The 144,179-nt window shown below is 41.7% G+C and overlaps 8 protein-coding genes and 1 long non-coding RNA gene across 9 annotated transcripts; 5 read left to right on the top strand and 4 right to left on the bottom strand.

Annotated features, from left to right (window-relative positions):
- Positions 1–733: 733 nt before the first annotated feature.
- Positions 734–5,923, top strand: cfap91 (cilia and flagella associated protein 91; the record flags this gene model as incomplete). The annotated part of the gene is given in 19 exon segments (XM_079170245.1): positions 734–815; positions 901–971; positions 1,549–1,706; positions 1,808–1,888; positions 2,041–2,097; positions 2,182–2,366; positions 2,577–2,754; positions 3,124–3,281; positions 3,400–3,576; positions 3,682–3,815; positions 3,893–3,997; positions 4,090–4,161; positions 4,344–4,490; positions 4,571–4,792; positions 4,907–5,055; positions 5,144–5,235; positions 5,474–5,604; positions 5,607–5,660; positions 5,834–5,923. Coding segments are annotated over 19 exon segments (2,343 nt in total).
- A 455-nt stretch (positions 5,924–6,378) lies between these two features.
- Positions 6,379–14,508, top strand: nr1i2 (nuclear receptor subfamily 1, group I, member 2; the record flags this gene model as incomplete). The annotated part of the gene is given in 10 exon segments (XM_079170246.1): positions 6,379–6,404; positions 6,807–6,937; positions 7,117–7,286; positions 7,451–7,620; positions 12,572–12,717; positions 13,915–14,031; positions 14,169–14,190; positions 14,192–14,272; positions 14,351–14,483; positions 14,485–14,508. Coding segments are annotated over 10 exon segments (1,020 nt in total).
- Positions 14,509–15,575: 1,067 nt separating this feature from the next.
- gsk3ba (glycogen synthase kinase 3 beta-a) lies at positions 15,576–40,933 on the bottom strand. Its single transcript, XM_079170136.1, has 11 exons — positions 40,111–40,933; positions 33,606–33,799; positions 27,606–27,689; positions 23,332–23,442; positions 21,793–21,923; positions 21,081–21,187; positions 20,753–20,850; positions 20,521–20,616; positions 19,470–19,656; positions 19,211–19,309; positions 15,576–18,684 (listed from the first exon to the last, which is right to left on the bottom strand). Exons 1-11 carry the CDS (start codon positions 40,196–40,198, stop codon positions 18,614–18,616), a joined length of 1,266 nt encoding a protein of 421 aa, XP_079026262.1. The 5' UTR covers positions 40,199–40,933; the 3' UTR covers positions 15,576–18,613.
- Positions 40,934–43,792: 2,859 nt separating this feature from the next.
- On the bottom strand, positions 43,793–50,458 carry gpr156 (G protein-coupled receptor 156; the record flags this gene model as incomplete). The annotated part of the gene is made up of 9 exons (XM_079170541.1): positions 43,793–45,340; positions 45,814–45,972; positions 46,471–46,707; positions 46,852–46,947; positions 47,234–47,359; positions 47,938–48,048; positions 48,133–48,268; positions 48,377–48,504; positions 49,394–50,458. The coding sequence occupies 9 exons, from the start codon at positions 50,456–50,458 to the stop codon at positions 43,946–43,948; spliced, it is 3,453 nt and encodes a 1,150-aa protein (XP_079026667.1). The 3' UTR covers positions 43,793–43,945.
- An 8,528-nt stretch (positions 50,459–58,986) lies between these two features.
- lrrc58b (leucine rich repeat containing 58b) lies at positions 58,987–66,207 on the bottom strand. The gene is made up of 4 exons (XM_079170501.1): positions 65,513–66,207; positions 61,487–61,615; positions 61,085–61,362; positions 58,987–60,878 (listed from the first exon to the last, which is right to left on the bottom strand). The coding sequence occupies exons 1-4, from the start codon at positions 65,968–65,970 to the stop codon at positions 60,685–60,687; spliced, it is 1,059 nt and encodes a 352-aa protein (XP_079026627.1). The 5' UTR covers positions 65,971–66,207; the 3' UTR covers positions 58,987–60,684.
- Positions 66,208–67,392: 1,185 nt separating this feature from the next.
- LOC306704232 (follistatin-related protein 1-like) lies at positions 67,393–88,383 on the bottom strand. The gene is made up of 11 exons (XM_079170493.1): positions 88,233–88,383; positions 88,070–88,126; positions 75,574–75,675; positions 75,299–75,428; positions 74,100–74,132; positions 73,758–73,888; positions 72,270–72,388; positions 71,771–71,883; positions 70,837–70,947; positions 70,622–70,716; positions 67,393–68,881 (listed from the first exon to the last, which is right to left on the bottom strand). The coding sequence occupies exons 1-11, from the start codon at positions 88,233–88,235 to the stop codon at positions 68,840–68,842; spliced, it is 936 nt and encodes a 311-aa protein (XP_079026619.1). The 5' UTR covers positions 88,236–88,383; the 3' UTR covers positions 67,393–68,839.
- A 6,786-nt stretch (positions 88,384–95,169) lies between these two features.
- Positions 95,170–98,748, top strand: LOC306704358. The gene is made up of 5 exons (XR_013767310.1): positions 95,170–95,254; positions 95,349–95,666; positions 95,768–95,855; positions 98,383–98,446; positions 98,529–98,748. It is a non-coding gene; the product is annotated as an uncharacterized lncRNA (long non-coding RNA).
- Positions 98,749–107,061: 8,313 nt separating this feature from the next.
- LOC306704036 (poliovirus receptor-like) lies at positions 107,062–118,273 on the top strand. The gene is made up of 9 exons (XM_079170247.1): positions 107,062–107,168; positions 108,827–109,156; positions 109,264–109,566; positions 111,364–111,497; positions 114,104–114,129; positions 114,538–114,692; positions 117,068–117,170; positions 117,289–117,385; positions 117,677–118,273. Exons 1-8 carry the CDS (start codon positions 107,126–107,128, stop codon positions 117,377–117,379), a joined length of 1,185 nt encoding a protein of 394 aa, XP_079026373.1. The 5' UTR covers positions 107,062–107,125; the 3' UTR covers positions 117,380–117,385; positions 117,677–118,273.
- A 12,935-nt stretch (positions 118,274–131,208) lies between these two features.
- Positions 131,209–137,080, top strand: LOC306704037 (nectin-4-like; the record flags this gene model as incomplete). The annotated part of the gene is made up of 6 exons (XM_079170248.1): positions 131,209–131,251; positions 133,143–133,469; positions 133,577–133,879; positions 135,747–135,840; positions 136,737–136,891; positions 136,995–137,080. 6 exons carry the CDS (start codon positions 131,209–131,211, stop codon positions 137,078–137,080), a joined length of 1,008 nt encoding a protein of 335 aa, XP_079026374.1.
- Between the last annotated feature and the right edge of the window lie 7,099 nt (positions 137,081–144,179).

A 144,179-nucleotide genomic window follows, 5' to 3' on the forward strand; every position in this document is an offset into this window, starting at 1 on the left:
ACATACTATTCTACCCCCTGGTCTAGCTGCAATAACATTAAGCAACATATTTTTTAATTTGTAGGACTAGTTGATCAATTTTGGGGCACTATATTAAACTGCTGTGACTATAACTAGATGCTTACATATAACATGAAACAAATGAAATGTCCTTTCTTTTCCATCACTTGGTTTATCATTTCATTGTTTTAATGTAAAGTTGATGTTGTAAGGCGAGACGCAAAGGGGGCGAAACCATCCATGAGAGGAGTCGCTTTTCCCGGGAGTACTACGTCCTCGTTTGAAAGTTTCTCTTCCGCAACATTTAAACACAGGAGTCTCGTCGACTGTGTTACGATGTTATATGTTCATGTTGTGACAATTATAGTTTGAAATAATCTCCTCTTTCTTCTAGAGAAATCACGTTTCATGTGTTGTCAGTTTTGGTACGGGCGAAGAACGCTCCGAAATGCTCCGTGGGAGTTGTAGTTCGTTAACGTCTCTTGTTTTGTTCGGTACATTGGCTTTTTGACTTTTTAATCAAAAAACACATGTAATGCACGACCACGTCATTTGTAGAGTCTCATTTTCGTGAAGCCTGCTCTTTCACCGACACGATGTTGTGTGCAGGTAATAAAATGACCCCAACGTGCAAACCTTTGAGTTTACCTTCACCATGGTTACATCGTTAAACACCACAGAGCTGTGTGAGAGAGACGCGTAAAGAAAACCACGATTTTTAGAAATAGAGAAAATGAGCATCACTCGCACGAATCTGAAGACAAATGAAGCCTCTAAAGTTGTGATGCCACAACGGCGTTATGACCACTTATATGGTAAGTATATTTATAATATAGCGTTAAATGCACGCTGACGCGAGCTATATACCACTTACACATGTACTGAACTGTCTCGCCACAGATCCTGTGTACACGGTGTCATCGGAGGTGGACCATGGCAGGTCCAGAGTCAGTGCGTCTGAGGGCCGAATCGTAAGTTGCGTTGACATGTGTCCTACAGCAAAAATATTGGTTGTGTTGAGCCTGAGGAATGTGTTGTAACTCTTATTGTTTTGCCCAAATACTAAGTTAAAGGCAACACTCATTTTGGCTTAGCAACTCTTAAACAGACATATGTTGCGTCAAACTGTATTGTTAGTTCATTACCAAAAGTGTTATGTTGGTTAAGTTCTGTTGCTCACATTTGTCTAAAAATGACAGTATTGTCCTCAGTTGTTTACACATGTACGGTAAACCCATCTAGAACTTCACAGATTTATTGTCAGAATAGTGTTTGTTTTAAGCTGCATTTATTAGATAAGAGCATACAAAGGAAGCTTGTACTGTAATATTGTACTGTGTATAACTAAGTTAAATTCATATATTTTATTTGACACCATTAACACAGAGCTTAGGAAAAAATGTCACAATTGACCCACTTTCTGTTTACCTTTGCTCATCAACTAGGACCCAATATGTTTTCTGTTGCTACTGTTTACACATGAGAATAAAGAAACAGACTTGAACGTGAAATGCACTCGCTGACTGTATTTCTCTCTGCCTTTATCAGAGGAGAGTGCCTGTGTTTGAGTCGATGTTCAGTGACCTGTCCCACTACCCACGGTATGCTGTTCAGCTGGACCCAGCAGACCCAGTACCAGCCTTTATGGATCGTCGCTGGCGAGGCCACACGGAACAGCGTGTGCAGGCACTGCAGCAGTTGGCTGGGTAACACTTACAGACACCATTTTCATGAGTATTAATTCAAGGTTAACCACGTTACTCTTGACAAATATACACTGGGTCTCTTGGCATTGTCTTCTTGACAGGGTTATTCCAAATGCTCAGTCATGGCTGAAAAGGGAGGAGTGCCATGTGACCGGAGCTGATCGCTGGAAATACTTTCAACGGTTTGATTGGCCTGTCTACACTCACTAATTCACAGCTAGCATTGTGCAGCAGTTTCCTCAACCTGATATTATGACTGTTTGCAAAGTGGCACAGTTTCCACTTTAGATATTGACCGTGTCTCTGACGAGGTGTTGCCTTCCGTTTCCCTTAGCCCTCTGATTCCCTTTGCAGAGCAGATTCCCCTGCATGCATTTTTTATGTCACCTAAGTAAGTACCGCATTGATTCACCACGTTTCGCTATTTTCCAGCCAAATCTGTTAGAGGGTGCATCCTCTCATTTTGTCTCATCAGAGAAGACTTTGAATCGTCTGGTGGAAAGAATGCTGAGCATTCTGAACAGCCCACCCACTTCACTGTCGCGGTCCAGACAGACTACAGGGAAAGTGAAACACAGACAGACCCGTACAGCCCTGAGTATGTGGTGCAACCGGGGACAACTCCCTCAGAACTCCTGCAAATGGCAGCTTTGACTTGGGGTACATGATCAACTGTTCAGATCTTTACTATAATAGAATATAATGTATAATTACCTTGTTAAAACCAGACATATTCAGCTGTTCCACTGGTGGTCAGCTGAATAGTTTGCCGGCACCTACCAGGTAATTAGTCTACTTGTACCTTTAGTGTCTTTTATTAAGCTTACCTATACATCTCATTAAACCCTCCCTGATGACAATTTCCCTTAGGTCGTGGTCTGCCTGCAGGCCTGGCAGAAGTGGAAATGATAGAGCGGGCACGTGCCAAACGAGCTTGGGCGGCCACCCTTCCTCCATTGGATGACCTTAGTCAGCTGGAGAAAAGGAGACGCATGATGGAGGAGATGGAGGTCAAAGAGTGGGCTTTCAGAGAAGGAGAAATCCAGAAGTGAGTGGTGCTGCACCTTAACCGCTGTTGTTTCACTTTTTATTTCCAACAAGAAAAGACATAAATAGATAAGTAAACCACTACTCATCCAACATGTTAGTGCAGTTTGGCACAGATTTGAGCCACCTGTTATCATGTAGCCTGTTGGTCAAGTAGCATTATATCTTAAGCCTTCTGTCATCACAAGTGTACTTGAGGTGGCATTGTAAAGGTAGGTTCTCTCATCAAAATGCTACAAACACATAGTACTAATATATGTCTAACCAAGAATAATATGTTGGCTTATTAAGTCATCTCTGTGACCCCCCTCCTTCCCCTTGATGTTCCTGCTGTCTGCCATGCTCTTTGTTTTTCTGTGGTGGCGACAAGGTTGCAAGATGCTCGTCTTACTGTGCTGAAGGACCTCTTGAGGCAAAGAGATGAGGCCCAGAAAGAAGCCACAAGCGAGAGACTCAACCACATATTTTCTAAGCTCCAAAAAGACAAAAAGACCAAGCTACACAAGATTCACAACGACTACACCAGGTGTAAGACAACCGCTGGCTCTGCTTTAACATCATATCTCGATCATGAATGTATTATTCAAGTTTTTTTTTAACTCCCTCTCATCTATCTCTTCTTTTTTCGTGGTTATTTTGTGTGTAGCACTGAGAAAACTGGAAGCCAAGAGCAGAAACGTGGAGGGGAATCTAGGGCGACTTGGCATTGTCAAAAACTATACGGATATTCAGACATATGCCCCTCGGAGCCGCAGGGATGCACTCTCCAACAGGAACACCTGCAACAATGAGCTAAAAAGCTACTACTTGAACGCATATGAAGGTCTGAATCTTTAAGTAGAAGTGTGGATCATCTCTATACTAGCATCTCAGAGATAACATTATCCGTTTATTTTCAAGGAAACGTTAGACTTTTTGTCAATCATAGGTTTGCTGGAGATAGAGGCAGGACTCTCTGCCTCAGACCTCAAGCCATGGGTGAAAAGACCTCAGCCCAAAGTCATCAAGAATGTGATCAGTCCACCTGAGTGCCCAGAAATAGAAATGATGAAAAAATACAAGGTAAAGCAGAAAGAAATATGTTCAAGTATATCACTTACATTCTACATACACATGTATTACCGATTGTTGTTCCACAGGAACTGAGAGAGGAGGAAAATAAGAGAAAAGCTTTGCGTTTTCTTGTCAAGAGGAAGGAGTCTGTTTGTCGTCCTGTCACTCCCACAGTGGAGGAGCCACCAGAGGTCAGCAAATGTCTCTGACTCTAATTGACATTAACCTTGCTCATCCTACATGTTTCATTTTATTGTTAACTCATTCATGTGTCCCTCTATAGGGGGACGAGGAGATAGAGCTCGCAGTCATCCACTTACAGAAATTACTGAGAGGAAGAAGTATCCAATACAAGGTCTGAACATGTCTGCATGCACATGCATGTGTGCGTGTGTGTGTGTGTGTGTGTGTGTGTGTGCATGTTTACCTGCATGTCCATTTTTGAATGACTGAAGTGCCTACAGAAATGTGTAAATGTTCTAAAGTTGTAAGGACTCTATTTACTCTCTATTCACTTCTATCTGTGTTGTTTTACAGATGTTTAAGGGCAAGGAGAACCATTTGGAGCTCTTTCGGGAACTGAGGACTGTCCACGCCCTGCAGGAGGAGGAGCAAGAGCTACAGAAAGCTGACAAAGGGCTCGTGATGACCCTTAAAAAACAGAGAGACAAACAGAGACATGAGGTGAAAAACATAGTCACATCCACATACAAAATGTTACCAACTCCAAACAATCTCATTGCGCCTTCTCTCCCCCCTCCCAGACCTCTCAAGAGGAGGCTTCTCAGGCAAGAGTGGTAGGCGCCGAGCTTGAAGACCTATTCGACACCTTGTCCAAGGGGCTGATTCACCTCCAGGAAGAGCGTAGGATCCATGCCTTTATACTACTGGCTGATAGAGACCGTCGCCTGCGAGAGGCTGAGGAGAGTGGGCGCAGACAGGTGGAGGACCGCAGACGCAGAGAAGAAGATGAGATCTTCAGACAAGTGTGTACATGTGTCATTTGTTAGCTACGAGTGTGCAAAGGATAACATGTTTGTATGTGTGTGCGGTGCACAGGTGTTCTAAACGCTGTGTGTGTCCTAAACACTGTGTAACAGGTGGTTCAGGTGCACCAGGAAACTGTGGATTTGTATTTGGAGGACATCATCCTAGCAGCCTTGGAGGAGACAGCTGACACGCAGGCCAGAGAGGAGATCCACAGAAGGGCAAAGGAGGTCAACGACATCGCCTATGCCATGGAGGAAAGGTAATGGATACCTCAGCATGTCAGCTAATGTTTTCTATTCAGAAATGTCAAAGCAGCGACAATGACCAAAAATAATTTGTGTGTTTAGCCGAAACAATCTTCAGTCGGAGGAGATTGTGTCTGAGTTGATGTACAGTTTCCTCATCCCAGAGGTCGAGAAGATCACCGTCAGGCAAAGAGGTTTGGGAGATTTTTCTATTTTCCCTGTATTCACACATTGTTATCATAGAAAACAATGTCAAAATGATTGAAAATTATGAGTAGATGGTATTTATACCAACAATTACAAACAGATAAAAAGGCACCACGTTTTAAGACCCTTTCCCTTCATAGAAACAAACAATAAAGTATAATTCAATGATAAAGTTAAATGATGTGCTTTTACCAGTGGTCTAACTCTGTGATTTCTCTCCCCCAGTGCACAAGAGGCAGCATAGACACTTGCAAGCAGCTCGGAGCATCATTCAGGGAACTGCTGAGCATTCTGGGATCCTTCCTAGTACTCCCTTGTCGTCGCAGTTGACCTCTTCCTCTGAAACAGCCTCCAACCGGGTCCTCGAGGAGACGATCAGCCAAGTGGAGCAGGAGAAGGGGAAGGAAACAGAGTAAAGAGAGGACTCAAAATATAGCGTGTTGAAATGCAGTCTGATGTCTAAATTTGTTGTTCATCAATACTATTAAAGGTTCATATTCATCATTGTGGGTTTATGGGTTGATTGTAGCCTTTTGATTATTACTTTGACTAGAATGTTCAGTATATTCCCACATTTTCTGACAGGGTCCAAGTACAAGCTCCATTTGTATTTGGGGACTCTGCCTGTTGGGCTACTGTGATGGTATGGAGTCCCTGATAGGGGCCCTGCACTAAGGCTTGTATTATGCTATAGATATTTGTTAAGTCTAATGCTGGTGCCAGTTGGTATTGGTGCACCTGCTCTCCACCTTAATCAGTTGATTCCTTTCCTCCACCACACTGAAGCACTTTTCATTTTATTTTGACAGAAATCTGAGGTTGTTTCAGGGACACGTTTTACAGAGAGACTGATTGATTCATGCAGTGACTTATTTACAGAAAGGAATGTGCTTCAAAGTGAGACAGGAAGTTATACAAAGACGTTTGATGTAAATGGTAGTGAAGTTCTATCCTATTGCGGCATAAACTGCCTGTAATGACTGACAGCAAATTAGCTCTCACGTCTAATGCAATTTCTTTTAAAGTCTTACCGTTTGCAGTTGTCATAAATCCAGAACGGGACGGAAACAAAACTGGATTTTCAATGCTTAAGAATTGTCAACACAGAATGCATGACAAATTAACCCCTTATGGCCTCAGCACTGCTGACATCAATGTTTGGAGTAACTGAGGTCACAATGGTGCTGGGTAACCCTGAATCATTTTACTGTAGAGTTTAGGAGAACACTGAGGAGAAAGTAGAAAAAATACATTGTAACAAATGTTCTATTTTCTCATATTTGAACTGTAATAAAAAATGTTTAGAGCCTATCAAAATCCGAAAGGCGTCCGTCCTTTAGCAGATGAAGCAATGGTTTATCAAGTTTACTTGTACATTGTTTTGGGGACTTTGAGGGGTGCGTTATGTCGGGGGCATTGCCCCCCCCCCCCCCTGTGCGGACGGCTAACGTTACATATCTGAAACAGAACCAGTGTGACGTCATCATTCAGCATTGTCGTTACACACATGTGATTTTGTTAACATCAAATTGTTACTAAGTGGATTTCTTTAATTCAGACGTGCCATAAAGAGGCCAACGCAGCTCCGCTGTAGGTTCCTGAATGAATGCAATATAAACAAAAACAACCGACGTTCGTGCCAAGCCTGCCGCTTCCGTAAATGCCAGGCCATAGGCATGCGCCAAGAAAGTAAGTAGATACAACGTATATTACCCCGTATTAAAACTTTACAGTATATATTTACATTAAGACAGTAAGAAGTATCTGATTTGAGGAGTTCATATTTCAACTGCTGGAGTGCTAGTTTTGTGGAACTGTTTTTTTAATCAGATTTCTATAGCTACATGCGGGTATGTTTTGTGTCCTCGTGGTCATGTCTGAGAAGGAGGTGTTGGAGCGGAGGATCCGAATCCAGTCGAAGAAGACGCTTGACGCACCAATACAGCTTTCATCCCAACAACAGGAAACCATTCAGGAGCTACTCTGTGGCCACCACAACTCATTTGACTCAAAGTTTTACCGCTTCAGTGGCTTCAGGGTGCGTGAATGACTGCCAGCGTGGTTGAGGTGTTATCTTTGTCGTTGTTTTCACGTGTTTGGATAATGCTTTCATTTTTTCAGCCCATCGACAGAAACGTCCTTCCTGCGAGTGAGTTCAACCAGTCTGAAAGCTCCCTCTGCTTCCTCTCCCCCTCCCTGTCGCCCTCCTCCTCCTCCTCCAGTCTCTCTGGTTCCTTTGAAAAACAAGAGAACCACGAGGACGAAGACGTCAGAAAAGCCAGTGTTTTCTCGGCTCTTCCACACATGACTGACCTCACCACTTACATGATTCAGGACATAATTAGTTTCTCCAAAAGTCTTAGGGACTTCCGGTAAATGTGTGCCTCAATCAAGGGCGTAGGTTTGGTCTCAGCAGCATTGGTAGGGACACTGCCCCCCCCCCCCCCCCCCCCCCCGCCATATTAAAAAAACTTAGTTGATATTATTAACAGAACTTTATTAATAAAATATATTAACATTTGTGTAACTTGGAACTGATTTAAACATAATAACAGTAATAAAACCTTAGTTTAAATACAAAACAGTATTCTGCAGCAAATAAATAATAATAATAATAAATAATTAAATAAATGAATAAAAAACGTTCTGCTAAAATGCCAATATACAGTAACTATATCACTATATCCAAAATATATATAAAAAACTTTTCAGTTGTGCAGGCAAAAAAGACAAAAAAAATAAATCTATTCTGCAGCGCTTAATAGGTTATAAATGAAGTGCTTTCCTCCTTTATGCAATTATTAGTAGTGCTGGGCAACGATTAACATTTTTAATCTCGATTAATCGCATGGATTTTTTGCGATTATTCGCATTGTTATGGCAAAGTTCAATAATGAATTCAAAAGTAGTGTATTACGCACTTTTATTTTAAAGTACTGCTATATGAACACAAGTGCAATAACATTTGGTTTGCAAACACTTTAAACAAATAAGGTGCTTTTTAACAGCACTATTCTCTTTACACAGCAGTTATATTTCTTGCACTATCTGTGCTCAGTGTGCTGACTTTATGTGAAACGTTCCACTGCTGTGCAACATGAATAAAATGTTTCAGCATGTTTCATCAAAATGTCTGTCTTCTGTCTTCATGACAGTCAGAACATGTGAATGCAGCTCTACTGTTCAATAATATAATGCTGTAACTCAGAGGTGATGATGGTTACCCAGCGATCAAAGAATAAAGACACTTTACGCACAGGTGTATTTTCCCTTTAACTCACGAGATGCAGGTAGCATGTTTTATACTTAATGTGAATATAATTCATACTTTGTTGGCATCTTATTCTGAAAACCGGATGTTCGTCTGAAGAAACCGGATGTTGTCTCACGTGACGTCACAAAGGCTAGAAACAGAACGATCCGTTGTGGGCGTTCTGTTTCGAGCCTTTGTGACGTCACGTGATTCGAAGGACATTGACTCGTTATTGTAGGATACCCTTCAGCCAGAGTGTAGTGTTGTACTCACAGAGCTATACGTGACATCTTTACTTTACCGAGGAGTTTTAAAAGCAGACTGCATTGAAGATTAGAATAAAACAGCAACAATTGGACATGGATAGACTAGAAACATTACAGCTTGAAATGCTGAGTGAGTACTTTGAATCTCTCGAGCGTAAAGTGTCAAAGTTTGAGTATGATTTGAAACGTTTCGAGACCTATAGAGACTTTGAAGAAAGGACTACATTCGACAAAACAACAAAGACTAAGTTCATCAGATCTCCACATCGCAGTTACCCACTGTACCGCATACAGGAGAAAATAAAGCAGTCGCCTAATCTCCCAGAAATTCAAATGTATTCTGCTTTAAAACGCAAATGTCATATTTTCCGGGACATGATGATGCACTGGCTGCAAATGAATCGGCTGCCAGATGGATTCAACGGCACGAGAGATATAGACGCTGGACATCTTTTCCAATCAAATTTGGCCTCACCACCCATGGTGTGGGAGGTTGAAAAAATTGACATTATCCTTGAGGAAATCAAGGATTTAATGATCAAGATCGTTGAGGAATTGACAGGCGTTGATCGTGATCTGGCAAAAAAGGAAATCTCTGAGGAGGTTGAAGCTTTTGCAAAAATCTTTCTTTGGCTGATTCTTAAAGACCAGAAGAGATATAAGAAGATTTATCCAAAAGAAATGAAATTCGAAGATCGCGAATTTGTTGACATGTTGTCATACATAGATCAAAACATAGGTGATTATTGCCCAAAGATTTTCCAATGTCTAATCACAGAGGAAGTTGAGGATTACCTCTCCAGTCAATTAACAAATGGGATGATGCCCGAGACAACCCCAGAGACAATCAGAAACAGAACATCTTGCAGTCAGCCACGCGCTAACACGTACGCTGTGCTACTAAACCAAATGTGGTCTTTCATGAAAGAGATGGACGTTAAGATCGGCTCACACAAAATATACCCTAAGTATCATCCGTACTTCTGGTTCAATAACGAACGTTCAACAACTGGCTCAGTATACAAGGACTCACATGATGAACCTGCGCCAGGTGCAACAGCACAGGAAGAACTAAAGAAAAGGGCAGTTCAGGTATTCGTGGAGGCGCTGGTTTCGCAGATATTCGAGAAACCAGATCTGACATGGAGCACTGCAGACCCCGAGGCCATCACTATGCGTCTGTTTGAAAGAACGTGGATCGAAGTCCAGGATGTCAATTTTAAACCTAAAACATTAAAAAAACTTGACAAGGCTATTTTCAAGTTCCTGTGTGAGAACTGGGGTGGTTCAGAAAAGGTGCAGTCGTCCATGAGATTAGAGGAACGAGAACTTGGGAACTGCATTGCCTCCCAAGTCGAATATCACCTGACACGACCCAAAAAGCGCAGCAAAATCTGCACGTTCTTCTCGTCTGTGGGCAAAGGCATCTCCAACATCTTCATATGTGGATCGGATGTTCAGGAAACAACCTCCATGGATAGACCAGAAACATCACGGACAGAGGAGATGCTGATGGACAGATGTGCTGTCAGCCCTCTCAGCGGAGGAAATGAGAACCAGGTGAAGTCCAGTCCGGACGACACACAGAGCTTTTCAGAGGTTCAGGAAGACTTGATCCATAAAGAGGTTACAGCCTCATGTGTCAACTCTGTCCTCTCCTTTATCGCTCCAAGTGAAGAGCCTGTAATTAATCCGAGCATCACTCCCCCTCACAGAAGTCCAACTCGGGAAACAATCTCCATGGATAGACCAGAAACATCGCAGACAGAGGAGATGCTGATGGACAGATGTGCTGTCAGCCCTCTCAGCGGAAGAAATGAGAACCAGGTGAAGTCCAGTCTGGACGACACACAGAGCTTTTCAGAGGTTGAAGAAGACTTGATCCATGAAGAGGTTACAGCAGGGGTGTCAAACATACGACGACGCCGACGCCGACAACAAGGCCAACGCCAACGACAACGCCGCCGTCGCCGCCGCCAGAGCTTTTCAGACGTTCAGGAAGACTTCATCCATAGAGAGGTTTCAGCCTCATGTGTCAACTCTGTACTCTCCTTTATCGCTCCAAGTGAAGAGCCTGTAATTAATCTGAGCATCACTCCCCCTCACAGAAGTCCAACTCAGGAAACAATCTCCATGGATAGACCAGAAGCATCGCAGACAGAGGAGATGCTGATGGACAGATGTGCTGTCAGCCCTCTCAGCGGAAGAAATGAGAACCAGGTGAAGTCCAGTCTGGACGACACACAGAGCTTTTCAGAGGTTGAGGAAGACTTGATCCATAAAGAGGTTACAGCAGGGGTGTCAAACATACGACGACGCCGACACCGAGGCCAACAACAACGAGAACGCCGCCGCCGCCGCCGCCAACGCCGACGATGACGACGATGATATCTGATAACTTCTACTGTGATAGTAGATGATATCTGATAACTTCTACTGTGATAGTAGATGATATCTGATAACTTCTACTGTGATAGCAGATGATATCTGATAACTTCTACTGTGATAGCAGATAACATCTAATAACTTCTACTGTGATAGTAGATAACATCTAATAACTTCTACTGTGATAGTAGATAACATCTAATAACTTCTGCAATACTAGACAACATATATAACTTCTACTGTGATAGTAGATAACATCTAATAACTTCTACTGCGATAGTAGATAACATCTAATAACTTCTGCGATAGTAGACAACATATATAACTTCTACTGTGATAGTAGACAACATCTATAACTTCTACTAAGAGTGAAAATTGTGGAGTCAAAGGCAAAAGACAAATATTTTTTTCACAAGATTCTGAAGCTGCTCTTCACTCTAGCGGTGACATCACGCACTCTAAGCTGCGCAATACACACCCATTATAAAGGCAGAAAAGGACTGAAAAAATCATAAAAGTTCAAATGGGACAGTTCAAAAAGTATAAAAGATATCAAAAAGCTGAAGTATGCGGCAAAAGAACAGGATTTTTCCAACATTTTAAAGTTGAAATGGTGTCTGTAGCTGAAAGTATGAGGAAGTTGAAGGATTTGAAAGTTGAAGAACTTCAATAGGATTTGAAAATATTCTCCATAGAAACCTTTTCAAAAAAAAATGTGCAAAAAGCTTAATAATTCAAAAAGTCATAGCACCCCTCTGCTGAAAGAGCTGAACATTTTGATATTCGAACGGTTTCTGTAGCTTAAAAAATGTGGAAGGAGAAGAGTTGCAAAAAACGTACGGAAGAAATAGTGGAATAAAGAAAACAGGATAACTATAGTTGGAATGCTTCAACAATAAAGAAAACAGGATAACAATAGCTGTCCTGTTGTAAGCAGTGCAGTTTCCGCCCCACACAGGGATGCAGTTTGTCAGGATGCTCTCGATGGTGCCTCGGTAAAAAGTGCACATGATGGGTGGGGGGGTTCTTGCTTTCTTCAGTTTGCGGAGGAAGTAGAGGCGCCTCTGGGCTTTCTTTGCCAGTGATGTTGTGTTGGCTGTCCACGAGAGGTCCTCACTGATGTCCACCCCCAGGAATCTGGTGCTGCTACTGTGATAGTAGAAGTTATCAGATGTTCTAATAATCTAATAACTTCTACCGTGACGGTAGGCAACATCTAATAACTGATTCAATAATAAATAAATAAACACATAAATAAATAATAATTGTGCTTATCTCACTTGTCATTTGCCATAAGAGCAGTAATGCATATCAAATATGTTTTATTTTAGAACTGATGTCTACTTGGAACAACTTACTCACTGTTACGTGTGTGTGTGTTTGTGTGTGTGTGTGTGTGTGTGCGTGTGTGTCTTACAGATCTCTCAACATGGGGGACCAAATTGCTCTGTTGAAGGGAGCCACTTTTGAGATTATGCAGATCCGCTTCAACATGGTGTTCAATGCAAACACAGGCATCTGGGAATGCGGCCATATCATATACTGCATCGATGACGCTGCACGAGGTGAGCCAATGCATTCTTTTGCAAATGTTCAAAGGAGGAGGCTTGGCTGCATATGAATATGTACATCGACATTACAAATAGCACTGTAATAATAACACCAGTTTTTGTTACGTGTGGGCAGCAAAACAAGTTTTAAACAATAGTATATTAACTTCACCTCGTAAAGTTAATACGATAGGTTAGACGTGACATTGTTTCAAAGTAATCAACACAAAAAGCAGCCTCAAAATGTTTTTTTTTTATTTGATGAAGGGGTCAATGAGGTGGGAGTTTCTCATTAAACTTGTTTTGGTGTCGATTAGCCTTGCATCTTTGTATGTGAAGTTGCAAAGTGGTAGTTTATAAGTACTTTTGGATCTGTGAAAGTGTGTGCACTTCTCTCACCCGGCATGTTCACAGAGGTGTGACGTGACGCGTGGAGGAAAGCTCACCAGAATGTTGTCGAGCTGGTGTGGTCTGCTCCTTTTATAAAGATCAACTGAACAGCTGTAGGCATTCATTCGTTGTCTTCCAGCTTTGTACTGGCAGACCCTCTTTAAGACTGATCCCGTGCGCAATGTCTCAAAATGTTTATGGGATATTTACAATAAGATTAGGAAATAATTCAGGCCACACCGAATATTATTCTATTTGGATGTTTTAATGCATCTCTAAAAAAAAGTCTTTGATGACAGTGTGCCAAAATTCAACCTTTTTTCACATGATTTCCTCTTCCTATGCACCTGTATTCATTGCATTAGATGAAAACTTCTTAGGTCGTGATCTTTAATACTTTTGTAAATATTGATCCTAAGAAAACAGAAAAATATCTTGTTGAAGTAATCCTGATAATAACTTTGTCTATATTGCCCATACTTTACCTACAGTAAATACTTTTAAAACTGAAATAATAAATTTTAAAAAAAATAAATAAAAAAATAAAAAAATAAAAGCCTATATTCACATAAAAGCTGAGGCTGCAGATTTTTTGAACATATATCAGTTGGTGCTGACAAAAAAATTGAGGTTAGCAGCTCAAGGCTTCATTCATACTGACCTGAATCTGCAACCAAAGTGGGTGAGTTTCATTTAGGGTCATGTAGGCACCATGTTTTCTCTGTAAAAAGTTGTGATCCTTTTTAAATGAGTATATTTCCATGTGTTCACTTGTCTCATGGTCTATTATTGGCTTGACATCTCCGTCATGTCGTTTTGTAGCGGGTTTCCAGCCGCTCCTGCTGGAGCCTCTGCTCAGATTTCACCACACGCTGCGCAAACTGGGCCTGCAGGACGAAGAGTACGTTCTCATGGAGGCCATGTCCCTGTTTTCTCCAGGTAGCGGCACTTCATCACAGTCCTTGCTGATATTGCTGAATATGGAAACCCTAGAAACAGTGTGCATTAGTACCCAGCCAAACATAAAAATGAATTTCTCATTAGTAGAGATTTTTGTTTTGTTTTTGATCTATCAGACCGTCCTGGTGTGCAGCAACAGTGTGATTGACAAGCTTCATGAAAACACGGCACTGACACTAAAAACCTGGATTGACTTCAAGAGGACAGGACAAGAAAAACAGTGAGTGTGAAATATTCTCAGCTCACTCACTGAAACCTTTGACAGACTGAACCACCTTTGTTTCCTCTGTGCCCTCAGCTTGCTGTACCCTAAAGTGATGGCCTGTCTCACGGAGATGAGAACAATGACTGAGGAGTACAGCAAACAGGTTCTGCAGATCCAGGACATCCAGCCAGACATTATCTCGCCCCTCATAATGGAGGTGGTCAGTAAAAAACTCCTGTCATGACTTTTAATACTGCCATCTACTGTACGTGGACAGGACCAGCTGACTGTGCTCATTGATTCAAGGCAAAGTATTCTGTTTTTGTTGTTGTGCACGTGCTAAAAAGTGATGGTCTAAAACATGCACCTGAAAAGATAAAGATGATTGTTAGTCCTGCTGTGAACCAGCGTCTGTCTCCCACACGTCAAAGAAGCCACGAGTGAGGCAGGATTAAGTTTTACAAAGTTTGTTTTAAGTTACAGTACCGATGGATTATGCTGGATTTGACATGTGTGTGTTATTTGTTTTGCTTACACTGAGTACACATTGTGTCTATCAATGAATGTTCACGTTATGTTTTGAGGTTTAATGGTTTTCAAAATGTTCGCACAGAGACCATGAAGTGTGTATTTTCTCATAGAAGGAAAAGAGCTGTAGTTGCAAAGGCAATCTTTGTGCTTTAGGCCTCGGGTTGTTGTTTAGTGTTTTGATGCCATCATGTGAGACACAGATGCTCTCCACTTACTGTGAATAAAACTGCTCTCCAGATTGTAGTGCGTGATGGTGCCTCTGCTCCATTAACAGCACAATAAGACAAACACTGCCCCACTGTGGTCAATTGAAAGGCTAACATTGTCAAGTAGATCACAGGGCACAACCGAAACAATTCCATAAAAAGTATCCTGGCAAGTTTTTAGAATCATTTTTATTTAGTCGTTTCTGTGTTTTGTTATTCCTCGTCTTTCAAACCCAGAGGATGGAGCTTATAGATTTTGGTGTTTCTCTGTCTTTTCTACATCTTGGATTATGCTGGAGCATCTTGTGTACTTGTTGGCAAAGTATAGTGAGAGTAAATTCTTATCAACTTAATCACAATGTTCTAAAGTATGTCAAATGTGTAGCTGCTGGTTCTGCCATTTGGCATCTGAGACCAAGTCATAACTCTTTGGAACATTCACACGTCACATGTTTCTGAAAATATTGATGTATTTAAGACTAAATCACTCTTTCAGGCTTAATACATACCATCTCTGACGTCCATTTTGCCCTCGCACTAAAAGAAGATGGAACAGACAAAGAGCTTGATCATTTCCAGGCTATCCTACTCTTTATTTAATGCAAATTACAGTACCAGGGAACTATTCCTCAGAGCACGCAGAGGGAATATTTACAGAGGTGCACATTTAGCTTACCTTCACAGAACAAAAGAAAGAAAAAAAAAAGAAAAGAAAAGAAAAATTTCAGTCACAAACAGAGGCATTCAAGTAGTAGTACTGTTATACAGGATGTTTTTGTAGTATTTTCTATGATTTTTCTTTTCTTTAACCCCAGTTAGCATAGTATACATGCTAGTATAATATTATACTAGCATGTATACTTGCTTGTTCTCTGTTTTGGTAACCTTTGTGGTGTTTTTATTGAACTGGAGTTAGGGGTAAGGGTGAGGTGGTCAAACTTTTGTGTGGTGGTTAGCAACACGTCCATGAATGCGAAATTACAGCAAGCAGGAGACAGGAGAGAGGCTACATGACTCGACCTTAGGTGCTACTGAATCCCTCCCACCGTCCAAGTATGCTGACAGGAAGGAGAACAAGCAAGAGGACAGATTAACAACAAAATATCCAGAGAGAGAAGAAGAGAGACAGAATACATTACTGCCTCTGAGGATGGCTCATCACAACTACATCTTAGTTTGGCTTTGGTAACAGAACCAACACTGTGATTAACACAGAAACTGTACTGTATTGTTTGTGTATATACATATATATACACATACAGTATACGAGGACCCCCCTCCCCTCACTTCATGCCCCGGAGTCCGTGCCAGAACTATGGTCTACATGTTTGTGCGTGCATGTGTGTCCAAGACAAACAACTATTAAAATAAACACTTGTCTAATCGTTTCTTCATTTAAGGAAAAAAAAAAAATCCCTTTCCATTAACAATGTCTGTATATTACAATAAGTGTGCAATGAAAAAGGGGAAGAGGGGAGAGTAGAGGGGACTGAAAATCAAGTGGGACAGTGTGAGTGTGTGTGTGTGTGTGTGTGTGTGTGTGTTGCGGGATAGCAGGACGTTCAACAGCACCAAAGGGAGAGTCACAATCGGGGGGTGATGGCGGGGGCTGGGTGAGGAGGGGAACAAGGCGAAGGTGTATGAAAGCAAAGGCACTCCAAACTATAGTTACACTATACATGACTAGTTCTTGTTACAATAATACAGCTGTCATCTACTGTACTGTACAGGTAAGATTGAACATATGGCTGGATAAAGCTGATCATCATCATCATCATCATCTACAATATCCACAAACATCAGTTCTGCCCTGATTGTTTTGTTTTTTTAATCTTTTTTCATGTCTTTCCATACCCTTTGTCATCTTTGTTTTTGCTCATAAACAGTACATGGGTCTGCATATATACATACCTTGAACACAACATGGAAAAAATAATCAACATTAAAAAAAAAAAAAAAAAAAAAAAAAAAAACATACAAGTCATACATGTCAGAATTTTGGTGAGGAGCATTTATACTGTATATACAAATTCTGCTTTTTTTCTTTTCTTCTTCTTTCTTTTTTTTAATGTAGTGAGTATTCTCTGTAAATAAGACGCTTGGACAGACTGTACCGAGTGGCTCTATGTGCGGCGGGGTGGAGGCGAAAGAAGGCTAGGCTAACACTTCAGTCAGTGGTCGCAACACGTGAGACAGCCAGAGATGAGCCGAGGGACCACCGCCGAGACTTCTCAAGGCGTCGAGGAAAGAGAAGCGTTAAGAAACGTCTTGAATTCTTCACAGAGACGGAGAGAAAGAGGAGGGAGCGAGACGGGGAAAGGTGTTTGTCTAGACACTGCACTGTCACAGAAACACTGTCACAGACAGAGTCGGTACAAAGACGGGGAATAGAGCAATGCCCTAAATCCATCTACAGCCTTAATAGAGACAACACAAGGAGAACAAGGAAGAGACTGCTGGAATCTAACCACACTCCAGCAAAGAAAACAAAAACACCACCATATCTAAATCTATTGTCCTTAGGCAGCGGCAAATATTGCCACTGCTCAGCCAGATATGAGCTCACCATAAATGATTTCTGAACCATTGTAGTTAATATACATATATCTATATATACTTTTTATACATAAGGAAAAGTAATATATAAACTGTGTATGTATGCATGTTTGTTTTTGTATTGTATGTATATATTATACAAGCACACAGGACCAGATACATGTCACATCCATTGCACGTGGCAATCCGAAAACATCTGCCCAGGAGTACAAAACTAAAATTAAAAACAAGGTCGAGTAAAACAGCTTTTCTGACCATTTAAAAACAACCCCAGGCAAAGAAAAAAAAAAAAAAAAAAACGTCCAAACTTTACCCCCGCAAGTGGACTGCTTCTTTCCACATACATCAGGATCATCATGCACCCATGTGTGTGTGTGTGTTTATGAGTGTGTATGTGTGTATACCCGTGCGTGAGCCTCATGCCTGGTCTGTGGAAGTGGAGGTGTGAAGTGAAAGGGCGGATGACCCCCCGGGTGATCCTAACCATACTCAGGCCATGCACTACAGGAGGAACCATAGGTGGGATCGGCCAGGGGACACATGAGGTCAGAGGTCAAAGGGTGCAGAAAAATGGGACAATGTGGAGGAGGACAAAAGAGGGGGGGGGGGGGGAGGCCAGATAGGGAGAGGGCCAAGGGGAACAGCTTAGGACTTTTTCTACAGATTGTCCTCTTACAAACATTAGCAGGCTAGCATTGTGTATACATGTACAGTGTACTTTTATCAATAGTACAGTCGACAACAGCTCTGGCCCTGCGCTTTCCTTCCCTGTTGAAAGGGCACGGAGAGACGTCTTTGACGGAGGATGGAGTAGAGTTCAAACAGCTGGATGAGGGGCCAGTCAGGGATAAAAGAGGGCGGGTAAGGGATGCTTTGTTTGTGGTCGTGGCATGGGGCTGTTGGCTAGCTGTTGAACCCGGACAGCGTCGGCATCACTCCGCGCTGCTGTCAGGGAGGAGAGCAGGTCAGAGCAGAGCTGAGCGAAGCTCACCCCCCCTGGCCGGGGCAATGGAGAGGCCGTGGGCTGGGGCTGAGACCGGGGCGGGGCGGGTCATCTGTGGGCTCAGGAGGTGGAGTTGGAGGCCGAGGCAGAGGCGGTGGTGGTGCTGGGACCTCGCTCTGTGCTGCTGCCATCTGTGGACAGGAAGAGGAGATGATCATTCAAGCGAAACAATTACTTAAACAAATATTGTGAGGAGATTGGCGAGTGAGGGAGAGCAAAAGTGACAGGGGACACAAATAGAGTGATGAGTCGCCCTTTACAGCAGCCACATAGTTGACTGGGAAAATATAGACAGGGAAAGTGAAGAGGTAATGCTCATCACCTTCCTCAGTTACTACTAAGAAAGATCTTTTACACCCCACTGGAGCTGCTCAGTGACCAACAGTTACTGGCTGTTTTGGACAGTCTCAGGTATAAATGTGTGAAAGGATGCATTTTGCAATGCTGTAGAAAAGGTAAGCAGTCAACTCTCTGGTCAAAGCAACTTGCAACGACCCGCAGTGCTTTTTACACAAGTTCAAATTAAATATACTGTCCACTGGCGCTTAACACTCTTTTTCAAGTTAGCAGCAATAGAAGTCACAACTAGTAATTCTAACAGATAAATAGAGCCTTCAAGCAGCATAAAGGGCCAGTTGAAGGAAGCGTGGGTCAAACCTGTGGTGGCAGAGGTGTTGGTTGGGGTAGAGGCGGCGGCCTGGCTGCGGGCGTGGGCAGGGAGGAGTATGGAGGCCAAAGAGGGATTACTGGATAACTCTGAAAGACAAACAGCAAACGTGTACATTTTGACATAATTGACTTTTCTTTCAAAATATTCATGCAACAGCTTCCGTTTCAGTTGAAAATGTTAATATTTGCTGGTCTACTTCAGTCCTCTACACTAACAAACTGAATATATATATACACGTGTGCTCACCCTGGGTGGTGAAATTGAAGAGGGAGGGCTTCTCTCTCCCGTTGGGCAGTTTGACGTTGGGGTCGCGCAGCTCGTCAAAGAAGGAGTGTGCGCAGGCCTCTAGAGGGGTGAGGCGGGCCGTGGGCGTGTACTCCAGCAGGCGAGAGCACAGGGCGATGGCCTCCGGAGGTGTACGCGGCCGGAACACCTGAACGACAGTTAGACACAAATACGGATGTCAGCAGGGACCACATGAAGTCTGTTCTCAAGTGTTGGCAAATAAAAGAAGATATTCCAATGCTGCTAACACACACGCACACACACACGCAAAATGAACTTGAAAATGAAAAACGAATATCCCCAGTGTGTTTTATGAGTCAGTCAAATGTAATTATTTGCTTTTAGGGGTAAATAAAAATCAATGAAGGGTTGGCTTTGATTGCTGCAGCAGTGAACAGCTGTACTGACTGAACGCAGTTGCAGAGAGCGACCACTGCAGGGCCCCTGAGAGGCCAACGGGATGAAATACTGCCTGCTTATTGCATGACCCTGCTATCCAATGGAAGATCTGTGGGTGGGACTGCTGAGGGAAAGCCAGGAAGAGAGAATGTCTCTTTACCGTTTCCCACCCGTTTTATTTTCCCCATGACTTGTAATGCACCAAGATGAGAGCATGAAGTGGAGAACGAATGCATCTGATGTCGACAGGCCAACCTGTCTTTAATAAACTGACAGATAACGCAGAGCAAAGTACGGACCGACTGAGCAGGATGGACAAATTGTCAACTAAGGAAGAAACATATTTCTTAGCTTGATTTCAAAGAACTGTGGCGTTTGAGCTGTGAAATCCTAATACTAAATAGAGTTTTATGACAACTGACTGAGTCTTGTGTGTTTTATCAGTCATCCTTCAGCTCAGGGCTGTTTAGGTCTTATGTTGGGTGGATGTGATGGAGTTGGATGCCTGCGGAGCGACATGCGGGTAATGTTGGAAACACAAGCATGGAGACACGAGATGAAGCAGCGGTGGATCTTAAGAGAAGTAAAAGGGCTCCTGTACCTGTTGACTCACCTTAGTCCAAGGATGTGCCTTAATCTGGGGGAATTTGAACTCGGTGTAGTTGGGGTTCATCTCACGAATTTGTTCTCGTGTTGGGGTCCCGAGAACCTGGAGACAAAAAAAAAGACAGCAAAGAACAAGAGCATTATGTCTATAACTTGAATTCCTCGTCATCACATCAAAAGAAACTTTTAGCATCACATATGAAGACTTCTACAACCTGTGGGTCACCACCAGTCATTACCTTGATGATTTCAACCAATTGATCCACTCCACTGTCACCGGGGAAGATTGGTTGTCCTAGCAACAGCTCTGCCAGAACACAGCCGGCTGACCACACATCTAAAAAAAAAAAAAAGAGGAAAAGACAGGTCACCGAAAGGAAAGAAAGATGCCCGATACGAGCAACAGAAGGGCAGAGATGACCTCGAGTCTGCGTGAGCAGCAAATAATACAGAACATCTGATAATCTCAGTCAGTATGTGTTTATCTGTACAATCAAATATCATTTATGTGCTTATTAAGTGGCTGAAGGGTTAAAGTGTTGACTGTGACAGCTGGCGTCAGCCTACCTATGCTGGACGTGTAGTCAGTGGCACCAAAGATGAGCTCAGGGGCTCGATAGTAGCGAGAGCAGATGTAGGACACATTGGGCTCTCCACGGACCAGCTGCTTCGCACTGCACAAAGAATCAAAAGCACATAATCATCATCATCATTGAACCTAAAGAGAAGCCTTGTGATTAGGATCTACAGAGAAAAGTAAGTGAGTTTCTGATTAAAGTAAAAATAATAAAAAATGCTGCCTACTTGCTTATTATGAACTTCGCTGGGTGACGGAGCATCAAGCTCTTCAGTGAACCCTTAACAGCAAACATTTAGCTCAGCAGAAGACCAAATTCTTTCAAATGAGGAGTTTGACATTTTCTCTTTCTTACTGAGAGTTAGAGGAGACTGATACCGCTTTCATGTCTGTATGCTAAATATGACGCAACTGCCATCAGATGGTTAGCTTAGCATCAAGACTGGAAACAGCTAGCTTGGCTCTATCCATAGGTAAAGAAAATCACCCATCAGAGCCTATAAAGATTTGATTTGATTTTGTTTCCTTCAGACAGAGCCATTTCCAGTCGTTAAGCTAAGCTAACCGGCTGCAGCTTTATATTCTCTACAAGAAAGCAAATAAAGGGCATTTCTCAGAATGTCAAACTATTTCTTTGAACTACAGGAAAAAGAAATCTGACCACTGTTCACTCGTAACATTTACTGAGTTACCGAGTCTCACCTGCCGAAGTCGCAGAGCTTAAGCACAGCGGTCTCTGGATCCAGCAGCAGATTCTGGGGCTTGATGTCCCGATGACAGATCCCAAAAGAATGGATGTAGGCCAGGCTCCTGAACAGCTGGTACATGTACAACTACGCACAGAAACACACACACACACACAGCAAGCTCAGTTTTCATAACAGGGCTAAAGTCTGGAAACAATCACTCAAGAAATCAATTTCAGCCCGGTCAAGTACGTAACATTTGATCATGTTTAAACGACAGCGTCTCGCATTGCTTCTGTAAACTCCTGACCCTTGTTAACAAGGCCTTGTAGAGATAAAACAAAACACGTGTCTGCAACTGCAAGGCCTTCTTTCGCCCCTCAGACTCAATCCCAAACTTGTGATCTTGGCGATATACGTATACAAAACAGATTCTTATGTCCTCTATGCGAAACAATTACCACTTTTAAACCAACACAAAATCTAGAACAAAAGCAGGCGACGTCTTTATATGATTCACCTATTCTGAATGTCAAACACATTACATTATTTTCTTGTGAGGTGATAAACAATGCTTCTTTGCGGTAACACGGTGAACCAATACTGTATGCGCTCAAGCTCTTCTCATCCCACATTTCCTGTACTGATTAATATTCATATTGGTGCGTGTAGTTAAAAAGGTAACTGAGTGCTTCCTCCGCTTCGTGGAACTAATCAACTGGAGGTGTTTTTGTTTTTTTTATTTCACTGAAAATGATTCAGACTGAAGAGACAGGCAATGTGCAGTGACTTTTTTGCCGTCGCAAATTATTCACACATTTGCCTCACATATCTGTCACAATCCAGAAATACTCAATAAGTGACAAACAAGCTTCCCGGTGTGGAACAGACGCATCACATCGGAGGCAGAGATTGGTAATCTACAGTGCTGTGAAAAGGTCTGGTCACCCGTTTACTTTCTGCATATTTTGTTGTAGAAATGATGATATAGTGACATTTCATTTTCACATGTCTTTAAGGAAACTCGAATGAAAAATAGTGTAAACAGAACATCAAATCTTTGTGTCACAGAGGTAAAGAGTGTCAGTGAGAAACGTTTAATCACAGATCACTTAGAAGTCATTTAGCCTCTTAGGTGCAGGTGCTGAACTAAAATTCTCCCTCATAATAGTAAACTTAGCTTGTTTAGCAAATAAAAGCTGACAGCACGCCTCAGTGGAACTTCAGTAGATTTGAGGGTGTAGGGCAGATTTTAATTTAGAAAACAAACCTATTAGGAATGTGTAGTGGGTTTATGGATGCCTACGGTTCAGGTCTTAATAAAGTAAATGAAAGTTTCATCACATATCGTTCACTAACACCATGGAGCAGAGACGACACCCTTTGGTTTATTACATTCTTTGGATATAATATACGGTACTCTACTGAGACAGTAATGATGCTAGAAGATATTGAACACGGAGTTTGATTTAATATGGCCTTTCCCAGGTTTTGTTAATAAAGCGGACCACACCACTTACTGTCGTGGTGGTTAAGAAAACACACACACACACACCTTGACATAAACCATGGGCAGAGTCTGCTTGGCTCGGCTGTAGTGTCTGGCCACTCTGTAGACCGTCTCAGGAACGTAATCCAGAACCAAATTCAGATACACTTCATCTTTCTGTTGGAGAGGAGCAAAAACATGCAAAAATATATATTTAAAAAAAATAATCTATCATAGTTTGCAATGTCAAGCAAAACAGTTACTTTTACATTGAGTATGACAACAAACAATGCAAAAAAAAAAAGCTGCCACATGTTAATTTATTTTGGAGAATAGTTTCTTCCCATCCTCTCTCTGTCGGCCGTTACGTTACGTTCTTTCCCTGCTGAAAAAAGCTCTTTGTGAGCTGATGTAGCCGATTACTTTTCACAGTCTAACTGGGGATCCATTGTGTAGGACTCGTCCCCCGAGGGCAGGAAACACACAACCGATGCGTCATAACGGCCTGTGCTCCGACAGTGGCCGCAGACAATGACATCATTTCCTGGTTGGAGGAGGCCTGTGTTGGAGGGCGGGGTTGTGCGCGTTAAACTCTGGAGCACGCTGACCCTGAAAGGATGCTGCATCAGAAGCCACTCTCCACCCTACACTTCCCTTCTCCTTCGAGAACGGGTCGTCTGGTGTTTCTCGGGAGTCCATTGTTTGAGGCCTAAAAGTCAAGTCACACTCGTAGCTCGTACGGAAATGAATTCATGCATTCACAGCTAGCCTCTCTGTCGCTGGTGGTTTGTTAGGGAGGAACAGTCGAGCCTTAAAATGGCGGAGTCGATGGGTAAGTAGACTATTTGGGCTGATTTCACCACCAGAATAAGTGCCTTTATAAGTTTCCTTCACAGATAAGTCTGGCATTATGATCCCATTTAAAACACCAAAACACAACAATGGTTCTCTCAATTCTTTCTGACCTCGCTGCCCTGCCTGTGACGCCCAGAGTCTCTTGGTTTCTACTGATAACATAGTTACATTTTCTTTAAAGCATGCTCAGTAACTTCCGAAAACAGCTGAGCAATGCTGTTTTCGAACATTAACGGTTCCTTTGTTAGGGACTATTTTCAGCGGTGGATTAAAAAAAAACATTTGTTCACACCCTTTTGAATCACCACACTGTAGAGGAGTGTTCTTATGTTTTATATCACCAGCAGAGGAGTGACCTGCCCTGTTGGCCAGTGTTAAACACACTGCCTTGAGGTAATATGACAAGGCTTCCAACTTGAATTAATTAAATCATCATTTGGTCTGGAGCAGGGTCTACAACCCCATCTTTTAGCAGTGTTGGTGGACCGAGCTGGCTGCAAAGCACGATGAACGAGCTTGGTCCCGTGAAGAGCTCCCAGACAGACTGTGTGGTACACTTCTGTCAGCTCAATGCCCTGCTGTGTACCGACTGCTCTCTCCCGCTCCCACTCAGACAATTAGACGCACATATATGGTGACTGAATGACATACCAAGTCAGGAGGACGAGGAGACAGACTAAAGTAGATATCAGTGATGATGAGCAGCATTTCTCAAACAGCTCTGACATGGTTAGCTTTGCTTCCACACTCTGTCACTGGCATCACCAACCCCCCCCCCCCCCCCCAACACTCTCTGCGTGTGTCTCTCTGTCTCGATGCCGTGTGTGTGTGTGTGTGTGTGCAGTGCACCCACTAGAAAACTCCCATTGATAACATTTGTGACGACTAGAAGGCCCGCTCCGCCTCCTGCTAAGCGCCATCAAAGCTATATTTAGCCTAGCAACAGCGATGACTCACTTCCTGCCTCACTACAAAGCCACTTCCTTGGCTTGTTCCCAAATGGTTAACCGGGGGTGTGGGGGGGGATTTGATTGGCTCCTTGTTCACTCCCGGCTAAATAATTCAGCTTCTAATTTGCTGAGAAAAGCTGCCAGCACCTGAACAACTGTCTCAGCTCTACATAACATACATAATCAGCATGATGCTGTGTTGTGTAAGAGAAGGGGATAGATGGAACCTGTGTGGTAATATACAGTTTAATGTTTCAGTTTCCACAAGTGTAGCTTATATTAGCATGTGGGCTTCCTATTCATGTGCTCAGCATGTGATGGAAAACACATAAATCAACTGACTACACACCAGACCTGGCTGATTACCCAGAAGCAACTAGAGAGCAACATTGAGATGATGAGGGTCACATTGACCTGCTACGGGGACCCAGGTCAAAAACTAAGCCGTGGGCCCAGCCAAGCATTTCTCCCCCTCCACACTATAAACTGAAAGGATTTGAAACTAGGTTTCAACACACATTTTGAGGCAGGGCCCTAAATTACCACAAAGTGATCGCCACACAGTGAATCCGGTGAACCCTGCGGTTTACGGGGCAGTGCCTGGTTGTCTATCCAGCCTAAAGATGAGAGCTCCGTGGATCAAACATGGAAATACAAAGATGTGACAGTTCTGCTCAAAGCTGACAAACGCAGAAAAGCACAGACAACAGCTCAGGCAGTTCCTCCCTCAGCTCGGGGTTGGATTACCAACCACACAAAGTGTACAACTGCTTCAGAGCCCAGATCTACAGGGGCCTTCTGAGCTTCCAGCTGTAGTCTGCTGTGTTCACTGGGCTTAATGGGAACTGGACAACAGGTGGGGGGTCAACGGGGTCTGAACAACATGTTTTTTTAACCCGAGGCCTAGTTGGTTAATCCTGCCAATAAACTCCAATGGTTTATGAATTTTTTAATTCACATTAGCAATTTATGTCAATGCAGTAAACGCAACAAAACTAGAGGACGAACTGAATCTTTATTTTTATGCTGTTAACAACTGAAGCCTGTGGCGTCATTACGTGCAGGCAAGAATGCTGATATGTATGTTTGTATGTCAGAGAATCAAGCAAAGTTATTCAAAGCAATTGTGCCTTTTCACGCGCGCGTGAAGTAACCACAGCGGAAGGCAACAATGTCAGCTCAACGTTTTACACGCACTACCTTTGCAACGGCACATTTTTAAGTCAATCCGCTATTTGCCTACCTGCCTACGCTGTTTGGACCTGTGGCCTTCTGTTTGAACAGTATTATACAAGTGGTTAAAGGGTCAAAGCAAAAGCACACCGTGTGTCTCAAGCACGCCACATGCCAGCAGTTACGCAAGACTACCTGTGCACATGCTGGCCGCTACGGTAGCAGCAGTCATAGACTGGCTCACAGCTGCACCCAGCATGAACCCTCCCATCAGGACACCAACAGCATCCACACACACACCTGACCACATCTTATCTCTGCCTCACCCTCTGCCAACATCTGTCATTCATCTGTAACTCTCCATCCATCCGCTAAGCTCCCCTATCCAGGTGATCTACCTTTCGCCTACTTCTGCCCCCCCACCCACCCTACCCTCTCTTTTCTAAGTCAAGGCTCTATGGGTGGTAAATCCCCATACCAACAACACAGTGCCAGTCTCCATAATTAGCCTGGAGCGATGTGGTGAGGGGGAACAGGAGGAGGGAGAAGAAATGGATACATGAAAGGAGGACACACGGGAGGAGGGGGGGGGGATTTAAAAGGTGTAAAGGTGAAAGTAATAAAGGAGATGCAAAAGCCATGTTGGGAAATCTGCAGGGTCATTTCTTAGACAAGTCACAGCTGTCAGTATACCAAGAAATTAGCTGAGATTCCCAGAGGTCAGTGACCACATGGCACGAGGCAAGGGGACTGGGTGGAGCTTAAGAGCATGGATGGGAGGAGGGGGGGGTGAGTCTATAATAAACTGACACCCTCTGGCAAATAGATGTTCCCTTACCATCACTCAGTCATCTCTCCTCCCACCCACCCACCCACCCACATCATCACCTCCCTTCTATAATCCCCCACAGCTTTCCTTGGCCTCGGTAGGTGTGCAACATGGAAGAATTCCTAACTGCAGAGTCATGGGTATAGTCCCAACAGCTCGTCTGCCAGGTTCGTGTCTATATATGACACTTGGACCTCTGCCTGTTTTTCAGCTGGTCGATATGACATAGTCCAGCCTTGTAGTCTCCAGGAGACCTCCAATGGCCGACAGAGAGAGGCAGAGAGAGGGACTTCCCTATCGAGGCCAAGAGGACGACATAAAAGGGTGCAGCTGACAGGACGAGAGTTCAAAAGCCAACACAGCAACATTAAAAATACATTAAAAAAAGTTTAAAAGAGGCAGAAAATGATCAGGAAAAAAAAGACTATGTCGAAATATTCTATATGTATTGACGCTTACATTGCAGAGCGGTATCAAACATAATTAATAATGCAGTCCAGAGACAAACCTCAGACACACTCAGCCCGACTGACCTTGTCTCCACTGGAGTAGAAGAAGTAGCGCAAGCGGACTATGTTGCAGTGGTCCAACTTCCTCATGATCTGCAGCTCACGGTTCTGCACAAAATAAAAACAGGAATGGACACGTTACAGTTTTCATATTACACGCAAGACTCAGGCTCATGGTTCAAGAAGAGAGTCTTGAACACTTTCTAGTGGACCAACAGTCCAGTAGGAAGTTAGACATTACATGCCAGTGACATGTTAGTTACAGGTCACTCTGATGGTACACATATACCAGCATTTTTTAAACAGTCACGTCGTTGTCAGCCACGTCACTGTCACAAGCTCAATGTGCCACCTTATCAGGAACCAGGATTTAAGAAAATTGGATGTGGTAGCAGCAAAAGAAAGCCGATAAATGGAGAAAGAAATTGACATTCATCCCTTCGCGGTCGAATAAATCCCATGGGGCTGAAACGTGATGACACAATTATGTATTGTGTGGCAGGTTTCCTGTTCTCATCAAAGGAAGCAACAATTAAGAGAGAGAAAAAAAAGCCCCTCGAAAAGCAGGACACGTCTGAGGAGAAGATGTGAGAAATAAATATGTTAAAGTCACAGTTGCCTTGGGGCCTGTAGTGTGACGACGAGTTACAGGCCCTCACGGGGCCACTGGAACAAGATGTGTAAGCACTGGACCCATCTGTGTTCATATACAGTGTGTCCATGCAGAAAGCGGTTGTGCATATGGACTTCAACATTATCATGGGAGGGCAGGAATTCAAGCATTACATAAAGCTATAACGGCTTCATTATAGTTCCGATTTTGAGCGGCTTGAATAGTAGAATGGGGGGGTTTTGTACTATTAATTACTATAACTGCATGAAGCCCCCACGCTAACCGCAATTACTTGCATACTAGCATTCTGAATACGAGACTATTACAGCAAGGATGCCAGGATGTGGGATTTACATAAAATAAATAATTGTCCGTCACTCTTATTTGCATAAACGCTAAATCTGCATAATATGGAACTATAATTTCCAGGTTTTTCATATTTGGTATTTTGGATTAACCATTTCTGTAAACATCAAGGCGCGTACATGCCGAATACAAATAATGTATACAACCAAAGAGTAACCAGCTTACAGCCGACATCTATTGAGAAGCTTCCGTTGCAGAATTAAAACAGACAGAGTGACGGACCAGTAGTGGAGAAGGGTCAGCGGTGCTCTTACGGGATGAGCGATTAACTAGCGGAGCACAGAGCAGTGACCCGATACGCTGTTTGTGTAAACACTGGCTTCAGGTTTGGTGTAAAAAATAAAAATAAAAAATAGCACACAGGTCGGACCTGTACTAGGAAACATGTGCTCAACGTGGGACTTTGGTGTAAAAGGAGAGCAGCTCATGCGCTGCCTTGACTGACTGAAAACCCAACATTTCTAAGCGTGAAATGTTCAAATGTATTTGGAGGACGTGGAAGTTTAGTCAAAGTTAACTCCGATGTGTTCGCCCTTTAGAGCTGAAATGATTGTCTCTTTTGATAATCACTTCATTGTTTCAGGCCTGGTTCCAGTCTCTAGTGAGGAATTATTTTGTCTTATTTGATACTTAACTGTTGGGCTGTTTTGACATTTGAAGATGCCACCTTGGGCTTTAGCACATTTCGCACCACTATCTGGCATTTTGTAGATGGAACAATTAAAGATAATGAACTTGATCGATAGTTGGGACCTTAAAATAATGACAGGTGAAAACACAAAGACAATGTCATCACAAGTTAAAGGTGATGTCTTGAAATTGCTTTTTCTATCTTACAAACAAAGATAGTCACAACCAAAGAAAAGAAAAACAGCAAATATCCACATTTGGGAAGTACATTTTGCTTTAAAATGACACTGGCAACTATAAATAATACCATAACTATAATCAATGAATTGGCTAAATGTTTACGCTCTACAGCTTTGAGACATACAGCAGGTTGAGAATTTGCCTGATGAGCCGGAAGTGTCTGAATAAAGATGACAAAACATAGTGAAAAGCTGTGCTAGCTGACTGACAGGGTGACTAATGAGATCCACCGTTATGTGGATCAGGGCCATGCTGACTGGTGCAGGGTGATAAGCTGCTGTCCTTCCACACTTCTATGCCACTTTATGAGGATTTAATCCCCTCTCATTCATTTTTTAACGGAGCAGAGTGAGTCGTCTGTCCATTAAAGCAAGACCTCGCCATCTCAGCAGCAGCATCTTCCAGCTCAATGGCCTGGTAGAGACAATCACCCCAGTCTAATTCACTTAGAGGCAGAAACAAATGGTTCCCACAGTCCCCTGCCCATGCTTTTTCACCCGTCACACAACTACCACATACACACACACACACACGTCTTAAAGTGACATCATAGCGCGTGGGTCACGGACCAGCCATCGAAGGCAACGTGCACTGCAGGCAACGCCCTCGTCTTCTTGCAGTGGCTCAGTGGGAGTGTTTGAGGCTGTGCCTGTGTTGTATGTGAGAAAGACGGTACCACATGGAGGAGGAGCAGACAGGCTGATGAGCAGCCCTGCCCAGCTCCACTTATACTGCAGTCATTCCTGCTGACCGGCCATCCTCCAGTGTGTCAGCAGCACCGGCCAGCAGACAGAAAGAGAGAGAGGACGCCTCAATTTCAGGTTGCTAGAGGTGCTAAACCTTGGAGGTGCTGATGTTTACTGTCTCTCTCTCACACACACACACACACACTTTGGTAACAGCTTATGGACTCTTTAATAAAAGGGATAACAAATACGTAACTTAGCCAAAGTTAATAAAAACAAATGTAAATTGTGCATTTTTTGGGAAAAGCTGCGGATGAATACACATTTGCGTCTCTGGTGAATAATGACAGTAGCAGGGTGGTATATGTGAGATTGTGTCCATCTTCATTGTAATGAAACATGTCGCCCCGTGAAACAATGTGGCTCAATGATGGGTTTAGTTTTCGGAGAACAATATGACGCGGAGGGATAAGCTCCAGCAGGCTTTGACTGCCAAAACAAGTCACAAATACAATGAAAAGACAGAAAATTACCAGATTCAACCTTTAACAATGTTGTGTATGTGCTATTACCGTGTGTGTGTGTGTGTGTGTGTGTGTGCGCATCCATTTTCCAACAGGATGATATAGGATCCCTCTGATGGGAGTGGAGGAGGACCTATCCCATAATGCAGCAAGAGCATATTGTAAGCCCACCAAGATTGCCTCACATATTCATCATCTCCATCCTAACACAGAGCCTATTCACATGATTACCCTGTTTGACTCGTGAAATGTGTGTGTGTATGTGTACGTGTGTGTGTGTGAGTGAGAGAAGATAAAGCATTCATGTTGGACTGGTATTGTTTCGTTAACCCAGGCTCACTTCACAGATGAACACCACATCAGACAAAAAAAAGCAGAAGTGTAGAGAGAAAACCTTTGAAGAGGAAAAGGAATAAGAAGAAAATAGAACGCAGGTGTTTGTATATATATATATATAAATAAATAAATGTGTGTGTGTGTGTGTCGGGGGGGTTACACACACTTACTGGCGCGTGCTTGGCAGTCATGTGAGGAGTCTTAGCGCGCTTTTGCCTCATTTTTCTATAACAAGCTGTTCGCAGTGAAGGCCCGGCCGGGCGAGTAGAAGCAATGAGACAGAAGAGAAGGCAGACCGAGCGAAAGACGGCTGAGGTAGCGGCTCTGCTCTGAGGAGGAGATTTAACACTAAAAGAAGAAAACAGTGTGGGTGATCTTCAGCTGAGCATTGTGTAAAGATGCCATCTGCTAGCGTGTCCTGCTAACCACAGGTTAACAGGACAAGCAGGATAGGACTTTATCGTGGCCAGCATGCAGTCACAAATAGTTTGTGTCCCAAACAAATGTGGATTTTGTGACAGATTGTGGACACCATTAAAAAAAAAAAAGGGACATCATTCATCTTGTCTGGTTTTGGATAGCGAAGGACTAGCACCTGCTGAAGAACTGTGCTGATCCTCCAAAAAAAGGTTAAACCTGAGGGCACTGAGCTGCTGAAGTATTCAGCTGAACCGGTTGCCTCAACTCAACAGTCCCGCAGAGAAAAACGCTGAAGGGCGAACACATCCGAGTCAACTTTGACTGAACTTAAGTGACTCTCACGGGAGCTGGAGGTACAGGGACACCTAAGCTTGTCCTGCCTTCACTGTCCTTGTCCTCTCCCCTAACGCACCCTGAGATACACAATAGATAATAATGAGCACTACCCTCATAGCGGAGGGATGGTGAATCAATAGACGAGCTCAGTCTTACCCGTTAAAATCAAGATAATCCATTGATAAACTTTGTATTCAGCGAGTATCTCAATAGGGACAAATATATCACATATAACAGCATTCATAGCCTAAGCTAGTTTGCTTCTTTCTGATAGTTGGGAGATTTATGGCACTCTCATGTCTGTGCAGTAAATATTAGGAGCCCACCATTAGCCGGTTAGCTTAACTTAGCACAAAGACGGGGAAACAGTAGTTGCCGGTAGCTGAATTCTGTTACGTATGGAGCGAGGTGGCTTTTTCCCTCCGTTTACAGTCTTTGTGCTAAGCTAAGCTAAGCTAGTGGCTGCAGCTTCATAAATAAATACTGGACACACATGAGTGTGGCATCGACCCCTTCATCGAAGTCTCAGTGAAAAAGTGAGAAAGCCTTTTTCCCAAACTAACAAAACACATCCTTTAAAAAAAAAAAAAAAGGTGCCTCTTACCAATGTCTAATCTCTTCTTTTATAACTACAAGACGTGGAAATGACCCACAATCACAGAGCCAGACTGCAGGTTTTTTACAGCGCACATATGGAAAACATTATAGTCACACGTTGTATTGCATCATCTTAACAGTGTACTTTGGCTTTGTATGCTGTGCCTTGGTCTGTGAAAGCCAGGGAATGTGGGATATAGACACGACAAACTACAATGTTGCGTGTATAGAAGGGATCAACGTGACCCTGGACGTAACATTCACAAACATCTTTTCAAGGTTATATATATATATATATATATATATATATATATATATATATATATATATATATATACACAGCTGGTATTTGGGGTTTGGGTGCTGTCATATTATAGTGTAATATTGTGAGATGCTTTACTAATAATTTGTCCATCCCATTTATAGAAATGATTGTTGGCCACTCTCATAATATAACCTTAATGAAGGTAGGATTTATTGCAGCGCTGATGTATTCGATCAGTTTAAGCTAGGTGTACCAAACAAATGTAGTGTATAGGTTCAAAACACATGATTTCAACACTGGTCCCCGTTTGATAACGTGCTGAGCATGTATGCAGTATTACACAGGAAAAGAATAATATGACCGTTGCAGGCACTGTGCAGCCATTACCCTCAGCTCTGAAGACTTAATGAGAATCTTAACAGCTGTCCTGCAGGCTTGGCAGTCTCAGGTCTTTTATCTGTGAGCTGGAAGCAAGCAGCAGGGACACGGAGGCCCGACCCCCCCCTCCCCACACCCCCTCCCCACACCGGCCAAGAGCAAAGGGAGCACAGACGATGTCACCCCAGTATAGGAACAAGCCATCCGTCAAATCTATTCAAAGCACAGGAAGGAATTCCTGCAGAGCTCTGTGTGGACTTGATGAATGACATAAAATAATAAAAATAAAAAAAGACTCTCCCACCAATACCACACACACACTTCCTGCAAGAAAACACACGCGTTAAAGCAAGGATGTGTCAAATAGCGAAACGCTAAGAAGTTTCGCCTTTGTTTTCTCTTTGTTCGCAGCTTCGCTGATCTCACTGTTCTTGTGAAGGATCACTCCATTCACGTCTCTTTCACAGTTACTTAGTCGCAGTCATTACACGTTACGCTGTTAAAGGGAAAAAGGATGAGTACAAGTGCATGCTTATTTATCGATGCTGCTTTTATCCGTCGGGAAGCGTCTTGCTTTTTCGTTGACAAGTGAGAGAGTTGCGGCAGCTGAGAGATGCAGTGCGTTTGTTTTACCTTAAACCGCTTGTCTTGCAGGACTTTCTTGATGGCGACCATCTCTCCGGAGTCGCAGAGTTTAGCCTGGTAGACGACGCCAAACGAGCCGTTGCCAATGACCTTCGTGTCCGTGTAGCTCACCTCCTGTGGCCGGTCGGGGCCTTGGCCTGGGGTGGCCACGACTGTCGTTACCTTGCTGCCATCTTTATCTCCTAAAGAGAGGGACAGAGAAGTAGTAGTAGTGATGATGTGCACAAATGCTGCACCGTAAATCTAGGAGTAGTGTTTAAAAAAGTATGGGAGAGAGAGAAAACTGACATTAGAGACTGATAGCCAAGATAATGTGAAGCTTTGTGAATGTCATTATAATTTCCAATGTGCCATTTTTAAATTGCTCGTAGTGCCCAACCAATAGTCCAAGCCCTGAAGACATTAAACTTGCATACAAAACAAAATCATCATTTGCTCTCACAGGTTGAATTCCTGCTGAGAGATTTCTTGGCCGAGAGAAACAGCCTCCTTCTTCAGCCCCCCCCCCATTTGTTCCAGCAGTACTTGTGGTACTTGTGGTCAACAGCTGTGCTTGCACTGATCAGCTCCCAGCTGACTGGCTGAGTCATGGCTGAGCTCTAACAGAGTGCCCGAGCTCAGAAGATTGTCTTTTGAACGTGAGATTTGTTTGCAGTGCGTCGGGAGTACTTTGAGGGGACTCACCCGACCACGGCGTACAGAGAGGCCGAAGAAATTCCCAGGATAATTATCAGCGAAAAGTCAAAAGCTAACAAGAGCGCATATGAGGCTAATGCACTATAGATTGGAGTCTGCGTTCACGTGCTCCTCCTCCCCTTTATGCGTTCCTCTCTTGTCAGTCAGAACCAGCTCTGCTCCCCTGAGATCACGACGTGGAGGCTTTTTCCTGGTTAAGTGGTTCTCTCCCTCTGCCTCCCCCTTACCTTCCCCCACAGAAGTGTCGAGGAGCAAAATTCACATTAGCTTGCAGCGAACAGGACGACCGGGCGTCGCGGGCCCGCTCCTCTATCTTACAAGCTCTCAAAATTAACCACAAAACGCGACCAAAATCCTACCGCGACACCTGCTCCACCCTCTGTATTACTAGTCTCATTAGCATACTCCTCTTTCACACCAGCAGCAGTGGAAGGTTGCGTTTGAGCCAAAAACACCCACGCACCTAAAGTAATCATTTTGTGAATGAAATTGTGAAAAAAGTGTCTAAATTAAGATTTTTTTTTGAGTTGCCAAGACTGTCCTTTGTTAACAGCTCGCAGTGGGTACAAAGCCATGTTGCTGGGTGGATTAGTGCTGCTTAATAACCGTGACTGTTCCAGATCATGGTGTTATTTAATAGAAACGCTGTGCAGCGTGCTGTGGTAGCAAACCAGCTCCACGTGGAGGACACGGGCAGGCCACAGCGTCCTGTCCATGTGAGGAGGTAGTGACCATCTAGTGCTGACTTCTGGTAACTTAAAGTTCTTAAATCAACAACACGATTGGGTTAATTAACCCTGCACGGCTTGAGTTGTTCTAACACCAGTGCAGAGGTGCACTGGTCCGTTTTTCATTGGCTTGCTGGGCTTATTTTTTTCCCCCAACAGGGTTATTGATTTTGACACAAGTAGTGCCTGCATAGACACACACACACACACACACTCTCTCACACGAAAGAACTACGCCCCCATGTTCCACTGTGTGACCAGGGAGTGGTCCAATTACTGAAGATGTGATTATGATGAAAGAATAGGGGGAAAAAAAGAGAGTGGAGGGGGAAGAGAGGGCGAAAGGTAACCAACAGACTGTCACTCTCCAGGATCGAGGCTAGAAAGAGAAACTGAAGACGGATTCTGTAGCGACAAAAATAGACTTTCCGAAAAGAGAGAGAGAGAGCGCGAGAGAGAGAGAGAGGAATATGACTCGCCCACAGCAGGGCCATTTCTATGACGCCTCTGCACTTCCTAAAACCGGGAGAAATGTCTGCACACTCACGCACATACTGTGCTGACACACGCTGACACACACACGCACACACACACACACGCACACAGCTCACAGGGAGATCTCACACTGATGCAAACAAGGAATGACCGAGCAATCAGATTGCCATTGATTTTCTTGCAGTTGCACGTCAGCGATTGGAAGCCTGTGTGAAGCACAAACTTTCACACACTAATCTGAGATAGCCTTAAGCACTTCAAAACTATCAATTTTCACACGGATTCCTCTCCATCTTATACTGGTAGTAAATAGCCACAATCACAATCAAATTTCAACCTAGAAGCAGCTTCTCAATAAACTGAGTTATGCCCAAACTAACCATCTGTAACCTGAATTGTCATAAAAAAAAAAAAAATTGGCCCCAAACATAATGAAACAAAAATGTAACTCACAGCCTCTACAGAGGAAAGCACAAACACCTTGCAACATGTGCTTGCAGCATAATTACTTTGTCAATTAGTCTGCCACGAGAACATAATTAGCGTGACAAATCACAGTTCACGTTCATGTGCTGTATCACTCGGCTACAGAGTGACACAGGAGCCAGAGGCATCAATAGCCAATTCAGGTCACCAGACCATAGCCCCGGCCATAACATGTGTACTCAATGTGGCCCGGGAAAAAAACACCACCGATGAGCCATTGCAGGACAAGTGTGGGCCTGGGTATCATTTAAAGTAAAGAAGACCAAACATCCACTGCCAACTTATCAACATATATTGGTAGTCAAAAGTGGGTGTATTTTCCTGAAGCAAAATGCATTTGAGATAATACCGACTGCAAATCTTTTCTACACGTGTGCAAACTTGAATTTTTTTCGGAGGTTTACCAGGGTGATGTACAGTCGCATGCTTTGAAATAACTTCTGCACATCATTTCACGAGCTCAACGTTTTATTGGGCATCATTTGAGCCAATAAATCTTTTGCTCCTAGAAGTCGAAGACTTGCTGGTATGCCTACAGTGTGCCCAACTCTCCCAAGATATACGGCCAAGAAGTATTACGTGGTGTTAAAAAAAAAAAAAAAAAAAATACCTTGAGATTTACTCCCAGAGGACCATTAATTGTAAAGGTGTATTTGTTCCCCTTTGGAGCTTATTACTAGATGGGTAGCTCTTACACGAGCTACCCACTTTTGAGGCACTATACGGGGAATAATTTACGATATATTATCAGGCTGTAGCGGTAACATTATTCATATATTTACTACATGAGGGATCATTTTCACACCATTGATGTTGAATCACTACGAGCGAATGCCACAGAATGTGCACCTGCCAAACTGTTGATGTGTACATTCCTCTCTGAAATTTGGCAAACGCACACAACCCTTTATACAGCATGTATTAACCGTTTGGTGGTCGCAGTTAAATGATATCACAGATACCACACGCACTGTGACTTCAAAACACAGAGGCCGAGTACTATCATATCACTATCAATCACTTTAAAATGCACTTACTCAATTGGGTTAAGACCACGTTAGTGTGCTGAACACATTAAAACCTTTTAGGCTACAAAATGCACGGAAAGCAACTAACTGGACTGCAGGGCGAAGGGACATTTTTTGAGTGAAGTATTAAAGTGATTTTCTAAATTCCTGGACAACAAAAAACTGAGGCACAAAGGACGCGCGGTGTTAATGTGTGCAGGTACACACACACTCATGCAAAGAGCAGAGTGTGCAAGGCTGATGAGACAGTTCTCTACATTACTGGAACATCCAGTCGCAGGAATGTCATCGCTGACACGGATAGACTTTTGGCTCAGCAACAGATCAAGACATCGAGGTATCAGTGGTTGGTTTTTTTTAACCAGACACCATGTGGGCGGAGAGATTTTAGATATCACAGTGGCGTGCAGCCTGCAGGGTTAAGGCTGCCCAGCCCGGCCACCGCGCCGACTACACCCAACAGACCGCCCACAGATTGATCATCTCACTCGTGTCTCCATCCATCAAAACGCCGCTGTATTCTTCAATCCTGTGGGGAGGTTTCTGCTGCGTCTCGTCTGCTTTCCGTTTCAATTTGGAATCAAGGAGTATAATTGGTCCATTTTGCTCCCATCGTCACTTGCAAAAAACGAGAAAGAGTATACAGAGAGGAAAGGGGAGTAAATAGGGAACGAGGGAGAGTGGGAGAGAGCTGCAGCTTTGAAATGCTAAACAGGCCGCTCATTGTTCTTGGCCAGCTGCCTCACCCCAAAAAACAAAACCAAAGAGAGCTCATGTGGGTGTGCAAACGGATGTATGTATATGTATGTGTGTGTGTTCTTGTCTGTCTGCGTAGGAGGGGTAAGAGTGTTCTCTCCAGAATTATACACACTGACTACAGCTGCTTGAGATAATCAGCAGAGTTATTCTCACACACACACTCACACACACACGACTGGAGGTGATATGTCTCCCAATGGATGGTGGAGGTCAGGGTAATGGTGGAAGACATGCTGGAAGAGAAAACAAGTCTAGGTAGATAATAACAAGGTGACATGGCGTTATATAAATTTAGTCCAAAGTACAATCATGACACAGCTGAAATTGCAAATTGTGGTTCTCTGAATGACTAATCTGATTTGTTTTAAAGTCTATATAAGGTTTCTGCAGTCACTACTTTGAAGGAAAACCATTATCGTTACAAAAAGGTAACATATGATATGATTGCTGTTGTTTGGGCTCAAGAGTCTTCTCCGGCTGAACTGGTTTAAGTCTTGCTAACAAAATCCCTAGTTATATTATTTCCCGTTAAAATACAGTTTGAGAGATCATTGCTGCTTCGTGTATTGACTTGATTGTCACAGGGGACATCGATGCAATCAAATTCTTTCCTCTACGGGGCTGAACACCACCTGCTAGTAGAAATCAAATGATTAAACACAATTCATTGGGTGACTCCAGCTTCAGCCTTTAATGACTGATAATGATGTATCGGCATAGCAGATGAGTCTCGAGGAGAAAACACATTTTAGGGGTTGAGAAAACCACAGCGAGACACCGGTGCAACGCTCAAGTAACGTTAAGTCCACAAGGTCCGCCTTACATTTCCGTAGCTTACATCTGAACAACAATTAGGACATTCGGCTGACTTATTGATTGGCACAACACTTTTTAAACTGCAGAGCAGGGACACAGCAGCGCTTCAACACACGTATCTGGGGCAAGATATGTATTAAGATTTGGGATGGGTGTGCATTTTCCTGTGTGTGTGTGTGTGTGTGTGTGTGTGTGTGTGTGTGTGTGTGTGTGTGTGTGTGTGTGTGTGTGTGTGTGTGTGTCTGTGCGAGTGGGAGTCCTCGTCTGAGTGATTTCCAGTGCCAATGCCCAGAGAAGAGCCTCAGCCTGAAGCCTTACCCCGATAACACACATCATAATCACACCACAGCCCTGAAGCATCAGCAACATTCCTTAACAGCCTAAGTTTTCCCCCTCACACACACCCAAATGTGTGCCTCCATGCAAGATAAGAAAGGGTCGGTATACAGTAGATGTCTCCAATCAGGACAGCCGTCAATAATGTGGATATGATCATCAGTAATTCATATCACTAAGCCAGAACACTCATGAACTGTAATATTAATTTAAGCTATATTATGTTAAGATAAACCCCCATATTCAGACTCATAGCACCATCTTATAAGGTCCAGACTTGAACACTATCTGCAATCTCTGACACACATGTGCAGTGTGATAAAATGCTTTAAGAAGCCAGTTTGTAAAGGAGGACAGAAGACATTTAACAGGAGGTGGAAAAGTGAGTGAGCTCTACATGCCTTCAAATAGTAGCAGAGACGATATAATGCAGTTATCAAAATAGATACGTGTATGGACCAACTCCATCTCTGCAGCCAGTCTAAAACCAGCCTAGGGCACGGTGTCCCTACGTGGCTCCGTGTACACAGGATGCTGTGGGTGTCACACCGATTTCGACACGGCCCATATGATCGATGAACCTGCCCTTCTCCAGGATCACGTCAGTTTCGCCCCGAGTCAACCATGGGCGCACCTTCCGCTTTGGCAGTTGCGTAATACAACCGAACCTATCGCTTAAACTCCATTGTATGCTATGTAGTAATACCGCTATGAGATCTGATCCGCACCCCAGTGGACCGGATCCGCAGTGCAATGAGAGGGCTGGATTTTTGACCTGGGTTAGTGCCAACCGTAGCTCCTTCTGGCCCGGCCCGGCCCTGCCCGGCGCGGCCTGCTAACCCTGGTCAGGCTGACCGGCCTCGGGGCCGCGCATCAGAGGCCAACGGTGTGTGCTCACACCGAGGCGTGCAGTGTGTGTGCGTGTGTGCGCGTGTGTGCGTGCGTGTCTGCCACTCAGAACCGTCCAATCTCAGTAACACAGATATATGACAGGGCTAGGCTAGGCTACCTGGAGCTAACGTCATGCTCGCGTGACACATTTTCAACCCGGTTAGCGTGAAGACATTTCGCGAGGACGTTGTAACCCTCGTTGGGCCTGGTGCATGCAGCAGAGGAAGGCTCCTGGAGAAATACTAAGGGTGTACTTACTGCTGACTTTCATGCTGCCGAAAGCAGAGGGCTGCGGCACTGGTTTGCAGCTCTCCGCGAAGGATGTGGTCCTGGGCCGACCCGACATGATCCGATCCCTTTGGTTCTCTCTCTCTCGCTCTATCTCTCTCTCTCTCTCTCTCTCGACTCGGGAGACTGTGACTTGCTAAACGGCAGAGCTGATCGATTCGTTAAACCTTCTCATCCAAAAAAAAAAAAGGATGACAGTAAAGGAAGCACACTATAATCCCTTTATCCTTCACTCTAACGTTAGTTCTTATCGCCTAATAAACTACCCTTTCCTGCCCACCAACGGTCAATCAGAGCAGCATTCTCTTCCTTATATTCCAGGTTTTCTTTCAGCGGACCTTTGAAGACAAGTCTCCGACTAAAATAGTCATGAATCTGGCCTCTCCCTGTGGCCCCCCCACCCCGATTAAAACCAATTTCTTTCTGGGTGCAGAATCAATTTCACAAAGGAGAAGCAGGGAGAGATCAGGTGTTAGGAGGGCTGATCCGGTGCGGTTCTAAAGGTTAATGCGGCGTTTTTTCTGGACGATTCTGGACACATGCAGCTCCTCTTCATATCCCGATGTGGAGGCTCAATGATCCGACTGCCATGGCGGCTCCCTCGCTATACCCTAGCCTACAAGACCGTCCAACGGAAAATCTGCCAGTTGTTCCAGTTTTTCCTCCACGAATTCAACGGCTCCGCGCTGAATCAAAGACCGCCCTCGTTGCCGTCAAATTTCTGTGTCCTCACCGAAGCTCCGGGGCAGCGACCTCTTCAGAAAACGATGGTCTTTAGGTACAGAGTGCGACGATACCGAATTTCTTTTTTTATTCCTTCCCCATAGGTTTCGGGCTCGCTGTCTTTGTCGCTACGCACGTTAGCTGCGCCAGTTCCGTAAAAGGTTACAGGGATTGCTCCGCCGTCGTGGCAGGAGGTTCACGCAGTTGACGTAAACGTCAACGGAGAATAGGAAAACTGTGAACGCGCAAACGGGGAATCTGGGGTGGCCGATACAGCCAATCAGATAGGGTCTCCTTCAGTAATGGGCGTTAACCGTGTTCCTGTGGTCCAATGAGAACGCCGCTTTTGAGCACCACATGGCATAATTTCTTGGCACCGCCTTCACGACTTCAAAGGATTTTTCCCATGCCGCGGCAGGGACAATGGGCGGATCTGCTCCCAGGACTGACAACTTTGTCAGCCAATGGCGCTCCAAAACCAGACTGTCAGTTCAACTGGACCCAGCTGTCACAGAGCACCGGTGGTCATGCAGCACTGTTTCTATGTTAGTCACAGAAGACCGTCCACTATCTCTCTTCTTTCACATTTGTATATACACACAGTCCTCCGGCACATCCATTTAATTAGTGTCATAATGCTTAGTAATTTTAATAATGTGTGTGAATACGTGCATGGCTGCCTTGTCACTACAAGTCTTTATTCAGGTTATTGTCAACCCTACATCGTTATCTTTTATGCGGTAACCTATACTTTCCAACAGGGTGACCTTTATAAAGGGTTTATAATTCGGAACTAATTGCTTTATTAATGGTAAATCATTTATCACACCACTATCACTCCCTTTGCACTACCCTCATTCCCTTGGACTAGGCCTACCTTAACTCTCCATACCACAGCTTACAGCATAATGTTACAGTGATTTTGTACACGTTGTATACATGCTTATCTGTATATTTTCCATCGTAAATAATGTGCAGTTTCTTCTTCCAATGCTACTATCACTGTTTGTTTTGTTCTATTTTATTACCAAATCAATGTTTTGTAATTTGACTAATGTCTTTGCCTTATTTGTAGCCCACCTTTCGTCTGTGCGTAGCATGGAGGGGGCTAAAACAGCATCTCTCTGCATAATGACAAAAAAGCTGAGCCTTGAACCTTTACTCGCCCAGTATCAGCTGTTAATGAGAACACATTTTGTGTTGCCAGGTTCTTGATTTCTTGTTTCTCTTTGGTGTAATGTTGTTATAAATGTTGGTAAGCCATTAATACTGAAAATATTGTTGGTGTTAATAAAGTTGTTAATAAATCAACTTTGGTCCGGATCCAGTGAAACTCATTTTACAAGTGAAGTGGTCGTACAGTCCAATAAGTCAAAGGGATTTTTCACAATCTGGCAACCCATTTTTTTAATTATTACAGTAAGGGCTTTTAACTGACGAAAGAGGATTAGTAAATAATGTATTAACCATTAATAAAGCCAATAGTTATAACTTATAAACCCATTATAAAGGGTTCCTGAAGGTCAACTAATCACTCTCTTTTATTCAGTATGTTATACATGTCCAAGGAGGTAGAGGATATGGACTATCGTGTTATTTTTAGAAAGAAATGTGATTGACAACTCTTTTACTACATTTGTATCACTATACGTCAGTTATCCCCATCTTGAACAGAATGCGGGTCACTTGGCTGGAAAGTCTTTCCTCCTGCACAGTGATGCTGGTAGTCTGTCTTTTGTGTGGGTTATTTATACTCTGTTATGCTCTATATCAAAAGGAATTTCTCCCAGGCTGCCCTTCAATGGTTCATATGCAGAATAGAGAGCAGTGGCGTCTCAAAAATAGGCAGCAGAGCAGAAGTAACGCAAGGCGCTGTTTTCCCTTCATAGCAACACCACCTCAGGCAAACACACATTGCCCCATTAGCCGAAGAAAAAATGACATAGAGACAGAGAGGAGAGAGTGAGAGAGAGTGAGAGAGAGGCCAAGACAGGGAAGAGAAATATAAAAAAACAGGAGGTGTAATGCTCTGTTTTTGTCTGCGTTATTATTAAAACTCCCAAACTAACAAAACCTGTAGTTGGGTGTCACAGAATATGAATACAGATTGGTTTGTAGGACTCTGGGCAAAATGGGTTGAGGAAATGTGAGTGTGGGGGCCTAATAGGGACTTATTTTTTACATGTGGCCCCCAGCTGGTTAATCAGTTCTCCACTGTATAAAACCGGAGAAGATGCAGAATGAAGTGATGTGAAGTTTCTTTTAAATAAACAGGGTTTCAAAATCTGTGTAGCACACACACACAAGACACACACTCCAGATAACTGTGACCTTTGCACATTAAATACTCTTAATTAATGAGTCAGGACAATAATACTGAGATAATAATGAAGTGTGTTAAAGTTTTTATCGAGTTGCTCTGACGGTGTGCGTGGTGTCTCGTAAACCAGTTGTAGATTGGAAGCATCTGACAACACATGTAGAGCATTGTAGGCAATGAAGGAGGAAAAAAGCTAAACTTAAACAACAAAATGCAGACCATACAATAAAATGGCATACACTTTAAGGAATGTGTTGATAATGTAAAACAATTAAAAAAAAGTGTACGGTGAAGAATTCTGTAAACACCAAAACATCTTATTATAAATATCATAATAAATACAGCATATACACAATAGCTAATATGGTGCACATTTCAGCTGTCCTGTGAAAACATATCATTTTGAACGTAAGGGATGTCATCTGACAGCAGAAATATACACATACTGCCATAAGTAATATTAAAAAGTAAACAGCATTGTCTGCTTGTGAGCTACGAAAGTTTTTGTAAATCTAATAAAAGCACCACTCTGACCCACAATGCAAGATTCAAGAATACTAATGCTCTTGTCATACAGAATGCCAAACACGTTCCTACTGAGAGCTACAAACAGATGATCTCCCATTACAGATGCACATAAGCCTAAAGCACAATGAACTTTGTGCCTGCTTTATCCTAAATGCTAATTTTGTACAACGTTTCTTAGGACATTAATTCAAGTGGTGGAAATGGATGAACATGTAAAGTGCAGTACATTTGTGCTCATACAAAGGTGGGTTTGATGTCTTCTTTGAATACCACAGGGTGTGGGGAGCGGTACAGGCTGGTGTAGTCGTCGTACTCGCTGTCAGAGGAGTCTGAGGAGCTGTCTGATGACAGGAGAGAGCCTCGCTGCAGGCAGGAGTCACAGTAGGGACGGTGGTAGTAATCGTAGTCTGTTGAGCTGCTAGAGTCAGAGTCCCAGTAGCCACAGGAGCCTCTAATGCGTCTATGGTGCCGCTCATTATCACCACCTAATTCCACATCAGGTGGAGCTGTCTGATCTGCACACGGCAAGACTGAGCGTCTTTGGGACCTTGAAATATGCCTCCGAACTTTCCTTGTCGCTTCATTCCCTTCCTCATCCTCCTCCTCCTTCAGCTCGAAGTCAGGGTTGTGAACCTGGAGGAGGGTACCATCCAGGTTCACAACCCTGTCAGGGCGCTTGCCTGGATTTTGGAGTTCACAGTTGTCCCTTATCGTTTCACACCCAGCAGCCTCTGACCCTGCATAGAAACAGGGAGGGGCCAACCCTTTTCTGCAGGAGTGGAAGGGCGGCCGACGTTTCCTCATCGCATAGGGGGAGATGCTGGGGTAGCGGAAGAGAACAGGTGGATGAGGAGTGCGCCGTGTGCGGAGGGAGAGAGGGGAAAGAGGGGAAAGAGCGGAAGCTTCAGTACATTTTAGCTGAGAGGGCGTTCTGGGCATTCTGGGCGTTCTGGACATCTGACCGGGTGATCGAAGTGCAATTTCCATGACTGCATCCACACTAAGCTCCTGGAGGATCTCCTGCAACTGCTCGCTGCTTACAAAACCAGTTGGTCTGGCATTCGGTCCCAGCTGGGATGTTAGGCCACTCTGATTGTTGAAAGTTTCAAACTGAGAAGGGTTTAACCCTCTACGGGATTGTAGGGAAGTGACAAAGTGAACCGTCTCTTCTGCTGTCCTGAGTGAGCCAGGGGACTTGAGGGACGAGGGTTGTTTGAGATCCTCCCTTGTTCCCTTCCCAGCTGTGTCTCTACCTGTGAGCCCAGCGGTAGAGACACCTCTCTGGTTTTCACTATCATACATATCATCAGGGAGAAGAGAGGAAGCAGCAATAGGGGCTGAGGAGCTTGGAGCAGAGGGAGGCTCAGAGGACGGCGTATCAGCAGCAGCAGTGAGGTGAGAGTAGAGATGTGGTGGCGAGAGTTGGGATTTAGTGTCTCTCTGAGGTAGAGAAGAAGAAGCGGGGCCGTTAGACTGCAGCTCTGTGGTCTGAGTGGAGGTGGAGTTGAGGTTGGTGTTGGAAGAGTCCAGGTTCTGGTCCTCGTGTGGCTGGCTGGATGACATGAGTCGCAGGAGTTTATCCTTGGCGTTGTTCACCTGCTCCTGCAGACTGTCAATCACAACTTTCTTCTGGAAATTGTAACAAAAAACACAAGCTTGAACACTCCGACACATATAGCATTAAAGAATCTTGTCAACCAATTTCCAATGTGGGCTATTGCAACTGGTTTAGTGCAAGTCCCAGCTAACAGACACCCTTAATAAAAAGAGAGAGTCAATGTATAATCTGTCCGGCAACATGTTTTCGAGGGATTGTTGCCAGTTTGAGATCACTGTTGGCTTCACTCATCATGTCTAATGAATTTTCAAGCAAGTCTGGGAAAATGAATTGACCGAACTTAAACAAACTTCCAACAACAAACAGCACAAGAAAAACAAAAAACTATAAAAGTTGTGTTTTGTATTCAATGAAAAATTGTAAGAATTGACAACGAATTAAAACAAATATGTATCATCACATTATAAGACAAATAGGTCCATAAGACCAGCTCATAAATTATTTGATATTCTTAGTAATTAGTAGATTAAAAATGATATAGTACCTCATTAAGGAGTTTTTTCATGGAGTTGTTCTCCCCCAACAGGTAGTACATCTCATCCTGGCTGTACACCGAGGGCTGGCTCTTGCTGGGGCTGCTGAAATACTTGGCCATCTGACTTGGGTTGTTCTGGTCCTCTTCAAACTGCCGCCACTGAGTCAGCTGCATGAAGGTGAAACAGTGTGTCACGCTAACTGTCAGCTATTGATACGTTACACACACTAGTAATTAATCCAGGACCATTTCACACGAGACTTTTTGACCAGGTGTGTTTGAGCGTATTACTCACTTTTCAAATATTTCCTTCCTTTCCACTGAAGATGCATTCCTTTGTTGTGACAAACATCCACTGCCAGACACTTAGAGAGTCATAAACCTGTTTGCAATATCCTACGTAGTTTTGAATCATTCACACCTTCTGTGTGAGTCACATTTCACTGACAGACTTGGCAAATTGATATGCATATAAAGAATAGAGGTTTTAGATTTTATTACTTTTGTCAAGACTAAGAGAGAAAGTCATACGTCTGTCATTCATGTGTCTATATAGAGTTTCTGCCTGTCGGATTGACTGCTGGTTTCCAGACATAGAATCCTATGATTAGATGACAATTCTGCCTGAAAAATTCACGTGTGTATCTTGAGCTATTTCTTTCTTACCTGAGGCACAAACAGCATGCAGTTGGTAGCCAGTGTGCAGATGAAAATGGCTCCAGCCACAGTGCTATAAACCAGATTGGGCCAGGCCTGCAGGAAGATGGACACAGGGACGGCCACGGCCGAAAAGAGGGTGACCAAAGTGACGGCTGTCATGATGGTGGGAGACTGGTTGACGGGAGGGTGGCTGACATTGCTGGTCAACCCAGCTAGATAAGTCCCATAGAGGAGAAGACAACCCTAAGGAGAAAAGTGGGGAAAAGGTAAAGACAAAGGCCACAGAAAATGTAAATCAATAAATCATATCACCAATACAATGAAGGAATCTCTATTTTATTGAAATCAAATGTATAATTGCATTTCAATGAAATAGAGATTACTTACCTTCTGAACAGCAATAATGACAACCCACAGATCTGAGTATACAGAGGAGCAGGTCTCCAGCTGAGACATAGAGTAGGAAATGTCTCTCTCCACCACCTATAGAGCAGGAGAAAATGTATAGTATCAGTGAGTTGCAACCTGAATAAATGTGGCTATGTCACCAACACGTCTATAATTCATTACATTAGAGGATTGGGAAGTTCGTGATTTCGCAATCACAAAGTAAAATTGTATTAAAAAAAAAAAAATGTTATTTGACATCAATAAACAATCGGATGAAAAAAGGTGTTGGCAATTAATTTCTACGTGTCATAATCTTCAAACTGTTCTGTAATCAAACAACACAATCTTAACTCGTTTTACAACTTTCATTGAATTCTACCTTGACAACAGCGCCGACAGATCGTGAACACCTGATCGGGTCTGTGAGGTTCCAGGTGGTGAGAACCAGCATGTCCACCACGACCAACAGAGCCACCATGCCCATCAGCTGGATGTCTCGGATTATCTGAGGCAGAAAGTAAAGTCACCAATCACTTCAATGTCATACAACAAATGTAACACTCTGGGAGATCCCAGCTAGGGAAAACTGTCAATAATAACTTTTTTGGAAGTGATATATAAAAGAAAGTTATAGAAAAAACAAGAGAGCATTTACCAAGGTTTAGCAATCCTTTAAATCTGTAAATCCCCAAAAATCATTCTGTATATGGATCCAGGTTTGCATCAAAATACAAAATATTGGGACTTTCAAGGGAAAAGAAAGGACTGGAGCCCACTGATTGATTTATCAGATGTATCTTAGCATTATTTCTAGATATCCTGCTAACTATTAAAGACACAAACAAGCAAATTATTCATAATAGCTATGAAAATCAGCAGTAAATAAAAAGAGATGTCATCAGTGGACCCCATGGCCTGAAATGTCTGTCATGCATCATCTTCCTCTGCTATTATTTAAACCGTACCCTTCTGAAAACAAGTCAAAATTAGCCTCTGAAAAAGCTTTTAGGATGTAATTAATGCATCCTGCAGGGACTGGACAAGAAAATAAAGACAATACAAAGGCTGGGGGAGCATTCCTACCACTCTCTTGTCAGGCACTCGCTGGGTGAACACTCTGTACAGTCTCCACGTCTTCCCCAAAATTGGGCCAAACACCAGGGTACTTCCGACACAAAGAGTCCACATCCGAGCCTGGAGGAGAGAGCACTGCATAAATATCCAACAGCGATCCATCCAACAACATAATGAAGGATTGAGGGAGACTGCAGGCCTTACTTGTAGCACAGCTGTGGATGCTCCACCTTGTGATTGTGATCGTTCCCCAACGGCAAACAAGAAGCCGCTGCTGTAGGTGAGGACACTTCCAAAGAGAGTCAAGACATTCAGGTTGGGACTGGACATCTTCACTATCCTGATAATACAACATGTGCAAACACACACACACACACACACAATTGATCAGTTAATTCAGTAAATATATGTTTAATGTTCATAGATGTGTTTCTCTTTGTAAGACTACCTGTTGTTTTTGAAGCGCAGGGTGAAGAGCAGGAAGCAGAAAGCCAGCAGGATTCCGCAGGAGAGCAGCGTCCACACCACAGCACTCAACACTGGGGAGAGAGACCGCCTTGGGAGCTCCACTGCCATCTGCACACACATGCAAACGCAAACTCCTCAAAATCCAATCCAAATATCACAGGTGTAGCTGATATACATGTGCATTATTTGATTACTGTTTTCATATGTTCTGAACCCTCCATTTTGTAAATGATGTGATGTAAAAGCAACAAATAGATGTACACAGGATCCAGATGAATTAACACACTTTATTAAGGCAAACAGAGCAGCAATTTGCATGCTGGACCTTTCATATGAAAATGAGAGATGATTAAAAAAAAACAGTTGAAAGCATTCAAGCAACATTGAAGAGATGAAATGTCAGATTTCAGACGTTGACAGGCGAGATGATCAGAGGAGCAGAGTTGACTCCGCCGTGATTACGCCGAGGGTTAAAGTAGGGGAGAAGTCTTTCATTGAATGAGTATCCAGTGAATGAGTAGATATGAGAAGCAGATTCTGCGTCGTAAAAAGAAACCTGCCCCCACTCCAGGTCCACATACACCCCGACTCTCTGGGGCTTCCCGACCAAAGGCACACGGATGGGAGTGCTGCTGAGGGCCCAGTAGCTCTTGTCTTTCCTCATCCCCAGGGCCCAGTAGCCTGTCTCAGGGTTAAGTATATTCCCTCCTTTTCTGTTGACGGATTGAAGCCCAACTCCAATATCCCACTGTGTCTTGCCTTTCACCTGGACTTCATAGTACAACCTGCGTGAGGAGAAACCCTCCTTTCCCAAAACGCTGACACCGGGGTAAAATCTCTCTGGATTGTCCGGGAGGCTCAGCGCTACATCAGAGTGAAACACTTGTTTCTTGTTTTCAGACAGCACCAGTTTGGGATGAGCCGTATCAGGGTCCAGAGTCACATCCACAGCACACTGCTGAGCCCTCTGAAATTCGGTCTCACATAGCCTCTTCACCTCAGCCTTTACTGTCTCCTCCAGCTGACACGCTACTCTCCTGACTGCTCTCCTGACCGTGCCCACATACACAGCACTCTCTACACAGGTAGCAGACCAGTCTTTGGTGGCTGGCAGTGTGGAGAAAGCTGGAAAGCTGTGGATAAGAACGAAGTCGTCTTTGGTGTGTGAGAGCTGCTCCAGCTCAGCGTTTCTCCGTCTCAGCTCATTGATCTCCTGCTCCAGCTCCATGATGAGTCCTCTGGCCTTGCCTTCAATTTGCCTCTGCTTTGCACCAATCACCTCCACCACTTCAGCTTGACCTTTCTGGACAAAGTGGAGGAGATTGTTGAAGACTTGCATGCTCTCTTCAATCTCTCTTTCTGTGTTTCCTCTGCTGAGCTGAACAGTTTGATTGATGTCGCTGATTTTCTCATGTCGGACATTAATCATTTCTTCCACTTCTGCATTTATCCTTCCGATTTGAGCTCTCCTGTCACTGCTCTCATCCTCTACAGGTACAGTGTGATGAGCACTGTGGTCTCTCTTCATACAGATCTGGCACACATAAGTCTGGTCAGTTTTACAGAACAGGTCCAGCAGTTTTGCATGCTTCTTACACACTCTGTCTTGCATGTTCATTATGGGGTTGATCAGGTGATGTTTCTTAAAGGTGTTTAGAACATGATGGGGCTCCAGGTGAGTCTCACAGAAGGAGGCCAAACAGTCCAGGCATGATTTAAGAGCCTTGATTCCTTTTCCAACGCACACATCGCATGAAACTTCTCCTTTATGGCTTGAATACTGGTCCACGGTACGTACTTTTTCTTCGTCTTTCTTTTCCAATGAATTCTTGAACTGGGAAGCCACCTCAGATATCAAGGTGTTAACTTTGAGCTCAGGCCTCCTGTAGAACTTCTGCTTGCACATGGGGCACTGCGACAGATTAGCGCTCTGCCAGTATCCTTGTATGCAGTCCCTGCAGAAGTTGTGCCCACAAGGAGTGGAGACTGGTTGGTTGAACAAATCCAGACAGATGGGGCAAAGAAGCTGCTCCTCAGTCAGCACACTGCCAGCAGCAGCCATTTCTGGGAACACATCCAGAAAGAAAAGCAGGTGGGATTTTAAAGAAAAGCTCGTCTCTGGTCCTTTCCATTATACTATTAGGTTTAGAAACAGTTGTGCCTGGTGAGCTGTCTACGTCCATGAATAGTAACAAATGCATGGTGTTACATTTCATCACAGGATATTTCCTTCTAGCTGAACAATCTATGTGAACTGAGTTCGACAGAAACTAATAAATAAGAAGAATTGTTATGACTTTAAAATAAAATAAAACAGTATATTAAAATATAATATAGTCACATAATCACCATAAAGCAAACACAGTGCAGCACAGGGTTCCCTTCCCCTTTGAGCGTGTTGAGACTGACAAATGCATAAATTAACATCATAAAGCATGAAAGAAATCAAAGAGATAACTTACCTCGCTTTATGTGGTGTAGCACGGCGAGGAAAGGAGTCTACACGAGACTGCTTGTGTTCCCTGACACGGTGGCGCTACTACTTTGGTTTCTATTTGGAAAGTCACATTAGACTTTCTTGTGCCCGCCTCATGTTGCTGGTCTCCGCTCACCCTTCTCTTAAAGGCACCAGCAGCTATGATGATACTAAACATAGCTTCACTAGCCCAATGGCTTTACATGTCTAGATCTCTACTATTGAACTGTCTTCTCAAGTGGTAAATAACACATTTCTAGTTTGTATTCGATGTATTTCATTTGTGTGGGTGGTTTCGGTGACGAAAGATGGAAATTCCCCACATTTTAAGCCATAGGTCCAAGTTTATCAAGAGCAGTGAATGTTTTGCCAAAAACTGCAAGTGATAACTAATCGGAAGTTTAAAACGTTGCATTGTATGTAATTCAGCCTTGTGTGAATAATGTGATTGATTTCTTACAAGCACTGTCAAAATAATCCACAACATATGGATGTATATGTACATATGTTTTTAACCTTAACCTTTTGGTGGGCCAAAAATATTCTGTTGATCAGCCATGCTGGATTTAAGAAAGCTATGTCTGCTATGTCTGTCTGACTGTGTGTGTGTGTGTGTGTGTGTGCGTGTGTGTGTGTGTGTGTGTGTGTGTGCGATTACCGTGCTGAGACTACATAGTCTCTGCAGAATGTCGAGACCCTCCTGCCTGTTGACTCCTGAGTGGATGAAGCAGAGTGGGGAATCACACTGGGAGCTGCAGTTCAGCTCAGGCTCCATTACTGACCCCAGTCCGTCCACTTTCACACACAAATCCTGAGGAACAAACAGATGATAAGATGAATATGATGACATTAAATTGCTCTTTGTAAACCTGACTTACAACCATTCAGAGGGAAAACGCATACATTCTTTGTACCTGTTTCGGTCAAAATAGTTTCACTGCACCTTTATATATCTTAAAAATGAGCGTACTCTCTGAGCTCCAAAACAACAGGCACTGGACCCCAGAGAAACACATTTCAGGTGAAGTCCTGATTCTATTTTAAGGTCACACAAATTAGTTGTAAGGCTTTTAGCCACCACAGTGTGGTGCTATGACGGACACCTCTGAGAGGAGGATTTATGCAAGCATGGAAGGGATTTTGCACATCATTGATATTACACCAAGTAAAAAGCTTGAGATTAGAAACACAAACAAACCCAACAGACAGTAAGTTCAGGGTGAAATCAAGGTTAGAATGGAAATGCCCAAATAGTGTAAATTATTTACCGCCACAGAACTAAACCGAGGAGCCAGTACTCGGCCTGTGTGACAGGAAGCATGTGGGATTCTGCTTATCCTCAATTTCCACCAGCACTACGTCATTACTGAGGTGAACCAGTCAACACAAGAACGCTCTCTCCGCTGTGATAAACATGTGTGCATCACGCAAAAGGGTGAGCGAAACGAAAGAAAATGTAACACAATCAATATGTCAGAAGCCCTCATTTGCAGTTTTACTGAGGACCATATAATCTGCAATTAACCAGGTTATTTAAGGCCCCTAAAACCGAAAAGAGTATCAGCAAACAACTGTTTGTCACTCTTGCCACAGGCATTTTTATGAGGCTACCCGTGCTGCACTGACATGTTGCGGATTTAATTATGCGGCATGGTATCACCCGATACTCTGAGCTATAACTCAGAGTTAGACTCTGATGTATACGCTGCAGTGACTCAGCTGCATGTTGTCGAGACCATGGATGACCACTTGTATCGATACAAGTGTGTGTGTTATTAGGCATCACACATCTCGTCATTGTCTGGAGAATGACTAAAATACCCAAAGCGCTTTGGGATAGTTGGATTATGGGACTCAATCAAAACAGAGCAGTGTGGGAAATCTTTGACTTGCATTTGACTTTTGGATGGAAAAGTATATGTTAATCCACCCAACATGAGACGGAGATGTTCTATTTGACAGACTCCGTTATTGAGTGAAGCCCAGATTTCCAGAAATGAATGGTGTCAACAGAACAATGAAGCCCGCTGGGCCGCATATCTGGGAAACGTCTGGAGTTCCTGTTCATGTCCTGTCGTCACTTTCCAAGTTTAGATCACAGTTCTGCTGCTTTCCGCAGGGAAAGACGTCAGACAGAGGCATTTCCGCTGTTTTTTCAAATCCTGCCTCTGTAGCTTTCAGTTTGGGAGAAAACCGCCACCCTGCAGAAGTCAACAAAGGTCAACAGAGCCCTTCCCCAGCCTGAGTTAGGTTAGACGGACATGTTATTCACTGTCCAGAATAATCTTGAGGAGTGTCTTCTGAAGTCCTGAAGAATAAACCGCAAGTTGCTCCTCAGCTATCTCTGTATTCCTTGTTTAAATGTAGGGCGGGCATAATGAGTGTAGCTTCCACTTGGCCTTGGGTCTCTCTTTAAATCTTTTTTTCCTTCTTTTATGTGTCCAACTATGTGCAATATTTCACCCGTTTCTGACAAACATCTGCGCTCAGAGAGACAGAATTGAGTTTTCACCAAACTTTTAATATACTGCAGGGAGTAAAGCCCATTCATCGTCCTGTCAGTCTCACTGTTTCTCTTTTAAGATTGTAACCATGGGCGCTGCCAGAGGTAAAGCCCGGCTCAGGGGCCAATATTGAAACATTCCTCCTCAGTTAGTAATCCGTTTATACGTTTATTCTTTAAGCCGAGTTAGAATGCAATTACTGCACTGAAATCCCGCCTCAGGTCCGGCACACGTCATTTCTGGGCACATGGTGCCTTTTACAGCCCGGCTCTATATCAGTCCCATCAATTTGTCAAAATTCCATCAGAAGTCATCTTTGATCTGAACAGGGGGAGTCTGGTGCTGTACGAAACCACGTGACCATTTCAAGCTAAACACCTGAGGAAATGCGTCACAGCAGGGACGAAATATTTGGTGTACATTAAATATTAGTTAACATATTAGTTCACGGACGCGTTCTGTGGGAAACTAGAGACTTATACTTGTTGTAAGAAGAAGAAGAAGAAGAAGAAGAAGAAGAAGAAGAAGAAGAAGAAGAAGAAGAAGAAGAAGAACATAAATAGTTATGAAGCATTTATTTACAGACTTCATGGACGTCATGGAGCATTAAATTGAACTAATGCATAATCTAGGCCTGTGATCTCCATCAACAGCGCATAAATGAATCAACTGTTTATTTAAGCGATCTTATTTGGTGAAAGAGATGCGTAAAAACATGTGTTCACCCAGTGCTGCATCGATGCAGCGGCACGGTAAACTATCAAACTTGTCAATCAAATCGCTTGAGAGGAAATTAAGACGTAGTCCAGTGAGGGAGGAAAGAAAAGAAACCAAAGAAGAAAAATCTAAAAAAAAAGCAAACCTCGGTCTCCAGAGCGCACGGAGGATCCCATCGTCTCGTCCCGCTTCAGGCTCCATCGCGCAAGGCTGAGAAAGTTATTGATAATCGGAAATAAATGACAGAATAATATGTTATCTAACATAGCTACAAAGGTCCCATTACTGCAGACGTGTAATGAATCCCACGACACAATATATCCGCCAAACTGTCAGTCCTACAGCGCGGGAAGATCCTGTCACTCAGGAAGAGTTCGCCACACTGCCGGAGTTTCATTAAAGCTTTGTGAGGGAGGGAGGAGTGTGTGTGTGTGTGTGTGTGCGTGTCAGGGACATGGGGTGTGTAAGTGTGTAATCTCTCTCTCTCTCTCTCTCTCTCTCTCTCTCTCTCTCTCTCTCTCTCTCTCTCTCTCTCCTGTGAGGTTTCCAGCTCCAACTGCCCACCAAATGGGTTTCAGAGTGTGATGTGACCCATGTGGTGCAGGAGGGCTGTGACAGTGTGGGTGCAGCGGGAGCCTCGGGGGACTGGGTGGCATATAGGACAAGGCGGAACACTGAACAAATATACTGAATAACAGCACTTGTTTTAATGGAAAGACAAACACAAGCCATCTCTATTTTGTTTTCCAAAAGCAGGCCTCCATTAGGGATGGCCGACAGATTGTCAAAATAGTGGTTGGCTGGTAAAACACATTTAAAAAAAAAGAAAAAGAGCTTCTGTCTGAGAGCAGTGAGCCAGCAGAAACATTTCTGCATTCGTTCCACCAGCCATAAGAGGCATAGAGGTGTTATTAAGATGTCATGGAGATTTATAGTGTGAGCACACACAGGGTCATTCCTGATGAGGGAGTGTCACCACCATTGACAGCAGCTGTTAGTGGGGAGCAGAAACACAGGCAAATTTGAAAAAAGAGATCATGCAAATATTCATTCAGCCAGTCATCGACCTCACCATTTATTCACGCTCTCTCTTTCAACTGTTTGGTTTTGTAATAAACCCCAAATCCTTCAGGCATTTAAACACAATGATACATCTTCAACCACAAGGATCACGTATGAAGAGTCACCAATCATGATTTCTATCAGGATGGATTTTTGCACATATTCCAATTTCTGTGAATACAAGCAGGTTTCTTGATGCTCTTGTCATCACTGGAGGGAAAAATACGTCTGACAATCCTGTGAGCTAAAGAAGATGTATCAATGTGTTTAAACGTCTAAATCATACAATTGTGTTTAAGCTCAGTGACAAGGTCCAGCAGAATGCAAAATACTTTTTATCAAAACAGAGTCTAAGGAGCTGTAAACATGTAAGCATTAGGAAGATCATGCCATTAGGTTAAGCATGACAATCAATCAAATGCAGGCAAAACTCTTCTATTCAGTGTTTAGTGCTATTCTGTACCTGACAACAGGATCCTCTGTTAACTAATGCTGGTACTGTGGTGGGGTCCTTCGATAATATGCTTCCACAGTCATGTTTTATAGTAAAAACACACACACACAAAAAACAATAACAAATATGCAACTAATCACTCAGCTGAACTCCAGCAGAAAATGAGACAATAGCCTCTAAACTCAACATTTTCGCTTGTGCCTTCAGATCAAATGACACCACGCGAGCACTCACATTGAGGGACTGAAACACAGTTGGCAGCTCTGTTACACCCAAAGCGTGGCAATCACTCTCAGGTTTCCCTCGAGATCAGGTTCAAGATGGACTGCACCAGCGGCAGGTGGACTGCACCGATCCTCAGATTACCAGGATCTTGAATATTTCATGGGGACACATGGCTGTTGCTCAAAAAGCACAAGTCAAAGAGGAGCAGCTGGCAGGCAGGACGAAAAGGATGAAACAGGACACATGTCTTGCTACTGAGGTTACCGGGGGATCAATTCTAACACAAAAGAGTCGCCACCTTTTTATGGATTGCCACATTGTGCACATGTATCAGCTGGAAGTCCACCAACCACAATAAATAACAAGCAAAGCTTTTAAGCCAGTGACACACCATTTCCTGTTGAACCATTCCTGACAGGCAGCACCACCGTTTCCTGACGTGGAAGCATCTGCAGCTGTGATTCAACATCTGACCACAGTGTCAGCCAATCCCACCATTCTGTGTTTGAGACTGTGTGGGCGTAAACGCATTGTTCAGCGTGTGAGTGAGGCAACACTAACCCCCTACGGCCCTGCACTGTCCTTGCCAGAGCCTGGACGCTCCCCTGTGACATGCCCAGGTTTGCCCACTAACATACCCAAAGAGAAATCCCTCTATAGAAGGTTGCAGCTCCTCCTGCAGTGTTGCTATGGACCTGGATTAGCACCGCCGGATCAAGGCTGCCCTGCAGGCTCCAGTCCTTGTGTTTCTACTGAGGGCAGAGAGTACGATGAATGTAGGGGGAAGCATCAGTCTAGACTCGAGTCACTCTATTTTCAAAATGAATTTGAGAGTTTAGGTGGTGACAAAGCAGCACAGCAACTAACGATGCAGTAACGAATAAATAGATAATGATGATTATGATTAAATCTGCTTTAGTTGTTTTTTAGGTTTTATTTTACATACTGAAGATAGTCGTTGAGTACATGATTCTCTAAATCGTTCGCTAATGATCGTAATTGATTTGAAATGGCTTATAAATACATCATTAGCAAGGCAGAGGTAGTAGACCCGAATGGATCACCGACCAATCCTCATTAGCCTACAGACACAGAAATAAATAAATGAATAAATCAAGGAGAACAGAAATGTAGAAATAAATGATATGTATTTCTTTATGTCCTGTTTGATTATCAACTTTTATTTATTTCCATATTTATTTCAGCATTTATTTATTTATCCCTGTATGTATTCATACAATTATTTATGCATTTAATTATTTATTGGTATGTAAGTCATTTTTCGTCCTGCATAACTATTTACAGTTTCAACATATAAAGAGCAACATTAGCATTTATTGTAGTTGTGTGTGTCCACAATTATTCACTCTCATTTTAGCTCTGTTTTGATCCACCAACATCTGAGGGAAATATCGACTGTTAAACTGCTAAATGCTTCCCTAAATCCATTAGCTAATTAAGAATATCAATCAAAGCAGCTATGAAGTATTTGTAAGTTGTAACAACAATGTCTATTAATAATAATGTGGGAGTGGGTGCATTTGAAAGGGCTTGATAAAAAGTTATTTGACCAAAATAAATAATCTCAAATCTTATAAGATAAATTCTTATCTCTCTTCAGTTATTTGTGTAATCTCCATGATGAGCAAAGAGATGCAATTAAAGTTCCAGGAAATGCTGAGGAAGATGGGGATTGAAGGCTCAAGGAAAATTCCCATAACCCCATTTATCACTTTATCACCTTTATCACTGTGTAAAAAAAAAAATGTACAAAAAGTATTGCTCAGCTGGAGGAAGATTTTCTTACATTGTGATGTTATTACATTGTCATTCACTCCAAAGACTCTGTAGAGCTGAATGAATGAGGGAATGATGTTGGGTCAAGAGTGACCGCGGCAAGAGACATTTTTCAAGTGTCAAGAGATTCACCGGGACAATCAAACATTGTTAACACAGCAGTAGATGATTATCCGCCCACCACTTCATTACTTTCCCCCTGTAACCACCTCTACCACCACCTCCTCCTCCTCCTCCTCCTCCTCCTCCTCCTCACTCTAACCAGACTTTCTCCTTGAAGGAGGATTAGCTGTATAACTCTGAAGACAGCATCTGATTGTTGTGAGGGCGTCTGCAGTGTGCGTGGCTGTCGTGTGTAAAGGCTCAGCGGAGTGTTTGAAACTCGTCATGTGTGAGGTCTGGCATGCATGTTAATGCACACTGGCAATACTGTGAGCTGATATGAGCTGATATGCGTCTCACTGAGGGCGATAAGAGGCTTAGAGTATGCCAAAGTACTTTGCTCTTTGACCACCTGCAATGTTCACTGCCAAGTCAGAAGGTAAAGAGTAAGGTACCCCAATAACATTCAGCAACCAAAAACACAAGATGTCAACAAGACATGTGAGAAATTTGACCACACAGATGCATTTACTTTGCAGAGGGCTACAACAGAGACGCCATCTTCCTTCTGTGAGACTTCGCCATGTGCGCGCGAGCCTTAGGTGTAACGTAACTCCACACAGTGCGCTGGAGAGTTTCCTACAGGTGCCTGCTGTTGGTAGACGGGTCCCATGTGCACACGTGTTTGAAAGACGGGAAAAGAAACACTGGAAACAAGCTGTGACTTGGTCACAGACCATTCAAAACAAACCAAATATGTGAAACTCAAAGCATCCTTCTTGCCAGCCGGGCTGAAAGAAACAGCGAGGTGAAAAGAAATGGAACGAGACGCCGAGATAGGAACAGAAGGTGTGAAAAGAGACGAGAGAAGAGGAAACAAAGTAGTTAATGGCTCTTGGCAGGTGATGTTTCAGGATTAGCAGAATGCACTCGCCTTGGCATCTGTTGGTTCTGGGTTACATAAAAGGGTCTCCCAGTATTCAGCATTGAGAATGAACTCACCTTCATATGCAAATGAACCTGGGTACATTAAATCTACAAAGTGGTGTGATTGGTTCATGTAAACACACACACACACACACACACACACACACACACACACTTCAAACAAATGGTTGTGGTGCATCACAAAAAACACATTTAAATGTAAATATATACATCTTACCTTTCAGCAACAGGCATTAAAAACGTCTAATACGATGGAAACTTAAAAAAGGTGAAACAACAAAATGAAATCTTTTTCTACATTCTCCTAAAACACACATTGGCTTTAATCAAATGACAAAAGGCCAGAATACAAACACAGTTTAAAGTTAATACAATCAGTCTTTATTATTGGCATTATATACAGTACAGTCTACTTACATTATCTGAATGGGGTACAAGTAAATACAATTAATATATCTTAATATATATTCTGTGTCAAGTGCCATCTATTCTGCTGGTCATTTAAATATGTAGGGTTTAACATTTGAAAAAAGGATTTCTATAAAAGCATTTCATATGGTTATAAAAAAAAAGTTACTGTTAAGATGAGGAGTATAAAAATCACTCAAAAAAACGTAATCATCATGTTAATCTTGTCACATTTCAGGGTGCGTAGGCCTACATCACATTTCTTCATTCTCGGATTCACTGTGGTAGAAGTCTCTATTAGTAAGGCACTTTAATGTTCTAGTGTAAGTGTTACTGTAACACAGAGGAGCGTTCTTCTGTTCTCTAAACATTAGGGTCTAATGTGGAGCCAGGGGGACTTTTCTTTTCAATAACGTCTCCCAGCTTTCCATACGAGCAGGGAGACGAAGCCGAGATGTAACCGGGAACAGAAACAGACAGTTCCAGTAGTAAATAATGGTTTCTGTCTCAAAAAGGATTAATTCACATAATAATAATCTGACTTTTGTCTCCATTCGCACACATCGATATTGTCTCCATTCACACACACACACATCTATATTGCAGAGAAAGCTAACAGCCCTGAACGTAAACATGAAGGCTGCCACTGTGTTTCGCTGAATAGCTATTGTTTCTGTGATAACACAGTGAACGCTTTTCCCGGGTCCAACCCACATCCACTTCCTGTGAGCAAAGCATGGACGAGCTTTCTTCCACACACTCGCACGACCCATATTCATGCAAGACGACCATGCCATCGTGGCAAAAAACGTACCACATCTGAACGATCGTGACCATGGCGCTGACAATAAACAGATAAACCTGGATCTTTTCATATGGTGTGAGACGAAACCGTTGCCCAGCAGGACCGCAGGACCACACACACACACACACACACACACAGTGTAAATAAGGCCATCTCACACAATTTAGAACACTGTAGTGTTAAACTAATGTCAACGTTTCAGTGGATATATTTAAAATAAATCCCAGACTTTTTTTCTTTTTAGATGGCATAGCAGCTTTGGTGCTCACCCAGTGAGAGAAATTTAAATGAAAGCTGGCTGACCAGTAGCCGGACAAAAAGTGTAATTGTTTGTATCCAAACGTGCAGAAAATGCAGAGTAATGTACCGTTTCTACTACAAAAGCACCAAGTGTTGTATGAAAGATAAAGTTTGCTGCCCTGAATGGAAAAGAACCCTGCCGCTCTCATGCTCGACCGCGAGACCAGCACTTTGACGGAGTCATGACTGACAGACTGTGGATTTACATGGCTACGTGGCTCCTTTGCTCATGTTATGTAGAGTGATGTACGGATTCCTTTCTAAAAAAAAAAAAAGTTCCTTTAAATTGAGTCAACAAGTTTTCAGGGCCTCAGGAGTCATTCTGTCTACAGACGGCCACACAGGCTGACCGCAGTACAGTATTACCGTTATGTATGTGCATTTATGTCAAGTCTGCCAGCCAAGTTCATCTCTGTATAAATGTTGAACACAGTGACAGACTGACAAGGCCGGCCCCATCCAGAGGGGTCAGAGGCTCCTCCGTGTTGTGCTATCCCAGAAGCACCCTCTGCAGGCGGTATGCGGGCACGCTGCTCTCGTCCTCCGACTCGGCGTCACTCTGGGGGTTGGAGCTGCAGGGAGAGGTGCACTCTGGGGAGCACAGGTAGTGCATGAGGGGCAGCCGGTACTTTCCACAGAAGTCCACAAACTTGATCTGGCGCACACACGAATCAAAGTAGACGCCTGGATAAAGCAGAGAGTGACAAGGGAAAAAAGGGAATGTATGAACAGATCGACATAGTAGATCAATATTTATATGTTGCATCATTGTCATGAACTCAGGTTTTTAGGATATGATATCAAAGCTGTTCTTAATGTGGGGATTGGGAAAGTTTCCTTGCCATTTTTGGTACATTTTCTTCACATACTATGACAAAGCGTCGTCTTACCGGCACACTTGGGGTTGGGGCACTTGCTGGCCAAGTCTAGGTAGTGCAGCAGGTTTGAAGGCATGTCGCAGGGGTAGTAGGGCAGATTTCGGCTCTTGACGGTACGTCCTGCCAACTCTAACAGTGAGGGGGGGTCGTAGGTCATCTCCTTGACAAAGCGCACCACCAGTGGGTTGCCACGGAGACTGAGCTCCTGCAGGTGCACCAGGCAGAGGATCTCCCTCGGCAGGTAAGTCAGCAAGTTGTTGTGGAGACTTAAAGAGCGCAGCGAGTGGAGCCTGGAGCGGGACAGAGGAATGATTTCACCGACAGAACAAGCGGGGTCATTGCACATGCATATCAGGCTTTTATGTAATCTTGATATTGTTTACTTCGGGTTGCACTGTATGTGAGAGCGGTTACCTGGTGAGCTGCGGGGGGACACTTTGGATGCGGTTGTCACATAGGACCAGGTAGCTCAGCCAGGGCAGGTTAGCCACTTCTGGAGGAATGGCTGTAATGAGGTTCCCACCCAGATACAAAAGCTCCAGACTAACAGGAAAAGAGAGACACAAGTAATGATTAAGATCACACAGACCAGTATAACAGAGATTTACACACTATTTTTGTCTTTCATATCACAAATGAGCCATTTTTGCCTGACTTTGACGTTCAGTTTCAACATTTCTAGTTTGTAATGAAAGTTGCTGCAGTGTCACAGTCAGGGCGGCCATATTAACGTGTTGTAAAAGGGAATTTCTCTGGCCAACTGAGTGACCCCAAGTAAAAGAAAAGAACTCATAAATACCACAAGGGGGAGCTAAAGATGCACGGCTACATGCTGTGTAGAGTTTGTGTGCATGTGCTTCTGTTTCTTTGTGTCGACATTTGTTTGCGGGGCCACGCTTACAAACCATCAAAAAGACAGAAGAACAGAGTTCAAAATAATCTAAGACCATAGATTTTTTGTGTGCAGTACACACATTCATGTATCATCCAATCACGATAATATATGGAATAAATGTACATGCGTGTTAACTTAATAAGTACATAATGTGATGAGGGTTCGGGTCATAGAAAACCACTGCTTTCACGTTTAGTAGACAGCTAAATGTACGCGATTGTTGTACTGAGACATCAAAGGACCCGGGTAGGTTAATGGAGACATGGAGAGCGGGGGTAATTGGGAGAGAAACAGAGAGACAAGGGGGGAGAGAAATGGATAGCTGGTCAGCAAAAGTAAGCCGCCGGGCCATCTGCCTGCTGGAACTGATGACACAGCGACTGCGAGACAGGAAGCCATTATACTGTCCTTGGTGGCTGAGCACTGAGCAAGCCCCCTCTGTGACGGGCACTGAGACATTCAGGGTCTGCTCACTGCCCTCGCCGACACAGTGACACAAATCAGCTACCAGAGAGGGAGAACGGTCCGCTATGGTCGGCATCAGGGACAATATAAAAAGCTCATCATTTTCACAAGTACGCAAAATTGAAGCTTTTTTTCCCTCTCGGCCAGTCTACCGCAGAAGCGCTGCTTCTAGGTTTCTTCTCCCGACACATCAAGACATTATGTCATGTAGATGTTATACATATTCACACATGCTAAGGCTGTATGTTTTAGTGATTTAGTGACCGAGAGAAAGTGAAAACAATGTCTAAAAATGTATCGTAAATACATACAAATAGATATTTTGACTTGAAGTGGAAAAGAAGTAAAAAAAAAAAAGGGATGAAGCTGGGAGATTACAATTACACATTATTCCAGTCAACGTAGAGTATGTGCCTCCAAATACAGTGGTGCAGGGAGGATGTATTTTGGCAGACTGACCCCGGAAGTTAGCATGGCACTGGTTCCCTTGACAAAAAGCCAATGGGATTTTTCCATTGGATTTTGGATTATTGATGAGGGGAAAAAGAAATGCAAAAATGCTAATTCACCTCAGGTTTTACGACTCGATAAACCAGAAGAAAAACTGTTCCGGCTTTTAGCTTCTTGATTATTCTTAGTTAAACAAAGCTAATCCATCATTTGACACATATCATTGTGACAGAAAGATCTCACTTTAATGTAAATACAATTTTAAAAAAAACAGCCCAAAATCCTTTTATTAAAAGTGTAAGACAGTAGGGCAGGGTCAGTAAATAATCAAGATATTGTGAAATGAAATAGGGCTGGCTACATGTGACGATAAATCATTGTCGGCCTCTTACTCAATTCCTGACTGAATTCCTCACACTGGTGTGTTTGTGTCTGCGTGATAAAGTGAAGAGCCTCGCGTGTCTGACCTTTGACCTGACAGTGGGTCACCACGACTTGCTACTGTTAAACTCGGGAAATGATAAGATAAAAATGATCTCATGGCTGGCCTGTCAATGTCTTCCACTCTAACAGAAAACAGAAAACAGACGTCTTCTGGTTGCTGTAAACAGACTGCTGCTCACACTTTGAGCGGCGTTTTGAAGTTAGTGTCCTTTGTTTAATGTCTCTTGTTTGCTTTATTGTGAGTGACATTCTTTCTCCATATCTTTCATTGTTATTAAACGTGTCTCTCTCCTGTGAGGCCACGTGTAATCAGAGCATATTATTTATTTTCCATCAGTTTTTGTTTATTCACTTTGAGTACATTTGACTATAAAAATGAATACGTCATAAAAACAAATCTTCTGTGGCACAGCTTTCCGGTCATTAGTAACTACCGCTCGTATATCTCCAGAACTACTTCTGGGTAATTACTGGAACAACGCAAGAGAACTTCCTGCACACACAATGAATCATGATGTTTCTACCATGAACGGCCTGGGAATGATCATGACTCACACGGATCAATGTACGAGGGGGTTGTAAAGTAGTCAATACCATTAAACCAATAAAAACAATAGAGTTTTTATAGAGAGAGGAAAACTGACCATATTTGGTTAGTTAGGTTTCCTCTTCAAAAACTCTGCGGGTTGCTGGAGTGTGACTTTGTGATGGATACTGTAAACAGATATTTCGTTGCCAGGTTAAATAAGGTGGCTCAGCTCCTCTGACTCACGCAAAGTAGTAGGTTAAGTGTGAGTACTTTCTACAACAACAACTGATACAAGGGGAATCAAATCTGTCCATATGGAGCACACAGATACAAGGTTGACTCTGGCAAAACAAACCAAGAAAGCATCAAAACATTTTAGATGCCAGCATGTACTGAGGAGGGACTCATGTTTGGCTACAGAGTGGGATGATGGGATGGATAACATTGAATGCGTGCTGATGTAACACTGCTGATTGATTTGCCAATTATTTGATTAATCGTGTCTATTAACTATCAGATGTTTGTGAAAGATGCCAATCACAATTCCCTGATGACCAATCAGAGGGATTCTCTTCAAATTGCTTTTTTTTCCCTCTTCTTTTTTTTTTTTACAGTTTATAACAAATAAAACGATTAATCATCATCAACAATAACTTTTTGCTGATCTACTTTATCAATTATTCGACAGTTAATTGTCACCTACAACAAAAAAAAACAGGAAATCAAGTTGTTTTACTTTTCTGATTGGCTGATAGTTCTCAGTTTAAATTCCAGTCAAAAGTTGTACCACCATTGTAAATCCGTGGCTACCGGTGTTGCGTCCCAACTGGGTTTCAAACTAACTGGTTCCCGTACCGTTGTGTTTTACCCAACATCACCAAATTTGGTGCGTCTGTCGCCAGATTCGTCACACAGTCACAAACATGATATTTGGCGATTTTCAAGCTGCATCTCATATCAACTGCGGAGAATATGAACCTAAGTGAGTTCTTAGAAGACATTTTAGAAAATAAATATTTTTGCAAGATCTCACTGGCGTAAAACAACATATAATCGATGAGGGTGCAAGTGTTTCCAGCTACATACTCATATATTACGTCAGCGTCTAGATAACATATTGGCCGCAGTTGATACGAGATGAGGCTTTTTAAAAAAAAATCGCCAATATCGTGTTTGTGAATGTGTGACGAATCTGTTGACAGAGGCAGCGCAATGGCTGATGTTAGGTAAACACAGCGGTACGGAAACCTGTTAGTTTGAAAACCAGTTGGGACGTCACACCGGTAAATCATATTCTACAGTTAGATGAACCACCGGTTAAATCCAGTATTCATAACCCAGTTAACGGTAACGTTGATTGACATTGGAATACATTTAATATACTCTGGTGCACGAATATAAAAAAATGATATCCTCGGTAGGAGTCTTAAGTGGCTTCTTCATCTCCCACCCCGTCAATTATTATAATTTATCAATGATCTTATTATTATGGAATATCGAGGATTACATGTCCAGCAAGCTAAACAGCCAGTGTGACAAACGTCCCACGTTAATTGACAGTGGCCCGTTGCTGGACGACCTGGCCTCGGACTGATAACAACAGTGTAGCCGACGTTATAACCGTGACAGCTTGTGGCTTCACCCTCCATGGACCTACCTGGTTAGATTCTCTATTTCTGCGGGTATACTCTTCAGTCTGTTTCCACCGAGCGAGAGCGACTGCAGACGGAGCAGTTTCATACACTGAAGGGGGATCTCCTCGAACCGGTTCCCACTGAAGTTCAACACCTCCAGCTGCAGGGAGCCGAAGTCTTTGGGCAGCGAGAACTCGTCCAGGCGGTTGTTCTTGGCTACGAGTGTTTTCAGCCTGGTCAGTCGCGTAACGCTCTCGCAGATGGCCGACAGTCCGTTGTTGCTGATGTCCAAAAACTCGAGGTTGCAGAAAAGGCTGACCGAGGAGGGCAGCGAGGCTAGTCGGTTGTAGTTCAAGTAGAGCTGCTTGGTGTCCCGTTTCCTCTCGTCGCTGATACTGTCAGCGCCGAAAGTGTCCAGGCTCAAATGGGAAAAGTCGAGCACACCGTCGCCTACCGCCGCTGCCCCTTCGTGAGTCTCCATTATGGCGATTTTTCTTTTTTTTTTGTAGCGTGGATTTAAACTCTGAAAGTCCTTGCAGAAGTTTTGCTGTCAGGCTGAACGCCCCCGTAAACCGAGAGTTAGCTCCAGGACTTGTCTGTTTTTGACATGAAGAAGGGAGGTATTTCCGTACACCCGCTCGTGACATATAACCACATCTCCGGTGGAAATGTGGGTCACTGAGTTAACACTGAGGACAGGCTACTGGAGCTAACGTTACAGGACCATTGAATGCGGTAACGCTCTGCTACAATATAGCCGTTCTTTGACGAGGGTATTTGCTTCGATGTTTAGAGATTGGCTGATTCTTGAGGCAGACCCCGCCCACGCAATCGTTGATTGGTTAGTCTCCCCATTTGTCATATTGCTACCGTGATCATCAAGGGATTTGTAACAGGATTATTGCAGTTTTTCACTTTTATTATAGGCGCACATTACCAGGTTGTCGAGTGTAATTGCGCTCTTTTTTCAGTCCTGCAACAGCGGAAGAATCGAGTCCGATCATCCATCATGCCAGCTGCGGTCTGCCATTATGCAACACCTCTCCTCTGTTGCATTATGCAATACTCTGCTGGTGTGCATAGAATGGTTAAAAAACGAACGCGCAGGATAATTTGGTGCCTCCCACTCTATTCAGATCTATCCATATGTCACAGCTCTTCTAATCATGACACTTTATGAGGAGAGTAAAGGTGCGGGAAGTGAGATTTTCTTAAGGGTTACTGTATATGTAGTTTTGGGGAACTTGTTCCAACTGCTGTTACTAAGGCTAATGTGTAGACTTAGATTTTTTAATCAAAACACAACACATATGATGCAGTAGGACTGTTAAAACTGAAAAATGTGATCTGCCACCTGGACCAGCTCAAACACTGCAGTGTTGTTCCCATGGATGTATAAAGAGAACTGCATTGAGCCAATGCACTTTACATTATACTCTTACAATGTAAAGCCCGATAGATTAAGTTTGTATATCTATTTAGCACGTTTTCTAAACAAAATGTCAAAGTGATTCAGAGGCAAAGGCAGACAACGACTTGTCCTTTTAAGCTATGCATGGGGAACATCCTGTAAACACTGATAAGCTGACCTGAGAGATTTGAAGTTACTTTATGGGCGCAATAATTCAGAGCAGTACTCAGGGGCTTGTCTAATAGGTAATAAAAATAAGATTTAATTCTAAACTAAACTGGCAGTCAAAAGAGAGTCTAACGGGGTTCCCTACACTTTGTATTCGTTAGAAGAAAGAATAACTTGATGTATATTTTCTAATTCAGACTACTATCTCAGTCAGTTGTTCATTATACCTCAAAGGAAACTTCTTCCACTTCAATGTCGAAAGTTGTAATTTGGCAGATAAATTACACACACACACACACACACATACAAAGAGACAAAACCGTGTTGTGGTGAATGGGCTTTATTGGCGTACATACATATTCCTTGCAGTCACTGCACTTTTAGTGGAATATAAAGAGTTAGATTGGACCTATTAATGCAGCTTTCACACGGACAAATATCAGAGAAACAGTCACAAAGCACTAGTTTACTGCTAAACGTCAGCAAAGCACACTCACTCTTTCAATGCCACGCGGCATAAAAGCCATCGTGCAGGCAAAGGTAGAGACCTATACTTTTTGCAGGTCTAAGGCACTGATTTTTATTGTAAATCCTCCTAAATAAGATACAGGATTTGAACAAATAAACACATTCAACCAAACTACTCTCAGCATCACACACAATCCACACACACACACAATCACGCACAAGCACACATAACTTATATGCACCCAGTTATTGATGCGTCTACACTACTTCAGCTGACAGTGAGGCTAGTCCTTCTGTTAAGATGATTTAGAAAGCACAGGTATAGTGTTGTTGCTGGGTCCAGAGTAATGTTTCCCCCGGAGGATTTTTGTTCATCATTCAAACACTTCATCAAGACTTTGGTTTCAGTTTTCATCATGCTATATTCAAAGATCAGGTCTCTCCTGGATGCAGTCGTGCTGCTCCACACTGAAAGCTGGACCGCTATGTCTTTGTCTCAGAAATGCAAGACACACGTTTAACCCGAAAAGCACCAGAGAGACTTGCCCGAGCATAACATGGGAACAAGATGAGTTCAAACTCGAGCCTATAACATACTTTACATAGAAGCAAAATACTTTGCGGCAAAATTATTACTAAGATACAAACAAAATGCAGGCTTGTGCTAAACTAAAGCCTAAGAAACTATAGAGAGAAAGAAAGAGAAGTGCATTGGTCAAGTAGTGGCCTACTGTGGCAGTTCTAAATGGCATCAAAATCAAACTCACTCGTAGCTTTACTGTTTTGTCCCAGCTTCTTTAACCAAGCTGCTGTGCCTATAAGGCACATATGAGGGTGTGGAGAAACGCGCTGCACCAGGTGTCAAGTAGTCAGCTATCTCTGTACTCCGACAGCTCCCTCATTTCAACAGGTGGATTCTCCTAGCGCCTTACTTCACTACCTTTTCAAACAACGACTTCCATATTCCAACACAGTGACAACTTGACAGGTTTTGTTTCATAATAACTGTAAAAAATATAAAGATTGTAGTAGAAATAGCCCCAGGGCTAGTGTAGAGGCGCAGTAATACAATCAAATATGACAGTACTTAACACAAGGGAATCCTATAATACTCTTTGATAGCCCCTGAATCTAACAAACATCAACACAAACACATAAACATTGTAGAAAATGTATAATAATTAACATAGCAGAGAAACATAAACAAAAAAAAAGTCAGTCGAATGACAACACATGGCCGCAAGGTAAATCAAGTGTGGAGGAAGGGTGATGGCGTGCATCCTCTCGTTTATTGCGTCCTTATTTAGGCCTCCTTTGTGCTGGTCTTCATCTTCTGAACTGTTTCCTGTATTTCAAACCGTTAAAAAAGTTGACAGAAAAGTGAGAGTTTATAATTTACCGCTGAATATTTAATGATGTGAGTACATATGTCTGTAAGCTTTTGTTTTGTTTTGTTGATTAACATTTTTGAAAGAACTCACATCCCTTGAGTACGACTAAAGCAAGGAAACAAGGCCCTTCTGACTGAATTTAGCGCACACCTGGTCACACCAAACTTGTTCCCACAGAGCCACATTGTGTTTACAATGGCATTAAAAGCTGCCCTTCTGGAGTACAGAGTACATGACCTTGCTGACTCAGCCATGGCCTAAAGCCAGAGCCCTAGTCCTACCTTGTGAGCCTCATGCTCTCATTCACACGTATAAGCAAGCACATACACACAAGAGTAGACATGCCACAAAAAATATTCTGAATGTATGTCGGTTCTAGAGCTTCACTCTTGGGCTTTAGAGGTTCTAGATCCCTGTTCTTTATTTACAGAGGGACTAGAACGGCCACCATCTTTATTTGTTGTCTGGGGAGGTTCCAGAACTCCTTTTTTTTTTGTTGTTGGCAGAATTATTCCATTGTGTTCTAATACCAAGTTCCTTTTCAGGCATTGCTGTAGCCAAGTGTTGCTATCATTGTTCTTCCTCAGAATAGGCTATGCAATTCATTATTTTGTACATCACACATTTAGCACTGTACTCCTATAATATGCAGACTCACAATGGACGGTTAAAAATACCTATCAGTCTTGACACAGCTAAACCAGAGATATCGTCTCTTTTATTCCATATTCTCACTCGTCTGAGATTCAGGTGTGATAAGCTAGTAGTGGCTAACCTAGCCTCGAGTCGCTGGCCACAAGCAGAAATGAGGAGCGGGCCAGAGAGGTCTGGTAAACTCACTTATTTATAACTCTGCATCCCCAGTTTTCTTTCATTTTCTAACTTGTAGTCTTCAAAGATCGTGGTCAGATTTCACAGGCTTTATACAACTTTTTAAACATATTCAGTAGTAGGTTACTCCCCAAGACCCGTAAAGAGACTTTATTGTGTAAAGTCGGCGGAGCTCCCCTTTAGGACTGCCAGAAAATGCTAGCTTTCCTCATTCCAGCAATATATAATTCCCTTTTAGGAATAACTGACTTCATAACTTGACGATTCTGAATCATCCACACATCTTCTACAATCTATAAGAAAAAGGGAAATGTTGGTGATCATTTCTTCCTGCCATCTGCCTTCTATTGGCCATTTCACAGTTTTCATCGACCTAACTTAGAAAACATGTTTTTAATTCCCACCTTTGATTTACTGTTTCCCTTTTCGAGCAGGGAGTCATAAGGCTGCTCGTGCCCTGGCTCACTGAGATATGTTAGGCTGGTACACAGTCACATAAAAGTGTACACCCACCAATTCCTCTGTGTATTGTTTTGTGCTGGTTGAGCAGTTTCACTCAAATGCTCTTTGTCCAGAAACAACATTGCAAGCAATGACGGTTATACCCCGAAGGAATCTAAAAGCCGACACTTGGCTCATGTCAGTGTTATTTCAGGGACCTTCTAACCAGATGGAACCGAATGAGCAGAGGACAGTGAGCAGGAGCTTTGACATGCACTTTAAAAGCTGGCCGGGTGATTTGTCCTGCTCTGCAGTGCATTTATGGGATGTTTTTTTTCTGATTCTGATTCATGTTGACATTAATGATGAGTGCATTACATGTGTTGCTTGTTCACACGTGTTTTCAGATGGCAAAGACAGACCTGGTGCTTGTTGAGCTCAGCCACACGGAGGTTCCACTCCTCCTCAGTCATCTCTGCCCCAGTATCTTCTGTCTCATCCACAGCTGCCGTTTTGTCTGGACAGATAACAAAATAGTCAAAAATGGCCACAGGGCATTCGTCTTGATGTCTGAGTGAGTGACTAGAAACAAATACAAATAACTAGCATGAAGATAATCTCCAGGATTTCAACTCACCAGTGCAGGTCATAGCAGTGCAGACCCAGTTGCCGCATGCACAAACACAGCGGTTACACTCGACCTGGGTCTCTGCTCCGTCCTCATATGTCTCATCCTCCAAGGCACATTCTGCAGGAAGACACACAGGGGAAACTATTCAGAAGAAACCACAGATAATAGACTGTAGAAGAATGATAAGAAAAACAGCTTTACACTGTAATCAATTTCCATGACCAAGGCTTGTCAGCATTTCAAAATGCCGCATCATTCATCCGGTAGCATCATTTTACATGCCTTTGGCAAGTTTTGGCTTACGAATCAAAAGTCAGTAAATCTGCCCACACCCACGTCAGGCAACTTAAGCAGAGTGTCCATATCGTGTTTTCTGGCAGAAATGTGCTGGCAAGTGCTCAGCGTGGCCACTCCAAAAAAAACATGCGGCCGCATACTCTCTTGCCTCATTGGGAACAACAACAAAAAAGGACACTCGGCCATAAGAATGTGTGACGGAGAATGAGGTAAACAAATACATTCAAGACATTTCCAAAACATTTTAAGATGTGTATCATTCTCTTCCAGGCCTGAGCGTCGTGAACTCCACAATCCAGGAATCTTGTGTCTGTGGTAAACCTGGAATTTCTAAAAACAAACACACAAAGTCAACCAAGTATGTGTGTGTTTACTTGAGTCTGGTAAAGCTCCAGGGTTCAGTGCTCCGTTGGGAATGTTTTTTTTTATTTCTGTGACTCTGCTTCCAGTGAACTTTATCCCAGATATATTGGCATCACATGACTGAGCAGACTCTGACTGTATCTCAAACTATTCAGAAATACAATTTGAGGCTCATTTCCACAGTTTGCTGGGTGTGTCAGTGCATCCGTACACTATATCTACTGGAGTGTCACTTTGTTTACATCATGTCAATGTATACAAACTGTCACTTTAAGCTCACTCTTCTCTGGTGGATTGAAGCCAGGCTTCAGGCAGTTGAGGAACTCATCAAAGCTCAGCTTCCAGTCAGCGTTCTCATCAGAGAGCTCAATGAGGGCATCAACACACAGGCTCCTGGGAAGCACAGATAAACATGCAAACACTTAATAAACATTATCGCCCCATACGGTGGCAACAGGTCATGGCAGAGAAAATAAGCATACAGAAGAAATGATCATAAGTTGGGTTTTTTATCCCACAGAGCACAGGTGTTTTTGCCAGTGCAGGCTCCCACAATAAGCCTTCAGTAAAGTTTGCACTGGCTAGATATAGTTCAATGACTTGCTGTGTTGCTTAAAATAGCACCGCAGCAAACAGATATCAATCTGTGGGTGCAAGCGTTGCCACAGAACAAAATGTTTACAGAGTTTGCTGGACAGAATGCAAAGGGTAGCTATTTTTTCCTCCATCCTGTCCTCGTACACATTCATCTAAGCATGCAAACTGACAAACACACTGACCTGAGCAGCTTGTTGCTCTCCTGGTCAGCGTAGGACTGCAACTCCACAACCGAATCATTTTGCTGGATGAATTTGAGCAGCTCTGAGGAGTCCAGCTGAGCATCACCATTGTCGTACGACTACAGAATCACAGAGAAATGGTGGAGGCACAGTTCACTCTTATGAACAATAGGACTGGCATTTCACAAGTTTTAGACTTCCTGATACAAACATTATATCTTCAGGGGTCACTCTGTATTGTGATCATGTGTGTCATGTGTTTACCGGGAAAAAAAAAATCTTCATCTGTGTTTCTGATAGACACCGATCTGATAGCTACCAGTAACTTTGCCATCACTGCCACAAAATATATCAAGAGCAGACCAATTTGCATGACGATAATGCTGTAAAATTAAATTAAATCAGATTTGCATAAGCACCGCAAGTACTGCCTCCACTTACAGGCTGTACTTCTGTTGTAATCTAAAGAAAATGGGGCCGGAGCAGCAATGGGTGTTGGAGCATGAAATATTCTATTCATATAGTCATTTTTGGGGCATGCATCTTCATCCATGCATCCATTATCTGTAACCACTCATCCTTTGACAGAGTTGAGGGTGGCTGGGGCCAATCCCAGCTCACATTGGGCGAGAGGTACACCCTGGACATATAGAGACAGACGGCCATTCACACAACATCATAGTATGTTTTTAACTGGTTTTCATATTGTATTGTTTGTGTTAGTCTAGGATGCCTAATAACATCAGGCAAGGAGACTGCAGTTGAAAACTATAGCCTGTCAGCTTACTCGGGTACTTTTACATTTGTTTGAATGTTGATCAATGCGCACTGTCCCTTTTCAAATAAAGAAATTGAAATCTCCGGGCAATTTAGAGTCAACAATTAATCTGACCTGCTGGAGAACCTGGAGAAAAACACAGGGAGAACATGCAAACTCCACACAGACGGGCCCAAACCTGCTAACCACTGCACCACCATCCCGCCCTGTACATTTTGATATGCATGCATTTAATTGTTCAAATGAAAGTAACATCAGAGCTGCTTATTAACCTAAAGACACCGTAATACTGTCTCTGTAGGGCGACAGAACAAAATGCTTTTGAAATAGTTTGACAGTAATAGCGGTGGACCTTGAGAATATGAGATGCTATACAAAGTTAGCAGTAAGTATACTACTAAATATGCAAAAAGGGATTTGATGAGGAAAGACCAGACGAATAAAAACTGCTGTTAACACAAACTGTTCAAAGCACCGTCTGCTCTTCTGCAGGACAGAGATCCTTATTAAACTGAATTATAACCATCAGCTGACAAGCTTTAAAGGTTTATCACATGAATAATTAGACACAGTAGGATCAGGGGGGTTGGAGGAGGCCCATAAACGGGTAACTAAACTGGGATACTCTGTAAAAAGAATGTCAATGAGCCAGTGTGTGCACTAATTGAGACGAGAGTCCATTCAGTTCTGTCCAGAGAAAAGAAGCTAACCTTAAAGTACTTGAGCAGGATGTTAGAGAAGTTGGATCCTTTGACAAACCAGCCGTCCGGCACAACCTCAGTCTGCAGCCACTGGATCACACGACCCCTCAGCTCATTACGGTCAGCAGCATAGCAAACCACTGCAAGGGTGAAAGCATTCCTATAGGTCAACAGCATGAATAAATAATCCAAAAGGGCAAACATGATCTTGTAAGCTCGATTGATCCCTGTCCTTTTGTGCATATGTCAGTATGTCTATGTCCTTTATATCAGACCATAAAAATCATAAAATACAGTCACATAAATATACATAAAAATATATATATATATATCACACACACAAAAACTCACCTGGGCTGGCAGCGGGCTGTTCTGTTTTCTTCTCTAAAGGTTATTCAACAAGAGAGAAAGAATATCACATTTGAAGCAAAGAATAAAAACAAATCAATGGAACAGCATAAATTTGATTGAGATGATTGGAGATAAACTGTCACTGAGCACTTGGCCAAAGGTCTGCAAAGAGGAGCGTGTGACATAACTTCTTTCCCCCGAATACCTTTTCTGCCACAGCGCTGATCAATGTTCAGCTCAGCTGGGACACAGACCCAGTGCGGCATCGCCAAGTGTGAGCAATGAAAGTTCACGGAAGATAAGATGCTTATATTAGACGCATTAATTAGATACATCAAGGCCAGGAGAGTGCAGTGACGTGTGGGTGGCCTTAGATGGCTGACTATCAACCTGTATCACCTCTCATATCAGTTCCATTGATATATGGTCTAGTTCAGGGATCACACACTCATTCGTTTTATTCAGTATATTCAGAATTATCAGCACTTGCAGCATCTGACAGCTGAGACAAACTCCATCCCATTTAAAGGGTCCGATTCTTAACAAAGTGTGGTCTGATGAAAAATGGTTGCGTCACATTTTCGGGCCAGTAGAAATTCATGTTGGGTTAATAAACTTGACAGCTCACTGTCCACATTGGGCCACCACCTCAGTTTGTAGTGCAGTAGCACTAAAAAGGTTCAAGGATATGTTTAACCACTACCTCGCCCTGCCAAAGCTTTTCAACGATAACGTGTAAAACATGTTAAATATATCCATGTAAAATTGTAGGCATATGGTTTCTAGAAGGGCCTCTCTAGTCTTTTATCCAGATGTGGCTCTGCTTCTAGAAAAAGTATTCCTGACTATAAGAACATTATATCTCTTGACAATAACTTTTTATTTTTTAATTAATTATGGCATGTTTATGGTCTTAACCACACTTGTAATTTACTGGAATTGTAAAAGTGACCCTGGGAACAACAGTTGACAAGACTATTACTGAAGTTTAGAAGTGGTTTTCATTCTGGACTGTGACGTTGTTAAAGTGCTAAAAAAAAAAGGACATTTTAACATCTACACTTCCACGAGCACTGGGCCAACTCCATCTGCTGAGGAATATTGTGTGAAGCAATGGGAGGCTCCTCAACAGCTAGTGGACCCTGTGGTGAGACTTTCACATGTTGTTTAACGGTGCCTTGTGCTGCTGCTGCTCGTACCGAAGCAGTGTCCATCGTGGGCCACCTGGATCTTCAAGCCAGTCAGACAAGCATCTCTGTGGAGCTCACAGTGATTCCTGTAAGTCTTACTATTGCTGCCACACACTGACCTCTTGTGGGGCTTACAGCTCTGGAAAGAGAGGGGCAGAAAAATGCAATCTCAGTCTCAAGCACAGTCAATTCAGTCTTTATTTTGTCATGCTCTGTTCCCACTCCTTTCTTGTATGGAAGTGATGTCCCTTGCAGAGCTGCAGAGCCACTCACTCGACACTCACCTCTATACACAGACAGCTGGGCTCCCCTTTCTCTGTGACAGTGCACTCTCTGCCGGCCCCACAGAACACATTGGCACACACTTTGCTCTTGCTCTGCAGCTCCTGAAAGAAAGGAAACACATTGTTGGCACTTCAGAAATAACGCTGGTCGTCTACAGATTTCACCCACAGGGCGGCGCTGTTGCCCCATTACTGTAACACACCTATTTAACGGCCCTGAGAAGGTGCTGACCACATTTTAAAACACAGACCAAACACAAATTTGCAATTGGATTTAAATCCTAAGTATTATACTTTCATATTAAACCATGTTTAATCAAAGTTTCTCCTCTGTCACAGATCTAGGGAGACAGTATAGAGTCTGCCCCCTGATGATAATCCAAAATGAAGATGCACTGTTTTGAAGCACTTCCGCAAATATCTAAAAAATGACTCGACGAACGATGAACCTAGTTTTTTGTTGCCATTTATAAAGAACTGCTCTCTAATGACTCCTGAACTGTGACATTTAAAAACAATTGCCGAACAAATATCTATCAATAGATATTCTCCCTCAACATATTCCACTATTTCTTGGACACATTGTTTGATTTCAGACAAATTTGATCTGAGCCGTCCTGCAAAGTTTGATGACATTTCCCCTCTATGTTTGCCAGTAGTTGCCATATCAACGATGGCCAGACGCTGACTGTTCTCCACTGAGAAAAGCTGATGTCTTCAGCGTAGATAACACCACGCAATGCTGCTAATTAACACGGCTGGGGTGTTTACAGCAGCCTCCTGTGTGAAAGACTGAAGACGGAATGTGAAGCTTTGGATAAAAGCGTCTGCTAAATGACTGTAATGTAATGTAATGTAATGTAATGCATACAGGCAAACAGAACTACAACCATCCTGTTGGCTCAAAACAAACAAAAACAAAAATCTAATGTTTCTATTATTTCAGTGCCAGTTAAACTTTTGTTGCCTAGAACATTTAGTCAGTCTCATTTTTTCTTGTCGACATTTGCCTTTGTTTCTTTGTCTTTGTTGAAGAATGTCGCCTGAGGACTTGACTTGCCAGAAAATGAGTTCACTGGTGCTACAAACCAACCAATCACAACACGCCAAGCGGAGCTCCAAGAGCGGCTTTATGACCCTCATTACCTCCTCCTTTCCCTATCTGTGTGTCTTGCCTGTGCGTGTGTACATGGTGTTTCCACATCTGGAGTCTGAGCTGTGTTTTCCTTTGGGCCTCTTCCCATGCTCTTTTAAAGCTTCACTCCTCCCCGCTTCTCTAGACTCCCCTCCTCCTCCTTAAGCTGCTGTTTCCTGTAAGACCGAGACAAAAAAGTTGGCCCACTGTGTGTGAGCGCACGTGAGCTGGCTTCCAAGCCGCTGTGTGTGTGTTTGTGAGTCCAAAGTCTGGTATGTAGGTTAAACTGAGAATGCATTCTTGTGACCCGAACACTCGTAAGCTCACTAATGACGGAAAATAACAAGATGGATGCAGTTAGAGGGGAGCTAGTCACATGCAAGCATCACAGTGTAGCAGCTTTAAAGTGGTGAGCGGAGAGGGATTGTAGGTTTTTGGTTCATTTCTCTGCATCCTATAAAGACACGCACACACTTGCACTCCAAGGTTGAGGTCACGGAAAATCTTCAAAGTAATCCCCGTGGCTTTGAGCATGTTGGACAATTCAGTTTGTTAGACACAGATGTGCTCGAAGCCTGTTGGAACCTGCAGAAACCTCAGATGAGAACATGAATAATGGATAGGATGCTTAGATGAATCTAGTATAAATGCAGAGCTCTGTCAGTCCATTTCTCTCCGAGTAGAAACAACAGAGGATCCCTGACATTTAGCTGATGAACAGAGAGGCACAATTCAGCTGATTCAAGTGGATTGTTGCTATGGTGAGAGCATGTACAGGCTCCCGTTGTGGCAAGATCACAGAGGTGTCAATCAAAAGAGGCAAATGGAACCAAGCCTCATAATGAGATCACAGCGGAGCCCGCTGTTCAGAATTTATGATTGACACGCACTGTACAAAGCAGCGGACAAAGTGACGCTAATGTCATCCGACCAACCTTCAACAAACCAGGGAAGGGAGGCTGCCTTATGTGGTCATAAATCATGCCTGCATGGAGCTTTTATTGTTTCCATGGACAGGAGTGTGCAGACATGCATCATCAGTGAGAACAGTTACATGGACATAGTATCCTGTTTTTGAGACTGAACCTGTTTCTGATCGTTATTCGTGATTTGCAGTTTACATGGAACCATAGAGAAAACACATCTCCCTGTACACATGATTCTAACGCAATCCTAGAGCTAAGACATTGGCCAAGCTGATGCGTTAGCGGGTTTTATATATCTATATAAGGGACTACGTAGTGTGTAGTACTTTATGCTAAGCTAAGCTAAGTTAACCAGCTGCTGGTGTGCTTCAGATTTAGTATACAGTCGTGAGTGGTATCAATCTTCTCATCTAACTCTTGGCAAGAAAGTGAATCACTGCATTAACGAAAAATGTCAAAGTCTTCCTTTAAGATTACCAGTTTAAGAATTGAGAGTTTGGAAGTTGAGAGCAGTCCTGCACCCAGTGATCAGAACTGGATATGGTGTTAAAAACTACAGTATCCCAGTTCTATCACAGTAACACCTATTCAGGAGTCTCAAAACTAAGATATGGGTTTATTCAGGTTTCAGAAATCAAGATGATGACGGTGATGTTTAGATGCAAAAATATAACCAGGACTTTTACGCAAACCCCACAGTGACTGGGATGCATGTAAACACACTCATTAACTCAATCACCATCAGAGCAGATATTGTAAAAAATGTACAAACTCAGCACAAACAAACCCGCTGCGGGTGTCCTATTTAAATGGCATGCATTTTTCATTACAGCAGACAAATGACGCCACATTTTCCTTCTCTCCCATTTAAAACCGATCACGGGAGCCGGAGCTCTGATAAGTGACTGCTGAATCATAACAGATTAAGCAGAGGCGCTCATACAGAAAGCTGCCTCAAGCATAAAACAGATTTCATATATACACATTTCACAGCTCATTTTCCTCGACTCCTTGTCCTTTGTCTTCCATTTTTTTCCTTCTGTTTTTGTCTTTTTGTCAGGGGGTTAAACATATTTAGAGGTTTTAAGAAGATTAAAAGTTAAAAAAGAAGTGATATTTCTCAAAACACTAAGTGCATAATTAAATCATCCTATCTCCTGATGGTGCCTCTCGATTCAGGTCTAGTGTACTTTTATTTCTCCTCTCTGTCTTGTCATCTTATTCTCAGCGCCATGCCCTTCTACGGCTGCAAGAGACGTGTCAGTGATCCGAGACTAGCTTTGCAGAGCGAGATGGAAGTCAGATGAGGGGAAATAGGTGAGCGGAGAGAGGAAGAAGAAGATGAGGAAGCTATGTGCAGAAAGTCTGACTATTAAGAAGGAGGTACATGGGGAAGAGACAGGAAATGAGGCGGCGGTTGTGCGCGCTCTGAAGTCAATCTCTCCCCTGCCACCTGTTGAATGGCTCCATGCTGAGACAGAATGGAGTTAACGGGCAACGTATTCTTGCTTTACTTAAAAAATTAAAAAGCCTTTTCCTTCTCCACAGCTGACAACAGCAGTAAGGCTAATCCTGCACCCACCAACCCACCAACACATGAAAAACACATTAGAACATCTATCCGCATGTCTTTGTGCATCTATCTCCCCATACACACAAATATATGAGTAATGGAGCCTATCTGCCCATAACTGTGTGTTTTGTGCACGCGCTTGTGTGTGTGTGTGCGGGCGTATCTCGGTGATGCTCCATTGATTAAGCAGGCAAATCAATGCCTCTCTCCTGTGGGTGTCACTTCAGAGCCACTGTGAATCCATTCCCACAATGCACCATGCCCCGCATTAACATAGAAAACATTGATTTACGGATTGTAAACACCCTGCCATTGATATGCCTACAGTGACAAAGAGCATAATGGGCATTACTTTAAAAAAATAAATGCGTTGAATACTGCATTTAACCTTTCTGTTAATTAATTATACAACAATATGACTTTCTGTAGCGATCAAGATCAGTTTAATCAGCTTGATCGGTTTATTGGGCACACTGAGCTTCATTTAATGCAATCCAATACAACAGACCCAGCAATATATGCTGTTCATATTGAGCTTTTCTCAAGACCGCGTTACAGAGATGTTGATTCAGCGCTCTGCTCATTGTGGAGGTTGTACTTTTTGGTGCTGTTGAATTGTACCGCATGACCAAAAGGTGATGGGTGGTTCAGCTTGAGTTTCATCGGCCTCTCAGTGACAGAATTTAAACATTTACAGAATACAATAAGCTTCATAAAGAGATGAGTCATGGCTGGGCTTTTGTGGTGGATTTTTTGGATGGAGCTAGATGTATCTGTAAGCTGGTACCTCAGCGTAGAAGATACAAATGTTTGACAAAACATGTTCCTTTTTCCCCTAAGGTCTGGTGAGTGTTTTATGAATAAAATATTATGCTATCTGACAACTTGAAATATTAAAATACAAATTGTCCCAGAAGGGTGCAAGAATATGGATGAGTCACTGATCCTGGAAAAAAAAGGCTGTCAGTTTCTATTCTCAGTAACTGTCAAACAAAATTCAAATTTAATGCGGGAAAAAGAAAATGCTGCTGGATAAAATAATAAAAAAAGATGTTACTTACCCCCCGAAACTCACAGTTATTAATCAAAGAAATTACATTTCAGAACTCGTCAGAAATTAAAACAATGATGCTGACATGAGCAAATTAGGGAGTCAAGTCAAGACAGGCATTAAAGCTCCCAACTGTGTCCTGAAGGCATCAAGATGTCTCAATTTAGATATCGTTTTAGCTGACATTAATATTCAGCAAAAAGTACAACTTGTAATACTGAACCCTTTATGTTCTTATGTTCATGTGAAAGCATGAGAGGAATAGTTCAGCTACTGGGAGATTATTAGGTGACAATTATTCACTTCCTTGTCTGGAGTGCAGAGAAGATCGATTCCGCTCGCATGTAGTAAATATGAAGCTCCAGCTGGCAGCAGGTTAGCTTAGCGTAGCATAAAGACTGGAAACAGGGGGAATCCGCAAACGTGGCTCTGCACAAAGGCATCATACAAAAACTAAAGAAAAAAAACAACAAGTTGCAGTTTTAAAGGAACTACTTCTTTTAAAGTAGCCTTTAAAGACTTTTAAAGAGTAAAGAGAGTGAGACTCAATATGACTGAAAGCAGAAATATTGTTTGTTTCTCACCTACAATGACTCCATTCTCTACATCGTGTACTTCATTATCACAACAGGATAGTCTCGGACTGACAGATGGACAGACAAATGCGCGCACAGCAAGACCACTTCTCTCTAACAGCCTTACAATGCGACCTACTGTTTACAAGCAAGATTTTAAATTACAAAGAGGTGAAATAACGGAGGCGGAAAAAGAAGAAGGCAGGTGAAGGGCATAGTCGAGAGACAGAATCAGGAGTTAGGAGGTGCACATTCCTGGGCTTTGTTTGGCCTCAGCCGGGGTCCAACACAGTTTGTCTTGAGCCAAAATCTCCTCAGTATCTAGGTCAGAGAGGTGCCCCTGCTCTCTCCCCCCCCCCTCTCTGGCATTTCCCCTGCTCTCTCCCCCTGTGTTGTCTCTCCAGCCCTGGACTTTCCAGCGCTCCTCAGCTCCATGAGATGTGGGTTCATGCCAGGAGCGATGAGAGGACAGGGACGGCTCTCCGTCTGCACTTTCTCACTTCTCTTTCCCTCTAACCAGGCCTTACAGTCTCACAGTCAAAAGAGAATGACGACCGCTCTTACTTACTCTTACACCGCACGCTGGGCTCTGAAACCGTGTGAGTGTATTCAAGCTTGTGGCTAAATCCATCGCACGAGGGAGAAACATAACAGACTGCCACCGGCTCCGCTTTTGAATCACTACAGAAAGTTAGAGCATTTGCCCTCAATAATTAAAGTGCCTCCATTCTCAAATCTCTAGCATTTCGTCCTTTTGATATATTCAACTATATCTTTGCACATGCATATCAAATCAGGTTCAGTCTCATTTCTTTCTCGACTTGACAGCCTCTTGAGATCAGGCATACAGAAGCACTTCCTTTGAGCTGAGAATCATGCTGAGTATTTCATGGATTTATATATCAATGAGCGGATGCTGGAACTGGCAGTGTCCTTGGAATAATGAGGCCAATGTAAGACTAATTTGAGTGTGTAATAAAGATATGAGCTCTTTGTATGAGCACCATGGGTGGTCTCAAACACTCCTAGTGGGGGCCAGGTCTGAGATTAAACCTGCAGAAACTAAGGGACTTTTGGCTACGACCAGTTTACACAGATTGGCGTGTTATTCTTCGCCCTGCTTCTTATTCAGTGTCAAAGGAATGCACCAACGGACGGGATGATGTCACCCCCAGTCTGCAGCCTCTTATTTTGCACCCAGAGGCCCCGTTGTTCAAGAGCTGAAAAGTACAGCTACAGCCTGAAAGAAAGAACGAGACGAAACGAAAAGGAGCAAAGATGCACAGAAAGAGACGGAAAGAAAGGAGAGAGAGACAGAAAACACAGAAAATGTGAGAGAAAGAGAGGCTCTAAAGAAAGGCAGGAAAGAAGTCATGTTCTGGGCAGAGCCACATCTGCTAGCAGTTAAAATGTCAGTGGAGAACATAAAATGCTATGAAGTCAGCACCACCCCCAACCTCCCCTCCCCTGTGAACTCTGTTGTCACACTGCTGGGACAAAAATGTTCCCTTTCTCCACCACCTGACACGGAACAATCGCATGTAGAACTACCTCACCTCTATCCATCAAAACCTCTAAACAGCAACCTTTCTCTCAGGTCATCTCTTTCTGCACAACGCACCGATTGTGTTTGTTTGGTAATTCTCTTCCGTGTCACTCTTATTCTTGGTGCATACCTCATTTTCCCCCCCAAGTCCTTTCGCTCTCTTTTTCTCTCTCCCGTCCACTTGGTCACCTTCCCCTCCCCTCTCACCCACCCCTGCTCTGTTCTGGGCATTTTTTTCCGCTGCCAGGAAAGGAGAGAGGAAGGGAGGGAGACAGGGAGGGTCCATGCGAGGCTTAGGGAAAGGGAATGAGTAGATTCCCTGCCCTCTTTGAGGCCAGTATTGGGGCTAAGGGCTGGAAAATATTTGTAGAACGAAAAGGCCAATTTACTGACTGCAGGATGTCAGTCAGTGTGTGCGGCCGTTTCAAATCTGTTCTGAGATCTAAAGTTTAAACGGGGGATGATACATCCATGCAACCTTGGACCCGAGCGAGCCCCATTTGGGGTTCAGAGCGAGATATTTAATCGAAGAGAGCGTCGTAGAAATCAAAGTTCATAAAGAAATAAAAAAAAGAAATAATCTTTTTTTTTTTTTTTTTTTGAAAAGTCTCCTTACCTTAATCATGTAAACCATTTTACACACTGCAAACACCATTATAAACTATTCTACTAACTAACTAAGGAGATCCGCCACAATATCATGCATTTTACGCCACAGCCGGCGAGCCAACTACTCAGAAAACGCTTCAAACATCGGGGCCATTACATCTCCCACAGCATATCACACAGCTAACAGCACTAGTATTTCCCACAGATTTCAGCGATAACATCCGAATTTCTCTCCGTGAAAGCGTTCAATAGTTACAGCCAAAAAGCCACAGAAAGCACAACTCCAACACTACCAAATATTAGAACTGTATCATACCCTGAGTCGGTTTTCAGGGCGAAAACGGAGGAATCCCAAATTAATCCTTATTAGAAATCTGTTCGCTAGCTCACTGAGTACGTCTGAAACTTAAAATGGCGATTCTCCATACATTTGAGCCAAAATGGAGGTCAAAATGCCGGCTGGCGAACCATACAGGGGCTTGGAGCTTGGGGCTTGGGGGCTGATCGCGGCACGGTTTTGGAGTTTTAGTGGCTGAAAATTCTGTCAATCACTTCATGGAACATGTGGGCGTGTTCCAAATATCCTCCCGGTTCTAACGAGTGGTCACATGATAAGATAGCATAGGCTGAGCAAGCGCTCCATAGACACAGACAGAGATGAGGAAAATGCATGGAGGAGAGATATGAGAGGTCAAAATGTCTCACAATGATGCCAAAATGATGCCAAACAGCTTTGTTATGATAGATTGTACAATATATTGTATATATGAGTGATAAACATAGTGACATATATAGTTATATAGTATATAAAAGTACAATGGAACAGCTGCAAATCCTGGTTCGAAAATGAGAATTTGGCATGTTTTTTTTTAGATAAACACCTATAACTGGGGTTTGCTTCATTTTAGTTACACCAATTATTTTTGTGAGGCACCTGCACCGTTTTTGCTATGAACCGGGAATGTTTTTAGGCTAGCCAGGGCCTCATTTAATAAATTACAGTGCTTTTTCTTCAGGCGAACCTGGGAATTTTCCCTGTTTGCTGTGTTCTGTCTTCAGCTACTATTAACCAGTAACATATACAGAATATGTACTCGTCTCATCAAATCTCACGATCCCTAGTGTTATTAAACCATCAACATTTTTAAAATAGACCCTGTAGTTACAGAATTGTAGTCTCTTTAGTGTGGGTTACAATTTTCGAGAAGAGGCCTAAAAAAAGGCTTATGGGTTCAAGAGGGTCTGAGACACAGACCAGGTCTCATAAACTCCCACTATTCATATCATATTTGTACCCATAATTCATAGAAAACGTGGTGCCTGGTTCCACTTTGACAATTGAACACATGATAGAAAAATCTGAAGCTAAAACGATTAGTGAAACTGATATACCCAATTATTAAAATCGCTCCTGAACGCAAACAGTACATGAGATGTAATCTAGTCGTTTTGTTGTTTGTTGTAAATGTCGGGTTGGGTAATAGAGCACTCTGTTTCAGCACACATCTCAACGCGTCACAAGGACATTTCATTTGTCACGTAAACCACTTCAAACCACAGTTAAAAAACGGTGTAAATGAGACACTTCTAAGCTGTAGCAGTTGCCAAGGCGTTCTGGTTAATGGTGGAAAAACTGAGCTGTGACATTTGGAAAGAACAATGCAAGCCAGTTAATCACTCATCCCACAGTGGCCCCGTTTTCACTAAGCAAACTGCATTTTAAATGCAGGGCCTGATCTCAAGGTGCGTCGTGTACACAGGCCACTGGATACAGAACCGTCTCTGGTGAAAGCAAATGTGTACTATGAGCTTCTTTTTTTTTTTAGCGTATTAGAAAACTGTTTTGAACTGAAGCAAAACAGTGTGTCAATTATTGAACACGTCACAAACTGATGTTCATTTATTGCGTTGGACCGCGAGTAACAAAGAGGAAAACAATTGGAATTTGTCACCCTTTATAAGCTGAACTGATTCAAGCCTTTTGCCACCTATATGTATGTTTAACTATTAGTATGTAGGAAGATGGTACGTTACATATTCATTACGTCTCACTCACAAACCCCTTGAGTAGACTTCCGTGCTGCTCTTTGTCATTTGAGTGTGCGTTCATTTATGTGTGTAGTGCCTCTGAGTGCAGAGTGCCGGTAATGATAAGACACCAGTACAGCTGGTAAGCTAAATGAGGACTCCTTTTAAGCCAAGCCAAGAGTGAAAAGAACACACTGCAGGGACATGAAACACAGTACACCCCCCCCCCCCCCCCCCCCAATCTCCCCTGTTATAATTGCATGACTGTGGCTCCATCTCCTTTCTGCTTTACATCGCTCTGTCTCAGCGCCCTCATCATTCCCTGCGCAGGATCCATGACTGGATGTCGGGCTACAGTAATTAGAGCATGCTGATACAGACAGAGGACACAGCGTCCCCTCATGCTCATGTTCCCTCCACCTGGGCAGATATTTTTAGCCCACCTTGAATGAGGGAGAGCAGGCATCAACACGGCAACATGGCGAGGTGCAAGAGAGGCTGTGGCTCAATCAGAGTCAGCTACAGATCCAGGGCCTCAACGAGAGAACCAGCTTCTTCTTCTTCTTCTTCTTCTTCTCTTCAACTTGTCATCATAATCCTCTCAACTCTCGGACCATGTGAGAGAGCAGAGCCTGTCTGGCTGCCTTGTTGGGCTGACTTCCTCTTGACGTGTATGTTTTTCAGCATCTAGCGCCGCTGCAGATAACTAAATTAACCACTGTGTCATTCCACCCTGCCACGGCGGATGATGGAGGATAAAACAACAACACTGCATGCCATAAAAACAGAAATATAAACAACTCTCTCTGTTTTTGATGCAAGTGTGTGCTCACATGTCCCCCCAAGGCTGGAAACTCTTAAGACTTTTACTGCGCCTGCATCTCGACCTCCTTTGCATATCAACCTCCCAGTGTGTTTGAGTAAAACGTCAACATTTTACCCACAAGATGCATATCTCAATTCCTGCCTGCAGACACACGCACACACGCACACACACACACACACACACACACACACACACACACACACACACACACACACACACACACACACACAGCCCCGACCCCGAATCCGACCGCACTACATCTCTAAGCTGCTTGTCATCAAATGCTGCAATTTCTCACCTCAGGAAGCACACGGGCATTCTCCTTCGTAATGAATCAGGGGTTAGTGTCCAGGTTTAATACCCTACAGTCACGGCAGAAAATAGACACATCAGTTCCAACACAAAGAATCCTGTTTTCATCAGTCTTTCCTGCTCTTTAACGGAGTAAACCTAACACACATCCCCTCATCTATACATAACCTTAATGCACACTCTGCCGGCTCATCAGATACAGCTTTGCTCCGACTTGTTGACCTCCTTGAGACGGCACGCTGGAATGCCAGATCAGGCCCTTCCCACGGCCAGTCAAAGGGCCATATATTATCAGGGTAATTACCTTTGGAGAATAGATGCCTTTCTAATGCCTCCCCATTAACTTCGTGGGTACACTCAACAGACTCCGCTGTGTGCTCTGTCTTCACCATGACATACCTCACATATCACGTCTGCGAATCCAATAAAGGCGCACACAATGGCACATTTTCCTGCCAGAGAGCAAGGGGAGGGTAAGCAGTGGAAGGTCAGCGGAGGGGGGGGGGGGGGCGGCATTTTCAGGCTATGAGTGATGTCATGGCTGTCGTGACACTAATGGGCTTCTGCGTGAAGCTGTAAGGATAGGGCTAGGCAGCGGACAATTGTTTTATCATGTGTTTCACATTTGGCGAAAGCTGCTTGAAAAAAAATAAAATAATCTATCCTCTAATTAGGCTACAGCTTTTCCCCTTTTGTTTGTTTCCTCAGCATGCAACTGTTGTGCAGGTCAACAGAGGAGTCAACACAAAGCCAGGTGTTCAACAGCTGTGTTCCCTGAGGTTAAGCCCATCAACCACCACCTGGCGCGAGTGTGTGCGTGTGTGTGTGTGTGTGTGTGTGTGTGTGTGTGTGTGTGTGTGTGTGTGTTTCTATTTCTTCACAGAATAGTTTGGCATTTTGGGGGATACGCTCATTGACTCTCTCACCGAGAGTTAAAGATCGAAGGGGTTCATCCCTCTGCGCAGTCAGGCCAGCTAATCTAACAGCACATTATCTCCGTTTTTACTCAGAGGTAGGAGCCACTTGGCGCTGCAGTGTGAGACCCATAAGGTGAGTATTCTCACAACTCTTGAGCACAATCACAACCCCAGAGTGTACACAGGCCAACACACACGCTCCCTCACTGGCCACCCAAACACGGTGTCTGTGTGCCATTAGAGCAGCTGGCTGGTCGGCGGAGCGTTTAGCACCCAAGCGTCCTCCAATATTGATGGTGAGGGCCATCAAACCCCAAGGCAAGCAGGGCTTGTAAGATATACACAAACACTAGCCCTCCCTTCTTTTCTTTTCACAGCTGTCTGTCACTCTTCAGTCCTCTTATGGCAGCTTCTGCTGTGTGAACTGAAAAACTCCACACACAGGGGGGAAAAAAGAAATGAGACTATAGGAGGAGTGGTTTTTTTTTGAGTGTGTGGTCCAACAGCAGTTTGTTTCAGGCAACAGTCAGAAAATACTCAAACTGCCATATGCACAATCGTTTTTAGGATTAAGAATAATGTCCCTATTGAAAGAAACTGTCCCATTGGCAATTTAGTTTAACCGAGGGCCTGTTTTTTTCTCCACAATGGAGCTCATCATTGCGCATGAGTGGCTCCAATAACGGCATAATTGGTTCTCTTTAATAAGATAAATGCTCTAACAAGCAATAGGCGCAGCACAGTCAGCTGCAGATGCCAGATTTCCCCACAGTGACGTTTTGTCGGATAATAGACTGACTCATTCCCTTTTCCAGATGTTTTCTAGCTCGTCTAGCTTTGCGAACAAAGCTGGTGTGCTAATGTTGCACCAGAGGGACAGTTTGGTGCGGAAAAGCGTTTAATACAGATGCAAGGCATCGGTTGGTACACATGTGTACCCTATGAATACATTGTCATAGTTTAAGAGTAAAATATAAAGCCGTTTTAGCTCAACTTACCTCAGCGTTGGAGACAGCCACGGCCAGCAGAAGGAGCGCAGCGACACTTCGCAACATCTGGACACGAGAAAGGAAAAAAGTAAGAGTTTAACATTTCCATCCGTTTTTTTCACACACCAGCGGGAAACTTGAGGAGAATGCTACTTTTCACGCACTACGTTACCATTTTTTTTGTGAAAAAGCAGCTCGGCTCGGATATGTGCTCGGAGGAGGAGAGGGACTGGTCTGGGTGTTTTTTGTCGGGGCGGAGGCGAGCAAGAGGTCCGTGCGATCACAAGAAATTTGAGGAGCGCTGAGGAATTCGTGCCAGTCCGTCAGTCTCTCCTCCTCCTCTCTCCCCGCCGCGGCCAATGAAAAACGTCTGGAGGCTTCCGACGACGTTTATACAAGAGCAGAGGAAGGAGAGGGGAGGGGGGGGGGGGGGGGGGGGGGGGGGGGGGGGGAGTGTGTGTGTGTCTGTGTGAAATCTCTCCCCAAAAAATACCTATCTGGTGAATGCTGTTGTGACATCATTACTTCGGAAGAGGGACCAAGTGTGCGCACATCCAAGCAGAGAGACTTGACGGCAGGGCACACAGGAGGTCTGCACACCAAATAAATACTTTGTTTTTCCTTTTTCTCTTTTTAAGTGAGATCAGTAAGATCCTCCTCGGGCCTCATTTGTGTTTTCTCTTTCTCATCCGCCCTGATGAAGATCATTTCAGACAGTATCGCATGCCTCCAGAAGTCAATTAGTTTGTATTATAAGTCCTTCAGAATAAAGCAATTATCAAATTATCATGCAGGTTTCTTTTTTAAAAGTTTGCTCCAAAACCATGGTCTGGTTGGTTTCACCATTTAGTTAAAGCTGTATTAGTTTATTTTTGGTCACTAGGGGGCAGAATAACTCCAAACCATGCTGACAGATGCACACTCTTAAAACACTGTTATGGGTAAAGTAAAAATATTAATATTTACACAACCAGCAGACTTCATGCAAGATTAGATTTCCATTAGATTTGGGCAAAATAAGCTCATTTGTATTCACTGAATATCGCTATTTGCTGCTGCTTGAAATGGGCTATGAAACAATGAAAGAACACACAAAACAAGGGCCAAGTTTACATCTACTATTTGAAATGTGTCATCTCCTTTCACGGTACGATATATAACAAACACATGTAAATGGAAATATTAAGTTTGTAAATATAGTTGTCTCCTGAAAGGGTCAATGTTTGAAATTTCCAGACCTATTATTCAGCCAGATGAAAGAGCATCCATGTATTCTGTCATTGGAAATTACTAAGTCAAATAAATTATACACCTTGCTGTCTTGTTAACTCTTTTTTTTCTATATACAATATAGTTTTATCAGCGAATTGACTTCATTTGAATTGTTATGCACGTACTGAGATCCCAATTCTGACTTTTTAATATGGGCAACACTAGCAAAAATAATTCTAATGCTAAATCTTTGAGTGGCCATATGGGAAAGTTGAATTGAATTAAAAATGTGTAATGTATTGTATTGTTGACAAAAACAAAACAGTTAATTGTTGCCTGAATATGATCAATACGTATCCCTGCTGTGACACTGCTGTCTTCAGATGCAGTCGGATGCTATAATAAAGTGATAATTAATGGGTTTTTCTTTGTTTTTCTTTTCCGATTTCACTTGCCCAGGGCCCATTTACCACACAAAAGGAAATATAATTATTTTTAAAGGTCAGGATCAGGTTTGTGTTTTTGTTCTCATTTGAAGGCCCTTCAGTTGTGTTTACTTGTGTTTCTTATTATTGTTGTGTGATATCATGCTTTTATAAGCTGTTACGCGGTTGATCTACAGCGCAATTCAAGCCTGAGTCCCTTTCCAGCAATGTCTTTCAATCAGATCCTACATTTAAATAAATCCTGTGTAGAAAGCCCCCCGTTCCCCCCATGAACTGAATATTGATGTCCATATAGGTTCTTATGATTTAAGTATTTCAGGATTACAAACCACCATGTGTGTGCATGCTCCAGCGAGGAGTAATTTAAGAGTGATTAAGAAGAGCAGTCTGAGGTATTGAACACTGCGGCACACTGAGTTTTGAATAGAAAGGAGAGGATGAATGAATCTGTTCCCACTGCAAGCCATCAATTATATATAACTTCATCCCCTCTGAGGAAGTCCACTTGTTTAAATAGATGCTGTGATTATTTTACACCCCGGGGCTTTTTGTATCGGTGTGTGTATTAAAGTGAGTGTGTGTGTGTTTTTCATTCTACCTGCACTGATAGTGAATAACAAGCAGTGGAAAACAGCCTGAATGTAGTTTTCTGTTGTTAACAATGGCCCCAAAACAAGGGTTCACAGGGTTTCCCTAATTTGAGGGAGAGCAGCCTATTCAAAATACTCTGGTCCACAAACAAACGTTCATATGATCCTCCAGAAATATGCAGCCCTTTAAAAAGTGTATTGTTATAACTTGCAGCTTGAGGGTGGGCTAACAGCAAAACAATAAACAAAAGAACCAAAGGCAAACTAACCTTCACTACTCAAACAATGAAATAAAAGTCACACTGCTAACCTAACTCCTAACAGAAAAACAGGAGAAAAGTGGGTTTATCAAAATGCTACCAACCCTTACCAAACCTGGACTGTTTATGTCAATTAACAGAATATGAACATTTCACAGAGAACATGCTGGCTGTCATTGTGGCTGGAAGTGGAGAGATGAGAGTCAGCAGGGGCCGAGGGAAGCCGCCCTGCTGAACCTCAAGCTCGGAGGCTGGAACCAGTCAGCTCCCTAGACAACCTACACACCCACACAACAGCAATCATTCACTCAGCGCATCAGCCAAGTTCACCTGCAGCACATCACAGAGAGAGAGAGAGAGAGAGAGAGAGAGAGAGAGAGAGAGAGAGACCCACAACACAACACAGAACATGAGAACGTTATACACAAACGGAAGTGGGTCGCAACAATGAGAAAACGACCCACTTCTCACTTGATTCAGTAAACATTGTTAACAGGAGTTTATGGTGTCAATTGCTAGTTTCAAGTCTTTTTAAATACAGCATGATGTTCATTTAGTAAATTATGGTATTTAGAGTAAAGTGTACGATCTAGCAGGGAATGCTTTTGAGCTTGTCTTGAGATTGTCAGGTTGCTACCTCTGGCGATATATATTCAGTTGTCCGTGTTTTTGCTTTACAACTCTGACACTTTCACAGTGTGTTTGCAGTTCATTAAAGTTAATCACAACCTTCTTGGTTACCGAATATTGTCTTACTCAGTGTTCAGTTGTACCTAACTCGCTTATTTGCAAAGGTCACTGTTCATTTTCCCTCCAACCTCCACTCTTGCAAGCGGTTTGGTTTAGACACTAAAAGCCGTCGTCGTTACGTCTTACATACAGTTAAAAGTGAGTTGAAGCATGAGAAACTGGTTTCATTAACAGTAAATAGAAACCACAATCTGGCCTAAACTTACCCACATGCGCAACTCAGGATGCTAGCCCCGTCATCTGGAGGCCTGCGCTTTGTACGTGTCCATCAAAAGGTATTTGTCAGAAGAAATAAACATAGCGTCTGCAAAGCAGGGTTGCGAAATGAGCACCAGAATTAAAAAAAATTAGATATGGAGTTGAATTAAGATCAGTTGAAATCAACGATTGACGGAAATCAACAGTAGATTTATCTGTTCCTAACCCTCTGACGCACGCGTTAATACACCTTTTTCCTGTTCATATCCACCTCTTACAAAAAAATCAACAGAAAAAACTGAATATTTCAGCAGCTTGATTAATACGTAACACAAAGCTGATAGACGGGCCATCCTGTCAGTCGCTCTTTCAGTTTTTGCCATCGGTTGCACTCCTCTTTTTCTCTTCTTGTGCACACATGCACACAGACACACACTCAAGCACGGATATGTGTGAAATATTAAACACCGACTTAGAAAAGGACACACACTTAATGCAGATTTGCTTTCACCATGTCCTGCATGCAGCCGGGAGACGATGAATACTTAATCAGACAAACTGTTTAATAATCTCTCCTCTTGCTACAACGCCAGACAAACGATACATATTCCCTCTCCAAGCCATCTCTGGTACCACTGATTTAAATTCATGCGCTGTGCACGCACGTACGGGAGAATCATACAGTATTCAGGATCGAGAACAGAGGTGTTTGCTCTTCTGATGTCTCTCTGTGTTCTGCCAGGGGTTTTCCGAGAGGCATCTCAAATATTCTTCAAACATCCATCAATGCCTGAAGGGGTCAAAGACCATCCACCGTCACACACACACACACACACACACACACACACACACACACACACACACACACACATACACATGCACATGCAGCATACACATTCAATTAGTTTCTTTCTTGCTCCTGGAGTTTCCTTTAATCAAATTTTTTTCTATTTATCTCTTTCTCTGAGGCCAGCAGAAGAAGTGTGATTCAGAGGCAGCCTGTGTGTGTGTGTGTGTGTGTGTGTGTGTGTGTGTGTGTGTGTGTGTGTGTGTGTGTCCCTTTAAGGGCTCCTAGTCTTGACGAGGTATTCTTGAGGCTTCCTGTAGTACGAGCATTTGTGTGTGGGAGAGCCATGCAGAATCTGATAAGGTCACTCTGTAGTGCTCACAATATTGCTCTGCCCTCATGTTTTACCAGTTGCAAATATCGAAGAGAAGGAAGGAGGGATGACGAATGCAATCAAAGCAGCTAATTATCGGTAATCATGGTTGTGTCAAGACAGATGGGTTGGAGAGTGCTTTTTTTTTTAAACATTAATTGAAACAAATGACGCTGAAGCAATGCTCTCTTTTCTTGCTTGTTGGGCCGGCCTCTTCTCACTCAGTCTCCTGTGACTATGGCCAAGGGCACCTGCTGACTGCCACCGCTGACGACCTCATTCATTAACCTGGCATTTGGACACAAAACAATCTGTCAGCGCGTGTGTGCACACACGTTTGCACACACAAACACGTACCGTAACAACAAACACATACACTCAACAGAGTGGGAGGAGACATGTGTCCAAATTAGCATAAGCTACATCAGACGTGTAACATCCCTTCAGACACACAAAGATATATGAGACACACGTTTATAAGGCTGCTCTGCAAACATCAAATAGAAGCTTGTTTTTTTTTCTTCTCCCGGCCCTCTACTGAGCTTGCACTGTAACAAGATTTAGTGTAAGATCATGTATCAATTCTCATTGTATTGTAATAAATTAGAAATAAATTAGACACCATGTGATCATTTTTGTACCTTGTAGGTACACACACACACACACACACACACACACACACACACACACACTTTCTTTGCATGCTGTCCTACCGCATTGTTGATGTGAGGAGGAGTAGGAAGTCGGAAAGAGAACATTACAGCAGCCTCTGCTGTTGCATACAACTAAATCAGTTCCTCACCATTCACTGCTTCAAAGCCTCCTCAGCCTGTTCCTCTTTATTCACCACCACCACAGTTTCCCAGTCCCCATACATAATCAACTTTGCTTTGAAAATGCATGGCCTGGCCTTTATCATGCGCAATGTGGCACTTTCATGCAATCAAAACAACAATCTTAACTGAAAACCAAACCTCATAAAAGCCAGATTGCATGAGTGACAGGCTTGTGTATTGTTAATCACACCTGTCTACCTCTGACACCTTTGATAGGTGTGAGTTTCCTGTTGCTGTTTGACATTCTGTGTATAAGAGGGCAGAATTAAAGGAAATGAACGCCATCTTCTACAGCTCTAAAGCCTTTGCGTGTGTGGGTGGTGGATATATACATGGGCATGGGAATTATTGAATGCCAGCGAAGCCACAGCCTTCTGTAACGTCATCTGCGAGATATGTTCTTATTAAATAGATGAATCTTGATGGGGTCTGCAGGTCAACAGGCATGGCATTTCAAGTAAAATAGTTTATTTGTTATTTGCTGTTTGTTAAATCATATTTGAAGTCTAATCTGGTACAGTACTATCTTCTCTTAGCATTCACAGATGAGTGATATAAAGTGTTCTTCAACCTTTCTCTTCAAGGTGAAGTGGAGCAGAGCACCTACCCGGCTCATGTTCCACCGCAATTCTGCACAGACAAAGAATCTACAACCACGGCTAAAATGAATGCTGGTCATCATCTTCTGCTTATGTCTTATCCTTGGGTACCATCCATTTGCTAGTTCCAGCACCTGGTGCATTGCCAAAATATATAAAATATGCATATATATACGTATATATACAGTATATAAATATACATAACTTCTCTCCCTTCTTGTAGTCTAGGTGTAGAGGCTTTGTTGCTGTTTGTGATGCTCAGGATTTAGATTTACTGCACTGACCTGTAAATACTTTCTGAATTAATTGATTGTCATCAAAAAGATCTATATACATAAACGTTCTGAATCTGATAAAGTACATCCATCCATCCATTATCTTTGACTGCTTATCGTTTTCAGGGTTTCAGGGGAGCCGAACCCAGCTGAGAAGGGGCGAAGGCAGGCTACACCCTGGACAAACTCAAGCAGCCAACATCCACTTTATAATTCACACCCGTGCTGATCCTACTGTGGCCTGTCGAAATGTCTTCTGTGATAGTCTCTGTGTGAAGGTCTATTCATGCTTAACACCTGAGGTTTTCAGACCCGTTATACAGTCGTACAATATTTGTTGTTTTATATCACATTGAGCACCACAAGAGTCTCTTTATCAAGACCTGGTTATGGCTTCTATTAGCATGAGTCACTTGTGAAAATGCACTCAACAGTTTAGGGTCACTATGTGGCTAAAATGTGTTTAGCACTTCGCAGTAGTGGGTTTCCTGTCGTTGAGCACTGCACGTGTGCTTCTTATATTCTGTTTAAGACATGATTGAGGAAAAGGAAATAAGAATAGTGATTACTAATGATATATATTATATAGAGGTTCAATTCTCAATGTTCCAATTGTATGAGTCTCATGTGAACTAATGTTTCTTTGTTCCTCAGACTTACAACACATAGCTAAGTTCTGAGCAGGCAAACCATCTAACTAACCAGGAAATAACCACTTCCTTTTCTCTGTGCCTCCTCCACAAATACATTTCAGACGTGATGCTGAACTTTCAGTCAGTCTTTGTCAGTCTGATGGTCGTCATGTTCAACCGAGACCAAGCAGCTCTTCTCTCCATTCAGCTAATAATTATGAGCCAAGTCTTTGCAGGTACAGTGGACATTTGTGTTCGTTATGCATGCTAATTCTGTAAATGTAATTATAGATTATGTTTGTATTGATTGGTTGTTTCCTCCAATGTTAGAGAATGATCCAGTTGAGCACAGGGATGAGCTGGTGTCCAGAGGAGACTCCGTCACCTTCACCTGCAACATATCCAAGACAGATGTAACGCAAATCAGATGGACCAGAGGCAGATCTGATTTTGTCTTTTCATTCCAAGTTAATCAGACTTTTTCAAATTTCACCTCTGACAAAATAACAATAGACAAAAATTTACCTTCAAAGATGATTATTTTTGACGTTCAGCATGACGATGCAGGAACCTACAGATGTTGTTTAATTGACTTAAAAGGTAAAAAGGCTATTGAGTGGAATTTAAAGGTGTCTGTGGAACCTGAAGGTAGGTAGAGCACAAAACACGACTATTCATCTCTACACCAGACACAGTGCATTTCAAAGCTGATACTGTACTTAAATTAATTCACATCTGATTTTGTGCAGAAATCAGTCCATTGTGGTATTCTCTATACATCACAGCTGCAATTGGATTTCTTCTATGTGTAATCACTCCAGCTGTTTGCCTCTATAGGTGAGTAATACCTTTTTAGCTTTCAGATTTGTGAGTAAGAACAAATTAATTTAATTCGTCTCTGCTCTGGTGCAGAGCAGTCGTCTGTACTGGGAACTGTGGTCGATTTCAATTCCTGACTCACACTTATTGGTATCTTGCCATGCACTTAAACCTGGTTTACTGCGAAAAGGTATTATAATATCTGCACCGTCCAAATGAAAGCTACAGTAAATGTAAATTCCTTTGTGACACTCATAGCATTGACCTTGGATACAGCAGTTAACGATGCAATCTCACCCAGTATAGCTGATATGCTCTGCTTTAGCCGTCATCCAACACATTTAACATACAAGCACTACCAACGAGGACCCTAAGAATAACCTACTGTTAGAAACAGCCATCATAACAAAGGGTTTATTTCTTTCTTTCTCAAAAAACATTATTAGTTATGCAATTAATGCCATCCAAAGAAAAAGAAAAGAACAGTTTATCATTTTCTTCAGGAAGTTACAGTTGATTTGTATATTGTAAAGACAGTGCACATAAGGAAATGTGTTACTTCTGCATCGAAGTCCGTCAACTTCAAAATGACAGACAGAGCGCCCCTACCCCACTGTCAGTGTGCGGTACTTTAAATTAGGACTCGTTGCAAACATGCCCTCTACAAACTCCATAAATACTTCTTTTAAAACTGGCAGCGTTTTGCTCCTTTTGACTGGGGTTGCCCAGGACTCCACTACATTAGTATTTTTACAGAAACAAAGAAAAATGATTTGACGTCATTAGGAACAAATTGATTGACAAAGTAGTGAAATAATATATAAATGTTATGATAAAGCACCCGTAAGATATGACAAGTGTACCTCTGGGGTCTGCAGGGACTCAGCTGGATTAAGGTTAATCATGGTGGAGTTTGGTCGAGGTATATATTGTGCACAGTGGAAGATGCAAAGACATAGGAGGAAGTGCACAAAGTGATAGACATGAAAATGAGGTCAGGGTCGTAGCCGCCACTTGGTACACTGAGCTCATGTCGTTTGCACTTTGTGTTTGATATTTGTCTTTGCTATTTTCTTTAAAAGTTTGATAGAGTAATATGGGTTTCTTTAAGGATTTAAGTTATAATAACAGAAATGTGCTTACATATATTTTTACATTCATATAACTGCATGTACAATATTTTAACACTTGAATAAACAATAATCGAATGCAGAGACAGTTATTTACCAATATGTTAGGAGTAGTTACATTTACACAGTCTTACATTTACAACCGGCCCTTTCAGGGAAACCGTGATGCTGATGTGGCCCAGAGTGAAAATGAGTTTGAGACCCCTGCTTTAGGGAATATACACATGTTTTGACCTTTTTTATTTCATTTAACAAAATATATCAAACTGCTCAATGCATAGTCTTTATGATAAAACAAATCATTTTCCCTCATAAAATATATTCTGAAGTTAGAAATGTTTCCTGAAATAAATGAGGAAATATCTAATCAAGGAAGAAGTCAAAAGAAAAAGAAACTTGATTCTCTCACACTTTGGTGGATGCTCAACACCATAATGTTGAAAAAAATCCATTGCAGTCGTAGTATCCATTACAGAAGTAAAGTAAAAGTACAGACGTATTATCAGCAAAATGCAGAAAGCAACAGTACTCATTTTTGAAAATGACCCCCTGTGAGTGATATATTTTACATTATGACATTATTAGATTGCACAAAGCACAAAGAGGCTAACGTAAAAGGTGTTACTTATGACCTAAAATCCTTACTGTGGCTGCTACAGTGCTTAAACCACACTTTGGTCACATGCTTTGATTCAGATAGCTACAGCGTAGCTGCATGCACAGAGAAAGTATACGCTGTGATGTCACTAAAAAGTCATGCAAACAGAATAACTGCAAAGACTCGACAGCTGATGCAATGGGTTTCAACAAACTATTGCTTCACTTTAAGTTTGGCCAATATCCATCCGTTCATTATCTTTAACCGCTTATCCTGTTCAGGGAGGGGGAGATGGGATGTTCATGCTTTTAGAGACATTTTTCGCATAACTTAAAATGTTCCAAGCCAAAGCATTATTGTCACAAGCAAGCAGAACCAAATGTTAGTAAATCGAACCCTATAATTGCAATCACTACAGTATTAAATATTAAAAAGAAAATATAATTTACATAGAGTCACGGCCCATAACAATACTTCTGTCGCTCTTTGTTGCGAGAACAAAGACTGACCGGAATGTCTTCACGAAAAAAGACAAATCATTTTTTTTTTTTCATCATGTTTTGTGCAATCTAATAAAGTCATACTGTATCGAACAATATATCACTCACAGGGGCTCATTTTTAAGAATGAGTACTGTTACTTTGGATGTATTGTTTTAAGTCAATTTTGCTGAAAGTATGTATGTACTTTTACAGAATATTTTAGGATTGCAGTATTAGTACTTGTAAGTAAAGGATCTGACTACTCCTCCTGTAACTGTTCGTGAATAAATTATCATTACAAGACGGTGTTTAACTTTTGAACTTTATCTTTTCAGAAAACTCAGGGCCAGGACACAAAATCCAGTCCAGGACCGATTTTATCTCCACTCAGTAGAAGAGGTTCGAAGAACTTTGTCATCTTCTTTCCTTTTCTTTCTCTGTTACAGCGTTGAACTTTAATTTTCACTTCCTATCTCTACAGATGACCCTCCCTCCACCGCAGGAAGCCACAGGCAGCCGGACTCAGTACGCAGAGAGGCTCAATTCAATCTATGGCCTCTAGGCCTACTGAGCTGACAAGACATTTGAATGAAAGTTAAACAAGAGACATGGACAAACCCGGTGCTTCAAGGGAAGGCAATCACAGGGAGGACAACTGGGCCACTGACGCCTTTGTACATTATTACATTACATTAAAACCAGTTCTGTCACTTCAAGGACTTTGTTTTCACTTGTGTATTCAGGGTTCTCTTTGCGTTTTCTTGTGTTTATTATGGTTTTATCATTTGTATGATGTGTTGAATGTTTCCGTGTTTGTCGTGCACCATGAGCTCACCAAGGAAAGCTCCTTACAAGTTGTAGGTGACTATCGGCAACTTTAAATTAGTCACCGAGAGGCTGAGCAGGGGAGACTAACCTGCGGACGCGCTGGCAGTCAATTATTTATAAGATCCAGAGGCTGAGTTTTGGGGTAATAGCAACAAACACACTTTTGTGCTGGATAACACACATTCATAAACGTTCAAAATACTTTCTCCTTGGTGTACAGAGGTACTCGACAGCGATCAACAGCGTCAAACAATGATAATAGTGATAATAGTGGTGTAAATAGCGGTCATCAAAAAATAAGACTCCCTTGCCTCCTCTACTTCCATTCATCCAACTAAACTACGGAACAGCGTATATATCCCCATTGCGATCCCCAACACCACGTGACTCAATTACCGGAAGTGACAAAAAAAATGTGTACAAAATGACACAGGCCATACTTGGCTCCTACACAATGTTTGTTTAATAATGTGAACTCAACACGCTTCAATTGGGGATCCGCGCCCTCTAGTGTTCTATGAGAGAATTACACAGGACAGAAACAGATGTTGTTTCTTGTAAAAATGTTTTGTGATCAAAACAATGAGGTATTCCCAAATAGAAGCTGTTGATTCCGTTTGGGAAATGCATATGTAATGGTTATTCTGCTTCTCATAAGCATCAAAAAGTATTCAACATGCACTGAAAGTACACTCAGCAGTAGAAAGGCCCAGCGTAATACGGACGTGGTTTTCCTGCACTTGAACATGTGGATTTTGTGCATTTTAATGCCCACAAATGAAAACATTTTAACGATTTATTTTCAAGAAGCTTAAATTCGCAGGATTCTATTTGAATTATATTATTGTATATTTGACTCTCACAAGACTTCATTTTATGTTTCTCTAAAGATACACAGAAAGAGTAATTAAGCACTTCCTTTACTCTGTGCCGGAATTGAGAAAAGTGATTACTAACGATATATTTATTAGAGTTTATTTTCAGGAAGGAGTGAGTTTCAATTCTCAATGTTCCAATTGTATGATTCTCATGTGAACTAATGTTTCTTTGTTCCTCAGACTTACAACATATAGCTAAGTTCTGAGCAGGCAAACCATCTAACTAACCAGGAAATAACCACTTCCTTTTCTCTGTGCCTCCTCCACAAATACATTTCAGAGGTGATGCTGAACTTTCAGTCAGTCTTTGTCAGTCTGATGGTCGTCATGTTCAACCGAGACCAAGCAGCTCTTCTCTCCATTCAGCTAATAATTATGAGCCAAGTCTTTGCAGGTACTTTGCAGAATGATCCAGTTGAGCACAGAGATGAGCTGGTGTCCAGAGGAGACTCCGTCACCTTCACCTGCAACATATCCAAGACAGATGTAACGCAAATCAGATGGACCAGAGGCAGATCTGCTTTTTCGTTTTCAATCCAAATGAATCAGACTTTTTCAAATTTCAGCTCTCACAAAATAACAATAGACAAAAACTTACCTTCAAAGATGATTATTTCTAACGTTCAGCATGACGATGCAGGAACCTACAGATGTTTTTTAACTGGCATAGAACGTAGGAGGGCTATTGAGTGGAATTTAAAGGTGTCTGTGGAACCTGAAGGTAGGTAGAGCACAAAACACGACTATTCATCTCTACACCAGACACAGTGCATTTCAAAGCTGATACTGTACTTAAATTAATTCACATCTGATTTTGTGCAGAAATCAGTCCATTGTGGTATTCTCTATACATCACAGCTGCAATTGGATTTCTTCTATGTGGAATCACTACAGCTGTCTGTCTCTACGGGTGAGTAATCATTTATTGCTGTGTGTGGAAGTTGTAGACATTGTAGTAGTAATTAGTAATCATCATTACAAAAGTTACATATTGTATGTGTTTCATTCACTGTAGATGACTTAATTTTAAAGCAGTGTAAAAAAACAAATGTGCCTTTGATTAATCTTTAAGGACAATGGCTTCCTCCTCCCTCCCCCATCTGTGGTCATCGTGTGATCGTGTGGCAGTTACATCGTTAGACATTTATGTATCTTCTACATTCACTCAATTTGTTTCACACTTTATTGTTAAGTTGCCGTTGAATCATGGGGAATTTAAATGAAGTCGATGGATTGTTGCAGAAACCCGTTTGACAGCCGCCATTTTGACTTGTCAAAGCAGGAAAAGAAAAGATTGAACTAACATTAATTAAGGGTAGCTCTATTCCCTCAAGTAGCCCAGTGGGCCTTGGTAGTGAGTGAATATGCACAATACACCAGAACCCTGGAGCTGGCTAACCTAAATGGAACGTAGCCATCAATCATGCTTCCACCTGTGCTTTTCCTGCTTTAACAAGTCAAAATGGCTGCTGTAAAAAAGGGTCTAATTCTTGTCACCATGACAAAAAAAATAGCTAGTTATAACTTGAAAAGTTTCTAATTTCAACAAAAACATTTACAAGTTTTTTTCATGTTGCTGGAGCTGCAGGTACACCGAGCGTTAAACAAACTTGGTGACCCTGGTTTGAATCAGGAGCATTGAGAATGTTGAATACGGTTCATTATTTAGCTAATGAAATAGTGGTCTTCCTCTTTGTGTTAATCTTAGCACATGAGTCTGCACACAAACCTAGCAACCTTCACTGTCTGAATGGACATATTATATCCATATTTAATAATGTTTTTTTTATAATATTTTATTCATACTATTTTATCAAAATTTTAGCCACAGATTTTACATCCAAACAACTGTCGGTGGATTGGCCTTCTGATAGAAAACAAAAAGAACGGGTAAAAGAAAGGGGAAGAAGGCAAAGAGCTCTGGGTTTTTAGCAACTCATGCTGCAGAAGACTGGGCAAGACGAAGAGCAGGAAACATAAAGAGGCGAGTAGAGTGAGAGGCAGAAGAGCCTGGAAGGAGAGACAGAGGGCGACAAACTCAAAGAGGAAAAGAGATCAGGAAATTAGAGTAAGAAAATGATGAGATGGAGTAGAACTGAATGTAGTCAGCAAAAATGTCCCGAACTTGTTCCCAACTTCTCAGTTGTGAAGTTTTTCTGCCGCATCTTATTCTTATTAGACTGTTGGTCGGACAAAACAAAACATTTGAATATTACAAAATTAGAACATTGTGATGCGTGTTTTTCTTTCATATTTTCTGGATTAAAATAAAAAAATTGTTCAAGAAAATAATTGTCAGATTAATCAATAATGAAAATAATCAGTTGTAGCCCTATACTAATAGTGTTACATGATACTCACTCAGTACTTAAAGTACTACATTGAGCTGATGTACTTTTACTTAGGTAGGTTTTTATTTGCGTGACATGGAGTACTGTGGTCTTGGTCGCTATACGTTTATGGATTAGATCCTTTACTTAGCTAACAGTACCAATCTTAGTATCAACTCTGTCTCATATTAATGTGTCTGAAACAACTGGAAGCTGCACTGGGGTCTCATCACTGGTCTCAATTTTATTTCGGCATCAAAAAGCTGGACCAAGATCCCAAACCAGGACGAGGACAGCAAGACCCTGAGTTATGTCCAGTATCGTGTTCAGTTGGGAAAAGAGGTCAGAAGAACTTTTTCATTACTCAAACTATTACGTTCTAATGTCTCAAAAAGCATTTCTTCACAATCTCCCCCATTTCCCGCCCATCCGCTCTTTTGTTTCTTGGAGTAATAGTGCGTTTATTTCCCTACAGGTGGCTCCCCTCCAACCAACCAGCTGTGCAGAATACCTGACGAATCCCAAGCCAGTCTGTACTTCAAGAGGCTCAATGCAATCTCTGGCCTGTTCAGCATGAAGTTCAGTGTAAAGCCAAAGAGGAAACAAGAGATGTTGGAAAGAGAGACACATTTCATGCACAGAAAACGTCAACTGTATGAAGAAATTACTACAGTTTAGAAATACTGAGGTTATGAGTCCAAATTCCCTCGGTCCATCCCTTTGAGAAGCTTTTCACTAACCTGGTCATTTGATGAGTAATGTTTAACCTTGTAGAATCAACCAAACATGAGGAAAGGGCTTTTAATGCCTAACTGCCACAAATGATTAAACCTAAAGACAAAAAAAAGAAAGAAAAAACAACAAAAACTAGAAATGAAGCAACAAAAGGATACATATGAGCCTTAACATGCTGGTCAGTCAGTTTCCCTCAAGCAATGGAAGGCGGAGACAAGCTGTCCCTCAAGATCACACCTTCCTCCCTTCAGACAATGTGTCGTTCACATCATCTGAACAATGAAGAAAATCTTCCTCCTCAGGGGACAGTTTTAGCTCGTCAGAAAGAAGTACAGTATACAATTACATTTTTGACTCTTTTTTATTTTTCTCAAAGAAATCTGTGAACAGGTGACATTGTAAATAGAATGTGTTCAAGTTTAGACAGCAAATGTTTCAATTAAAATGATATTTTGTAGCCCAGAACATGGTGTCCCAACGGTCCATAATAGGCAGAATTATGGGGAAATGCACTCCTTGTACATTTAACAAAATTGTGCCTTTTTTTACATTTGGGTTGGACTCTAAAGAACTTCATAAATTGTTTGCAAACACCTGAATCTGTTCAGGGAACAAATTATTTTCATTGCTATTTAAGGTAATTTGGTGTCGATACAAAACCGACCCCGCTCTCCCCTACCTGCCTGTTTCTAGGTCAAGCTGTGTGCACTGAGTCTCCACTTGGTTAATGTTATTCTGGTGAACATCAGTAAACACTGACATCAGGGAAGTTGCGGTTTGTGAATAAACCATGAGCACTATCTGAGTAAGAAGACAGTATTTAATTCAGTTTGATTGCTTTTGGATTTTTATTGATAATGGACAAAAGCCGTTTTCAGCTCTGCAGGCAAGGCCATTCTGTGGATCCGTATGATGTTTTTACAAAAATAAGTTTGAACATTTGACATCCTGGGTTTAAACCTCTGTGAGGATTATTTTCAGGGATTTTTTGCTCAGTATGAATTCAGACCTTCTTTTCCGCAAAGTGGCTCAAAACAGCAAACAAGGCCTTGAAAATACATGCAAATATAAAATTGTATGCAGTACTGATTTTTTAACACTTTCAAATTATTTTTTACTTTTGTTATTATGTTTATTGAACACAGCAAAAAGATATGTAATTATCACAACCTGACGTATATCATTTAAAATGATACAAATTACATATTTTAATAGCTTTATCAGTATGGAAATGTGAAATATCATTAATGTAATCATATAACTGAAAATTACCTTATTCGAATAAGGTTTTTGCAAAGGCATTGGGTTCATACTGATACTCTAAAAAGTAAGAATCTGAATTGGTGGTACTGTTATGTCAAAACAAAATTTATATTTTTTAAATAAATTAATGCCAAAACATATTGTGTCATGTTTTCGAAATGTTTTTTCCAGGAAGTAACAACACAGTTTTTAGTTTCTTTTCAACGCCCCCTTGTTGCTGTTGCAGCTCTCTTCCACTTTCCAGGCAAAAAGCAGCTCATCTGGAACGAGCCTAGCGCCAGACACAATTGCGCTGTTTCTGTCTGGCTTTAATCTGGACCATCGGTTCCAGAAACTTTAGGTTTACTCGCTGTGCAAAACAGAAGGAGGGTTCATTGTCATGAGGAAAAACGCCGTCAAAATTGCGTTTTAAAATGCCTTTAAACGGCGTAAAGGCGCCGTTTTTAACATAAATCGTTATCACACAACTAAAGTTAGTTTAAAAGTAAATTGAGTTATTTCTGTTTGAACACACAGTACATCTCCATTATTAAAACAGTCTAACTGGTTCAAACATCCGGCTGTATTCTAATGAGCCGTTAGTGTCACCTAGTGGAGAAAAAAAGGAAACAACAATGACTCCTTTGTACAGTTTAGGCACTTAAAATGTATTAAACTTACTATGGAACTTAAAGCTAAACTGTCCTTTTATTTCTGGCTTTTAATTCATAGACAAAAATGGTCGTGTGGAGATGCAACCAGTTCACTTAAAAAAAACAATTTAATCAAGAAATGAAATCAAGAGGAATATGGTAAATGTATAACATATTATGCAAATTAACAACAAGTTCTCAAGGAGGAAATATATGCACGAAATAATTCACAGAATTCGAGAAGATAAGTTTTTTGCAGCAATTACATTACATTGATAATAGTAAGTTTGACAGCTTGTTTGCAATATATTTCTATCAGACTCCCTCTGGAAGCCCAATGTGGATCTCTATACTTTAATAATCAACCAGTTTATTTATGTTAAATACTACATTAAAAAAAAACCTTGGAAGTCCATGTTTTGATCTTTAAAGGCCAACAGCAGCAGGAATAAACACAACTATCAGAGTTCATGTGTGCAAAATGTTTCCAACATAGAATAAATATAAAAGCTGAGAGGGAAGTGATTGTCAATCAGTTCTGTAATTGTTAGAAAAACAAAACAGAAGAGGCTGACCATCACACCCGGTGAAGTCGAAGACAACAATACGTTGTTAAAAGTCTTCGTTGTGCATTATGGTTCCGATACCAACAAAATAAAAAGGTCAGTTTGTAGTCAGTGTGATTCTTTCAAAAAGTTAAACTCTGCCCACTGACACATCTGGATTGTGATTGGCTGGAAGATGTGTGGTCACTTTTAGTAACTGGACACTAAACTGGACGCCTTTGAGTCATGCGTTTGCATTTCTGAATTAAAGCGGCAGAACAACACTGGCTCAGATAAAGAGCTGTGTGCTCGGGTTATTTCTGTAACCACCACCATACATACATTTTAAAGAAATAGCTTCTCAGTGAGAAACCACACAAATTTAATTTAAAATGTGTTTGATAGTTGTGTAAATCTAGACGTCCAAACCAATTAACGATCGGAGAAGAATGACTTGTTAAACAACGTTAGCTGGGATGAAGCTGGGGATGATTTCCACTACTTGGCTATAGTTAAAGCCATAATAATCCATTATACAGTTGATTTATACTGTGCCCGTTCCTTTGATGATTAAAACTAAATGTCCACAACATATTAAACTGTAACATATTTCACAGATCCTGTAGGAAGGAAGTGTGACGACTGAGGAAGTCCACAATAATCAGGTTCTTTTTGCATCCAGGAAGTCTCCTATTGAGCCTGATGAGAAACGTTTACTGAATCAACTCACCTGTGACATTGAGGTGACATGTCCTTGATCTCCCACCAGAACCTGTACTCACTCCACACACGTAAACACCAGAGTCATCAGTCCTGAGTCTGGATATGTAAAGTCTGAGTCGTCCTTCTATGAGGACGTCTTTGTCAAAGTGGACTCGTCCTGCAAACTGTTCATGCTGAGACTCTGGGACCTCGACCCCTTCATGTAGATAAAACAGGACGAAGGGCCTGAGAACCGTTCACAGTTCACAGAAAATATAATGGGAGTTGAGGGTTTGTTCTGGTTGAGAACGTCCATTCCAGCGTGATGCTGTGGTTCTCCTCTGCCTGATTAGGATAATGTGTCACATTCACTACAAATGATCCTGCTGAGGAGACAGAGAGGGAAAGTGAGGACCACCATGCAAAGTCACGTGATGTGAAAACTATGAATAGATTGGGAAGAAGTAGAGTAAGTGTTGCAGGGTCTTTGTTTGGCCCGTCAGATATGTGTGTCCCATTGTCAATCTGGCCAACAAGCTGTTCCTCCCTCTCTTTACTGTAATACCCACTCTGCTTTGTAAGGGACAAAGGCGTCTCCCTTTCATCTCCTGCTCCCAATACTGGTGTCAGTCCTGGTTTATTTTTTATCATATAAAATAAAAAAACATAACATTATTTTATGTTGAAATAGTCTTACTTCCGGGTCACCTGGTGTCTCTCTTCAAAAGAAAAAACAAAAAAGGGATTTACAAAAACGCAAATCGGCTCTGCCTCGTTGTTTGACTTTTGTTCTCGTATTTCTCTCGTATTTTGGTATTCAGACAACAAAAAACTGAAAAAGGCTGTGTTTTTCCGTTTTTGGTTTAAAACGAAAAATACATAATATTTCTGTATTTTCCGTTAAACGATCACACAGACTATCTAAACGTACGGACCAAGTCGGCTGTCTGACTGTGTTTTTCGGGGTGGAGTCTGGCTTGACCCCAGTCAGAGGAAGAAAGCATTCGCTAGCAGACCAGTCGGAAGCGCAGCTGCTGCTCATTACGTTATTTTACAGGTAGATCACAGTCTCGAACGAGCCTATCGTTAATGGATGGAGCGCGCACAGTCTCTGTTTAACTTTAAATATAAACTATGGGGAACGTGTTTCTTCAGGAGTACCACGATGCTTTTACTGGTGTCGACGTTCTTGAGCACAGCTATAGAAGGTATGTAGTCGAGGCGAAATGCTTCTTTTCCTTTAAGAACTGACGACAATGCTACAATTAGCCTTGAATGACGTACACAAATAGAAGAAAAATAGAAATGTCAATAAATACAATAGAAAAATACATAACAGAGAGGCGACGACAGAAATGTTTTGCGAATTTGCTCAAAGGCAGAATAATAACGGCATATTCTCTGAGCCGAACAAAAGGTTTGACTAGTTTAAAAATAGTCGAGTTACGTTTCATCTGTGTTGTGGAAAACTGACAACATTAACATTGGGATGAACTTTTGACATTTTATTTGACAATAACTGAATAATCGGGTGTTAACACCTGCCTCGTGGCAGACAACAAAGAAGGCACCGAGTCACAATGTAAACAATAACCCGACAATGAACTAAACTGAAGCATGATCATGATATGTAAAGGTAACTGCTCAGTACAGGGTTGTGTTTTTAATGTGTTGATGAGTTATAGTTAAGTTTAGAAAACCAAAGTCCTTTAATTAATGCTCGTCAAACACACGTGCCCGAACAAAGACCTGGCAACTTCCCAATCTATTTAGTGTTCACGTGGCTTTGCATGTTGTCCCATCTTATAAACTGTTTGAAAAACAATGAGGTTTGGCAAAGCTGCATCAGTTGTTAGCGTTGTTATACTGCTGTATTTTATGGTCTCTGTCAGATGAGCATAACTGTTTATGACAAATTATATATTTACTATTCAGTCCTTTCAAAACATACCATACATATGCTACTATGATGCTCAGCTGCCTGTACGGCTCCTGCCACAGGGCTCTGAACATCTTGAACTTGAACTAAATATAGAAATATCAATATCTATCTCACTGTACAGTAGGCCTAATGCCGGAGTTGTCACAAAACATGTGGGAATAAAAAGAATAACGCAGTGAAACATCAAACAGCCAAAACTACCTCTGTTTGTTGTAACCACAATGTAATGTATATTTATATAATACTATTTGTATTTGCACTCTTCCTACTTTGTATTGCAACAGCTGCAGGTATTTCCATCCGCAATAGACGATGCGCCCAATCAGCGATAAGGAATCCTTGCTCAATACATAACTACCTTTTTCAGTCTCACCTTAATGAAGTTGTTTTTTATTTTTTGCTATTGTGTTTCCTTAAATGTAGTGTTTTGTGAAATGTCGTCATGTTTTCTGAAATTACGTGTTTTGACCCTCAGGGCCACCATACCTATCATCCTTTGTCTCAACAATCACAAATTCAAGAGTGCAACGTACAAATTATCAGTCTGTTTGCTGACGTTAATTTATTGGACAGTAAAGTCTGTTGACTGATGGTGTGGCGTTGCGTTATGGGACAAGTTGAGCCAGGTTCAGCGTCACGCCTCCGCTGTGCCAGCAGAGTGGTGTCATTGAGATGAATCTGAACATTACACTGTTTAGAGTAGACCTAAACTAAGCCGAAGTTTCCAAAACATCATTATTTTGCGAAAGCCTCAAATTCCCCCTCTACTCTAAACTCAAAGCCAGCGTGGGTTTTTGCCAGCCTAGGCTGGTCAGATACTCTGCTCAGGGCTGATGTGAATGCTTCCATCCATGTGTGTTTCAACTGGTTTGTGCCTCCTAACTTGGGATCGGGTTGCCTGATGAGATTTTCTGCACCTTACAGCTCTCCGGGTGATTGGCGGAGACATGACCGTGGTGCTAGGAGGGACGACCATCTTACCCTGCAAACTCATCGACGCCGAGGACACCGTCATCCAGATATCGTGGCAGAAGGAACCTCAGACTGACAATTTCCTTACAATCCTGTCTGCAACTGGACCACTATTTCTCAACGGACATGATAAACGATTTCAATTTATTGGGAACTTTGCGGACAACAATGGATCTCTACAGTTATCCAATATCAAATTGACAGATGAAGCCACCTACACGTGCATCTTCACTTTGTTCCCCAGCGGAAATGTCCAGACTGAGATACATCTAAACCTGCTTGGTATAATGCATTATATTCAAAATGTGAATCTCTGTGTGAGAGATAGAGAATAGTGTTGACCTTCATGCTCGCACGTTGACTTCTCTTATTCACCGTTACTCTCCTAGTGCCTCCGGTCACAAGCCTGAAGGATAATCGTCCTACTTTGGGTACTGAAGAGGTTTCCCTCGCTACTTGCATGGCTGCTGCTTCCAAGCCTCCTGCAAAGGTGCAATGGCTCACTGGTACTTTGGGAGAAAAAGTGAGGCCAACAAACAACGTCACCCAGCATGCCAACGGTACGACTACCACAGTCAGCACGCTGTTTGGAGTTCCTACCAGAGAAATCAACCATCACTTGGTCAAGTGTGTCGTCACCAGTGCAGCCATGTCGAAAGAAGAAAGCCTGCCCTTCACCATACAGATCTACTGTGAGTATACAAATGTCACTTACTTATGTAGTTCAGTGTGGCTTTGTAGCACAAAGGTAGTAAAACTGCCTGTGCCAATGCACACTGTATATAATCCATCGGGCTTAATCATCATAATATTCTTCCGGGCGAAAGTACAAAAGTTTGCCGCATGCAGCCTGATCGAGAATCGTATGCTATCTATTTTCTAGAGAGATTCGTCCAGTGTTTTTCCCAAAAATTGCGAAAAACTGAGCAAAGTTTCTACATTCACTTTAATGGGGTTTCGGCGTGAAGAGAGCTAAAAAAATACTTAAGTTTGGGCCCACATTGACTAGCCATACCTTAACATAGAAAGATTATTTGAAGTTTAAAATGTTGACAAAGCGCTGGACTTTATTGAGCCAAATGGGCATTTTGATAGCCAGCACTGTTTTCATTAAGTCAACATTTAAATTTCAGGGAAATGTTCGGTCCGTTTCAGATTTTCTAATGTGTGTGTATTGCACGGAATGTTCAGCGCTATAGTGAGGACATAACTATCAGAGTGGAGCAGAGCAGGAAAACATTCTGTGATTTTTTTTTCCAAACAAATTGCTCCAGGACCCACAATATTTACTCTTTATACACCATTTTCAGCCCAAAAGCTTGTACATGTTGTGCTGGTCGCAGCCAAGTGTCCAACAGACTTACACATTTGGCTCAAAAACCAACTGCTCCATTAGACTCCATGTTAAATCTGACCACTAATTTCTCAAAGAAAGCAGACGGTACCAGTTTTGTATATTGCTCTGGAGCTCACATTTTTAACACTACAAACTCATATTTTGGCACTCAGACTGCTTTTTGTTAACGAGGACAGAATAAAGACAGGTCATGGTTTGGCCAGTAGGTGTCAGCAAAATGCTTTCTCAGGTCATTGTGTGTAGGGCAGCTAACAACACAGCACATTTAGCACAGCCATACAGTAGCAGACATTCCTACAGGGCTGGGCTGGAATGTTTTGCAGGAGTCTGGAGCCAAGTTAAGGTCCTTGAGATAAACATGCATTCAAACTTCCACAGCCGCTCGCAATATACAACATACCTGTGAAATTTGCAAGAAAAATTAGGAATGCCCCTTCCTATCAGGCATTTTGTTTTTGTCTGCTAAAGTCTATTTTCATAATAGAAGGCCTGAACTAAAACACCTAACTATCTAATCTAACTATGAAGCAAAGAATTGCTTGTCTGTATGGGGGAAAGTCCTTCGCATACCTCGAGAATCGTTAATATCATACTTGGTGGGTGTGTTGCTGTGCGGTTCATTGACTCTTCTTGATCCACCATTTGAATGAGATAATGAAACGTGAGCCAATGACAAACCTTGTCTGCAGGCTCCACCATAAAAGAATCCTGTATACTGTTTCAACTGTCTATTGTCAGTCATTGGAGCATTGCTGTGTGATATATCACCATGACCTTGATTTACCCACTCTGACATAGTGTTGAGAAACGGATGCCTCTGAAAGTCAGAAACCAGTAATCTCTCAAATGCAGCTAATTTAGGAGCTCTTACCAGCTTGAACACTACGTTCAAGATCTTTGTCAATTGTAGATATTTCTACATCTCTCTCTCCCTCCCTCACTCCCTCCATCCCAAGTATTCTAATCCAAAATGTCCTTTTAAACTATTTAACATGTCAAACCAGGTGTCCTTGAAAGCAAGCCAACACTGTAGAACAAGTACACGAGATCTTGATCCTCAATATTCTTCTGATATACTGTTATTTTCTCAGTTACAGCAATAACACCTCATTCCCTCACTTGTCTCTCGCAGTCTCACCCATTGAAGTGACCATCAGCAAAAGATCGGAGGATTCATTTGAATGCGTGACTGAAGCCAACCCAAAAGCAGCTTTTACCTGGAGCAGGTGCAGTTGCTTGAATGAACCGGACAAACCAAACAAAGCAGTATTTCTCTTTGACCTTGAAACATCCTTTGGTTTGTTTTTCTCACAAGCTTTGTACAAAGGTGAGAGGGTTGTTCCAAACATCTTTTGTAAGTGCTCTGTTGTTACAAAAAGCTTTGACAATTAAAGCTGCGAGCAGCGATGAACGGGCCCTCGCCTCCCCGGCGCGTCGGGCTCGGCCGGCGGACTCCGGCCTGCGCGTCGGAGAACGTCCGCGACCGCGGGACGGCGCGTCCGCGAGCGAGACGACGTCGTCGATCCCGCGTGGACCGCCCGATGCTGGAAACGATGCTTTGCAAATAGTACTATGCTAAGGAAAAATGACACCGAAATCAAAATGGCCGACTTCTGGTAGGTTTTACAGCATGGTGCCAAGAGACTTATTTTTAAGACTTATAGTTAAGTCTCCGCAGGATACGTGTGCCTACCGAGTTTCGTACGTGTAGCTCAAACGTAGCGCTGGGGCTGCAAGTTTGAAATATTGTAGGGGGCACTACAGAGCCAATTTCAAAGGGACAAGGCCAAAAATCATACCACATACTTCTTCCGATGCCTTTGACACATGTGCAAAGTGCCATGAATTTTTGAGCATCCTAACCTACTATGCTATGGAAAAATGACACCAAAATCAAAATGGCCGACTTCCGGTACAGTTAAGAGCATGGTCCCAAGAGCCTTATTTTTAAGTCTCTATGTGATACATGTTCTGACCAAGTTTCATACATGTACGTCAAGCGTAGCCCCGGGGCTGCTCTTTTGAACTGGCTCGGAGGAGTAAATAAAAGTATAAAATATGACATTTGCTTTTGCCAGTAGGTGTCGCTATGAGTTATTTAGTTTTATGAGGATTGAATAATGTACCTTGGAGTTATAACAACTTGATTTTTTATAAAAATGATGCAAAATGGCCACCACGCCACGTCAAGGTTCTTCGACGAAAACTCTAGCTCTAACTCTAGAACTCCTCCTACACGCTGGCTCCGATTACTACCAAATTTGCTGTAGATCATTATTGGATGTATATCACTCAGATTTATCAAAAGCTTTTTGATAGCTCTTTGCGTTGATAAGATATGGACCAATGAACTTCCTAGGCGCATGGCTTAATATCAATACACATAACTTCTCAACCATTTGTCGAAAATTCACGAAACTCTCAGCATATGTGCACATCGCATCCCGTAACATATCCTGAGATTTTTGTTGCATTCAACCAATAGGGGGCGCTACAGTAAACCCGCAAAGTTGTGTTTTTTGGCACATTTTCCATTTTTCAGCCTCCGTACTTCAACGAACTCCTCCTAGAGAATTTATGCGATCGCCTTCAAATTTGTTCAGGATGCTCTTAAGACCTTTGTGATTAAAAATTATTAAAAGCTAGAGTTTTCGTCGAAGAACCTTGACGTGGCGTGGCGGCCATTTTGCATCATTTTTATAAAAAATCAAGTTGTTATAACTCCAAGGTACATTATTCAATCCTCATAAAACTTCTTGTGCATGATGCCACTTCAAGCCTGAACGCAGATCAATTGAAAGAAATTAAATAACTCATAGCGCCACCTACTGGCAAAAGCAAATGTCATATTTTATACTTTTATTTACTCCTCCGAGCCAGTTCAAAAGAGCAGCCCCGGGGCTACGCTTGACGTACATGTATGAAACTTGGTCAGAACATGTATCACATAGAGACTTAAAAATAAGGCTCTTGGGACCATGCTCTTAACTGTACCGGAAGTCGGCCATTTTGATTTGTATGTCATTTTTTGATCGATTTTGGCCTATTTCTAGTCGCTATACTTTAACGAACTCCTCCTAGGGACTTTGTCAGATCCACTTCAAATTTTTTCAGTACAATCTCAAGACCATTGTGATTAAAAATTATCAAAAGCTTTACTTTTGACGGAACGGCTTAGCCGTAGCGGGCGGCTACTTTACGTGATTCCCCATGCAAAAAACTCATGTAACTCAACTGGACTTGTTCCAAACGGTCCCAAACTTCACATGCTTGATACCACTCATGGCCTGAGGATGTCTACAAGCTAATTTTCACTAGAACTCACAGCGCCACCTGCTGGCGAAAGATACTCTGCGTTTTCTGACAAACACCATCCGATTTACATGACTTTTACACAATGTGGTTTACATTTGACATAGAGCAACATAATGCATGTTTGCACGTGTTCCATAGAGCCAGGCGGCGGATACAGGAAGCATTGGATTATTTGCAAAGCATAATTTCTAGCAGGAGTAGAAACGTCTCACTCGCGGACGCGCCGTCCGACGGTCGCGGAAGTTCTCGCCCGCCCTGGCCGGAACCCGCCGGCACCCCGACGCGGCGGGGGAGGCGAGGGCCCGTTCATCGCTGCTCGCAGCTTTAATTAAACTTAACTTTTTGTAAATGCCTCAGTCCATGCTGAAATTCCCTGAATAGTAGTAAAATGACAATCTGGACAAGAAGTTCTAAATGGACGAACTCCATCTGCAGATGAAGATCATGTGATTAAAGAAAGCTACCAAATGGACCATGTGATCAGAATACATAATGATGTGTGATGAGATATTTAGCCACAGTTTACTGTTTATCATTAGTCTGCTCTTCGCTCTCAGACCTTCTCCTCCTACCAAGGCTGCCTGTGAGGTTGGAATACACAATCATAAATTGAAAAAATTTGATAGAAAATTCACTTATTTGCTATTATTCCACTCTAATACAGTAGCTGTTGGTTATCTTAAAAACAGTAAACAGCTCTGTTCTGCTTCCAGCCAAGAATAGTCCAGCACAAAACCCCATGTTATTCAGCTAAATAACATTTTTAAACTTCAGTTATTTTCAGATTAATCAAACAAGATACGACGTGTTAACTGCTGAGCTTTTGAGGTGCTGGTAGGCAGAAGGGAAACAACACAATAAGGTCTTGAGTTCGAAAAAACGTAACATATCCTCCAGATTAAGAACTATTTATTCAAATTTGGCAAAACATTTCTGACTTAGTTATAAGTCTTTATTTAGCTGTCTGTTGAGCCTTGTTTGTCTGTTTCAGATCCGAGCAGTCGATGCCTCAGTCTACCGTCAGAGTAGAGGGTGCAACACTACAGTTTCTGAGCATGACCTCTGACCTGAATGGCCTCTACCAGTGTGAAGCATCTAACCTATATGGAAGAAAACACAGCTACATGTATGTGCATGTGACTTCTGGTGAGTTCAAGTTTAAATTTGGCTTTATGTTTTTGTCAATTGTGTTAGTGTGTTCTTTGCATTTGTTCCTGTTCTGTGTTTGAGTCTGTTGTGGATGTTGCAGAGATTGCACCCAAATTAATTGATATAGGTAAACCTATGGGCTCCTGTGGAGAAGCTTGGACACCAACGCCTGGAGTTGAATCCTAGCATGTATTTGAAAACCAGGACACACTGGAGAATTTAATATGTATCGCATTTGGCTGTGAAATGCCTTTGTATCCGTCCAGAAGCTGAAAAAATCTGACTTGAGTCTGCTTACCCAGCAGTGGTGGGCCGTGCATTTTATACCTGGGCCTTCACTGCTGTCCTGCAGCTGAAACACAGCTACGGTTATTATTTGTTTCGTGTCAAAATATAGCCAACACCTATAGCTAGAGTGCGTATCCTCTCTGCTCTGACTGCAGCGCAAGGCGCATATGTGTGCTTTGGGGCGGCGGAAGGGCTCACGGCAGCTCGCGCTGCTCGTTCACAACAGTGCAGAACGTACGTGCTGTAACGTCAGAGTCATCAGAAAAGTCTCCAATAACACCAGAACAAGTCGCTAGATTTGTCACTAGTAGCTTTTGACAAAAAGTCGCCATGAGGGTTTGGAAAGTCGGCAGATTTAGCGAGAGAGTCGCCAAGTTGCTAACACTGGCACCGGCTAAATATGTCCCCAGAGCAACATTGGACGTAACAATGGTTCCTATCACATATTAAACCAAACAAAAATCCATCTTCATACAAATAATATATAAACAAGCATATTAAAGCTACTGCAGATGTAAAAACAAACGCATTTAACTTACCAGAGCTGCTGTTCACTATTTAGCTGCTGTTCCTCCTTTCTTTGTTAAAAAAGAGTTTAATCTCACGGTTGCTCAGTACATCCGTGTGTTTTAGTTCCAGTAAGAAGTCCTTCTCGATTCGTGGACACCAGTGAAGACAGTCGAGCCTCCCCAGTTGTATTTCTTGAATACGTTTTAATGCGTTTGAGGGCTGAAAATGTCCGCTTGACAGAGGCAGCAGATATTGGGATTGTCACTGCCCAACATGTCAGCTAGCCCACTGACCAATCACGTACTTGTAGGCCAGCTAGTAGGCTCTGGCAAAAGTGATTAAAAACAAGGAAGAAGGTTACGGTTTTGTTAGTTTAGCACCTGGCCGATATGGGCACAAGGTTAATACCTGTTCAAGCTCATTCTTTGGAAAATATCATTTTAGATTGCTACGGTTTTTCTGTTTTGTGTCATTAATGAAAGAGCTCAAGCTAACAAACTGCTGTTTCCGCTCGAAGGCACCACCGTGTGATTAAATGTAGCATGTTCGAGGGAAGGATAGGGAAGATGCTAAACAGTGTTCAATAACGTTTGTCTTTATTTATTTTCCTCATAGTTCTTACGGTGTGTTCAATAAAGATTTATGGACCATCAGTTAAAGACTGCAGACCATTATTCAGCCGGGGATGCTACAACCCGGACAATTGGAAGGAAACGCGACCCACATTCCACCTAATGAACCATGGGAAATAATTTAAGTCTACGAATAAAACTACTTAAAAGTCAAAGCATGTCCTGACAATCCCGACCGACGGAAATGTGCAGAAGCGTAGCGCACACCGTCTGGTTCCCCTCCAGGTTAACATTGTTAGCTCTCTTTAAAAAAGAAACTCAAACACAGGGAACCTGCTTCCACTAGTTAATGATGTTGGGAGATCTTTTTCACAGCAGACATTTTGGCTTGTCGGAGCAGGAGAAGCTCGGCTGCACTGGTATTATTGATATTATTAAAACTGACTCATTTAGATGAGCATGTTTCAGGGTCTTGGGCTCCCTCACAGTCCTGGCTGGAAACTAGATGAACTGAGCCTTCATATATATAATTTCGAAATTAGTTAAGAGGACAAAACATACTAAATAGATACATATGAAAATGTTAATTACACATTATATTAATGTATGGTACAATATGTCTAAGCATTTAAAATAATGCATTATGTGTCTGTATACTATGATCCTTTAAGAGTCTGACTCCACTACACATCAAAGTGAAGAATGACCAAGTTGCACACTGAAATTTAAAGCTGGATGTTCGATCAATCATCGATCAGTAAATCACTAATCACAGAGACAAACTGTTGCTCATTAAAGCAGCCAGAAACAAACAGTAACCAGGTATTTTTTCCTCTCCATGTATTAAAAACCCAGAGCTCAGTCTGATCTTATCTGATTTAAAGGAGCTGAGAGGCCACTGGTTTGTCACAAACTGAAGGATAAACTATATTTGACTAGATATACCTGATTAATTGTTAATGTATATCAATTTTTCCTGTTACTGTATTCTTCTCCCTACAGGAGCCTGCCCTGCATGTTGGACCTTATTTGGGCTTTTGCTTTTCATGATTGCCTTTGGAGTCGCTGCATTGTGGTACTCGTATAAAACCGGGAAATGTCTAAGGTACCGAGTACAGTAGTACTGCACACACTTAAGTTTAATATACGGTACGACTGCTCAGTATATAAAGGTATATTTTATATATTATGGAAATGTTTTCTTGTGTGTTAATTGGGGACAGGACAGAAGAGGACACACGTGGAGAGAGGTCGAAGGTCCCAACTTCTGGCTCACCTGAAGAAGAAGAAGAAGAAGCAGCAGCAGATCTATGAGCTGAGGTAGAAGAAAAATATATAATATTGAATTTGTTAGAGAGCATTCTGGCTCGGTTTTATTACCTTCAAGTTATTGACCTTATTATTACAGTTTTTTTATATTAATGGCTTAATTTAAACTACAATATTGATCTCTATTATTTTGTATAAGTGTGTGTTTACTGTATTACAGCAGTTTTTTCAGTTTCGTGCCTTTCTTAAATGTTCTTTCAGCAGATATGTTAAAACTCTTTGCAGACTCATTTAGAATCAAGTGCATGATTTTAATCAAATGTTTCAAATTGTCTGCTATAGGCATCTCTTTGATATGCGTGGAAGCAACAACCTGGAAGAGAGTTGGCCTACTGTACAGGCCGCCAACATTCCTGACTCAGCTGGTTACTGAACAGATGCAGCTCTACAAGGCAACATCTACTGCTAATACCAATGATGCCATTAAATGCCATGCAACGCAACAGAAGTTACAAAATGAAGGTTGAAAAACTGTAAGTTGTCGAGCAAAAGTGGTAACATCAAATATTTTATCCTGAAGGGGAAGTTGGATTAACTGACTTTCACAATGTTAACTCCATGTCAAGTGTTGTCTATTTTGTGGGCGTGGGTTTGACAGTTTGTGGCTGCGTCATCATTTACAGCATGTTTTCCCACCAACAGCATTAACTGCTGATGACAACAGAAAATGATGAAGCATGTTTTCATGCACACAAGAAGGTGACTGGCCAAGAAATGATTCATGAGAAATTTCAATAGAAAAACTTGAGATTATGGAATGAAAACCTGCCTATCGTAAAAAGAACACGTGCAAATAGACAAAACACAGATTTGTGACCTGTGTTTTTAAAGTGGAGAATATCTTCTATTAAGAGTGTTCTGCAGTGCATTCAACTCTCTGCCACCTTAGAATACAGTATAAAACTGAACTGAAACCACTGTATGATTGGACATACGACACACACTTTATCTTTTTGCACATGTGTTGTCTTTGTATGTAAACGTTGTGTTAATCTGTATCATGAAGGGTCTGTAAATTATCCCTAAATAGGGCAAATCAGTAACCTAGATCAGAGGTCCCCAACCTTTTTTGCGCCACGGACCGGCTTCATGTAAGACAATATTTTCACGGACCGGCATTTAACGTGTGGCGGATAAACACGACGAAATAAAATGATACGATCGGCATTAAAACAAATTTAAAAAATGCATAAATAAATACCACTTACAATAACGCTGAATCAGTGGAGCCCTGAGCTTGTTTCTCTGCAACAAGACGGTCCCATTTGGGGGTGATGGGAGACAATGACACCCGAAGTGTGTTCCTCATGTCCAGACTACTGCATTTTGTTTTGATTACTGTCACTGCAGAACATCCCGCTTCACAAAGAGGATGTTAGAAATGGAAGCAGGGTTTTCAGTGCTTTAGTGGCGATCTCAGGATATTCAGCCTTGATTTTAATCCAAAACACCACCAGAGTTGTTGTCTCAAACATACTTTAAGGCCACCGTCATTTACAATCTCAAGCAGCTGATCTCCCTCTCTCGCCACATATTATGCATAGCGGGCTTGACGCGTCAGAATTACTCCTGATATTTAATTAGACTTCTGATATTGTTTGTTAAATGAAGCTTTCTTTTTCTTCTGTCTCCTTGGTGGGCCTTTCCCCCTTGCAAAGAAGCTCTGCAAAAGTGTTTTACTCATTTTTCGCTAGTTTGCGGCCTTAATTTTTGAGGTAACGTTTCACAAGACCGAGACAAGCGTCTTGCCACGTGTCAAGATGCACAGGCGGATGAAAATATATAAATATAAATAATAGATGACAAGTACAGAAATGACCCACCACTTCCTAAACGATTTGGATAAATAACATTTTCTATTAGACTACTGTCTCCTGTAGAATCTGCTGAGTTTGGTTTATGACTTTGGTTGTTTTATTGGATTGTTGCTTAGAGATTTGTCATTGACTCGTATTCATCTGAGACAACATTTGGTGTCTGTCTAATTCTTTCCATACTTTCAGACTTAAGTCTATATTTCTCAACTGTTATTCCATTGTCTTAGTTTTCCATTCCATTTTCTCATGAATTATTTCCTGAACCTCATGCCATATATTTATGTATATACTGTGCTGCATTTCGTCGACACCACCCAAAGACAGTATAGAAGTGGACGTAGTCACCGTGACGTCACCCATTGGTTCGAGGACTATGGTTTTGAAGCCTCGCGTTTTACATTTTGTCCGTCGCCATCTTGGTTTTTGGCTGTTGCCATCTTGGTTTTTTGCAGTTACTTAGTACAACTCATCGCTGAATAAGACATTTTTAGGCGACCAAAATGTTACAATTAACTTTCTTGAACTGAAAACGCACACATGGCTGCGACCTTCATTCGCAACGTAGCCACATCCTAAAACATACCTACTGCTGTATCATATATTTTACTTTAAATGGAAACATAATTTACAAAAACAACACCGTGCTGTATTAAAGAAGACTTGAAACTACAGACAGAAATAATATCATGTTTACGAGCATTAAATAAACTGACACATTAGTCAGTAGCTTTACTCTATTTTGGAATTCCTTCTAAAGGAGTTTATCTGCGTCATCACTTATCTCACGTGGTTCTTTGTTTTGGTTATTATTTGTAATAACAATTCCAGCCAAGCAGGCTTTCATCTTTCCAACATCAGTGTTACTCAGTCATATTTTGATCTCTGTGCTTACTGTATGTGTAAAACAGATTGAACTCGAGAGTCAGCGAAAGAGGATTTTATGACATATTGAACTTCGGTGAAAGTCAAAATGAAGCTCTATGTTACAAACACTGCAAAAAAGGATTTTTCTATAATTTAAAAAGTTGCACTTCATCTCCAAAATGTCTGTTTTTGTTTCTGTATGTCAACAACTTAACCGATCAGAGAAGGGAACACTCATCCAGGTCCACAGCGGATATGTTCATGTTTAGACCAAGGCTCATTCTTTATTCAGTACAGTGAAACCTTTGTTAAGCTGTTGGACTAAGAGTCTACAGCCATGCTAGCAGCTCCGTGAGCCTGTACTCAATGCTAATGAAAGAATTCTAACATGATCACAATGTTAATATGCTGCTGTTTAGGGTGTTCGACTGGCAATCCCTTAAGCCATAGTGCTAGCATAGCTAAAAATGATTATTCGGGGTGAAAAAGCAATATTAAGTTTGTAATCAATCAGTTACTGTCAAGCCAATTCTCCCTGAACCAAAAATATCTATTTCTGTGTTTGCTCTAGTCACTTTCAGGTAACATTTTACCGTTTTTGTTACCGTTTATGGTAAACATGTCTGTTTTTCAAAGGGAGAATTCTGCACCTTTTTTTTTGTTGATCAGTGTTGATGGTAAATGTTTGAAGCAATAAATCCCTCAGTGCTGCTATATTGACCAAGAAAGCTACCTGTACCAGAATGCATTGCGCTCAAGCTACTGACGCCCAGCCACAAGATAGAGAAGCCGAGTTGTGCCTATACTTCTGCAGGTAATAAAATAAAAACATGGAGGCTGCTTAGTCCGAACCAGCGTGAACCAAGAAGACGGCAACTATTTAATATCGTCCATATTGTCAACAGCAGTGTCACTTCTTCCATTTTTACCTTTCTGGAGGGCCCTGCTGCATTTCTCCGGCGGTATATGGCTTAAATACAAACAAAACACTAAAAACGGTATCCCGGTCCATAACATCCTCCGTACTTATATTTTTGGATGCCATTTAAACTGTTGGAAATGTAACGAGTTGCAATACAAGCGAAGAGAAGGAAGTTCTGTTGTTGTGCGTTGATTTTATTACATTTTTATTGACACAATGGAACTTACAGCAGGTCTAGAGGTAAGCGCCCCCTTAGCTGAATTAGTTTGTAGTTCTTCCGTTCCTCCCGCTACGTCACTAGATGCAGAAAGTAAAATAGATTTTGGGGAAGTCGGCTATCTCGGTCAATATGTCCCACTGAGGAACTTATTAGTTAAATCGACTACATTTCCCATTAACACTGATTGGACATCCCCATAAAAAGTTGTGAATCTCTTTTAATAGTTTAGATATGCTGTAATGTTTTGTGTTATGTATTTTGTTTTATTTTTAAATTGAAGTTACTGTTTTAGTGGAAGCATTAGTTCTCACGCTGATGTAAATTTTGTTTTGTTGAGACTTTTTCAGTTTGTTTTTAAATGATGTCTTTTGTTGCAGTGTGCAACTTGTCATTATTCTTTCCTTTGCACAAATTAAAGCCAAATGAACAAAACGGAAGCCTCCATTATTTCTATAGTTGGTGTGTACACATGCACACAATTTTGGTAAGTCAAAGAGTGCTAGACCAGAACAGTTTTCAGGATGACTAAACGAATAAACAGCCACAGTAAAAACAAAGCTTCCTGACTCAGTTCTGACCATGTGGATTGAAGTAGCAGCTGTCATAAGACCAGTCCCATGGAAACAAAGATATCCCATGTGTTGAGACAGGAAGTAATGGCTTTATTTAGCTCCTACTTTGTGTAAGTCTTGTGAATGTGACTTCAAACTTCAGAGAAAAAAATCGATTTATCCGCTTTGATTATTTATATAAGGCTTGTGAACAAACAGTGATCAAAACACATACACGCACACTATTAAAGGATAGATGCAGGTTTTTTCGAGTTTGTCTTAATACAATACTCCCATAACATTAAAAGACTTATTATAGTCACGACAATCACTCACTTCAACCATTTTTTCTTGATTTCTAATTCCTGCATTGTATACATGCTGAATGATGAATCTTGATGGGGTCTGCAGGTCAACAGGCATGGCATTTCAAGTCAAATAGTTTATTTGTTATTTGCTGTTTGTTAAATCATATTTGAAGTCTAATCTGGTACAGTACTATCTTCTCTTAGCATTCACAGATGAGTGATATAAAGTGTTCTTCAACCTTTCTCTTCAAGGTGAAGTGGAGCAGAGCACCTACCCGGCTCATGTTCCACAACAATTCTGCACAGACAAAGAATCTACAACCACGGATAAAATGAATGCTGGTCATCATCTTCTGCTTATGTCTTATCCTTGGGTACCATCCATTTGCTAGTTCCAGCGTGTGTGTGTGTGTGTGTGTGTGTGTGTGTGTGTGTGTGTGTGTGTGTGTGTGTGTGTGTGTGTGTGTGTGTGTGTGTGTGTGTGTGTGTGTGTGTGTGTGTGTGTGTGTGTGTGTGTGTGTGTGTGTGTGTGTGTGTGTGTGTGTGTGTACACTTTTCTCCCTTCTTGTAGTCTAGATGTAGAGGCTTTGTTGTTTGTGATGCTCAGTATTTAGATTTACTGCACTGACCTGTAAATACTTTCTGATAATTGATTGTCATCAAGAAGCTCAAAATTATAAAAAAAGATCTATATACAAAAACATTCTGAATCTGATCAAGTACATCCATCCATCCATTTATCTTTGACTGCTTATCCTTTTCAGGGGAGCCGAACCCAGCTGAGACGGGGTGAAGGCAGACTGCACCCTGGACAGGTCGGCAGGCCTTCACAGGGCTAACGCATAGAGATAGATAACCAATCTGACCTAAGCTGCATGTCTTTGGACTGTGGTACGCGGACAGGTGGAGAACATGCCGCCCTGACAAAGTACATACAACTTTCAAAACAATATAAATACATTAGTCCAACAATGTTATTTATCATTGTAAAGGGGTAATATGACATAATGATCAAATGAAACAAACAAAATGAAATAAGAAAAGTGATTACTAATGATATATATTTTATTTTCAGGAAAGAGTGAGTTTCAATTCTCAATGTTCAAACGTACAACACATAGTAAAGTTCTGAGCAGACAAACCATCTAACCAGGAAATAAGCACTTCCTTTTCTCTGCCTCCTCCACAAATACATTTCAGAGGTGATGCTGAACTTTCAGTCAGTCTTTGTCAGTCTGATGGTCGTCATGTTCAACCGAGACCAAGCAGCTCTTCTCTCCATTCAGCTAATAGTTATGAGCCAAGTCTTTGCAGGTACAGTGGACATTTGTGTTCGTTATGCATGCTAATTCTGTAAATGTAATTATAGATTATGTTTGTATTGATTGGTTGTTTCCTCCAATGTTAGAGTTTGATCCAGTTGAGCACAGAGATAAGCTGGTGTCCAGAGGAGACTCCGTCACCTTCGCCTGCAACATATCCAAGACAAATGTAACGCAAATCAGATGGACCAGAGGCAGATCTGATTTTGTGTTTTCAATCTCAACGAATCAGACTTTTTCAAATTTCACCTCTCACAAAATAACAATAGACAAAAACTTACCTTCAAAGATGAATATTTCTAACGTTCAGCATGACGATGCAGGAACCTACAGATGTTTTGTATATGACATAGAACGTACGAAGGCTATTGAGTGGAATTTAAAGGTGTCTGTGGAACCCGAAGGTAGGTAGAGCACAAAACACGACTATTCATCTCTACACCAGACACAGTGCATTTCAAAGCTGATACTGTACTTAAATTAATTCACATCTGATTTTGTGCAGAAATCAGTCCATTGTGGTATTCTCTATACATCACAGCTGCAATTGGATTTCTATGTGGAATCTTTCCAGCTGTCTGTCTCTACGGGTGAGTAATCATTTATTGCTGTGTGTGGAAGTTGTAGACATTGTAGTAGTAATTAGTAATTATCATTATAAAAGTTACATATTGTATGTGCTTTATTCATAGACTAGCTATATTTTAAAGCAGTGTAAAAAAACAAATGTGCCTTTGATTAATCTTTAAGGACAATGGCTTCCTCCTCCCTCCCCCATCTGTGGTCATCGTGTGATCGTGTGGCAGTTACATCGTTAGACATTTATGTATCTTCTACATTCACTGAATTTGTTTCACACTTTATGATATTGTTAAGTTGCCGTTGAATCATAGGGAATTTAAATGAAGTCGATGGATTGTTGCAGAAACCCGTTTGACAGCCGCCATTTTGACTTGTCAAAGCAGGAAAAGAAAAGATTGAACTAACATTAATTAAGGGTAGCTCTATTCCCTCAAGTAGCCCAGTGGGCCTTGGTAGTGAGTGAATATGCACAATACACCAGAACCCTGGAGCTGGCTAACCTAAATGGAACGTAGCCATCAATCATGCTTCCACCTGTGCTTTTCCTGCTCTAACAAGTCAAAATGGCTGCTGTGAAAAGGGTCTAATTCTTGTCACCATGACAAAAAAAATATTAGCGCAGTTTCTAGTTATAACTTGAAAAGTTTCTAATTTCAACAAAAACATTTACAAGTTTTTTTCATGTTGCTGCAGCTGCAGGTACACCGAGCGTTAAACAAACTTGGTGACCCTGGTTTGAATCAGGAGCATTGAGAATGTTGAATACGGTTCATTATTTAGCTAATGAAATAGTGGTCTTCCTCTTTGTGTTAATCTTAGCACATGAGTCTGCACACAAACCTAGCAACCTTCACTGTCTGAATGGACATATTATATTCATATTTAATAATTAATTTTTTTATAATATTTTATTCATACTATTTTATCAAAATTTTAGCCACAGATTTTACATCCAAACAACTGTCGGTGGATTGGCCTTCTGATAGAAAATGAAAAGAACGGGTAAACGAAAGGGGAAGAAAGCAAAGAGCTCTGGGTTTTTAGCAACTGCAGAAGACTGGGCAAGACGAAGAGCAGGAAACATAAAGAGGCGAGTAGAGTGAGAGGCAGAAGAGCCTGGAAGGAGAGACAGAGGGCGACAAACTCAAAGAGGAAAAGAGATCAGGAAATTAGAGTAAGAAAATGATGAGATGGAGTAGAACTGAATGTGAGGGATGAAGAAGAGAGGGAGAAAATCAAAGAAATCAGAGAGAGAAACAGAAAAAGAAACTGAAAGAGGTGGAGAGTAAAATAACAAATGTGTAGCTGTTGTTATTGCTAACATGCACTCGTAGAATGTGTCTTCATTTTTATTTTGTTACCCTTAATGCTACTCTATACTTTTATTCCACTGAATTTGAGAGAGGAATTTACCTTTTACTGCGCTTTGTTTATTTGACAGTTTTACTTACATTTCAGATTAAGATTTCACAGAGAAAACATGGATACATTTATATAATACAGTGCAATGTTAAAAATGTAAGCAGTGGGTCCTAACATCTCACGTGTGTGACCCCTCACAAAAGAACATTGTCTACTTGGGCCACTTTGTGACATTTAAAAAGTCCAAAAGATGATTTTGCACAGGTTTGTGCATCAGAACATTGTAATTTTATTTTGTCCATCCCATAACCTAGGGGCCTAGTTTAGGAACCACTGGACTAAACTATGAATTTAAAATAGTCCAAATAAGCTTCACCTACATCAGCTACAACAGTAAAATGTACATTGATGCATCAGTATTAGTCAGAGCTGAAATAGAAAGTGAATCAATTAGTCGATCACTAGAAATTGATAATCCATTAATTGTTTTCATCCAGTAAGTCATCTTTCAAGCAAAAGTGTCCCGAACTTGTTCCCAACTTCTCAGTTGTGAAGTTTTTCTGCTGCATCTTATTCTTGTTAGACTGTTGGTCGGACAAAACAAAACATTTGAATATTACAAAATTAGAACATTGTGATGCGTGTTTTTCTTTCATATTTTCTGATATTTTCTGGATTAAAATAAAAAAAGTGTTCAAGAAAATAATTGTCAAATTAATCAATAATGAAAATAATCAGTTGTAGCCCTATACTAATAGTGTTACATGACAATCACACATCTCACACATCAGTGTTCTGCAGAACAAGTTTAATTTATTTTACTTTTCAAGTACTACATTGAGCTGATGTACTTTTACTTAGGTAGGTTTTTATTTGCGTGACATGGAGTACTGTGGTCTTGGTCGCTATACGTTTATGGATTAGATCCTTTACTTAGCTAACAGTACCAATCTTAGGATCAACTGTCTCATATTAATGTGTCTGAAACAACTGGAAGCTGCACTGGGGTCTCATCACTGGTCTCAATTTTATTTCGGCATCAAAAAGCTGGACCAAGATCCCAAACCAGGACGAGGACAGCAAGACCCTGAGTTATGTCCAGTATCGTGTTCAGTTGGGAAAAGAGGTCAGAAGAACTTTTTCATTACTCAAACTATTACGTTCTAATGTCTCAAAAAGCATTTCTTCGCAATCTCCCCCATTTCCCTCCCATCCGCTCTTTTGTTTCTTGGAGTAATAGTGAGTTTATTTCCCTACAGGTGGCTCCCCTCCAACCAACCAGCTGTGCAGAATACCTGACGAATCCCAAGCCAGTCTGTACTTCAAGAGGCTCAATGCAATCTCTGGCCTGTTCAGCATGAAGTTCAGTGTAAAGCCAAAGAGGAAACAAGAGATGTTGGAAAGAGAGACACATTTCATGCACAGAAAACGTCAACTGTATGAAGAAATTACTACAGTTTAGAAATACTGAGGTTATGAGTCCAAATTCCCTCAGTCCATCCTTTTGAGAAGCTTTTCACTAACCTGGTCATTTGATGAGTAATGTTTAACCATGTAGAATCAACCAAACATGAGGAAAGGGCTTTTAATGCCTAACTGCCACAAATGATTAAACCTAAAGAGAAAAAAAAGAAAGAAAAAACAGCAAAAACTAGAAATGAAGAAACAAAAGGATACATATGAGCCTTAACATGCTGGTCAGTCAGTTTCCCTCAAGCAATGGAAGGCAGAGACAAGCTGTCCCTCAAGATCACACCTTCCTCCCTTCAGACAATGTGTCGTTCACATCATCTGAACAATGAAGAAAATCTTCCTCCTCAGGGGACAGTTTTAGCTCGTCAGAAAGAAGTACAGTATACAATTACATTTTTGACTCTTTTTTATTTTTCTCAAAGAAATCTGTGAACAGGTGACATTGTAAATAGAATGTGTTCAAGTTTAGACAGCAAATGTTTCAATTAAAATGATATTTTGTAGCCCATGAACATGGTGTCCCAACCGTCCATAATAGGCAGAATTATGGGGAAATGCACTCCTTGTACATTTAACAAAATTGTGCCTTTTTTTACATTTGGGTTGGACTCTAAAGAACTTCATAAATTGTTTGCAAACACCTGAATCTGTTCAGGGAACAAATTATTTTCATTGCTATTTAAGGTAATTTGGTGTCGATACAAAACCGACCCCGCTCTCCCCTACCTGCCTGTTTCTAGGTCAAGCTGTGTGCACTGAGTCTCCACTTGGTTAATGTTATTCTGGTGAACACCAGTAAACACTGACATCAGGGAAGTTGCGGTTTGTGAATAAACCATGAGCACTATCTGAGTAAGAAGACAGTATTTAATTCAGTTTGATTGCTTTTGGATTTTTATTGATAATGGACAAAAGCCGTTTTCAGCTCTGCAGGCAAGGCCATTCTGTGGATCCGTATGATGTTTTTACAAAAATAAGTTTGAACATTTGACATGCGTTTAAACCTCCTGTGAGGATTATTTTCAGGGATTTTTTGCTCAGTATGAATTCAGACCTTCTTTTCCGCAAAGTGGCTCAAAACAGCAAACAAGGCCTTGAAAATACATGCAAATATAAAATTGTATGCAGTACTGATTTTTTAACATTTCCAAATTACTTTTTACTTTTGTTATTATGTTTATTGAACACAGCAAAAAGATATGTAATTATCACAACCTGACGTATATCATTTAAAATGATACAAATTACATATTTTAATAGCTTTATCAGTATGGAAATGTTAAATATCATTAATGTAATCATATAACTGAAAATTACCTTATTCGAATAAGGTTTTTGCAAAGGCATTGGGTTCATACTGATACTCTAAAAAGTAAGAATCTGAAATGGTGGTACTGTTATGTCAAAACAAAATTTATATTTTTTAAATTAATTAATGCCAAAACATATTGTGTCATGTTTTCGAAATGTTTTTTCCAGGAAGTAACAACACAGTTTTTAGTTTCTTTTCAACGCCCCCTTGTTGCTGTTGCAGCTCTCTTCCACTTTCCATGCAAGAAGCAGCTCATCTGGAACGAGCCTAGCGCCAGACACAATTGCGCTGCTTCTGTCTGGCTTTAATCTGGACCATCGGTTCCAGAAACTTTAGGTTTACTCGCTGTGCAAAACAGAAGGAGGGTTCATTGTCATGAGGAAAAACGCCGTCAAAATTGCGTTTTATAATGCCTTTAAACGGCGTAAAGGCGCCGTTTTTAACATAAATCGTTATCACACAACTAAAGTTAGTTTAAAAGTAAATTGAGTTATTTCTGTTTGAACACACAGTACATCTCCATTATTAATACAGTCTAACTGGTTCAAACATCCGGCTGTATTCTAATGAGCCGTTAGTGTCACCTAGTGGAGAAAAAAAGGAAACAACAATGACTCCTTTGTACAGTTTTGGCACTTAAAAGTTAGATTGAATACAATGAAATTCTTTCATCATATTGAATATGTTTGCAGAATGTGAGCAGAACTTATTATGGAACTTGAAGCTAAACTGTTGTTTTATTTCTGGCTTTTAATTCATAGACAAAAATGGTCGTGTGGAGATGCAACCAGTTCACTTAAAAAAACTTCGAGACAATCTTATTTTTTTTAACAATTTAATAAAGAAATTAAATCAAGAGGAATATGGAAAATGTATAGCATATTATGCAAATTAACAACAAGTTCTCAAGGAGGAAATATATGCACGAAATAATTCACAGAATTCGAGAAGATACGTTTTTTGCAGCAACTACATTACATTAATAATAGTAAGTTTGACAGCTTGTTTGCAATATATTTCTATCAGACTCCCTCTGAAAGCTGAATCTGGATCTCTATACTTTGTTCAGCTCAATAAGATCCATAATCAACCAGTTAATTCATGTTATATGCTACATTGAAAAAAAACCTTGGAAGTCCATGTTTTGATCTTTAAAGGCCAACAGCAGCAATAATAAACACAACTATCAGAGTTCATTTGTGCAAAATGTTTCCAACATAGAATAAATATAAAAGCTGAGAGGGAAGTGATTGTCAATCAGTTCTGTTATTGTTAGAAAAACAAAACTGAAGAGGCTGACCATCACACCCGGTGAAGTCGAAGACAACAATACGTTGTTAAAAGTCTTTGTTGTGCATTATGGTTCCGATACCAAAAAAATAAAAAGGTCAGTTTGTAGTAAGTGTGATTCTTTAAAAAGTTAAACTCTGCCCACTGACACATCTGGATTGTGATTGGCTGGAAGATGTGTGGTCACTTAACTGGACACTAAACTGGACGCCTTTGACTCATGCGTTTGCATTTCTGAATTAAAGCGGCAGAACAACACTGGCTCAGATTAAGAGCTGTGTGCTCGGGTTATTTCTGTAACCACCACCATACATACATTTAAAAGAAATAGCTTCTCAGTGAGAAACCACACAAATTTAATTTAAAATGTGTTTGATAGTTGTGTTAATCTAGACGTCCAAACCAATTAACGATCGGAGAAGAATGACTTGTTAAACAACGTTAGCTGGGATGAAGCTGGGGATGATTTCCACTACTTGGCTATAGTTAAAGCGATAATAATCCATTATACAGTTGATTTATACTGTGCCCTTTCCTTTGATGATTAAAACTAAATGTCCACAACATATTAAACTGTAACATATTTCACAGATCCTGTAGGAAGGAAGTGTGACGACTGAGGAAGTCCACAATAATCAGGTTCTTTTTGCATCCAGGAAGTCTCCTATTGAGCCTGATGAGAAACGTTTACTGAATCAACTCACCTGTGACATTGAGGTGACATGTCCTTGATCTCCCACTAGAACCTGTACTCACTCCACACACGTAAACACCAGAGTCATCAGTCCTGAGTCTGGATATGTAAAGTCTGAGTCGTCTTTCTATGAGGACGTCTTTGTCAAAGTGGACTCGTCCTGCAAACTGTTCAGACTCTGGGACCTCGACCCCTTCATGTAGATGAAACAGGACGAAGGGCCTGAGAACCGTTCACAGTTCACAGAAAATATAATGGGAGTTGAGGGTTTGTTCTGGTTGAGAACGTCCATTCCAGCGTGATGCTGTGGTTCTCCTCTGCCTGATTAGGATAATGTGTCACATTCACTACAAATGATCCTGCTGAGGAGACAGAGAGGGAAATTGAGGACCACCATGCAAAGTCATGTGATGTGAAAACTATGAATAGATTGGGAAGAAGTAGAGTAAGTGTTGCAGGGTCTTTGTTTGGCCTGTCAGATATGTGTGTCCCATTGTCAATCTGGCCAACAAGCTGTTCCTCCCTCTCTTTACTGTAATACCCACTCTGCTTTGTGAAGGACAAAGGCGTCTCCCGTTCATCTCCTGCTACTGGTGTCAGTCCTGTTTTTTTCCAAACTATTTTATGTTGAAATAGTCTTACTTCCGGGTCACCTGGTGTCTCTCTTCAAAAGAAAAAACAAAAAAGATATTTACAAAACCTAAATCGGCTCGTTGTTTGACTTTTGTTCTCGTATTTCTCTCGTATTTTGGTATTCAGACAACAAAAACCTGAAAAAGGCTGTGTTTTTCCATTTTTGGTTTAAAACGAAAAGTACATAATATTTCTGTATTTTTGGATTAAACGATCACACAGACTAAACGTACGGACCATGTCGGATGGCTGCTGTGGTTTCCGGGGTGGAGTCTGGCTTGACTGCAGTCGAAGAGGAAGAAAGCATTCGCTAGCAGATCAGTAGGAAGCGCAGCTGCTGCGCATTACGTTATTTTACAGGCAGATCACAGTCTCGAACGAGCCTGTCGTTGATGGATGGAGCGCGCACAGTCTCTGTTTAACTTTAAATATAAACTATTGATAACGTGTTTCTTCAGGAGGCGATGCTTTTACTGGTGTTCACGTTCTTGAGCACAGCTGTAGAAGGTATGTAGTTGAGGTGAAATGCTTCTTTTTTTGTACTGACAACATTAACATTCGGGTGAACTTTTGACATTTTATTTGACAATGACTGAATAATCGGGTCCCAATCTATTTAGTGTTCACGTGGCTTTGCATGTTGTCCCATCTTATAAACTGTTTGAAAAACAATGAGGTTTGGCAAAGCTGCATCAGTTGTTAGCGTTGTTATACTGCTGTATTTTATGATCTCTGCCAGATGAGCGTAACAGTGTTTACGAAGAATTATATATTTACTATTCAGTCCTTTCAAAACATACCATACATATGCTACTATGATGCTCAGCTGCCTGTACGGCTCCTGCCACAGGGCTCTGAACATCTTGAATCTGAACTTGAACTAAATATAGAAATATCAATGTGGCCTAATAAAAAGGATGAGACCAAACACTAAGATACATTTAGATTTTATGTGGGTCTTTTATTTCCCCCGACTGCACTCACAGAGTACAGCGTTAACTAGTCAGATTTCAAGGCACCTTACAATTTACAGCAAACCTAAACTTTTTACTAAATTTAAGGTTACGATATACAGATAGTTACTTATAAAACACAACAGTAGTGGCTTCCTCCTGCCAAACAGAAAGAAAGAACCTCAGCATCTGGGTCATGCTGTTCAACTCTTCAAGATATGCAGATAACATTCATTTACACAGGAACACAATTATTTTCAAAGAAAATAATAAACTCACTCCCTCATCAGCAATCGACCTGTGCGCTCTGATCCACACCCATGGAACTGACGGCAGCTTCCGTCTCCCCTCTAAACGAGGCAGATGTACACAGCTTAACACCAGATGCGTACAACTTAACACCAGTTAACGACAACCAGTTAACCCCAATTTCAAGGTGATTCTGCAGTAACTTAGTAACTTACGCTGACCCGTAGTTCAGGTATTTCTAATCAGCTCCGTCCTCAGCAGCCTCTGATTCCCGCTCTTTATTTACACATCTCGCGTGAACTCAGTCCTCTCGCGTAGCTCACGCTTCTTAAAGTGACAGTACAAAAACCTTCCTACCCCCACTTCGCCTGGCTACATCAATATCTATCTCACTGTACAGTAGGCCTAATGCCGGAGTTGTCACAAAACATGTGGGAATAAAAAGAATAACGCAGTGAAACAGCCAAAACTACCTCTGTTTGTTGTAACCACAATGTAATGTATATTTATATAATACTATTTGTATTTGCACTCTTCCTACTTTGTATTGCAACAGCTGCAGGTATTTCCATCCGCAATAGACGATGCGCCCAATCAGCGATAAGGAATCCTTGCTCAATACATAACTACCTTTTTCAGTCTCACCTTAATGAAGTTGTTTTTTATTTTTTGCTATTGTGTTTCCTGAAATGTAGTGTTTTGTGAAATGTCGTCGTGTTTTCTGAAATTACGTGTTTTGACCCTCAGGGCCACCATACCTATCATCCTTTGGCCCCACAATCATAAATTCAAGAGTGCAAAGTACACATTATTAGTCTGTTTGCTGACGTTTATTTATTGGACAGTAAAGTCTGTTGACGGATGGTGTGGCGTTGCGTTATGGGACAAGTTGAGCCAGGTTCAGCGTCACGCCTCCGCTGTGCCAGCAGAGTGGTGTCATTGAGATGAATCTGAACATTACACGGTTTAGAGTAGACCTAAACTAAGCATAAGTTTCCAAAACATAATTATTTTGCGAAAGCCTCAAATTCCTCCTCTACTCTAAACTCAAAGCCAGCGTGGGTTTTTGCCAGCCTAGGCTGGTCAGATACTCTGCTCAGGACTGATGTGAATGCTTTCATCCATGTGTGTTTCAACTGGTTTGTGCCTCCTAACTTTGGATCTGATTGCCTGATGAGATTTTCTGCACCTTACAGCTCTCCGGGTGATTGGCGGAGACATGACCGTGGTGCTAGGAGGGACGACCATCTTACCCTGCAAACTCATCACTACAGATTCCATCACCCAGATATCATGGCGGAAGGAACCACAGACTGACAATTTCCTTACAATCTTGCCTGCTACTGGACCACTATTTCTCAACGGACATGATAAACGATTTCAATTTATTGGGAACTTTAAAGACATCAATGGATCTCTACAGTTATCCAATATCACATTGACAGATGAAGGCACCTACACGTGCATCTTCACTTTGTTCCCCGGCGGAGATGTCCACACAGTGATGCATCTAAACCTGCTTGGTATAATGCATTGTATTAAACATGTGAATCTGTGTGTGAGAGATAGAGAATAGTGTTGACCTTCATGCTCGCATGTTGACTTCTCTTATTCACCGTTACTCTCCTAGTGCCTCCGGTCACAAGCCTGAAGGATAATCGTCCTACTTTGGGTACTGAAGAGGTTTCCCTCGCTACTTGCATGGCTGCTGGTTCCAAGCCTCCTGCAAAGGTGCAATGGCTCACTGGTACTTTGGGAGAAAAAGTGAGGCCAACAAACAACGTCACCCAGCATGCCAACGGTACGACTACCACAGTCAGCACGCTGTTTGGAGTTCCTACCAGAGAAATCAACCATCGCTTGGTCAAGTGTGTCGTCACCGGTGCAGCCATGTCGAAAGAAGAAAGCCTGCCCTTCACCATACAGATCTACTGTGAGTATACAAATGTCACTTACTTATGTAGTTCAGTGTGGCTTTGTAGTACAAAGGTAGTAAAACTGCCTGTGCCAATGCACACTGTATATAATCCATCGGGCTTCATCATCATAATATTCTTCCAGGCGAAAGTACAAAAGTTTGCCGCGTTTCTCCTCACACAGCGTTGCCAACACCTGCGTAACAAATACATCAAAACATGCAGCCTGATCGAGAATCGTATGCTATCTATTTTCTAGAGAGATTCGTCCAACATTTTTCCCGAAAATCGCGAAAAACTGAGCAAAGTTTCTACATTCACTTTAATGGGGTTTCGGCGTGAAGAGAGCTAAAAAAATACTTAAGTTTGGGCCCACATTGACTAGCCATACCTTTACATAGAAAAATTATTTGAAGTTTAAAATGTTGACAAAGCGCTGGACTTTATTGAGCCAAAAGAGCATTTTAATAGCCAGCACTGTTTTCATTAAGTCAACATTTAAATTTCAGGGAAATGTTCGGTCCGTTTCAGATTTTCTAATGGGTGTGTATTGCACGGAATGTTCAGCGCTAGAGTGAGGACATAACTATCAGAGTGGAGCGGAGCAGGAAAATATTCTGTGATTTTTCTTCTTTTTTTTTTCTTCTTTTTTTTTTTTCAAACTAATTGCTCCAGGTCCCATAATATTTACTCTTTATACACCATTTTCAGCCCAAAAGCTTGGAAATGTTGTGCTGGTCGCAGCCAAGTGTCTATGGAATCCAACAGACTTACACATTTGGCTCAAAGACCAACTCCAACCAACTGCTCCATTAGACTCCATGTTAAATCTGACCACTAATTTCTCAAAGAAAGCAGATGGTACCAGTTTTGTATATTGCTCTGGAGCTCACATTTTTAACACCACAAACATAAAAACCACATTACTGCATTCAGCAGTCTTATCTTTCTCATGGTCTCATATTTTGGCACTCAGACTCCTGCTTTTTGTTAATGAGGACAGAATAAAGACAAAGGGCATGGTTTGGCAAGGTCATTGTGTGTAGGCCAGCTAACAACACAGCACATTTAGCACAGCCATACAGTAGCAGACATTCCTACAGGGCTGGGCTGGAATGTTTTGCAGGAGTCTGGAGCCAAGTTAAGGTCCTTGAGATAAACATGCAATCAAACTTCCACAGCCGCTCGCAATATACAACATACCTGTGAAATTTGCAAGAAAAATTAGGGATGCCCCTTCCTATCAGGCATTTTGTTTATCAGTCTGCTAAAGTCTATTTTCATAATAGAAGGCCTGAACGAAAACACCTAACTATGACGCAAAGAATTGCTTGTCTGTACGGGGGAAAGTCCTTCGCATACCTCGAGAATCGTTCATATCATACTTGGTGGGTGTGTTGCTGTGCGGTTCATTGACTCTTCTTGATCAACCATTTGAATGAGATAATGAAAGGTGAGCCAATGACAAACCTTGTCTGCAGGCTCCGCCATAAAAGAATCCTGTTTACTGTTTCAACTGTCTATTGTCAGTCATTGGAGCATTGCTGTGTGATATATCACCATGACCTTGATTTACCCACTCTGTCATAGTGTTGAGAAACGGATCTCTCAAATGCAGCTAACTGAGGAGCTCTTACCAGCTGTAGTGTTCAAGGTCTTTGTCAATTGTAGATATTTCTACATCTCTCTCTCCCTCCCTCCCAAGTATTCTAATCCAAAATGTCCTTGAAACTATTTAACATGTCAAACCAGGTGTCCTTGAAAGCAAGCCAACACTGTATCAGTACACGAGATCTTGATCCTCAATATTCTTCTGATATACTGTTGTTGATATTTTCTCAGTTACAGCAATAACACCTCATTCCTTCTCCCTGTCTCTCGCAGTCTCACCCATTGAAGTGACCATCAACAGAAGTTCGGAGGATTCATTTGAATGCGTGACTGAAGCCAACCCAAAAGCAGCTTTTACCTGGAGCAGGTGCAGTAGCTTGAATGAACCAGTTTCAGTGCAAACAAAGCAGTATTTCTCTTTCACCTTGAAACATCCTTTGGTTTGTTTTTCTCACAAGCTTTGTATAAAGGTGAGGGTTGTTCCAAACATCTTTTGTAAGTGCTCCGTTGTTACAAAAAGCTTTTACAATTATGGCTGATGAATTACTTGAAATTTTAGAGACGCATAACAAAGAAACTTTTAAATGGCTTTGACATGTAATTTTAAAAAGTAGTATTTATTTAAAGCTTTGTGTGATGATTTGGCACATTAGCAGCACTCTGGACAGGAAGTCTCTAGTCTATAATCTATTATTAAACTTAACATTACATTTTTTTTTTAAATGCCTCAGTCCATGCTGAAATTCCCTGAATAGTAGTAAAATGACTTGATGACAATATTTAGCCACAGTTTACTGTTTATCATTAGTCTGCTCTTCGCTCTCAGACCTTCTCCTCCTACCAAGGCTGCCTGTGAGGTTGGAATACACAATCATAAATTGAAGAAATTTGATAGAAAATTCACTTATTTGCTATTATTCCACTCTAATACAGTAGCTGTTGGTTATCTTAAAAATAGTAAACAGCTCTGTTCTGCTTCCAGCCAAGAATAGTCCAGCACAAAACCCCATGTTATACAGCTAAATAACATTTTTAAACTTCAGTTATTTTCAGATTAATCAAACAAGATACGACGTGTTAACTGGTGAGCTTTTGAGGTGCTGGTAGGCAGAAGGGAAACAACACAATAAGGTCTTGAGTTAGAAAAAAACGTAATATATCCTCCAGATTAAGAACTATTTATTCAAATTTGGCAAAACATTTCTGACTTATAGTTGTGAGTCTTTATTTAGCTGTCTGTTGAGCCTTGTTTGTCTGTTTCAGATCCGAGCAGTCGATGCCTCAGTCTACCGTCAGAGTAGAGGGTGCAACGCTACAGTTCCTGAGCATGACCTCTGACCTGAATGGCCTCTACCAGTGTGAAGCATCTAACCTATATGGAAGAAAACACAGCTACATCTATGTTCATGTGACTTCTGGTGAGTTAAAGTTTAAATTTGGCTTTACGTTTTTGTCAATTGTGTTAGTGTGTTCTTTGCATTTGTTCCTGTTCTGTGTTTGAGTCTGTTGTGGATGTTGCAGAGATTGCAGCCAAATTAATTGATATAGGTAAACCTATGGGCTTCTGTGGAGAAGCTTGGACACCAACGCCTGGAGTTGAATCCTAGCATGTATTTGAAAACCAGGAGACACTGGAGAATTTAATAAGTATCACATTTGGCTGTGAAATGCCTTTGTATCCGTCCAGAAGCTGAAAAAATCCGACTTGAGTCTGCTTACCCAGCAGTGGCGGGCCGTGCATTTTATACCTGGGCCTTCACTGCTGTCCTGCAGCTGAACGGTTATTTGTTTTGTGTCAAAATATAGCCAACAGCTATAAATAGAGTGCGTATCCTCTCTGCTCTGACTGCAGCGCGAGGCGCATGTGTGTGCTTTGAGGCGGCGGAGGGGCTCACGGCAGCTCGCGCTGCTCGTTCACAACATTCACAGCTCATTCTTTGGAAAATATCATTTTAGATTGCTACGGTTTTTCTGTTTTGTGTCATTAATGAAAGAGCTCAAGCTAACAAACTGCTGTTTCCGCTCGAAGGCACCACCGTGTGGTTAAATGTAGCATGTTCGAGGGAAGGATAGGGAAGATGCTAAACAGTGTTCAATAACATTTGTCTTTATTTATTTTCCTCATAGTTCTTACGGTGTGTTCAATAAAGATTTATGGACCATCAGTTAAAGACTGCAGACCATTATTCAGCCGGGGATGCTACAACCCGGACAATTGGAAGGAAACGCTACCCACATTCCACCTAATGAACCATGGGAAATGATTTAAGTCTACGAATAAAACTTTTTAAAAGTCAAAGCATGTCCTGACAATCCCGACCGATGGAAATGTTGCAGAAGCGTAGCGCACACAGTCTGGTTCCCCTCCAGGTTAACATTGTTAGCTCTCTTTAAAAAAGAAACTCAAACACAGGGAACCTGCTTCCACTAGCTAATGATGTTGGGAGATCTTTTTCACAGCAGACATTTTGGCTTGTGGGAGCAGGAGAAGCTCGGCTGCACTGGTATTATTGATATTATTAAAACTGACTCATTTAGATGAGCATGTTTCAGGGTCCTGGTCTTGGGCTCCCTCACAGTCCTGGCTGGAAACTAGATGAACTGAGCCTATATATATATATATATATATATATATATATATATATATATATATATATAATTTCGAAATTTATTACAATAAATTTACAATTATGGTCTTGAATTCCTCATATGCGTTCATGATCATCTCCTGCTCGTCAGCGGAGTAAAAAGAGGCTCTTTCTTTGCGTTTATTTGCCGTTGTACTGTTAGAAAATCATGGTTTCGGTGATCGACGCTTCCCCCTTTTGAAGTAGGACGGACACGCGCAACGATCCTGTTGTCTGACATCTGGTTCAAATTAACGAGACTGTTTGAGCGCGGATCAGCCTTTGAGGAACCGAGATAGCCTGATGTCAATCATCGAGTTAATTTAAGCTGGATAATAGGACATTTGATCGACTTAGTTCAACCACGTACGAGGAATAGGGTCCTGGTCTTGGGCTCCCTCACAGTCCTGGCTGGAAACTAGATGAACTGAGCCTTCATATATATATAATTTCGAAATTAGTTAAGAGGACAAAACATACTAAATAGATACATATAAAAATGTTAATTACACATTATATTAATGTATGGTACAATATGTCTAAGCATTTAAAATAATGCATTATGTGTCTGTATACTATGATCCTTTAAGAGTCTGACTCCACTACACATCAAAGTGAAGAATGACCAAGTTGCACACTGAAATTTAAAGCTGGATGTTCGATCATTCATCGATCAGTAAATCACTAATCACAGAGACAAACTGTTGCTCATTAAAGCAGCCAGAAACAAACAGTAACCAGGTATTTTTTCCTCTCAGTGTGTTAAAAACCCAGAGCTCAGTCTGATCTTATCTGACTTAAAGGAGCTGAGAGGCCACTGGTTTGTCACAAACTGAAGGATAAATTACATTTGACTAGATATACCTGATTAACTGTTAATGTATATCAGTTTTTCCTGTTACTGTATTCGTCTCCCTACAGGAGCCTGCCCTGCATGTTGGACCTTATTTGGGCTTTTGCTTTTCATGATTGCCTTTGGAGTCGCTGCATTGTGGTACTCGTATAAAACCGGGAAATGTCTAAGGTACCGAGTACAGTAGTACTGCACACACTTAAGTTTAATATACAGTACGACTGCTCAGTATATAAAGGTATATTTTATATATTATGGAAATGTTTTCTTGTCTTGTGTGTTAATTGGGGACAGGAGAGAAGAGGACACACGTGGAGAGAGGTTGAAGGTCCCAACAACTTCTAGCACACAGAAGAAGAAGCAGCAGCAGAGCTGCTCTACAAGCTGAGGTAGAAGAAAAATATATAATATTGAATTTGTTAGAGAGCATTGAGGCTCTGTTTTATTACCCTCAAGTTATTGACCTTATTATTACAGGTTTTTTATATTAATGGCTTAATTTAAACTACAAAATTGATCTCTATTATTTTGTATAAGTGTGTGTTTACTGTATTACAGCTTTTTTTTTCAGTTTCGTGCCTTTCTTAAATGTTCTTTCAGCAGATATGTTAAAACTCTTTGCAGACTCGTTTAGAATTAAGTGCATGATTTTAATCAAATGTTTCAAATTGTCTGCCTTAGGCACCTCTTTGATAAGCAACAAGCTGGAAGACAGTTGGCTTACTGTACAGGCCGCTAACGATCCTGACGCAGCTGGTTACTGAACAGATGCAGCTCTACAAGGCAACAGCTAGTGCTAATACCAATGATGCCATTAAATGCCATGCAACAGAAGTTACAAAATGAAGATTGAAGATTGAAAACTGTAAGTAGAGTTGTCGAGCAAAAGTTTGTGGCTGCGTTATCATTTACAGCATGTTTTCCCAGCAACAGCATTAACTGCTGATGACAACAGAAAATGATGAAGCATGTTTTCATGCACACAAGAAACTAGGTGACTGGCCAAGAAATGATTCATGAGAAATTTGAATAGAAAAACTTGAGATTATGGAATGAAAACCTGCATATCGTAAAAAGAACATGTGCAAATAGACAAAACACAGATAAATCAAGCAACACATTTCTCTACTTGCGTTTGTTTTCACTAATTGCAGTGCTTCTAAATCGGTGATGATTTGTTTTCATTTATTTTACTTTGTTTGTGACCTGTGTTTTTAAAGTGGAGAAGATCTTCTGTTAAGAGTGTTCTGCAGTGCATTCAACTCTCTGCCACCATAGAATACAGTATACAACTGAAACTAATGATGATTAGACATACGACACACACTTTATCTTTTTGCAGATGTGTTGTCTTTGTATGTAAACGTTGTGTGTTAATCTGTATCATGAAGGGTCTGTAAATTATCCCTAAATAGGGCAAATCAGTAACCTAGATGACTAGTACAGAAATGACCCACCACTTCCTAAACGATTTGGATAAATAACATTTTCTATTAGACTACTGTCTCCTGTAGAATCTGCTGAGTTTGGTTTATGACTTTGGTTGTTTTATTGGATTGTTGCTTAGAGATTTGTCATTGACTCGTATTCATCTGAGACAACATTTGGTGTCTGTTGAATCCTTTCCATACTTTCAGACTTAAGTCTATATTTCTCAAGTGTTATTCCATTGTCTTAGTTTTCCATTCCATTTTCTCATGAATTATTTCCTGAACCTCATGCCATATATTTATGTATATACTGTGCTGCATTTCGTCGACACCACCCAAAGACAGTATAGAAGTGGACGTAGTCACCGTGACGTCACCCATTGGTTCGAGGACTATGGTTTTGAATCCTCGCGTTTTACATTTTGTCCGTCGCCATCTTGGTTTTTGGCTGTTGCCCTCTTGTTTTTTTGCAGTAACTTAGTACAACTCATCGCTGAATAAGACATTTTTAGGCGGCCAAAATGTTACAATTAACTTTCTTGAACTGAAAAGGCACACATGGCTGCGACCTTCATTCGCAACATAGCCACATCCTAAAACATACCTACTGTTGTATCATATATTTTACTTTAAATGGAAACATAATTTACAAAAAGAACACCGTGTTGTATTAAAGAAGACTTGAAACTACAGACTGAAATAATATCATGTTTACGAGCATTAAATAAACTGATACATTAGTCAGTAGCTTTACTCTATTTTGGAATTCCTTCTAAAGGAGTTTCTCTGAGTCATCACTTATCTCACGTGGTTCTTTGTTTTGGTTATTATTTGTAATAACAATTCCAGCCAAGCAGTCTTTCATCTTTCCAACATCAGTGTTACTCGGTCATATTTTGATCTCTGCGGTTACTGTATGTGTAAAACAGATTGAAAAAGTCAGCAAAAGGATTTTATGACATTTTGAATTTCGTTCAGTCAAAATGAAACTCTATGTTACAAACACTGCAAAAGGATTTTTCTATAATTTAAAAAGTTGCACTTCATCTCCAAAATGTCTGTTTTTGTTTCTGTATGTCAACAACTTAACCGATCAGAGAAGGGAACACTCATCCAGGTCCACAGCGGATATGTTCATGTTTAGACCAAGGCTCATTCTTTATTCAGTACAGTGAAACCTTTGTTAAGCTGTTGGACTAAGAGTCTACAGCCATGCTAGCAGCTCCGTGAGCCTGTACTCAATGCTAATGAAAGAATTCTAACATAATCACAACGTTCATATGCTGCTTTTTAGGGTGTTCGACTGGCAATCCCTTAAGCCATAGTGCTAGCATAGCTAAAAATGATTATTCGGGATGAAAAAGTAATATTAAGTTTGTAATCAATCAGTTACTATCAAGCCAATTCTCCCTGAACCAAAAATATCTTTATTTTTTTCTCTCTCTCTGTGTGTGTGTGTGTGTGTGTGTGTGTGTGTGTGTGTGTGTGTGTGTGTGTGTGTTTGCTCTAGTCTCTTTTAGGCAACATTTTAGCATTTTTGTTACAGTTTATGGTCAACATTTCTTTTTTTCAAAGGGAGAATTCTGCACCTTTTTTTTTGTTGATCAGTGTTGATGGTAAATGTTGTCCATTGAAGCAATAAATCCTTCAGTGCTGCTATATTGACCAAGAAAGCTACCTGTACCAGAATGCATTGCGCTCAAGCTACTGACACCCAGCCATAAGATAGAGAAGCCGAGTTGTGCCTATACTTTTGCAGGTAATAAAATAAAAACATGGAGGCTGCTTAGTCCGAACCAGCGTGAACCAAGAAGACGGCAACTACACAATGGAACTTACAGCAGGTCTAGAGGTAAGCGCCCCCTTAGCTGAATTAGTTTGTAGTTCTTCCGTTCCTCCCGCTACGTCACTAGATGCAGAAAGTAAAATAGATTTTGGGGAAGTCGGCTATCTCGGTCAATATGTCCCACTGAGGAACTTATTAGTTAAATCGACTACATTTCCCGTTAACACTGATTGGACATCCCCATAAAAAGTTGTGAATCTCTTTTAATAGTTTAGATATGCTGTAATGTATTTATTTATCTTTTTTTACATTAATTGAAGTTACTGTTGTCGTAGTTAGTGGAAGCATTAATTCTCACGCTGATGTAAATTTTGTTTTGTTGAGACTTTTTCAGAGTTTGTTTTTAAATGATGTCTTTTTTGCAGTGTGCAACTTGTCATTATTCTTTCCTTTGCACTTAAATCATTAAAGCTAAGTAAACATTACGGAAGCCTCCATTATTTCTATAGTTAGTGTGTACACATACACACAATTTTGGTAAGTCGAAGAGTGCTAGACCAGAACACAGTTTTCAGGATGACTAAACGAATAAACATGTGGATTGAAGTAGCTGCTGTCATAAGACCAGTCCCATGGAAACAAAAATATCCCATGTCTTGAGACAGGAAGTCATGGCTTTATTTAGCTCTATTAAAGGATAGATGCAGGTTTTTTCGAGTTTGTCTTAATACAATACTCCCATAACATTAAAAGACTTATTATAGTCACTACAATCACTCACTTCAACCATTTTCTTCTTGATTTTTAATTCCTGCGTTGTATACATGCTCATTTCTACCATGGTTACCATGTCGTCCTCTTTAACGCCTTATTGAAACACTGGTGCGTTACTTGAAACATTGCATGTCAATCAGATAAACATTGGAAACCAATGGCAGGATGTAAATTGCACAACCCTGAAGATGACTCGAGTAGATGTTTTCACCTCGTGGGTGTGTTTTAGTTTGAAGTTTGGTCCACACTGGAGACACTGAGTCAGGATATCTTGGCCTCGGCTGCTTTTTGCCTGGTCTTCTTTTTTTTTTAAATCTGTTTCTTGTGAGTGCAATACCACATGACTGGAGTACCCCATGAAACCAAACTACTGTTATAAAGGCCATACCACTTGGACTATTCCAACTCCCCTCCAAGAGTGGTATGTTCCGTCGCCCCAGTATATGAAGGCCACAAGAGTTTTTTCTGAGTTCTAGTAGTTAGGCCTATTAAGCCCTGAATAGGTGGTACTGCCTTTGTTCGACTGTTGCGTGAGTCCATTGAACTGTAAGTACATTAAGTTACATATTTCTGTGGTGTATGTACAGTATTTGTCCCTGTTTTGGGGATTCTTGTTCAGTTTCATTTCTGTTTCTGCTGGTCATGCTAATTAGGCTCACTTAACAAGCAATTGAGTGTCTGCTGAGTTAGCTTCCACCTGTGTAGAGCCTGATCTTACTGTCACTACATTCAATGCGCCTCTGTTTGGTCATTACTCGTTTGTAAACATAATGTGTTGCTGAAATCATATTATCTCTGTTAGTATTTGTTATAGTCACAGTCTGTAGTCGTGGTGTCCTACCTGTGGGTTATATAACTAAATGTATTGATGGTTAATAGCTGTTAATGATTAGCTACTCCCTGTAATGAGATGATTTAGTGTAGATGTCACCATTGTGGCCTCATGGTTCCACCTGGTGGCCCTGCTCAGCATAGAGGTGCATGTCATGTCATCTCTTACCATGATTGGGTTTAATGTTTTTTCTTTTGTTTATTATTTATTTGTTGCAGTGTGCAACTTGTCATTATTCTTTCCTTTGCACTTAAATCATTAAAGCCAAATGGACAAAGCGGAAGCCTCCATTATTTCTATAGTTAGTGTGTACACGTACACACAATTTTGGTAAGTCAAAGAGTGCTAGACCAGAACACTCTCCGTTTTCAGGATGACTGAACGAATAAACAGCCACAGTAAAA

This window comes from Pholis gunnellus (assembly GCF_910591455.1).
Source record: "Pholis gunnellus genome assembly, chromosome: 12".
NCBI classification, from domain to species: domain Eukaryota; kingdom Metazoa; phylum Chordata; class Actinopteri; order Perciformes; family Pholidae; genus Pholis; species Pholis gunnellus.

What these genes read in the sequence shown, in the direction of transcription:
- lrrc58b (XM_079170501.1), bottom strand. Translation starts at nt 65,970, where the DNA reads ATGGAGACTCACGAAGGGGCAGCGGCGGTAGGCGACGGTGTGCTCGAC. An exon ending in GAAATAGAGAATCTAACCAG is followed by an intron (nt 61,616 to 65,512) that starts GTAGGTCCATGG and finishes TTTTCCTGTTAG; the next exon opens with TCTGGAGCTTTTGTATCTGG. An exon ending in GTCCCCCCGCAGCTCACCAG is followed by an intron (nt 61,363 to 61,486) that starts GTAACCGCTCTC and finishes GTCCCGCTCCAG; the next exon opens with GCTCCACTCGCTGCGCTCTT.
- gsk3ba (XM_079170136.1), bottom strand. Translation starts at nt 40,198, where the DNA reads ATGTCGGGTCGGCCCAGGACCACATCCTTCGCGGAGAGCTGCAAACCA. An exon ending in TCTACTCCAGTGGAGACAAG is followed by an intron (nt 23,443 to 27,605) that starts GTCAGTCGGGCT and finishes CCTCTCCAACAG; the next exon opens with AAAGATGAAGTGTATCTGAA. An exon ending in CTTCAATTTCACCACCCAGG is followed by an intron (nt 19,310 to 19,469) that starts GTGAGCACACGT and finishes TTTGTCTTTCAG; the next exon opens with AGTTATCCAGTAATCCCTCT.
- LOC306704036 (XM_079170247.1), top strand. Translation starts at nt 107,126, where the DNA reads ATGCTTTTACTGGTGTCGACGTTCTTGAGCACAGCTATAGAAG. An exon ending in GATACATCTAAACCTGCTTG is followed by an intron (nt 109,157 to 109,263) that starts GTATAATGCATT and finishes TTACTCTCCTAG; the next exon opens with TGCCTCCGGTCACAAGCCTG. An exon ending in CGGACAAACCAAACAAAGCA is followed by an intron (nt 111,498 to 114,103) that starts GTATTTCTCTTT and finishes CTTCGCTCTCAG; the next exon opens with ACCTTCTCCTCCTACCAAGG.
- LOC306704232 (XM_079170493.1), bottom strand. An exon ending in TGGCTGTCTCCAACGCTGAG is followed by an intron (nt 75,676 to 88,069) that starts GTAAGTTGAGCT and finishes CCTTTCTTTCAG; the next exon opens with GAGCTGCAGAGCAAGAGCAA. An exon ending in TCCTGCTCAAGTACTTTAAG is followed by an intron (nt 72,389 to 73,757) that starts GTTAGCTTCTTT and finishes GTGATTCTGTAG; the next exon opens with TCGTACGACAATGGTGATGC.